The sequence below is a fragment of the Balaenoptera acutorostrata genome, chromosome 19 (assembly GCF_949987535.1).
Source record: "Balaenoptera acutorostrata chromosome 19, mBalAcu1.1, whole genome shotgun sequence".
Taxonomy (NCBI): domain Eukaryota; kingdom Metazoa; phylum Chordata; class Mammalia; order Artiodactyla; family Balaenopteridae; genus Balaenoptera; species Balaenoptera acutorostrata.
Window position 1 is genome coordinate 37579887 of NC_080082.1, and position 144179 is coordinate 37724065.

The 144179-nt window shown below is 42.1% G+C and overlaps 1 protein-coding gene and 1 pseudogene across 1 annotated transcript; both read left to right on the forward strand.

The window, feature by feature from the left end:
- The first annotated feature begins 19892 nt into the window (after positions 1-19892).
- Positions 19893-20055, forward strand: LOC114236015 (40S ribosomal protein S29-like; annotated as a pseudogene).
- Positions 20056-39486: 19431 nt separating this feature from the next.
- On the forward strand, positions 39487-80359 carry SHCBP1 (SHC binding and spindle associated 1). Its single transcript, XM_007167647.2, has 13 exons — positions 39487-39613; positions 43334-43501; positions 43677-43792; positions 45205-45413; positions 50191-50283; positions 53922-54155; positions 54247-54415; positions 54728-54848; positions 59170-59301; positions 59975-60093; positions 75361-75447; positions 75815-75956; positions 77516-80359. The coding sequence occupies exons 1-13, from the start codon at positions 39505-39507 to the stop codon at positions 77839-77841; spliced, it is 2025 nt and encodes a 674-aa protein (XP_007167709.2). The 5' UTR covers positions 39487-39504; the 3' UTR covers positions 77842-80359.
- The last annotated feature ends 63820 nt before the right edge of the window (positions 80360-144179 follow it).

Below are 144179 nucleotides of genomic sequence, written 5' to 3' on the forward strand. Positions count from 1 at the left end.
ACAGACACTTGTATGCCAATGTTCATTACAGCATTATTCACAATAGCTCAAGGGTGGAAACAACCCAAGTATCCATCAACAGATGAAAAGATAAACAAAATGTGGCACATACATACAGTGGAATATTATTCAGTAATAAAAAGGAATAATGTTCTGATACATGTTGCAACATAGATGAGCCTCAAAAACATTATGTTATGTGAAATAAGGCAGACACAAAAGGGCAAATATTGTATAATCCTACTTATCCAAGGAACCTAGACTAGGCAATTTCATAGAGATGGAAAGGACAACAGAGGTACCAGAGGCTGGAGGGAGGGGAAAATGGGAAGTTATTGTTAAATGGTTACAGAGTTTCTGTTTGGAGTGATGAAACGGTTTTGGATTAGAGGGTGGTGATGGCTATGCAACAATGTGAATGTAATTGGTGCTGCTGAATCATATACTAAAAAATGGTTAAAATGTAAAATTTTGTTATATATATTTTACCACAATTTAAAAAGTTAAATATACCAAAAACCATTGAATTGTACACTTTAAATGGGTGAATTGTATGATATGTGAATTATATCCAAATAAATCTGTTTTTCAAAAAAGATTTTAGGACTGAGTCTTGAGGAATTTCATCATTTAAGGTCCAGTAGAGGAGAGTGGGTCTGCCAGCTGGCTGAGCATGAGAGGCCAAACTGATAGGAGCAAAATCTGGAGAGCAATGTGTCACAGAAGTCTGTGAAGAGACTGTTTTAAGCATGCAAGAATGGCCAAGAGGGCAAATGCTACTGCAAGGAAAGGCAATATGAAAAACCACAGACTAAGTTAGATTCAGCAAGATGGAGGTGAACTTGGTGAGACTTTCTTGGTGTAGTGCCAGGTCAGGATGTCATATTTTAGTGGATTGAGTAAGTGGGAGGTGAAAAGTGGTAACACTGAGTGTAGTGACACTTTCTCTCTTCTCTCTCCTATATTGGGGCTAAAGGTGGGGGCCTTGGCTGATTTTCCTCCTGATGGAAGTGAATGTCCAACCTCCATACTCGCCCTGAGCTTCTGATTGGGATCTCTCTAGGCGGGGGCCCAGATTTCTCTCAGACTTCATGACCACTGCCAACAGCAGATTCCAGTATACTTTGCCTAAAAACTGAAAGTGTGCCTCCCTAATGCTTTATTTTTGAAAATCAATAGGGGACACTCACTTTATAACAGGGAATAGCAAAGGGTAGTGGAAAGAGGTCCAGAATGGGATTTAGCTTTGACTTGGCCACTAGCTCTATGTGGCCCAGGACTGCAAAGATAAAGTAGGAGAGTCTGCTCTCCATAGTGCTGATCCACATTGCTCACTGGAGGCTGAAAAACGCTTGCCTTTTGAATTTGGGGAAGCACGTGATCCCCACACTCCTCTGTGCTTCCCTGCTGCCTTAGGCAAGCCTCCAACTTTCTATTGGCCTCAGGGTGTAACTAGATGTTTTCTATATTGAACATCTCTTGTTTTTGCCTGCCAAGCATCCAATCCTCTTCTGATGATTATATTTTTTCCTCCTCTCAATCCATGTATGTGGGGCAAACATGTGTACCAGACTGCCAATTGAATCAGGGATAAAAATGTGTTTTGTTGGGTTAGTGAGAGTCAACCTGGGATATTTGTGGAAACTATTGGAGAAAAGGAGCTCTTTTCTTTGGGATTGCTGCATTGGGAGAACTTTCTGGGGCCATCTCATGGATACAAGAACTGACATAGGAGGAAATCTGAACTGAGAGAAAGAGAGAAGGAGATGGAGAAAGTACTGGTGACACCGTTTGAGCCCCTGGATGCAGTTGTGTCTGAAACCAACATGCCCCTGAAATTTTCAGTTATGTGAGATAATTGATACTGCTATTTTGACTAAACCATTCTGAGTTGGATTTTTGTCACTTTAAACAAAGAGAATTCAACTAACACTGCCATAAGACCACTTCTAGTTCTGTTGTTTCAGGAATTTACATGTTCTTCACATCAGAGACATAACATTTAATGTCAGATACAGTGGGTAGAAAGCAGCTACTTCTCTATGACTTCTTCCCAGAAATGAGAAATGGGATTTTTAAAAAGAGCCCTTGATATATAATTTATATACCATTAAGCAACTCATTTTAAGTGTAAAATTCAATGATTTTTAGTAACTTTGCAGTTATAAAATCCTCTTATTTTATTTTTTTTTTTTTTTTTTTTTTTTTTTTTTTTTTTTTTTTTTAAAGGATTTTCTTTTATTTATTTATTTATTTGTTTATTATTTTTGTCTGTATTGGGTCTTCGGTTCGTGCGAGGGCTTTCTCCAGTTGCGGCAAGCGGGGGCCACTCTTCATCGCGGTGCGGGGACCGCTCTTCATCGCGGTGCGCGGGCCTTTCTCTATCGCGGCCCCTCCCGTTGCGGGGCACAGGCTCCAGACGCGCAGGCTCAGCAATTGTGGCTCACGGGCCCAGTTGCTCCATGGCATGTGGGATCTTCCCAGACCAGGGCTCGAACCCGTGTCCCCTGCATTAGCAGGCAGATTCTCAACCACTGCGCCACCAGGGAAGCCCCTCTTATTTTATTTTTATTTTTAGTTTTTAACATCTTTATCGGAGTATAATTGCTTTACAATGGTGTGTTAGTTTCTGCTTTATAACAAAGTGAATCAGCTATACATATACATATATCCCCATATCTCCTCCCTCTTGCATCTCCCTCGCACCGTCCCTAACCCACCCCTCCAGGTGGTCACAAAGCACAGAGCTGATCTCCCTGTGCTATGCAGCTGCTTCCCACTAGCTATCTATTTTACATTTGGTAATATATATAAGTCCATGCCACTCTCTCACTTCGTCTCAGCTTACCCTTCTCCCTTTCCATGTCCTCAAGTCCATTCTCTACATCTGCGTCTTTATTCCTGTCCTGCCCCTAGGTTCTTTATAACAATTTTAAATAATTTTTTAAAATTAAATTTTATTTTTTTATACAGCAGGTTCTTATTACTCATCAATTTTATACACATCAGTGTATACATGTCAATCCCAATCACCCAATGCATCACACCACCACCCCACCACCCCGCTGCTTTCCCCGCTTGGCATCCATACGTTTGTTCTCTACATCTGTGTCTCTATTTCTGCCCTGAAAACTGGTTCATCTGTACCAATTTTCTAGGTTCCATATATAAGCGTTAATATACGATATTTGTTTTTCTCTTTCTGACTTACTTCACTCCGTATGACAGTCTCTAGATCCATCCATGTCTCAAAAAATGACCCAATTTCGTTCCTTTTTATAGCTGAGTAATATTCCATTGTATATCTGTACCACAACTTCTTTATCCATTCGTCTGTTGATGGACATTTAGGTTGCTTCCATGACGTGGCTATTGTAAATAGCTCTGCAATGAATATTGGGGTGCATGTGTCTTTTTGAATTATGGTTTTCTCTGGGTATATGCCCAGTAGTGGGATTGCTGGATCATAAGGTAATTCTATTTTTAGTTTTTTAAGGAACCTCCATACTGTTCTCCATAGTGGCTGTATCAATTTATATTCCCACCAACAGTGCAAGAGTGTTCCCTTTTCTCCACACCCTCTCCAGCATTTGTTGTTTGTAGATTTTCTGATGATGCCCATTCTAACTGATGTGAGGTGATACCTCATTGTAGTTTTGATTTGCATTTCTCTAATAATTAGTGATGTTGAGCAGCTTTTCATGTGCTTCTTGGCCATCTGTATGTCTTCTTTAGAGACATGTCTATTTAGGTCTTCTGCCCATTTTTGGATTGGGTTTTTTGTTTTTTTAATATTGAGCTGCATGAGCTGTTTATATATTTTGGAGATTAATCCTTTGTCCGTTGATCTGTTTGCAAATATTTTCTCCTGTTCTGAGGGTTATCTTTTCGTCTTGTTTATGGTATTCTTTGCTGTGCAAAAGCTTTTAAGTTTCATTAGGTTCCATTTGTTTACTTTTGGTTTTATTTCCATTACTCTATGAGGTGGATCAAAAAAGATCTGCTGTGATTTATGTCAAAGAGTGTTCTTCCAATGTTTTCCTCTAAGAGTTTTATAGTGTCCGGTCTTACATTTAGGTCTCTAATCCATTTTGAGTTTATTTTTGTGTATGGTGTTAAGGAGTGTTCTAATTTCATTCTTTTACATTTAGCTGTCCAGTTTTCCCAGCACCACTTATTGAAGAGACTGTCTTTTCTCCATTGTAAATCCTTGCCTCCTTTGTCATAGATTAGTTGACCACAGGTGTGTGGGTTTATCTCTGGGCTTTCTATCTTGTTCCATTGATCTATGTTTCTGTTTTTGTGCCAGTACCATATTGTCTTGATTACTGTAGCTTTAGAGTATAGTCTGAAGTCAGGGAGTCTGATTCCTCCAGCTCTGTTTCTTTCCCTCAAGACTGCTTTGCCTATTCGGGGTCTTTTGTGTCTCCATATAAATTTAAAAATTTTTTGTTCTAGTTCTGTAAAAAATGCCTTTGGAATTTGATAGGGATTGCATTGAATCTGTAGATTGCTTTGGGTAGTATAGTCATTTTCACAATATTGATTCTTCCAATCCAGGAACATGGTATATCTCTCCACCTGTTGGTATCATCTTTAATTTCTTTCATCAGTGTCTTATAGTTTTCTGCATACAGGTCTTTTGTCTCCCTAGGTAGGTTTATTCCTAGGTATTTTATTCTTTTGGTTGCAATGGTAAATGGGAGTGTTTCCATAATTTCTCTTTCAGAGTTTTCATCATTAGTGTATAGGAATGCAAGAGATTTCTGTGCATTAATTTTGTATCCTGCAACTTTACCAAATTCATTGATTAGCTCTAGTAGTTTTCTGGTGGCGTCTTTAGGATTCTCTATGTATAGTATCATGTCATCTGCAAACAGTGACAGTTTTACTTCTTCTTTTCCAATTTGTATTCCTTTTATTTCTTTTTCTTCTCTGATTGCTGTGGCTAGGACTTCCAAAACTATGTTGAATAATAGTGTCGAGAATGGACATCCTTGTCTTGTTCCTGATCTTAGAGGAAGTGCTTTCAGTTTTTCACCATTGAAAATGATGTTTGCTGTGGGTTTGTCATATATGGCCTTTATTATGTTGAGGTATGTTCCCTCTGTGCCCACTTTCTGGAGAGTTTTTATCATAAATGGGTGTTCAATTTTGTCAAAAGCTATTTCTACATCTATTGAGATGATCATATGGTTTTTATTCTTCACTTTGTTAATATGGTGTATCACATTGATTGATTTGCATATATTGAAGAATCCTTGCATCCCTGGGATAAATCCCAGTTGATCATGGTGTATGATCCTTTTAATGTGTTTTTGGATTCTGTTTGCTAGTATTTTGTTGAGGATTTTTGCATCTATATTCATCACTGATGTTGGTCTGTAATTTTCTTTTTTTGTAGTATCTTTGTGTGGTTTTGGTATCAGGGTGATGGTGGCCTCATAGAATGAGTTTGGGAGTGTTCCTTCCTCTGCAATTTTTGGGAAGACTTTGAGAAGGTTGGGTGTTAGCTCTTCTGTAAATGTTTGATAGAATTCACCTGTGAAGCCATCTGGTCCTGGACTTTTGTTTGTTGGAAGATTTTTAATCACAGTTTCATTACTTGTGATTGGTCTGTTCATATTTTCTATTTCTTCCTGGTTCAGTCTTGGAAGGTTATACCTCCCTAAGAATTTGTCCATTTCTTCCAGGTTGTCCATTTTATTGGCATAGAGTTGCTTGTAGTAGTCTCTTAGGATGCTTTGTATTTCTGCGGTGTCTGTTATAACTTCTCCTTTTTCATTTGTAATTTTATTCATTTGAGTCCTCTCCCTCTTTTTCTTGATGAATCTGGCTAATGGTTTAACCATTTTGTGTATCTTCTCAAAGAACCAGCTTTTAGTTTTATTGATCTTTGTTATTGTTTTCTTTGTTTCTATTTCATTTGTTTCTGCTCTGATCCTTATGATTTCTTTCCTTCTGCTAACTTTGAGTTTTGTTTGTTCTTCTTTCTCTAGTTCCTTTAGGTGTAAGGTTCAATTGTTTATTTGAGATTTTTCTTGTTTCTTGAGGTAGGCTTGTATAGCTATAAACTTCCATCTCAGAAATGCTTTTGCTGAATCTCAATCTTCTCAATCTTTGCCTCCATTCTTTTTCCGAGGTCCTGGATCATCTTCAGTATCATTATTCTGAATTCTTTTTCTGAAAGGTTGCCTATCTCCACTTCATTTAGTTGTTTTTCTGGGGTTTTATCTTGTTCGTTCATCTGGTATATACCCCTCTGCCTTTGATCTTGTCACTCTTTCTGTGAATGGGGTTTTTGTTCCAGCGGCTGCAGGATTGTAGTTCTTCTTGCTTCTGCTGTCTGCCCTCTGGTAGATGAGGCTACCATTTTTTAAAAAATTCCATATATATGTGTTAGCATGCAGTATTTGTCTTTCTCTCTCTAACTTACTTCACTCTGTATGACAGACTCTATGTCCATCCACCTCATTACAAGTAACTCAATTTCATTCCTTTGTATGGCTGAGTAATATTCCATTGTGTGTATTTTCCACATCTTCTTTATCTATTCATCTGTCAATGGACACTTAGGTTGCTTCCATGTCCTGGCTATTGTAAATAGAGCTGCAATGAACACTGTGGTACATGACTCTTTTTGAATTATTGTTATCTCAGGATATATGCCCAGTAGTGGGATTGCTGGTTCGTATGGTAGGTCTATTTTTAGTTTTTAAAGGAACGTCTATAGTGTTCTCCATAGTGGCTGTATCAATTTACATTCCCACCAACAGTGCAAGAGGGTTCCCTTTTCTCCACACCCTCTCCAGCATTTAATGTTTGTAGATATTTTGATAATGGCCAGTCTGACTGGTGTGAGATGATACCTCATTGTAGTTTTGATTTGCATTTCTCTAATGATTAGTGATGTTGAGCATTCTTTCATGTGTTTGCTGGCAATCTGTATATCTTCTTTGGAGTAATGTCTGTTTAGGTCTTCTACCAAGTTTTGGGTTGGGTTGTTTGTCTTTTGATATTGAGATGCATGAGCTGCTTGTAAGTATTGGAGATTAATCCTTTGTCAGTTGCTTCATTTGCAAATATTTCCTCCCATTCTGAGGGTTGTCTTTTCGTCTTGTTTATGGTTTCCTTTGCTGTGCAAAAGATTTTAAGTTTCATTAGGTCCCATTTGTTTATTTTTGTTTTTATTTCCATTTCTCTAAGAGGTGGGTCAAAAAGGATCTTGCTGTGATTTATCTCATAGAGTGTTCTGCCTATGTTTTCCTCTTAGAATTTTATGGTGTCTGGCCTTACATTTAGGCCTTTAATCTATTTTGAGTTTATTTTTGTGTGTGGTGTTCAGAAGTGTTCTAATTTCATTCTTTTACATGTAGTTGTCCAGTTTTCCCAGCACCACTTATTGAAGAGGCTATCTCTTCTCCATTGTATATTCTTGTCCCTTTATTAAAGATAAGGTGACCATATGTGCGTGGGTTTATCTCTGGGCTTTCTATCCTGTTCCATTGATCTATATTTCTGTTTCTGTGCCAGTACTATACTGTCTTAATGTAGCTTTGTAGTATAGTCTGAAATCTGGGAGTCTGATTCCTCCAGCTCCGTTTTTCTTTCTCAAGATTGCTTTGGCTATTTGGGGTCTTTTTTTTTCCACACAAATTGTGAAAGTTTTTGTTCTTGTTCTGTGAAAAATGCCACTGGTGGTTTGACAGAGATTGCATTGAATCTGTAGATTGCTTTGGGTAGTAGAGTCATTTCCACCATGTTGATTCTTCCAATCCAAGAACATGGTATATCTCTCCATCTGTTTGTATCATCTTTAATCTTTCATCAGTGCCTTATAGTTTTCTGCATACAGGTCTTTTGTTTCCTTAGGTAGGTTTATTCCTAGGTATTTTATTCTTTTGGTTGCAATGGTAAATGGGAGTGTTTCCTTAATTTCTCTTTCAGATTTTTCATCAGTAGTGTATAGGAATGCAAGAGATTTCTGTGCATTAATTTTGTATCCTGCTACCTTACCGAATTCATTGATTAGCTCTAGTAGTTTTCTGGTAGAGTCTTTAGGATTCTCTATGTATAGTATCATGTCATCTGCAAACAGTGACAGCTTTACTTCTTTTCTGATTTGGATTCCTTTTTCTTCTCTGACTGCTGTGGCTAAACCTTCTAAAACTATGTTGAATAATAGTGGTGAGAGTGGGCAACCTTTTCTTTTTCCTGGTTTTAGTGGAAATGGTTTCATTTTTTCATCATTGAGAACAATGTTGGCTGTGGGTTTCTCATATGTGGCCTTTATTACGTTGAGGAAAGTTCCCTCAGTGCCTACTTTCTGGAGGGTTTTTATCATAAATGAGTGTTGAATTTTGTTGAAAGCTTTTTCTGCATCTATTGAGATGATCATATGGTTTTTATCCTTCAGTTTGTCAATATGGTGTATCACGTTGACTGATTTGCGTATATTGAAGAATCCTTGCATTCCTGGGGTAAACCCCACTTGATCATGGTGTATGATCCTTTTAAGGTGCTGTTGGATTCTCTTTGCTAGTATTTTGTTGAGGGTATTTACATCTATGTTCATCAGTGATATTGGCTTGTTGTTTTCTTTCTTTGTGACATCTTTGTCTGGTTTTGGTATCAGGGTGATGGTGGCTTCGTAGAATGAGTTTATGAGTGTTCTTGCCTCTGCTATATTTTGGAAGAATTTGAGATGGATAGGTGTTAGCTCTTCTGTAAATGTTTGATAGAATTTGCCTGTGTAGCCATCTGGTCTTGGGCTTTTGTTTGTTGGAAGGTTTTTAATCACATTTTCAATTTCAGTGCTTGTGATTGGTTTGTTTATATTTTCTAATTCTTCCTGGTTCAGTCTTGGAAGGTTGTGCTTTTCTAAGAATATGTCCATTTCTTCCAGGTTGTCCATTTTATTGGCATATAGTTGCTTGTCGTAATTGCTCGTGACCCTTTGTATTTCTGCAGTGTCAGTTGTTACTTCTCCTTTTTCATTTCTAATGCTATTGATTTGAGTCTTCTCCCTTTTTTTCTTGATGAGTCTGCCTAATGGTTTATCAATTTTTTTAATCTTCTCAAAGAACCAGCTTTTAGTTTTATTGAACTTTGTTATTGTTTCCCTCATTTATTTTTCATTTATTTCTGATCTGATCTTTATGATTTCTTTCCTTCTGCTAACTTTGGGGTTTTATTGTTCTTCTTTCTCTAATTGCTTTAGGTGTAAGGTTAGGTTGTTTATTCGAGATGTTTCTTGTTTCTTAAGGTAGGATTGTATAGCTATAAATGTCCCTCTTAGAACTGCTTTTGCTGCATCCCATAGGTTTTGGGTCATCGTGTTTTCATTGTCATTTGTTTCTAGGTATTTTTTGATTTCCTCTTTGATTTCTTCAGTGATCTCTTGGTTATTAAGTAGTGTGCTGTTTAGCCTCCATGTGTTTGTATTTTTTACAGATTTTTTCCTGTAATTGATATCTAGTCTCATAGCTTTGTGGTCGGAAAAGATACTTGATACAACTTCAATTTTCTTAAATTTACCAAGGTTTGATTTGTGACCCAAGATATGATCTATCCTGGAGAATGTTCCATGAGCACTTGAGAAGAAAATGTATTCTGTTGTTTTTGAATGGAATGTCCTATAATATCAATTAAGTCCATCTAGCTTAATGTATCATTTAAAGCTTGTGTTTCCTTATTTATTTTCATTTTGGATGATCTCTGCCTTGGTGTAAGTGGGGTGTTAAAATCTACTATTATTGTGTTACTGTTGATTTCCGCTTTTATGGCTGTTAGCATTTTCCTTATGTATTGAGGTGCTCCTATGTTGGGTGCATAAATATTTACAATTGTTATATCTTCTTCTTGGATTGATCCCTTGATCATTATGTAGTGTCCTTCTTTGTCTCTTGTAATAGTCTTTATTTTAAAGTCTATTTTACCTGATATGAGAATTGCTACTCCAGCTTTCTTTTGATTTCCATTTGCATGGAATATCTTTTTCTATCCCCTCACTTTCAGTTTGTATGTGTCCCTAGGTCTGAAGTGGGTCTCTTGTAGACAGCATATATATGGGTCTTGTTTTTGTATCCATTTAGCCAGTGTATGTCTTTTGGTTGAAGCATTTAATTCATTTATATTTAAGGTAATTATCAATATGTATGTTTCTATTACCAGTTTTGTAATTGTTTTGTGTTTGTTATTGTAGGTCTTTTCCTTCATTTGTGTTTCTTGCCTAGAGAAGTTCCTTTAGCATTTGTTGTAAAACTGGTTTGGTGGTGCTGAATTCTCTTAGCTTTTGCTTGTCTGTAAAGTTTTGAATTTCTCCGTTGAAGCTGAATGAGATCTTTGCTGGGTAGAGTAATCTTGGTTGTAGGTTTTTCCCTTTCATCACTTTAAATATGCCCTGCCAGTCCCTTCTGGCTTGCAGAGTTTCTGCTGAAAGGTCAGCTCTTAACCTTATGGGGATTCCCTTTTTGTTATTTGTTGTTTTTCCCTTGCTACTTTTAATATTTTTTCTTTGTATTTAATTTTTAATAGTTTGATTAATAGGTGTCTTGGCATGTTTCTCCTAGGGTTTATCCTGTATGGAACTCTCTGCACTTCCTGGACTTGATTAACTATCTCCTTTCCCATATTAGGGAAGTTTTGAACTATAAATTCTTCAAATATTTTCTCAGTCCCCTTCTTTTTCTCTTCTTCTTCTGGGAACCCTATAATTTGAATGTTGGTGCGTTTAATGTTGTCCCAGAGGTCTCTGAGACCGTCCTCAATTCTTTTCATTCTTTTTTCTTTATTCTGCTCTGCAGTAGTTATTTCCACTATTTTATCTTCCAGGTCACTTATCCATTCTTCTGCCTCAGTTATTCTGCTATTGATTCCTTCCGGAGAATTTTTACTTCATTTATTGTGTTGTTCATCATTGTTTGTTTGCTATTTACTTCTTCTAGGTCCTTGTTAAATGTTTCTTATATTTTCTCCCTTCTATTTCCAAGATTTTGGATCATCTTTACTATCATTACTCTGAAATCTTTTTCAGGTAGACTGCCTATTTCCTCTTCATTTGTTTGGTCTGGTGGGTTTTTATCTTGCTCCTTCATCTGCTGTGTGTTTCTCTGTCTTCTCATTTTGCCTAACTTACTGTGTTTGAGGTCTTCTTTTTGCAGGCCGCAGGTTCGTAGATCCCGTTGGTGTCTGCCCTCAGTGGGTAAGGTTGGTTCAGTGGGTTGTGTAGGCTTCCTGGTGGAGGGGACTAGTGCCTGTGTTCTGGTTGATGAAGCTGGATCTTGTCTTTCTGGTGGGCAGGACCACGTCCTGTGGTGCGTTTTGTGGTGTCTGTGACCTTATTATGATTTTAGGCAGCCTCTGTGCTAATGGGTGGGGTTGTGTTCCTGTCTTGTTAGTTGTTTGGCATAGGGTGTCCAACACTGTAGCTTGCTGGTCATTGAGTGGAGCTGGGTCTTAGCATTGAGATGGAGGTCTCTGGGAGAGATTTTGCCATTTGATATTATGTGGAGCCGGGATGTCTCTGGTAGACCAATGTCCTGAACACGGCTCTCCCACCTCAGAGGCACAGGCCTGACACCCGGCCAGAGCACCAAGACCCTGTCAGCCACACGGTTTCGAAGAAAAGGGAGAAAACAGGAAACAAAGAAAGAAAGAAAAGAAAAGAAAAAATAATTATTGAAAAAAAAAAAGGACAGGCAGAACCCTAGGACAAATGGTAAAAGCAAAGCTATAGAGAAAGAATCACACAAAGAAACATACACATATACACTCACAAAAAGAGAAAAAGGGGGCTTCCCTGGTGGCGCAGTGGTTGAGAATCTGTCTGCCAGTGCAGGGGACGCGGGTTCGAGCCCTGGTCTGGGAAGATCCACGTGCCGTGGAGCAACTAGGCCCGTGAGCCACAACTGCTGAGCCTGCACGTCTGGAGCCTGTGCTCCGCAACAAGAGAGGCCGCGATAGTGAGAGGCCCGTGCACCACGATGAAGAGTGGCTCCCACTTGCCACAACTAGAGAAAGTCCTTGCACAGAAACTAAGACCCAACACAGCCAAAAATAAAAAATAAATAAATAATTCCCATTTAAAAAAAAAAAAAAGAGAAAAAGGAAAAATATATATATATCATTGCTCCCAAAGTCCACTGCCTCAATTTTGGGATAATTTGTTGTCTATTCAGGTATTCCACAGATGCAGGTAAATCAAGTTAATTGTGGAGGTTTAATCCGCTGCTCCTGAGGCTGCTGGAGAGATTTTCCTTTCTCTTCTTTGTTTGCTCAGCTCCTGGGCTTCAGCTTTGGATTTGACCCCACCTCTGCGTGTAGGTCGCCTGAGGGCATCTGTTCTTCGCTCAGACAGGACGGGGTTAAAGTAGCAGCTGATTAGGGGGCTCTGGCTCACTCAGGCCAGTGGGAGGGAGGGGTACGGAATGCGGGGCGAGCCTGCGGCGGCAGAGGCCACTGTGACGTTGCACCAGCCTGAGGTGCGCCATGTGTTCTCCAGGGGAAGTTGTCCCTGGATCCCAGGACCCTGTCAGTGGCGGGTTGCACAGGCTCCCGGGAGGGGAGGTGTGGAGAGTGATCTGTGCTCGCACACAGGCTTCTTGGTAGCTCCAGCAGCATCCTTATCATTTTATGCCCGTCTCTGGGGTCCGCGTTGATAGCCGCAGCTCGTGCCCGTCTCTGGAGCTCGTTAGGTGGTGCTCTGAATCCCCTCTCCTCGAGCACCCCAAAACAATGGTCTCTTGCCTCCTAGGCAGGTCCAGATTTTTTCCCGGACTCCCTCCCCGCTAGCTGTGGCCCACTAGCCCCATTCAGGCTGTGTTCACGCAGCCAACCCCAGTCCTCTCCCTGGGATCTGACCTCCGAAGCCCGAGCCTCGGCTCCCAGCCCCGCCCGTCCCAGCGGGTGAGCAGACAAGCCTCTCGGGCTGGTGAGTGCTGGTCGGCAGCGATCCTCTGTGTGGGAACCTCTCCGCTTTGCCCTCCGCACCCCTGTTGCTGCGCTCTCCTCCGTGGCTCTGAAGCTTCCCCCCTCCGCCACCCTCAGTCTCTGCCCATGAAGGGGTTTCCTAGTGTGTGGAAACCTTTCCTCCTTCACAGCTCCCTCCCACTGGTGCAGGTCCCATCCCTATTCTTTTGTCTCTGTTTTTTCTTTTTTCTTTTGCCCTACCCAGGTACATGGGGAGTTTCTTGCCTTTTGGGAGGTCTGAGGTCTTCTGCCAGTGTTCAGTAGGTGTTCTGTAGATGTTGTTCCGCATGTAGATGTATTTCTGATGCATTTGTGGGGAGGAAGGTGATCTCCACGTCTTACTCTTCCACCATCTTGAAGGTCTCCCTAAAATCCACTTTTAGAACATATTTCCATCACCCCAAAAAGATTTTTCATGTTCATTTGCAATCAATCCCTGTTCCTATCCTCAGCCAGAAGTGGTCATTAATCTTCTACTTGTCTATAGATTTGTTTTTTCTGAGTATTTCATGTAAATGGAATCATACAACATGTGGCCTTTTGTGTCTGTCTTCTTTTTAATGTAATGTTTTTGAGGTTCATTGATTTGTAGTATGTATCATAACTTCCTTCCTTTTTATCACTGAGCATTCCGTTGCACGGGTATACCACATTTTATTTATCCACTCACCAGAATGGACGTGTGGATTGTTTTCATTTTTTTTGGCTATTACGAATAAAGTTTCTATGACCATTTGTATACAGATCTTTGTGTGATCTTATGTTTTCATTTCTCTTGGGTAGATACCTAGAAGTAGAATTGCTGGGTTGTATGGAAGTTTTAGGTTTAGCTTTTTAAGAAAAGGTCAAACTATTTTCCAAAGTGACTGCACCAGAAGTACTTGAGTATTCTGTTTTCTCCATATCCTCACCAACATTTACTATCTCTGTCTTTTTTATTGTAGACATCCTAGTGAGTATGAATTAGTATATCATTGTGGTTTTTATTTGCATGTCTCTAAGGACTAATGATATTGAGCATTTTGTCATGTGCTTAATAGCCATCATATAGTTTCTTTTGTGAAATATATATTCAAATCTTTTGCCCATTTAAAAAATTGGATTGTTTGTATCTTTTTATTGAGTTGCCCATGTTCTTTGTATATTCCAGATTTAAGTCTTTTGTCAGAGGTATGATTTATAAATATTTGGGAGATGGAAGTTTAAATCGAGAAGCTAATGGTTCCTACCTATTTCTTCATGCCCAGTGTGGGCCTTGGCATAACCTGGAAATGGTTAAAATCTGCTTTTGAACCCTCTTACCTCCTGGGCTTATATCCTAGCAAGTTGTGTTTCCCTCTTCCCCAGAACCAGGTCCTTGCCTTAGTTTCCCTGGCTGCAAACAACAAAAACCAACTCTGTCTAAATTAAGCAAAAGGACATTTGTTGGAGGGACTTCTGGGGCTGTTGACCAAGCCACACTTAGGCCACATGCCTTCTCCTGGCTGTGCCAGGTGGTAAGGGGAAAGGCTTGGTCGCTTTGCCTTCTTCAGTGGGTGGTAGGATCCTTGATTTACGCTCCTACCAAGACTCCACACAGTGGAGGAGAGCTCATTCCCCAAAAGGAAATCAGGACATTGTTAAAATGGGGCAAGTAGATGCTGGGCAGCAAAAATGTAAGTAAGTGTCTACTTTACAGGATCCTCATCAGGGAATGGCTGAGATTTCCTAGCAATAACTGGGCCACGTCTTGTAAAGAGGCTGGCTCTCTGCAGAGTTAAGAGGAGGCACCATTCTCTGGAACCTATTTCTCTGGCACTGGAGATTCTGAAAATAGTAAATATTTGTGGAACTTGAAGAAAATTCAATAAACAGAACCAATGAGCAGAGATCAGGGGGAGAAAATTTCCACTCAATGTAAGGATGGGATTTCTGATAGAGTTTTCCAATGATGGAATGAGCTTCCCTGGAGGCAGTGAACTTCCCAACACTGGAGGTGTGTGTAAGCCAAGTCTGGATGGGGTATTGCAGTGAGGAGAGGAATATGTCTTCTTTTTTTTTTTTTTTTTTTTTTTTTAAAGACTTTTATTTATTTATTTATTTATGGCTGTGTTGGGTCTTAGTTTCTGTTTGAGGGCTTTCTCTGGTTGCGGCAAGTGGGGGCCACTCCTCATCGCGGTGCGCGGGCCTCTCACTATCGTGGCCTCTCCCGTTGCGGAGCACAGGCTCCAGATGCGCAGGCTCAGCAATTGTGGCTCACGGGCCTAGCCGCTCTGCGGCATGTGGGATCTTCCCAGGCCAGGGCTCGAACCCGTGTCCCCTGCATTGGCAGGCAGATTCTCAACCACTGCGCCACCAGGGAAGCCCAGGAATATGTCTTCTTATGGTTAATTTTATCTTTCAACTTGACTGGTCCAGATATTTGATTAAATTATTATCCTGGGTATATCTGTGAGGGTGTTTCTGGATGAGATTAACATTGGGTTTAGTAGACTGAGTAAAGTAGATTACTCTCCCCAATATGCGTAGGCCTCACCCAATCCATTGGAGGCCTGAATAGAAGAAAAGGAAGAGGAAGGGAGAATTCACTCTCTGCCTGACTGTCTTTGAGCTGGGACATTGGTCTTCTCCTTACTTTGGGCTTGAACTCAGACTGGATCTTATACCTCCTGCCCTTCTGGTTTTCAGATATTCTTGCTTGCTGACTGCAGATTTGGGGACTTCTCAGCCTCCATAATTCCACAATTGCACGAGCCAATTCCTTCTTTTATAATAGGAGATATATAGATATATCTGGTTCTGTCTTTCTGGAGAATTCTAATATAATGTCACAGGCAAAATGGCAAGATGATCTCAGAGGTCTCCTGTGTCCCAAGAATCTCTGATTCTACAGTTTAGCTTCTGGAGCTGATTTGGCTTTGACAAGTGTGTTGCTTCTGACGTGTTCTCTCAGTCCTAGAGCATAATCAGAGATCTGTTTCTGTTTTCCTTCCTTTGTTATGTATTTCTGAGTGTATTATTTCAAGATCTGTGCTTGAAATCACAGGGAAGCCTGTTTAGGAATACGGAGAGAAGCTGCTTGGCTCTGAGTCAGGCAAACAGGTGGAGACAAAAGCCTTTTGTATTCTGTTATTTAGGGGGCATGAAAATGAACTTGGGTGAAGAAGCAGCTGTGGGATCCGCTGGGGCTGGAGCACAGGCTCAGTCCTCCCACATGTCCCTGGCTCTGTTAGCTTTTCTTCAGTCTTCTCTTTCTTCTCCGACCCATTTCAGCCTTAAGTGACCACCTCCCCTTCCCCCAACACACACACACTGGTTGCCTTGTCCCCAACTTGAGAGGACAGAGGTGAGGTAGGAGGCATATACCATTTCTATTAGAGGAGGAAGGAGGGGGGATGTGAGTGGTTTGGGTTTGGACTGCATTCATCCGTGGGCCCTGTCCCTCTCATGATACCAGTTGATGCCACTTTAGCCTATTGGTGACCTTCTCACTGGGCTCCAGTCCCAGCTCTGCCGCCAGTGAGCAATGTAGCCTCAGACAAGTCCCTTCCATTCTTTGAATGCTGATGTCTGATATGTACCTGGAGAGTTTTGAGTGGCTTTGAGGCAGTTCCACCTGGTGGCTAATTATGTGGGTTTTGAAGTCCTCCAGAAGAGGATTTCAGTCTTAGCTCTGAGATTCCCACCAGCTGTGGAACCTTAGTCACACTGAGTCTTAGTTTTTTCATCTGTAAAGGGGATGATAATAGAGGAATGGTTCCCAAACGTGGCTGCTCACTTGGGGTTCTTAAAAAATACTGAGGCCTGATTCTCATCCCCAGAGTTTAATTGGTTTAATTGGTATGAGGTGTGGCTGGACATTGGGAGTTTTTAAAGCTCCCCAGGTGATTCTAGCATGCTGCAAAATTTGGGAACCACTGTAATAGTGGTTGGTTACGGGGATCGTATGTGAGAACCCGTGCAAAGCAGTGAGCATGGCACAGCAGCTCCAGCAAAGGCAGCTGTAGGAGCAAAGAGATGACATCGTGTTCCACACAAAGCCTCCCCAAAGAAGTGGCCAACAGTGAGGTAATATAACATATGTATTGGTCTCTGCCCCTGGTTCCTGGCACAGAGCTCCTGAAACTCTTGTGACTTCCCAAGTGATAAGAGAACCAGGAGCATCTTTTGTTCTAATATTCGGTCTTTAACCCTGGTTCCTGATACAGAGCTCCTGAAACCCTTGTAATTTCCTGGGTGATAGGAATGTCTTTTGTTGCAATGAGGTGACTCTGGGTGGGTTCCTGGATGGCTCCTGAATGAGGGCTGGTCACCAGAAAAAACAAGCCACGATTAGAAGCTTGGAACTTTCAGCTCCACCCCCGACTCTCTTGAGAAGGAAGAAGGGCTGCAAATGGAGTTAATGATCAATCATGCCTCCCTGACAAATCCTCCATAAAAATCTCAAGAGTAGGGGTTTGGAGATGATCCAGGTGGTGCGCATGTAGAGGTACTGGGATGATGGCACGTCTAGATGGGGCACGGAAGCCTCATATCCTTTCCCCATATCTTGTCCTACACATCTCTTCCATCTGATGTTCATCTATATCTTTTATCATACCCTTTTAATAATAAAACTATAAACATAAGTAAACTATTTTCCTGAGTTCTGTGAGTGGCTCTAGCAAATTAATTGAGCCTGAGGAGGGAGTCATGGGAACCTCTGGTTTATAGTGGGTTAGTCAAAAGCACAGGTGGCAACCTGGACTTGAGATCGGTGTCTGAAGTTGGGATGGGGCAAGTCCTGTGAGACTGAGCCCTAAACATGTGGGATCTGATGCTATCTCTGGGTATACAGTGTCGGAATTTAATTAAATTGTAGGACACCCAACTGGTGTCACAGAGGAGTGCCAGTTGTGGGGAAGACTCCCTACACATTTGTTGAACAGCAGTGTCAGAAGTGAAGTATTTTGTGTGAATAGTAAAGGAGACACACAGAAGGGAAGACTAGGTGGCTTTATTCTTTTTCATTTCTTGTTTTCAAAAAAATATTTCAACTAAAATGTTTTTATTACACAAAATTTTATAAAAATTGAAAAAATACAGAAGTTATATAAAGTAAAAAGGGAAAGCTCCCTCTACCACCACCCTGCCTCCGTACTCTTTCTATTCCATAGTACAGAGTTTGGAAGGTTTATTTTTTTGTGTTAAGTAGGTCATTTGTGTTTCCCGTTCTTGGAAAAGTGGCCTTCTGTAGGAGACATTCTATGGGGCCCAGCAGCGTGCTCCACTCTGGTCACCAGAGCTATATGCTCTAGAATTGACCCTATGTGGGCTGCATGGACCCTTCTGTTGTGGTGGGGCTGAGTACTGTGGCTGTGCTGGTGAGTGGGGCTGGACCCCGGCCTGGTTGGCTGCCAGGCAGGCCTCATGCAGTGGCTACTGGCTCACTGGTGGGTGGGCCAGATTCCCATGTGGCTGGCTGTGTAGCATGGGGGTCCCAGAACTGGTCCCATCCCACTGGTGAGCGGGTAAGCCCCTGGTGCTAATAATCTAGAGGAAAGACTCCAAAATGGCACTTTCCAGCACCAGTGTCCTCATGGTAGAACGAGCTCCCCAAAATGGTTGCCAGCAGCATTTATGTCCCCAGGGGAAGTCTCAGTTGTCTCCTGCCTCTCCTGGAGGCCCTTGAAGATCAACAAGTGGGTCTGACCCAGGCTTCTTTCAAATTACTACCTCTGTGCTGGAACTCAGAGCCTGTGAGATTTTTTAGGTGACCTTTAAGAGTGGAGTCTCTGTTTCCTACAACCCTCTGGCTCTCATGTACTCAAGCCCTGCTGGCCTTCAAAGCCATCCATTCTAGGGGTTTGTCTTCCTGGTGCAAGATCCCTGGACTAGGGGGTCCAATGTGGGGCTCAGACCCTTTGTTCCTTGGGGGCAACCTCTGCAATTATGATATGCTCCAGTTGTGGGTTGCCAACTTTGAGGTGTGGGTCTTGATTGTACTGCATCTCCACCCCTCCTACACATCTTGTTGTGGTTTCTTCTTTATATTTTTAGTTGTGGAAAAATCTTTTTTGCTCGTCTTCAGGTCATTCTCATCAATTGTTGTCATTTAGGTGTGTCCATGGGAGGAGATGAGCTTGGGGTCATCCTACTCTGTCATTTTGGTCTCACCTCTGACTGGGTGTTTTTCTCCAATTCATCAACTGTTTTTCTTGCTCTGACTTTTTCACTGTATTATGCTGCTTTTCTTCTGCATTCTTTCTTTCTTTCTTTCTTTTTGGCTGTGTTGGGTCTTCGTTTCTGTGCAAGGACCTTCTCTAGTTGCGGCAAGCGGGGGCCACTCTTCATCGCGGTGCGCGGGCCTCTCACTATCGCGACCTCTCTTGTTGCGGAGCACAGGCTCCAGACGCTCAGGCTCAGTAGTTGTGGCTCATGGGCCCAGTTGCTCCACAGCATGTGGGACCTTCCCAGACCAGGGCTCAAACCCGTGTCCCCTGCATTAGCAGGCAGATTCTCAACCACTGTGCCACCAGGGAAGCCCCCTTCTTCTGCATTCTTAATCAGGCAGTCAGAACTCATTTCCAAGGAAGAAGGTGGGGCTATCTTTTAGAGAGGATATTGAGCAGGTGAGTGGAAAGGAACAGACTTCTCTCTGTCTCTTCACTCTTAGAATATGTTTTCGAAGGAGCCCCAGCTCTATCTTAAATAAACTACCAGCTCTGTGTGTGTGTGTTAGCATCTGCCCCTGGAGAACAGCCTGTAACCAACAGCCCATGGAAGCCCAAAACCCTCTATACAGTTTCTATATGGGACCTCATGTCCTTTCTGCTTCCATGCCTGAAAATGTGCCACACTTTTAAAATTTGAAAGCTTGTAATTTATTATTTATTCAAATGCTAAATAACAGCTAATAATAAAAAAATCTTAGCACTTTTCCTCGTTGCAGCTGAGAGAGCAACATGGGTCACCAGCAGCTCTACTGGAGCCATCCGAGAAAATTTGGCCAGGGTTCTTGCTTTTGCCATGTCTGCTCAAACTCTGCTCCGGAAATATGGCCTCAATATGTGCTGCCAGTTTTTCCACCGGTACGCAAAAGACACTGGCTTCATTAAGTCGGACTAAGTGAACTTCCTTGAATGGGTCATCCGGGACATCTACCTTACGCAGAAACAATACTAGCTCTTTGTATATAAAATAAAAGTTTAAAAACTTCAAAAAAAAAAAAAAAAAAGACTTAGCATAGTGCCTGGCACATAATATGTATTCAATATATGATAGCTTATTAGTATTATCATTATTATGAGATGAGAAAGCCTAGTCCAATTTGGAGTCATATATGTAAATCAAAGGCAATTATGACCTGAGAATGTTGCTGAGGGAAATATTTCTTTGAGGTTTTTGTTCTTTTAAAAGAGCAATTGCACATATACATTTTGACTTTGGCGTTTGAGGTGGACATAATTTTTTTAATGCCTGTTCTAGACATCTAGAGTGGCATTTTGAGTGGCCTCTGCCCATCACAGCAGAATGAATGGCAACTGCCTGATTGAGGCTGCAGAAGAAAAGCGGTATAATACAGCATAAAAGTCAGAGCAAACTGTAGTGGGGCTGAGAAGATTGCAATTTAATGGGGCTCAATTATTTGATTACAATAGATCTTTCAGTTGCCATAGAAACAAAACACTGAAAAATGACACTGATGGGGCCAGGCAGGCACACATCTTTCCAAAAAAAAAAAAAAAAAGACTATATTAAATGATGCACAAAATGGCAATGAATGCTCCTGAAATTATTCTATCTGGGTGGATAAATGAGAAAAGTATGTAGATAACAGGTAGGGTGAAAGGCAGACACTTAATGCAGGCTGATCAAAGCAACCTCTAAACTGCAAAACAAAATTGATATTTGAATCTTGGGCTCTTTCTCTGTGACAAGATCCCAGGTGCTGGTTTCCTCTAGGATTGTGGATGAGTGAGCCGTCGTGGGGGCTGGGGACAGAGTATCATCAAAACAGGAGTCTGGATGACATTGTGGGAGAGAGAGTGAAAGAGGGAGAGACAGGGACAGAGACAAATTGAGAACTTGCTGTCAATACAGTTGACCAACAACATGGATTTAAACTGTCCAGGTCCACATATAGGCAGATTTTTTTCTATAGTAAATAATACTACAGAATTGGCAAACTGTACTGAGAAACTTGAAGAAGTGCATAGCAGGAATTCTAATTTCAGGGATCTCTGTGCTGGGATTTTCATTACAGAGCCATTTACATTTGCAAAAATTTGAAGGGAAAAACCCTCTAATGATACCAGTGAAAATTTATAGGTGCTTACTCTGGGTGTAAGCAGCTTTTGGCAGGAAAGAGCTCTCTGCGGGAGGTCCCTTTCTGTCTTATCCCTTTAGCAAAGCTATATTGTACCTAACCTTAAGCCAGGGGCCCTCATCCTCTACTCATCTCCAGCCAAAGCACACCTTTCAAGTCTTCTGATCACACAATATTTTGCCTAACCTGTTGGGTCTTTCCATAGACCAAAGAAGTAAAAATGAAGAATAAGTAATTAACAGATGACCAGATAGATCTCTTCCTTAGCTTCCCCTTCAGTAATCTTGTGAACAAACTGTGTGAACAAGATAGCTTCTAAAGAAAGATCACAAGGAGTCAACAAGCCTGAACACAGTGGGAGATGGTGATGAATCTGATCTCCTATCTCAATGATTAACTGAGATTACTTCCCTATTCCCTTTAAAAACTACCACGGCCAAGCAGAATCTTCAGAGTTGGTTTTGGGGACATGAGTCAACCTTCTCCCCAGATTGCTGGCTTTTCTGATTAAATCAACTTTTCTTTCTACCAACATTTGCCTCTGAAGTATTGATTTTCAAGCGGCAAGCAGCCAGACCTGAGTTCAGTAACATGGGTATTCCTGTGCCACGAGCTTCGCATGTGTCCTCTTATTTAATCATCCCGACAACCTAGGAGGGAGGTATTATTATGATCTCCATGTTACAGATGGGGAAACAGACCAGTGGAGGATAAGCAATATGCCTGAGGTCAGTAAGTAAATGGTAGGATGTGAACCCAGTTCCTTCTGAGTAGAGACTCTAAGCCTTTAACCATTGGTATTAAATGAATTATACTGTAATTATAAGGTAGAATATTCTACAGACATTGAAATTATGTTTTTGAAGAATTTTAGTGACATAGGAAAATGTTTACTGTGAGAAAAGCAGATCATAAACCTTGTATATTGCATAATTTCAACCATGTTATGTTATTTTTATAAATTTGCAAACAAAAAAGGCAGGAAGAAAATTATGACTTTTAAAATGTTCTACAGTCTGCTTTTCTATACTGTCAAGTTTTTTTTTTTTTTAAGTTTGTCAACTCTTTGCAGATCTGAGGCTGTGGGTATGGGTAATATCACGATATTTTACTGCAGTTAATTTCTTAAGACCAAACATGTAAAGCCAGAGAAATGTTCAGAAACAAAAAGATCTTCCAAAGGTGATGGCTCAGAGGCTGGGTGACTACCAGGATTATTTCCAGATGGAATGATGGGTACTAGCCAGGGGGACAGAAAGGGAGGGCTCTACAGCCTAGGGTGGACCCTTCTACTCAGGTCCCCAGGGCCCTCACAGCACCTTTCCTGATTCCCCCTCCTCCTCCTCTTTTCTCTCCTCCTCTTCTCTTCTTTGTCTTCTTCTTCCTCCACTCACTTCTTCCTCCTCCTCTACCTAAACTCTATCAGGCACTGAAGTCAGTCAATAGTTGTGAAATGGTCATCTAACTGAGTGGACATCGAGTTTTTCCCTCCTCAGTATATATCTTTCCTCTTTCTGGTAACAGTGGGACCCTGAGTTCACTTTGCAAACTACCTCTACCCACAGGGGCTGATGGGGTTGTCAATCAAGGTGCCTGCCCTCCCCTAGCCAGAGGATCGGCATGTGACTGAGCTTGGCTAGTTGAATCTGAATCTTGAGCAGATGACATAAGGATAGAAAATTGAGAAAGCAGATCATCCTGGAGAAGGCACCTCAAAGAGACTGCTCCCTTGAAACCCAGATCTTACTTGGGACCTATCCTTCCTAAAGCCTTGTCCTTGTCCTTGCTTTTATTCCATACCATAAGCTACCCCAGATGTTTCCAAGTTTTATTTCTGTTGTTGCTGAGTTTTGCTTCTGTTTGCCAGTCTGTTTCTGCTGCTCGCCACCACATAGCAACAGACATTGACTCAGTGGCTTTTTATATAGAGTCTCAGTAACTTGCTTCAGACACAAAGGAGAATCGGTTGTCATCTCCTCCTTTCTTCATTCTAGGTCCTGTAGCCTGGACTTAATGGGCCCTGTTTCCAAATTGAGGAAAAGGTTGCAGTTTTGGCCACATATTGTCTATTCACTGAGTGACCTTGTTCTGTGATCTCTCCTCTTGACTTTTTATCTGAAAAATTGGAACCAAGGCCAGATTAAGTGGTAGGCTGGCAAGGCAGCTGCCAATCTGGAAGGAAGTTACATCATTACCTGGAAATGCGGAATCAATGAGCTCAGGTCCTCCTGGGAGCAACCTTACAGAACTGGTGAGAAGCTAGTGAGTCTGCTCCACTGAGGGCAACATTGCCCTCTGAGTATGATTAAAACACTCTACCTTTTCTTTTTGGTGTTTTTGAGACACTCACATTAAAAAAAAAAGTCAGATGAAGTTTTTATTTCAAATAATGCATGTCATAATGCCATTTACCTTTCACAAATGATTCCTTTTATTATCTGTTAAACGCTTTAATGTGATTCTATGTGGTTTTCTGGTTTGGAAAATCAGGAAAGAAAAAAGAACACTACAGGAAAGTGGGAAATGTTTTATTATTTCAGAGCCTTGACAATGAAGTGACTTGGTAGCAGTTAAAAAGAATGAGGTAGAATTCTAGGTACTAAGATGGGTTATCTCCAAGACATACTGCCCCAATACCAAGTTAAAGAGTAAGTTGTCAAAGTTATTTTCTTTTAAAAAAATATTAAAAGAACTCACACATGCAAACAAATACTGTCCATTTTCTAAGGGTTTATATATATATAAATAAGTATTAAAGGCTTGGAAAGGTAAAACTCTTCCAAAATAATATGTTACCTCTAAGGGTGAAAAGAGGGGAATCAGAATTAGGAGAGGTGGTCAAGGGAACTTAACCTTGTTGGTTGGATATTTACAATGGGAATGTATTTATATGTTTCTGATGAAATTAAATACAAAACTTAAAAAACAGTTAAAAACATAGCAGCTCTGGTTGAGGAGGACAAAGTGCTGTACCCACTCCTGGAACTTTCTTGGATGCCTTTGGGTTGAGTTTAGTTCAAACTCTTTGTTTTTCATTTGGGGAAACTGAGGCCAAGGAATTGTCTGAGGCTTGTGGTGTTATTTTCTTGAGATCAGACAAAATTCAGTGAAGGTCAGAGAAATGTCCAGAAACTCCCTCCCTTTCCCTGCACCACTTCCACCATCGACCCTTCCCAGAATGGGACAGAGATTCTGATTGCAACGTTAGCAGACCTGCTTAAATTAAACAGGAGAATATTATCAGAGTGAAGGTTAGTGACCTAAAGATTAACAGCAGAGATTGAATTACCAGGAGAGGGATTGTGCTAGTTGTATCTGTTAATTTAGTGTCTCTGCATTGGAGAGATTAATGGGAGGAAGCTGTGCCCATCCTGTTTCCAGCTTGGAAGAGAGTGTGGTTCCTGCCTGCCCTCATCAACCCACAACCACAAGGCTCTCAGCAGAGTGACGAAGTGATGGGGAGTATAAATAGGGACCCAAGGCACTGTGGTTGGGCTGACGTCTGCCCTGGCAATGACGCTAACTGTTGTAGTGTTGGGACAAATTGCTTCCTCTCTCTGAACCTTAGTTTCCTTTTGGTAAAACATGTGGAGGAATATGTGTTTCATTCACTCTATGGTGATGGTGTGAGGACCACATGGGCTGCAAAGAAGCTTTGAAGAAGGAGTACGGTATGAGTCAGGACAGATGTCTTTGTTTGGAGGTGGCAGAAAACTGATTCAAAATTTGAAAAACAATATTTAAAAATGGAACTTATTGGCTCATGATATTAGAAAGATCATGTGTGTATGTTTGTGTGTGTTCATGCACAAGCATGCATTTGTGTGTGTGTGTATGTGTGTGTGTGAATCTGGCCTAGGCACAGATGGACCCGGGGAATGAATTATTGTCCCTAGGAATCTTCTCTTTTTCTCTAGTTCTTGACTTTGTTTTCTTCTGTGTCAGTTTCTCATTCAGCAGATTCTCCCATGGGCTGGCAAAGATGACTGGCACTGCTAAGCTTATATCATCCTCACAGCTGGTCCTAGTAAAAGGAGAAACTCCTCTTTCTGGATAGTTCTGGCAAAAGTCCTGGGGAGAATTCTGACTGGCCAGATTTGATGATATCCCCATCCTTGAGCCAATCACTATGGCCAGGGAAACGGGGTTTCCCAAGTGGCTTGATCTGGTTCGTGTGTCTATCCCCAAAGTGGATGGACTGAGCGAGGGTGAGGGGTGGTTCCCCAAAGAGGTGCTGAGCAGAGAGAAAACATAGAGCTACCATATGTCTGATGTCATGTCCAGCAAGAACTCATGGACTCTCCCCTTCCCCAATCTGTCCTGAGCCTGAGAAACGCCCCTCTCCCAGAGACCCAAGGCAACATTATAGTCTCCAATGATGAAGCAGCTGTTTAGCCTGCACAGTTTGGTCAGAGAGCTCTACTTGTTACTGTGGTTAGCTGGTCTGCCTGTTGCAGTGGACTGGGAATACTCTTGGCCCCAAATGAACATAGAGCCCCCATGCTGAGCAAGAGTGTGGACAAGGGTTGTGGTCTTTACCCCGTGACACAGTTACCTGGCTGCCCATCAAAGAAAGAACATGTTGAAGATATGAGAGGATATAACCATATTGTTTTGTAATTTTTAAAAATTATAACATTAAATATGATCCATCCTACTTTTTAAAGTAGATCGTTTTATATATAAAGCTGAAGTCCAACTACCACTCCTAATCTCATGACTCATTCCTATGACCAGTTTTATAAGTTTGACCTACTAAAAAAAAATATATATATATATATATATATTTATAAATTTATTTATTTTTGGCTGCATTGGGTCTTTGTTGCTGAGTGTGGGCTTTCTCTAGTTGCGGTGAGTGGGGGCTACTTTTCGTTGCAGTGTGCAGGCTTCTCATTGTGGTGGCTTGTTTTTCTTGCGGAACATGGGCTCTAGGCACGCAGGCTTCAGTAGTTGTGGCACATGGGCTCAGTAGTTGTGGCTCGCAAGCTCTAGAGTGCAGGCTCAGTAATTGTGTCACAGGGCTTAGTTGCTCCACGGCATGTGGGATCTTCCCAGACCAGGGCTCAAACCCGTGTCCCCTGCATTGGCAGGCAGATTCTTAACCACTGCGCCACCAGGGAAGCACCTAGATATATTTTTTAAATAAACATTTAAATATTTTAAACATAAAATAAACTAAAGAATATATCTATTGGTATGTGTGTGTGTGTGTGTGTGTTTATCAGTGAGGACTGGCTAGGCTCTGCTGTGATAACAAATAATTCCAAAATTTCAGTGGCTTAACACATTTATTTGTCACTCTAACATATATTTGACAAGTGTCTACAATGGGGTTCTGTTTATTGGAGTCACTGAGGGACCCAGGCTGACAGAGGCCAAGAGAGGAAGGAAAAAATGATGACTTGTGCTCTGTTTCATAGCTTCCACCCAGAAGTGAGTCATGTCACTTCTCACATTTCACTGGCCAGAGCAAATCACATGGCCTCACCTAGCTCCCAGGAGTGGGAATCTTGTGCTTGGAAGAGCTGGAAATAATTGGTAGATAGCACTAATGACTACTCTAGTAGGTTTAGCAATTGATGTGCTTGGAAGAGCTTGGAAATAATTGGTAGATAGCACTAATGACTACTCTAGTAGGTCCAGCAATTGATGAACTAATCAATTCATCCTGAGTGATGGCTTTAATCCTGTGCCAGAAGGTGTCAATGAGCCAAGGGGACAGAGGAGCCGTTGTTTTGCCCTTGAAGTGCTTGGGGACTAATTCAGGGAGCAGCAGGAGGCATAGTGCTGAGGGGTGCACTGCCAGGGCTGAGAACTTCATGGCAGGGAGGGATCCCGGAGGCTGCAGTAGCTAGAGTGGGCTTCTTGGAGGGGGTGGTGCTGGGCCTGGAAGGATGGGTGAGGCAGGGATAGTCAGGAAATGTAGAGTGGTCAGCAGATCAGTCTGGTCAGACTCATCTCCATCTTTCTCCAGCTTGGTTTTGTCACAAGTCCAACCATGTTCCCTGAACCCAGAGTCATCATTTTTGGCAATGGCTACTCCAGGATACCTGCACTAGGGAGTTGAGCCAAAGGCCCTGTGACTGGAATCTTCTTTCAAATTAGGGCTTGACTAATTCTTCTAAAATCAGTCCTGTGCCTAGAGCTGAAAAGCATGGTCAAAATGACAACAGCGGGCCATTATTGAATGCTCACTCTGTGTCAGGCCCCCATGAGGTAGGTGCAATGTCCTTCATGTCACTCAGTGAGTGGGGGGTTAAGTGAGGAGGAGAAACAACAAAATTGGCACGTACACACTGCTTACTACATGCCAGGCTCTTTTCTAAAGGACCTGGTATGTTAATTCACTTCTCCCTCCTGACCGTCCCATGATGCAGGTACTCTTGTTATCCCTACAGGTGATAATACAGGTGAGGAAACAGGGCACAGACTGGTTAACACCTGCCCAAGGCCACATGACTAGGAAGTGGCAGACATGGGATTTGAATCCAGGTATGTTTTGAATGCAGTGGAGGATTGAAGAATGCTCTGCCTCTGTCTTAGACTGTTTGGGCTGATATCCCAGAATGCCACAGACTGGGAGGCTTATAGACAACAGAAATGTGTCACTCACAGTCTGCAGGCTGGAAGTCCAAGATCAAGGCACTGGCAGATTCAGTGTCTGGTGAGGACCCACCTCCCGGTTCATGGATGGCTGTCTTCTGGCTGTGGCCCCACCTGGCAGGAGGAGTGAGGATGCTCTCTGGTGTCTTTTTAAAAAGGGCACTAATCCTAGAACATGAGGTTTCTATTCTCATGACCTAATCACCTCTCAAAGGCCCCACGTCCTAACATCATCACATTGGTTGTAAAGTTTCAGCATGTGAATTTTGGGGGAACATTCAGATTCAGTCTATAGCAGCCTCTCTCAGTCCACCTTGCAGTCCAACATACAGCAGCAATGGTGCTGGTGGCCCTAGTATCATTGCTTTGGGCCTGGCTGGGGGCCCAAGCTGGCTGGGCCCCAAGCTTTCTTTTCATCTGACAACTTCGACTCCCAGTAATGCTGTCTGGTGAGTAGCTGGAGTCTCCCATCCACTATAAAGAGGGCTCTTTGCTGGTCTGATTAACCACAGGCCCTACTTGTAAATGCTTTCCAGTGGGTAGGCAGAAGGGTGCGGCAATCACCTGATGACCGCTCCTCCAGCCACTCCAGGTCCCCCCAGTTCAGCTGACAGGAGAGTCAAAAGTAGGAGAGTGTAAGCAGAGATTCTTAACCTCTTCTGTGCCATGGTCCCACTGGGTGGAGCTTCCAGACTCTTTTACAGAATAATATTTTTATGAGCACAGGTAAAATATATAGGATTACAAATGAAGCCAATTATAATGAAATGCAGTTATCAAATTGTTTAAAGATTGTGATACAGTAATATATGTGCTATTTTCTTAACTCATCAAATAAGATCTAGAGGTAGTTTTAATGACTACAAAAAGTTCAGAGGAGAGCAGGCAAGGGAGGATCCCTGGAGGATATGGGCTTGCCCTGTACCTTAAAGGATGGGTAAGATTTGCAAAGACAAGGAGAATGGCTCATAAATACTGAGTGGAAGAGATGGGGTCAGTGTCAGAGAGGAGGTGACTCTGAGCTCAGGAGGACAGGACAGGACACAAAAACCTGGGGTATGTGAGTCACTTCAATTGGGGCCATTAAATTAATATTTTAACTGCTTTATTTTACTATCAATGCCCCTCAGTTACAAGTACTTGAAATAATGAAAAGGCATTCAATTAAAAATACTTCTGTCTCCAAATCAGATGCTTCATGAGAGTCTGCCCTGCTTTGGGATCATCAGATTGCATATGACACATGGTGCTGCTCTGTATATGTTAGGCTTGGGCCAGTGCAGTGGGATTTCTTGGGGCTGAGCTAAAGGAAGGTGAAATAATGCCATATATCTGAGAACCAGAGAGCTGATAGTATAGATTCTGAGAATCAGGAGTGCCGAGGGCGGGAGAAGATCAGTATTCCAGCCCAGCACTCAGACAGAGGGTACTGCCACATTCTCTTCCCTTCCTCCACCTTCCTTCCTCCAAATCCTCCTTTCCTACTCCTTTTTGTTCTATTCAGGCCCTCAGTGGGTTGGATGATGGTACCCACTTTGGGGAAGGCAATCCTCTTTACTCTTGTGATTCAAATGTTAATTCTGGAAACATCCTCACAGACACATCCTGAAATAATGTTTAACCAGATATCTGAGCATATAAAACTGACACATAAAATTAACCATATCACAACTCCACCATTTTTCAATTAGGCACCCATATACAACTTCTGAAACCATACTTAATCTCCAAATAAAGGTAATAACAAGTTCATAATTTCATCTAACATGATACAACTATCTTGTGTACAACTGATAACACACTAATCCCTTCCCCAGAAGAGGAGGTAAAGTCATTGAGTGATGTTTACTCTTCTTGCTATCCCATAACTTAAATACTATGATGTGAAAATAACAATATTTAAATACTATGATGTAAAGTCAATATATCTTATGTTACATGCTAGGGAATAGAAGAGGAAAGAAAACCATTTCTATATCTATATATCTATCTCTATATATGCACACACACGTGTATTTATAACAAAATAAGGAGGAAGTACTCATGATAATTACAGTCCTTGTTTCTGTAACTGGTCGCATGGTCATTGCTGTTATTTATAATTACCTTCTTTCACTCTTCATGCCATATTCCTTTTGCCCTAAACAAACACTTCAGCTGGTTGTACTTCTTTACCTGGTGGGGTGACCCAAACGTTCATTCCTGAAGGATCTGGGTCAGTAGTAGTCCTGCCTAGATTGAGTTGTAGTTTTCCATTGACCCTAATCACAGGGCATGGTAAAAACTAAGAGACACCCAAGGGATCTCCTATATTCCAGACATACTCTTTTTTTTTAAATTGAAATATAGTTGATTTACAATATTAACTTTCGGTGTTCAGGAAAGTGATTCAGATAAATAGATAGATAGATAGATAGATAGATAGATAGATAGATAGGGATAGAGATATACTCTTTCTTACTTCCATGGAGCAATAATGGAAGTAATCTCCATGGTGATCAGGATCAATCACCCCAGCCAGCACCGTAACTCCTCTGCCTGTTGATTCAGAAGAATGAGGAGCCAGAAGTGCGTAGGTGGCAGCCTCAACTTCCAGTTCAATGGAATCATTGTTGTGTCTCCTGGTGGAAATATTCCTCCCTTTGGAACTAAGACCTCTAGACCAGCAGAGAATAACATCATGGGAACAGGAAGCAGCAGAAGTTTTGCTAAGGGGTTGCTAGGTGTAATAGTGAGAGGTGCCACTGTCATGTCTACTCTTTCATTCCTGGACCCATGAATGCTGGCTATGGGAGAAACACGACCATATATCAGATGCTGATTCAGAGCATATACAGCCTTCTGGAAACTTTGCCCCAGCCCTGCAATGTATTGTGCTAGCACCTATCTTGTGCTGTAGTTGAGTCTTCATAAGGCCATCTTCTGTCAAACCAGCTGCTTCCAGATCATGGGGAACATGGTAAGAATTCCATGAGCATGGGCCTATTGCTGCATTTCTTTTGATGTGGAGTCAGTTCCTCGATTAGAAGCAATGCCATGTGGACTACCATGATGGTGGATAAGGCATTCTGTAAGTCCATGGATAGTGGTTTTGGCAGAAGCATTGCATGCTGGGAAGGCAAAGCTGTATCCAGGATAAGTATCTATTCCTGTAAGAACGAAATGCTGCCCCTTTCATGACATAAGCGGGCCAGCGTAATCAACCTGCCACTAGGTAGCTGGCTGATCACTGTGGGAAATGGTTGCATACCAGGGGCTCAGTGTCCGTCTCTGCTGCTGACAGATTGGACACCAAGCAGTGTCTGTAGCCAGGTCAGCCTTGGTGAGCAGAAGCCTATGTTGCTGAGCCCACGGGTAACCCCCATCCCTGCCACCACAGCCACTTTGTTCATGAGTGCACTGGGTGTTCACATGAGTGGCTGGAAGAAAAGGCTGACTGGTATATCACAGAATGGGTCACCCTATTCGCTTGATTATAAAAATCCTCCTCTGCTGAGATCACCCTTTGGCGAACATTCACATGAGACACAAATATCTTCACATGTTTTGCCCATTCAGAGTGGTCTCCTCATAGACCTCTTCCCCCAATTTCCTTGTCATCAATTTTCCAATCACATTTCTTCCAAGCCCCTGACGATCCAGCCAAACTGTTGGCCATAGCCCGTGAATCCGTACACAGTCACAAAGTGCACCACAAGGTGCACTGCTTGCAGTCCTGCCTGCTGAGAGGGTTTCCCTTTACCACTGTCCTTCAGGGATGTCTGAGAGAGGGGCTGTTGTGTGGTGTCTGCATATGAGGCAGAGCCATCTGTAAACCAGCCTCATGTCTTCTCTTCCGTTGATAGTAGGGAGCTCCTCATGAAGCCATAGGTACAGGCTGGGAGAGAGAAGGCAGCTTAGCACAAGTGGGGACCATGGGTATTTGGGCCACTTCTTCGTGTAAATTATTTGTGCTTTCAGGGCCTGTGCAGGGCCAGTCTGGTATATCCTGTTTCCTCTTGATGATGTAGTGCTGCTGTGCACACCCAACTTTGTAGCTTGGTAGGTCAGATAAAAGTCAGTTCATGATGGGCAGCTCAGGTTGCATAGTAACTTGGGGGCCCATGGATAAGCATTCAGTCGCTACTATGGCCTAGAAGTAGGCCAAGAGTTGTTTCTCAATAGGAGAGCAGTTATCTGCAGAGAATGGCAGGGCTCTGCTCAAACATCCTGAGGGCCTGTGCTCCGATTCACTTATAGGGGCTGTGAAAGGCTCCAAACAGCATCTCTATCAGTCGCTGACACTTCAAGCACCATTGGATCTGCTGGATCCTGAGGCCCAAGTGTCACAGCAGCCTGCATAAACAGCCTTACCTATTGCATAGTCATCTCCTGTTCTGGACTCCATATAAAACTAACAGCTTTTCTGGTCACTTGGTAAATGGGCCCAGGTAACACACTCAAATATGTTGCCTCCAAAATCCAAAGAGGTCCACTATGCATTGCGCCTCCTTCTTGGTTGTGCGGAGGAGCCAGATGCAACAACTTATCCTTTACCTTAGACGGAATATCTTGATATGCCCTACACTATTGGACCCCTAGAGATTTCACTAAAGTAGAAGTTCCTTGAATTTTTTCATTGAAATAAAGTTTATGTACAATATTATATAAGCTACAGGTGTACAACATAAGTACTATATAGTGATTCACAATTTTTAAGGGTTACACTCCAATTATAGTTATTATAAAATATTGGCTGTATTCTCTGCTTTGTACAGTATATCCTTGTAGCTTATTTTATATGTAATAGTTTATATCTCTTAATTCCCTATCCCTATATTGCCCCTCCCCCTTCCCTCTCCCCACTGGTAACCACTAGTTTGTCCTCTATATCTGTGAATCTGCTTCTTTTTTGTTATATTCACTAGTTTGTTGTATTTTTTTAGATTGTACATATAAGTGATATACAGTATTTGTCTTTGTCTGACTTATTTCACTTAGTGTAATATCCTCCCAGTCCATCCATGTTGCTGCAAGTGGCAAAATTTCATTCTATTTTTATGGCTGAGTAGTATTCCATTGCATATATATATACATACATATATATATATATACACACACACACACCACATTTTATTTATCCATTCATCTGCTGATGAACACTTAAGTTGCTTTCATATCTTGGCAATTGTAAATAATGCTGCTATGAACATTGTAGTGCATGTATCTTTTTGAATTAGTGTTTTTGGTGGGTTTTTTTTTTTTTTGGCTGCACTGGGTCTTCTTGCTGTGCGCCGGCTTTCTTTAGTTGTGGCGAGCAGGGGCTACACTTTGTTGCGGTGGTTGGGCTTCTCACTGTGGTGGCTTCTTTTGTTGCGGAGCACAGGCTCTAGGTGCACAGGCTTCAGTAGTTGTGGCACGTGGACTCAGTAGTTGTGGCTCACGGTCTTAGTTGCTCCGTGGCATGTGGGATCTTCCCAGACCAGGGATCGAACCCATGTCCCCTGCATTGGCAGGAAGATTCTTAACCACTGTGCCACCAGGCAAGTCCTGGAATGTTATCTTTTAAGGAGTTGTCTTGTTGATTCTAGGAGAATGTTGCTCTTTATGGTTGAGCAGGTATTTCTGCCAAGGGGAGAGGTTTGGTCAATGCATAATGCAGATAACACAATGTGCAGTAGGAGGGAGTGAGGAGGCCAAAGGGCAGGGAAAAATTTTTATGTGTAAATTTTTTCTTGTCTCACTATAAGATATGAATTTTATTTCACAATACTCATGTCCTGATTTACTTATTGATGAATGCTACAAACATTTATTGTGCACTGATTATGTGCCAGATACTGAGCAAGGCACTAGGAGTTAGTGATAAGAAAGCAAACATGTTTCTTGCCCTCATGGAGCTACTGTTTAAAAGGGAGAAAGGAATACAGAGGAGTGTAAATTGTGATAAATCTTATATAGGAAAAATGCAGGAGACTATAAAGTCAGTATTACTTTGATATCAAAACCAGACAAAGGCATCACAAGGAAAGAAAACTACAGAAAATGTCTTATAAATATGGATGCAAAGATCCTCAACAAAATACTAGCAAATTGAATCCAGCAATACATAACATGGATAACACCATGGCCAAGTGAGATTTATCCTAGGGATACAAGATTGGTTTAATATTTAAAAATCATTAACGTAATACACCACTTCAATAGAATAAAGGACAAAGGCCACATGATCATCTCAAGAGACATAGGAAAAGCATTTGATAAAGTTCAACACCCCTTCATGATAAACACTCAGTAAAACAGGAATAGAAGGCAACTTCCTCAGCCTGATAAAGTCAGGAAAAATCCACAGGTAAGATTATACTTAATGGTAGAAGAATGGATGCTTTCTCCCTAAGATCAGGAACAAGACATAGATGTTAGCTCTTGCCATTTCTATTCAACATTGTACTGGAGGTTCTTCTAGCCAGGGCAATTAGGCAAGAAAAAGAAATAAAAGACATTCAGAATGAAAAAGAAGAAGTAAAACAACTTCTATTTGCAGATGACATGATCTTATCAAGGAAATGCAAATTTAAGGCATAATGAGATAGCACTATATACCTACTAAAGTGGCCAATTTAAAAAGCAAAAAACAAAAAACACATGTTGGTGAGGGTGTGAAACAACTGGAACCCTCATTTATTGCTGGTAGTAATGGAAAATGGTATAGCCACTTGTAATAGAGTCCTCTATTAACTGAAATATATATATATATACACACATATATATGTATGTATCTATGTATATATATACATATATATGTATGTGTATATATGTATATATACACATACATATATATATGTATGTATGTATATGTGTGTATATGTATATATATATATATATATATATATATATATATATATATATATATATACACACACACACAGGTCCTAAGATCTGCAGGGTGAGTCAGCAAGCTGGAGACCTAGGAGAGCTCATGGTAGTTCCACAGTCCAATTCCAGAGGCCTGAGAACCAGGAGAGCTGATGGTATAGTTTCGGCCCAAAGGCCAGCAGGCTTGAGATCAAGGAAGAGCCAATGTTTCAGTTCTGTCTTATCCTGAAGGTTTTAACCCAATACCCCTGCAAAGAGGGCCCTGCCTAGGATTCCCTCTAATTGGTGGCGTTTATCCCAAGTCTGACTACACTCACTGGGTATTCTCTTGTTTAATATGCCTCTCCCTTGCTGGACCATGAGCTCCGTGAGGTAAGAGTTAGGTTTATTTGTTCCCTTCTAATCCCTGGAGCCTCGCAACAAGGCCCAGAGGCTCTAGAGGAAACCGGCTGGAAGGACTTCTCAATGCTTTACCAAGTGCTAAAGATTTATTGTGAAAGTTTAAGCTGCCCTCTAGTGGAAAATACAAGCCAAAATTCGGGCCTAGCTTTTATTCTTTGTTTTTGTCAATGGGAGCCCCAGACTCTCAGACCAGAGAAGCAGACACCTAGCATCTCTTCTCTCCCTGCAGTGGAGTAGACATCGTGGGCTACCTGCCCACCCTGGGCCCACGTGGAGCTCCCCACAACTGCAGATGGAGGGACAGGCCTCCCCCAGTGGGACCCCTCCCAGGATCTGGGGGCTCTCCCCACCCTTCTCTGATGTTCAGAATTTGCACTGTCTGTCTTTGTCCTTGTCTGTGCTCAGAAACCAATTCATATGGATGTGGGAACACATTCTAAAGTGGGGCAATGGAGGCCATGCTGGGCTTCTGTTCCCCAGCGGTCAAAGTCCTGAGCTGTACACTTTAGAGAGTGCTTCTGTCCTTGGGGAGCTGGTGGGCTGGTTTGGGGGCAGAGTACCCCCAATACAGGCAGCATTCCCTGACCCTGACTTAGGTAATGGTAGTAATGTTGAATCTGTGGTTCTGGGTAGGGGGTCTCTGGGCAGCAGCAGCAGAAATGGCCCAGATCTGGCCATTTGACTCTGAACCTGAGCCTTTGGCTAATGGCATCATAATATTACACTATAAATAAAAGGAGCAGTATTAATTTAGTTTGTCCCTTTACTAAGTGAAGTTTAGTAGTAGTTACCAGCAGTACAAAGATGAATATGACATGGTACTTGTCTTCAAAGAACCACAGCCTCTGACGCAATGTCACAAGTAGACTAGGCCTCAGAAGTTGCAAACTCGTGGTCTACAGATATGTTTTATTTGGCTGGCACAGTGTTTAAGTTGTTATAAATTGGTTGCCAATCTTTTTTTTTTCTTAATTAACTTTTTAAAAAAATTAATTAATTTATTTTTGGCTGCACTAGGTCTTCGTTGCTGCATGTGGGCTTCTCATTGCCGTGGCTTCTCTTGTTATGGAGCACGAGCTCTAGGCGTGCGGGCTTCAGTAGTTGTGGCACGTGGGCTCAGTAGTTGTGGCTCGGGCTTTAGAGCACAGGCTCATTAGTTGTGGCGCACGGGCTTAGTTGCTCCGTGGCATGTGAGATGCCCCTGGACCAGGGCTCGAACCTGTGTCCCCTACATTGGCAAGTGGATTCTTAACCACTGCGCCACCAGAGAAGACCCGGTTGCCAATCTTTATTTATTTATTTATTTATTTTTGGCTGTGTTGGGTCTTCGTTTCTGTGCGAGGGCTTTCTCTAGTTGCGGCAAGCGGGGGCCGCTCTTCATCGCGATGCGCGGGCCTCTCACTATCGCGGCCTCTCTTGTTGTGGAGCACAGGCTCCAGACGCGCAGGCTCAGTAGTTGTGGCTCACGGGCCCATTTGCTCCGCGGCATGTGGGATCTTCCCAGACCAGGGCTCGAACCCGAGTCCCCTGCATTGGCAGGCAGACTCTCAACCACTGCGCCACCAGGGAAGCCCTCCTTGCCAATCTTTTAATATGGGAAATTTCTTATAAAAATCTAGACTTCTGGCTTCAATTGGAAAACCAACATGGCAACATGGGGTCCATACCCATCACTTCTCACGGGACTGGCACCACTGCCCACTTCTCTCCTTCTGTCACCCGCCTGGCCATTCCGGGCACTGCGTTGAGACCCCTGTGCTAGGAGTAGTGAGAGGGGAGCAATTAATTCTGGAAGCGGGTGAGAGAGTGGGTGAGTCCTTTCAGGTGCGGTGACTTCCCAGTTGCCATCTCGACAGCCTGCATGGGAGATGGTGGTGGACACAGGGGCTGTGGCAGGGAGGGTGGGATGAGATGAGAGCCTTATGAGCTGGAGGATGGGCTGCACTTGGCTTTGCAGCATTAATGAAAGTGAATCATGAATGAGAGTTCCAGGTCAAGTTTCCCAGCAGGAGATGAAACTGAAATAGCTGCAGGAGAGAACTCAGGTCTGAAGACCTTTGTATCAAACATGCATTATGTTACTTGAGGACTGGGGATCTTGTTGAAATGCAGATTCCAGTCCAGCAGATCTGGGGGTAGGGGAGGGACTCTGCATTTCTAACAAGCTCCTGGTCCCTGGACTGTACTTTGAGCAGCTGGGGCTTAGAACAGAGGTTCCAATCTAGTGGGCTGTGGGCCAAATTTGGCCTGGGAAATAAGGTTTTTTCTGGGTTGCATAGTGTTTACATTAAAAAAAAAATAGTTGCTAACAGCTTAAAATCAGGCATTTTCACGTAAAAGTCTGAATCTGTCTTCCCCACTCATCATTCTCTATCACATCACTGTATTTTATTTTATTTTATTATTTTTCATAATTGAATCTTGCTTGCTAATTGATTTTTTACTTGTTCATTGTGCGTCTCCACTGGGCTGTGAGTTCCGTGCGGGCAGGACCTTGTCTGCTTGTTTGTCCCTGCCTCCCTTGAGCCTAGAACAATGTCTGGCACACAGTCTATACTCTCTATATTTATTATTTGTCAAGTGAATTAGCACATCTGCTTTCCTGTGTGCTCACAGTGAGTGCCACTGTCCACACTTGGCCTTCTTCACTCACTTCTGTTACCTCCTGAGGAAGGTGGGCTCAGGATAATGCCCTCAGGAGTCCCCTAGGTTTAGGGGATCTGAGAAGGAGGAAGAGGAATGAAGGCAGGAAGGAGAACCAGAAGAGTGAAGGCCCGGAGGCCAGGGGAGGAAGGACTACGGAAGGGGATGCTGGGCTGTCAGTGCTGCGGCGGGCAGAGGGTGATGGGAGAGAGGGAGGCCAGGCCTCTGGAAGAAGCTACTGGCCGTTGAGAAAGCAGGAGAGGAAAGGCACTACCCCAGAGCAATTTGGTGCTATCCAGAAAGAAAGTGTGGAGGCAGTATCTCAAGATTGCAGTTGGGCTTTGGGAAGTTTTTAGGGGAGGGCAGTAAGTTTCGAGCCCCTGTGTAGACAGAGTATAAGGACCTAGTGGTGAGAAAGAGAGTGAAGATATAAAAAAGACTGGGAATAATGGGTGCCACCCCACCTAAGGCAGGTGGAAGGCTGCGATGGGCTGCAGATGGAGGGATTGGAAAGGAAGAATTAAAAAACCCTTTCCTTAGGATAAGGGGGAGGGGGCAGGAAAAGCAAACTCCCAAGAAATGTGTGCTCCTAAAAGGTCTCCACTTAGGGGAAAACTCTAAAAACTTTCCATATAATCCATGCAAGCATAGGTTTGGAAAGGTATCCAGTTTAATAAGTGATTTGTCCTTAATTTCATTTCAGCTGTGAGGGATCTGAGAGACTTTAGCCCAAGGTTTTCCTTTAAGGCAGTAAGTGGAAATGTCTTCCCTGTGATAACACTGTCATGACCAGGCTCTTGTCCTTCTGTGGGACTCATCTTCCTGGTGTTCTGGTAACCTCTGCTGTTGCCGGCCATCTCAGGTCTGACTAGTCATGGCCTGGCAGAGCCATTAAAGCGTGGATTCAGGAATTTGGCTGGTTTTTAATACTGGCACTGCTGGGTTAAATTGGGCATTTCTTAATTTCTTGGTGACTCCATGTCGTCATCTGTAAAATGGGAATAATAATAATATTTCCTGTCTCATAGGATGGTTTTTGAAGATTGAATAAGATACTGCAGATAAAATATGCAGGGGCGTCTTGCACACAGTACTCGACAAATGTTAGCTATATCACTGGAGGTTATAGTTGTTGACTAATAAATGTGGGTAAAACATACTTTTACATTCTAAATATTATTTGACATTCTTTGAAAATATTCTCTGTGTGTAGGTAGTGAATGAAAGAGGGGGAGAGAGAGAAAAAGCGAGAGAGCAACTGATTTTTGGTGGTGAAAAGTTTGGAGCCATCTAGGCCAATATACTATCAGAACTGAAGATGCTCTTCTGAGAGGTGAAGTGACTTGCCCAAGGTAATACCAGTGGTAATGGAAGAAACAAGTCTAAATACTATGTTTTTTGACTCTCAAGCGAGTGTCTTTTCCGCTCTACCTCACTTCCAGGTATGGCTTGTTAGTTTTTCGGAACTCATCCCAAATTATGTCCTAATTCAACTTTGTCCAAGTTCGTCCCAGTAAACAAAAAGAGCAAGAGCTTGGACGAGAAGAGCAGTCCTTCCGGCCAGTAGATGGCGCCCAGGCACTGCCACCGGGGTGGGTGGAGGCTGAAGGGGCGGGGCTCGTACGGAAACGGGGCCACGCAAACTTTCCTTTAATTGGTCGAAGAGCCTCGGCCCACTATCCAATCAGAAGCGGCTGCTTCATCGCGTTACCAGGCTGGGCGGCCGCCCGCGAAAATTTGAAATGGCTGACGGGTTGCTGGCGGGTGGTGGGTTGGGGTCGGAGGCGATGGCGCGGGACCACGAGCGCACCGGCTGGGCTGTGGAAGAGGAGCTGGCGCCCTTCGGGAAAGGTGAGCACCCGTTGTGACGGGCCGGAGGAGCCGCCGCCTGCGACAGACCGTGTCGGCAGCGCGGGGGGCGTCGGGACTCTCCGAGGCCGCCTCAGGCGCAGGCCTTCCGGACCTTGCTGGCCTGGGTGGCGGCGGTGGCTGGGCGATGCCCCGACGTCGAAGTCGGGAGGTACCCAGGGCAACTCCCCCCGCCCAATCTGGCCTCAGCTTGCTCGAGACTGGAGGGAACTGGGCCGGCCCGGGAATTCCTACTTTTGCTGTCTGGTGGGGCCCCCGGGCTGTGTGCACGCGTTTGTGAGTCCAGAGTGGGCGCATTTTTAAATGTGCATCTCAAAGGAGATCACGTACCACACTTCCCTTTCCCGAAAGAGAAGAAACCTGAACGCTTGGCCTAGTTGGCTGCATCTAGGCCAGCACTGAGCGTTGAGGGCAGGTGACATGCCCGAAGGTAGGGGAGCCAATTTGGGACAGAGTCTAAAAGTAGAACCCAGGTCTAATTCTCAGTCCTTTCTACCTCTTCATGGAGACTCCGTTTTTTCCCCCTGATATTTTAAGGTGGTTTTACTTTAACATTTTCAGTTGTATTGTGTAGTGGAAAGAGTCCTGGAGAAGTGAGAGAACATAGGTGTGACTTAACTCCTCTACCGACCACTCTTGTGAACTGGCAACAGTCGCTTGGCTTCAGTTTGCCCATCTGGAAAACAGGTAGTGGTGTTACGGAGTGGTGAAGATGAAGTGAAATAATGTGTGAAAAGAAATAGTTTCAAATTGGATCTAAAGAATTGTGCTGAAGTAAGGTATTCTTTCTTTTTTTTTTTTTTAGAAATTCACGTTCTTTTATTTATTTATTTATGGCTGTGTTGGGTCCTCGTTTCTGTGCGAGGGCTTTCTCTAGTTGTGGCAAGTGGGGGCCACTCTTCATCGCGGTGCGCGGGCCTCTCACCATCGCGGCCTCTCTCGTTGCGGAGCACAGGCTCCAGACGCGCAGGCTCAGTAGTTGTGGCTCACGGGCCCAGTTGCTCCGTGGCATGTGGGATCCTCCCAGACCAGGGCTCGAACCCGTGTCCCCTGCATTGGCAGGCAGACTCTCAACCACTGCGCCACCAGGGAAGCCCAGGTATTCTTTTTAATTGTAAGACACACATAACAAAATTTACCATCTTAACCATTTTTAAGTGTACAGTTCAGTGGTATTAAACACATTCACATTGTTGTGAGGCCATCACCACCCTCTGTTACCATGATTCTTTTCATCTTGTAAACTGAAACTCTATACCTGTTGAATAATAAACCCCCAGTCACCCCTCCCCCCAGCTCCTGGCAACCACCATTATACTTTGTCTTTATGATATAATTTTGACTCCTCTAAGTACCTCATATCAGTGGAATTGCACAGTGTTTGTCTTTCTGTGACTGGCTTATTTCACTCAGCATAATGTTCATCCAGCACTTGTCGTAATTTCCTTCCTTTTTAAAGCTAAATAATTTTAGCTATTGTGAATAATGCTGCTATGAACATGAGTGTACAAATATCTCTTGGAGACCCTGCTTTCAATTCTTTTGGAAATTGCTGGGTCATATGGTAATTCTATGTAAAAATCTTTGAGGAATCACCATCCTGTTTTCCGCAGTGGCTGTACTGTTTTACATGCCTACCAGCGGTGCACAAGGGTTCCTGTTTCCCCATATCCTCGCCAACACTTGTTTTCTTGATAGTTTTTCTTGTTGTTTTTTGGATAATAGTCACCTAATATGTGTGAGATGATGGTATTATTTCTTTAACAAACATTTATATCTATGTTATGTGGTGGGTACTGTTGTTAAGTGATTAACATATAGTTTATTCTCTTAATTTAATTGAAGTTGGCATACTGTTTTCATCTTCCTTTAGGTACAGAGAGATTGTTACACAGCAGGTGAGGTATTGTGTTCTCTGAGGCTCAGGTGCATTGATAATCTGTAAGCAGGAAGCCCTTCAGTACACCTTGGTCATCTTGTTGCCATGTCCAAACTTGTACTGCTCGCTGCACGACAGGCCAGTAAATTGAGAGACGAGTTGTTGGGGCAAGGAATAGAGACTTTATTTGGAAAGCCAGCTGACTGAGAAGATGGTGGAATAGAGTCCCAAAGAACCATCTTGCCAAAGTTAGAATTCAGGCTTCCTTTATACTAAAAGGGGAGAGGTTGTGGCTGGTTGTTGCAAACTTCTTGGTGTCAGAATCCTTTGTTCTTGCATCTATCCAGGTAGGTCAGGTCAGGATGTTCCTGTAAACCTCCAGCAAGACAAATGTTATTCTCTGTTGAGCAACTTTTTATCTCTATATGAGTGGAAAAGTGTTATACCTTTAAAGGTCAGAGCTTTGAGAAGGGGCTATCCTGTGTATTTCAGGCTATAGGCAACATTCTTGTATCAAAAGCAATAGGATACAAAGGGTAAAGTACAAGAAACAGATCCAATATGGAGTCAGATTTGTTCTTCCCTATTACAGTCTGTGGGGTCACATAATTCTGGTGGCCTGAACAGGGGCAGAGAAGTGGAAGGAGGGAGAAAAGGAAGGAGAAATATAAGAGGTGAGGGAAGAGAAAGACTGCTGCTAGTAATTGTCTCAGATACCCTTCCTGAAACCACAGGAAAGAACTTTGCCAGTCTAAATGCTACCCTCAGCATTTATTTAGTAGTCGTTTTGTCTATTAAAAACATCGTATTGCACAGAATTAGATATGTCACTGGCCCAATCACGCCTTGTGAAACATAATTACATACAGCCCAAACCTAATGCGATTAGCATTTTCTAATCCTTTCCTTAGACACAGGCATTGAAATTAGTCAGGAGGAACCTAGAAGCTTTGGTGAAGTAAACCTTATGCATTATTAAGAATCTCTCATCCCTGTTTATTGAGGGGCATTGACAAGCGATATTGTAGAAATTAGAGGGAGGTTTCAATTTGTTTGAGATGGAGTATAGGAAATCAGCTCTGTATTTAATGCAGCTTTATGGAATTGTTTTGGAAAAAAATGACTGTAAGCTATGTGACCATTATAACTTGCTAGCTCTAGTAATAATCATAGCTGTGTCCTCTGAAGGAGAACTTGGGTGATTCCCACTTAATTAAAAACAACCCTCTTCCTCACAGAAGAGCAACAAAAACCTAACCCATGGGCTTCCCTGGTGGCGCAGTGGTTGAGAGTCAGCCTGCCAATGCAGGGGACACGGGTTCCCGCCCTGGTCTGGGAAGATCCCACATGCCGCGGAGCAACTGGGCCCGTGAGCCACAACTACTGAGCCTGCGCGTCTGGAGCCTGTGCTCCGCAACAAGAGAGGCCGCGATAGTGAGAGGCCCGTGCACCGCGATGAAGAGTGGCCCCCGCTCGCCGCAACTAGAGAAAGCCCTCGCACAGAAACGAAGACCCAACACAGCTAAAAAAAATATAAATAAATAAATAAATAAATAAGTCAGGAGCGCTTTAAAAAAAAAAAAAAACCTAACCCATGAAGGATTTTAAGTCCTTATTGTTTTGAAGTAGAACTTGGATTTTGAGATATTTTTAAATTTAGAAAACTGTTTTTTTCTGACAATGATAGAGGTAAGTAAAGCATTACAGCCAAATCCTTGTTTTTATTTGTTTGGAATTTCTAAGCAAGTATACGATAATAGAAGCAGTTTATAAGCACTGGAAGTGTCTGGGATAGTTGAGCCTGCCTATTTTTGTTCTCTTAGGTTTGTTTGAAGATGAAGATTCATACAGTGATTGTAGCAATTATGATAAACCAGGTACTAGTTTACAAAGTTTTGTGCCAGAAGGAAAAACTAATTTCCCAGAAATGTTCCAGACAAGTCACCTTTTGTTCTATGAGCGATTCAGAGCGTATCAAGATTACATTTTAGGTGAGTAGGTCCTTTTTTTTGCTTCTTTTGTCTTTTAATTTATATGTATTCAATAGATGGTCTCAGTTCCTCAGACTGCCGTTTGTTGGTTCTGAGAAAGTAGATTTAAGTGGATTTATTAACTTCTCTCTCCTTTATGCAGCCCCAATTCTTATTGCCTTTGATTTGTTTGTAGCTGACTGTAAGGCCTCTGAGGTAAAAGAATTCACAGCTGAGTTCTTAGAGAAGGTCCTGGAACCATCTGGATGGCGGGCGGTCTGGCGCACTAATGTGTTCAAGGTGCTGGTTGAGGTAAATTTAATTCTGTTGTTAAGACATTTATCTCTAGCTAAAAACACTTTCCCTCAGACTGTTGTAGCCACAGTGCTTATTTTTAATTAAGGTTTATGAGCTGATTGAAAATAGCGTGTTTTTCACATCTAACTGCCACGGTGTATGAAGTGTTCCACAAATTTTAAAGGCAACTGAGGAGGAGCTACCAGGGAATTGAGGTGGTTTAAGTTTCAGTGTCCTTTAAAAAGGGGAAATGGATTAGAAACCTATGAAGTGAGGGAGGTATTTGAGACCGTTTAAAAAACAAAGAGGCCTAATTATAAAGTCAGTGGGGTTTGAATAGATTTTTTACCTTCTTAGTTGTAGCCCATTAAAGTAGCTCAAACCAAGCAGGCATTTTAAAACTAGCCTAGTTTTTGCCTAACAAATTTGTAGGTATGTGGTTAACCTCTTGATGTTCCATTGCAGAAAGTAAAAACAATCTTATTTTTCAACGGACTGGGCCTTTTACATTAAATTTGCACTCTAATTACAGCTGTGAATTTTTCTCAGTGTTTGTTAACCGGACCACAAAACCCCCGTTAAACTAAAATGGTAAACCAGGGAGTGTGAATGAATACAAGTTGTGGCTTCAGGCCCTTCAGAAAATGACATCACCTGCTGCAGTGACTGTATATGAGGCAATGGTGTGCAAGCAGCTGTTCCTCGTGGATTTTTAAATTTGGGGTTATGCTAATGTCTTTGGTTGCAGTTCAGGCCTATTAATTTGATTATGATAGTAGCTCCCTTCCCCCAACACACCTCAATTCTCTAAAAGCAGTCAAAGTCATTGTTTTAAAAGAGAAATGTGCCGTTCCTCTGCTTAGAAACCTCTAATGCATTGCATTTACCAAAGGCCTGTGTTGGCTTTATGGCTTCTCATTGTGCTAGATAACATGTAAGAGCCAAGCTCCTTCCAACGCCCTTCCTGTCCTGATCTTCTTGCCCCTCTCTCACCTCACCTCCTGCTGCCCGTACCTCATTTCCTTCCTGTGGTTCCAGCAAGAAACACTGCATCTCTGCTTTTCCAGCTGCCAAGCTTGTCTCTGCCCCAGGGCCTTTTGCATCTTTCCTGCTCTTCACACGGCTGCTTCCTTTTCATCGCAGTTCAGAAGTGACTTCCCCTACCCTCCCAGTAAAACCAGACCACCACCCCTGCTACTTATTCTCTGTCACATACTTGTTGCCATCTTGTTTGTTTATTTGTCCTCTCAATTACAATGTCAGCTCCATGTGGGTACAAGCCAGGCCCATCTCGTTTATCCTTTATGTTATGGAAGAAGGCTCCCCATGCCCATTCCATGCTTGAAAAAAATCAGGCTGTAAGTAGTGTTTTAGATGTATCTTAATTTTGATTTGCATATGTTAAGTCACGTTATTTTAAATTTCAGGTCACAGATGTGGACTTTGCAGCCTTGAAGGCAGTGGTGAGGCTTGCTGACCCATACCTCTGTGAATCTCAAGTCAGCACTTTTACTTTGGAGTGTATGAAAGAGCTCCTTGATCTGAAGGAACACCAGTTGTCCCTGCAGGAGCTGTGGGTGGTATTTGATGATTCTGGAGTGTTTGACCAGACAGCACTTGCAATTGAGCATATCAGGTAGGAAAAGAGGTTGATAAAAGTAATCTTGTGGCCAAAAACTTTGGATGAAATGCAGTAATTCTGGTCTGTATTATACCTAGATTTAAAACTCAAACTGTAAACTTGGTCACTGCAATATTTTAAAATATTCAAAGACAGGGGAAACTTTTTAAAATTAAAAAAATGTTTTCAATGTTTAAAATTTTCATTTTGAGGTAATTTCAGACTTACAGAAAAGTTGAGAAAAATAGTACTAGGGATTCCTGTATAGCCTTCTCTCAGTGTCCCCAAATGTTAACAAAAGATAGGGGATTTTTAAATTTTGTTTGTATATATTTAGAAACTGTCTTAAAAGTTCTGGATGCTAAGGCTATAGTTGATGTACTTGAGTATAAGAGGAAAGGAAAGAAGGTAAATAAGGTGGTATACCATCACTTGTGCACTGATAAGACTGACGTACAGTGTTTTCAAGGAAATGTCTGGCCAAAGAAGGTGTTTTGTCAGGCCACTTCCAGGATCCTTAGCGGGTATGTGCATGCCTTTCAACCTTTTTTGGCTTAGTCGGTTTCCACTTGCACAGGTGCATGCCTTGTCCCTTAAGTGAGAAGGAAAGCCCATACCTGCATTAATAGCTATGCATTTTAAAATTTTTCAGATAACTTTTTTGTCGGATAGTTCCTGATACAGATAGTTCTTTTGAATGTTGTTTTTATAAGTATATTTACTAAGGAAGGCTTATTTTTGGCTATTTAAAAATGGACTTATATTCCTCCATGAACTGGAAGACTGGATAGTATAAAGGTCATGTTAATAACGTTGCTTGGTGTTTTGTAGTTCAAAAAGTACTTTCCAGTTTCTATACCGTTAGTGAGTTAGCCTGGTTTTGCTGAGCTTAATTTGATACTCTACAAAAAAGTAGAGCGTCTTGGGCCCTGCTTCTGACATTTCATAGAAAATTTCTAATTGTATGCAAGGACATTGGACTTGCATACTGTGCAAGGACTGTAGGTATTCAATATTAGGCCAAACAATATAAATCTAAAGAACTGGCTTATGTCTAGAACCAAAATAACTCTCATGTTTCTCTCACTTAAAAAATCTGTCAGTTGAGGCATATGAAGGTAAAGGGATAATTGACGAGTTTAGGAAATTAGGAATCAGGGAGCTAATCTCTTATGGGTATAGAAGTTGATAGAAAGACAAGTATCTGGAATTAGCAATAGTATTATTTGAAGGCGAGCCTGGCTAAATTATTCTTTATTTTGAGGTGAGGGCTCAGATTCTGGTCAGTATCCAGAAAAGGTCAAATTATGAGGGTTTTCATTTGTTCATTTTATTCAGTAAGTATTTCAGTGCCAGGTCCTGAGTTGAGGGTGAGATTTGACTGGTGCACAAAACAGACACAATCACCATCACCAGGGAGACGTCAGTCTAAAGGTGGGAGATGAACCTTGATGAAGTAATCACATAAAGATATGTGTACGATTGGAAACTGCAGTGAGTGCTGTGAGGGATTACAGGGTGTTCTAAGACTAGGTCAGGTTGCTGTAATACTGTTATTTCCTGAGGAAATGGTATTTGAACTTGGGTCTGAAGGGTTGGCTAGGTGAAAGTGGTTGTGGCAGTTTAGGGGAGGGAACAGGTTCAGGAACTCAGTGAGTTTAAGGAGCCGGAGGGCCAACGTGGTTAGAACGTAGACAGTAATGGAAGAGACTTAGGAAACCAGCTTAGAGGTTGTCAGGGGTCAGAAGGTGCAGGGATTTGTCAGCCAACGAATCATTTTTGTCTGTAAGAGCAGTGGGAAACCGCTGAAGGGTTTTCAATCAAGGATGAATATGATCAGCTTTGTGTTTTAAAAGGTTCGTTCTGGCTGCTGTGTAGAAAGTAAATGGAGGGGGAAGGGGTAGAGAGATCAGTTAAGAGACAGAGTGGACTAGGGTGGAGATATGGAGAGTACAGATTAGGCTTATTGAGAAAGTAGGATGGCTAAGACTTGGTGGTAGAATGGATATGGGAGAAGTCAAGGCTGGCTCCCAAGTTTCTGTCTTGAGACAATAAACACTGGAGGAGGTGCAGATGTGAATGAAATGTGAATGCCCAGTACTGAACTGGTGAGGATATTTGAGCTGGGTCATGAAGTGTAAATCTAAGCTTACCAGGTGGAAAAGGTGGAAGGCAGCCTGACCAGCATGTCGCAGCAGGTTTGAAAGAGCTTGTGAAGTTGGTAGTTTGCACACAAGGTCTCTGAGGCAAGAGAGGTGCTCTAGAGGTGGGCTGTGAGTCTGCGTAATATCACCAGGCTCAGGAATTTGGACTTTGTTCTGAGGACAGCAAGGAGCCAGCAGAGTTCTTTGGTTGAGTAAAGGCATGCTCAGGTTTGTTTTATTTTGTTGTTTTTTGTTTTTAAGAGATAGACTCTAGAGGGTGAAGAGAATGACAGTCTAATCTATAAGAATTAAGAGATGGCTTCATTTTCACTGCTCCTTCCTTTTCAACTTTTTGACAAGTTATATCGTCTGTACTTCCTGGCATTCCACTAATGCTTCTACTCCTACAGTACCATTGAAATTGTGCTTAAGGTCACCCATATTCTCGTATCCAGTCGTCACTCCTCTGATCTCATCTTACCTTGACCTCTTGGTCACATTCTAATTATTTGATCATTCCCATCTTCTTAACATACTCTACTGTCTTCCCAGTTTCTGGGATACCGCTTTATGATAGTGTGTCACGGGCTTGCTTTCTTAGTAATCTTGGCCAGCTCTTCCTCTCATGCTCAAACTTTAGAATGTTGAAGTTACCCAGGGCTCAGGCCTAGGCTATCTACACTTCTCTCTCTCTAATCAGCTTTGAAAGCACATTAGAATCTCCTGGAAATTTTCTTTATAGGAATATTCCAACTACTACATGAAGAAAGAATGATAAGATGAGAATATCGGTATTTTGCAACCCATAATAAAATAGAGGTTTCAGGCAATGATCTTCAATGGCTGCTACAGCCATTGGTGAAAAACTGATGGGGAACTTTGTGGCAGATAAATCAGGCTGACGATATCTGAATCCATTGATCATTCGTAAGCTCATCATCAAAAGAGATGACCAGGTATCATGTGCTTCATGATGAAGCTACCTTATACCTCCCTTGAAGTATTCTTTTTTTTTTTTTTAAAGAGATTGGAGTTTTTTTATTTATTTATTTATTTTGGCTGTGTTGGGTCTTCGTTTCTGTGCGAGGGCTTTCTCTAGTTGTGGCAAGCGGGGGCCATTCGTCATCGCGGTGCGCGGGCCTCTCACTGTCGCGGCCTCTCTTGTTGCGGAGCACAGGCTCCAGACGCGCAGGCTCAGTAGCCGTGGCTCGCGGGCCTAGTTGCTCCGCGGCATGTGGGATCTTCCCAGACCAGGGCTCAGTAGCCGTGGCTCGCGGGCCTAGTTGCTCCGCGGCATGTGGGATCTTCCCAGACCAGGGCTCGAACCCGTGTCCCCTGCATTGGCAGGCAGATTCTCAACCCCTGCGCCACCAGGGAAGCCCCCTTGAAGTATTCTTGCCAAAAAGTCTTTCCTAAAGACGATCAAGTCTCTCGTCCTTACTATCAGTTTACTAGAAATAAAGGAAACAGAAGGACATGTTAAATGACCCCATGGGGATGCAATCAGTAAAATTCAGAGTGTGGGAAACTATTAAATAAATCGCAAGGTGAAAAAGAGGGATGGGTAATCTATAGAGTAAAAGCGATTTAATTAAATTCAATGGCTGACCCTTGTTTGGACCCTGATGAGCAAGCCAATTGTAAAACAACAACAGCAACAACAAAAGAGATAATTAGGGAAAACTGAACACTGACTGGATACTTGGTTATTAAGGAATTAAAATTTTTTTGTATAAAGATTTATTTTAGAGGCACATACTCAAAATTTATGAGTGATATGATATGTCAGAAATTTGCTTTAAAATGATCCAGTGTCAGGATGGTGGGGGTAGGAGAGCAGAGAAGTAAGAAGGTGGAGTAGAGGTGAAATAAGATTACCTGTGAGTTGATAATTGTTGAAGCTGGTGATGGATACATGGTATTCATGTTTTCATGTTTGCTCTTGTATATGTTTGAAATTTTCCATGATGAAAAATTTGTCAAATCACTTTGGGGAGCTTTAAAAAAATATGGATCCTGCACCCTCCCTCCCCCATCCCCCACCCAAGAGATTCTGGTTTATTGGTCTGGAATAGGATTGAAAATCAATTTTTAAAAGCTTCCCAGGGGACTCTAATGGGCAGCCAGGGTTGAGAACTACTGCTTTATTTTATGTCCCTGGATGATCTCATCTATTGCTCTAATGCCATCAATATGCTGACAACTTCCAGATTTATGTCTCTAGCCCTGACCTTTTCCTTGAGCTCTGGTCTCGTATATTTATCTGCACTCTTGACATCATCCATTTGGAGTTCAAATAGGCATCTCAACCTGAACATGGTGAAAACAGAACTCTTTATTTTCAACCCTAAACTTGTTTCTCTCCCAGTCTTTTCTATCTTAACAAATGGCACTAATTTCCACCAAGTTACAGATGGTCAATAAATAGTTCTCCTGATAAAAAGAAGGTCCTAATAGAATCAATGTTGTAGAAAACTTCTTTAGCCAATCCAAAGAAGTTCATGTGTGACTCAAGACTATCAAATCTAGCAAATATTCAGTCTTCTCTACCATACTTGATAGACTTGTTTTGATTTACTTTTATTCCTCCAAAACCCTAACATTTTAAGCCAGTGATTGAATTTGAGTGATACTAATTTCCTTTTCAGGTTTTTCTATCAGAATATTTGGAGGAGTTGGGATGAAGAAGAAGAGGATGAGTATGATTATTTTGTTAGATGTGTTGAACCTCGATTGAGATTGTAAGTATTTATTAGTGGCCTCGTACATGTTGGAAAAAATAGCTATTTGTGATTAAATTTCACCTGTGTTTTGTGTATACTGTATATATACTCCAGGGGCCTACAGATAGAAACAGACTGATATACAAATAGTATAACCCACTGACAAGTTATTAAATAAAAATTGTACAGGTGCAGAGAAACGTACTTTTAGTGTTTATAAACCTACTTGTAGTGTTTTTAGAATCTAAAAGCAGAGAATTCAAGAACATGCAAGTTAACAGCTCACTCTTGTAAATTTGAATAAAACTTAATTGAGCTAATATGTTAAAAAGAAACAACCCGTTACTAAACTCAATAAAAACAATTGAAGAACAGTGAAATTAATTGAATTACGGAAGACTTTTTTTTTTTTAGAGTACTTTTAAAGACATGGCTTCACTCTTAAGTTCTTACAGTAAAACATAGTAGGCTAAACAGACTTACCTCAGGATGTTTTGTCAAGTTCTTTTCCTTAAATCTTATTTGATAAATAGATGAAAATACTAAATAGTTAATATTGATGGTGAATAAAAATTTCCAAAATACCTAAATACATTCTACTGATTTATCACATTTTGGTAGGGAAAAACCCTTCCATTATAAAAATACCCCAAATTAACCATGCAACCCAAATAGTTGTCCTGCACTGACTTTGTTAAATGTGGCTTCCACTAGATGGTGCTGTAAGACCAGGTAACTTTTTGGTACTTGGGCATGGTAATTTAATACACAGTGCTGCAATAAGAATAAAATTAAACCTTGCAGGCCAAAACAAAGAAAAAAAAAAATTGTAGAAGGTAATTTTGTCCCTGTGTGAAAGATGATTTGGTTACATAAGATAAGGCAGTAACTCTTTACATTTCTGTATAACCAATTTGATTTAGTAAGTTTCTCTTCATTTAAACAGTAAATCATAAGTAAAAAATACGTGAGAAGTCTGGTTAAGGTTGGTTCTACCTGGTTTAGAATTATGTATGTCTGATTTCAGCTTTTCATAAATTGGCTGTGATTTCTATTTAGCCTTTCCAATTTTTCCATTATGCATTTCCTGTTTTCTCATAGTGTATTCAACAAAATGCCAGAATTTCAATAAGCTTGCATATTTTCTAGTTTTGATATACTTGCTTTTAAAGAGCAATGGTTGGTTTTGATTGAAGGGAAATGTAATGGTGGATGAATATCATGTATCTGGCAAATTTGATCTTTACTTGGAAAATAACTGTATTCCGATTTGACAGTCTTACATGTTCGAACAACAAGAAATGATTTACATACATGTCTTATACATCACTGGCAGATGGGAAAGCATAAGGGAGGAATTGTTTTCAGTTATGGAGAAGAAACTATGGTACTTGATTGGGAAACTGGAATGTTATCAAATATAGGCAGACTCTTTAAAAGGTCCCTAGGCTAAGACAGGAGTAGAGCTATTCACAGGCAAGAGTTAAAGGGAATCAAACCATATTGTCTTGATTTTGTACTGTGAAGTAAATATTTTTCCTTTCTAATTCAAAACACTCTGCTTCAGAGCTTATGGGTCTGAGACACAGATGTTGGTTCATTACTTTCAGACTATGAAGTATCACTATAATGAGAAGAAATAAGCTGATTGGCATGGATATTGGAAATGCTAAGAAACTAATTTTAAAATTTGAGTCTTAATCTTTGTAACTTAATAGATCTGATCAAGCAGTCAGTGCTTGGGTCCCCAATTTCTTGTTTGCAAAGTGGATTTCTAGAATATCTTTAAATGAGTATGGATTAACCAAAGCAGACAAAATCCTTGCTTTTCAAGCTTCACCTAATTCATTTACTTGAAAAGTGGAAAAAATATTTTCTATTCATCTTAAATACTATTTAAATGTTCACTGTAACTTGATGTAAATTTGTTTAGGATATGGCTCTGTTTTTTTGTCCCTGTACCTTACTTAGAGCGTGAGGAAGTTAAGAAGACATTATCTAAGGCAATCGTACTCAACCTTGGCTGCACATTAGAATCCCCAGGGAACTTTAAAAAATACCCCTCTACTTTTAGAGACTAATTTAATTGGTCTGGATGGGGACCTGATCATCTGTATTTTTAAACGTTCCCCAGTGATTCTAATAAGCAGCCAAGGTTAAGAAGCTCTGGCCTAAGTCAGTGTGCTTTTAACTGAGAAATAAAGCAATTATTTTAAAACGACAGGTAATGACAATAATATTGCAGTTTACTTTCAAATCCATTAATTTCATATCCATTAACTTGATTGTACATTCATAAATTATTGTATCTAGAAGTACTTTTTGTTCTGTCTATATATTTGAGAAGGTTTATAAATTAATAATAAACTTTAAGTGCCAACAAAGTTGTCCAATACAAGGTTATTTGGTTTTAATCACTCTCTAGTTTAGTAATAACACCTTTATTTTTTTCTCAGAATCGCAAAGGCTTATGTTTTTGAAATACTCTATAATAATCTTCCTGAGGGAATATTCAGCAAATTCTGCTCCATAGTGCTTTATTTATTTATTTAATATTTTATTTATTTATTTGGCTGCGCTGGGTCTTAGTCGCGGCATGTGGGATCTTTAGTTGCAGCATACGAACTCTTAGTTGCAGCATGTGGGGTCTAGTTCCCTGACCAGGGATCAAACCCGGGCCCCCTGCATTGGGAGTGTGGAGTCTTAACCATTGGACCACCAGGGAAGTCCCCTCCATAGTGCTTTAAATGCAAGGAAGGGGGACTTCCCTGGTAGTCCAGTGGCTAAGAATCTGCCTTTCAATGCAGGGGACGTGGGTTCAATCCCTGGTCGGGGAACTAAGATCCCACATGCCGTGGGGCAACTAGGCCAGTGCCGCAACTACCACGCCCATGTGCCACAGCTAGAGAGCCCGCGTGCCACAACTACTGAGCCCGTGTGCTCTGGAGCCCATGCTCCACAACTAGAGAGCCCATGTGCTGCAACTACTGAGCCCGTGCACTCTAGAGCCCCTGCACCACAACTAGAGAGAAGCCTGCGCACCACAAAGAAGGGCCCATGCACCGCAATGAAAGGTCCCACATACCGCAACGAAGATCCCATGTGCCTCAACTAAGACCTGATGCAGCCAAATAAATTAAAAAAAAAAAACTAAACTAAATTAAAAATAAATAAATAAGTATAGGGAAGGACTAGATGATTTGAATCATTTAAAATTTTTGTTCCTATAAATGTGGTAATCTTAAACATTGTTATGAAACTACTTGGGATACTATCCTCACCACCCCTACCTCCAGGTTGCCCTCTGCCACCCACTTATTAAGATTTTGAATCTAATATATGAGAAAATAATTTCTTGTTAAGTAATGATTACAAATTGTACAACATGAACTCTCAGTGTTTCAAAAACACAAATGTTTGGATCTAAGGGAAAAAAAAAAATAGCAACTCCTCAAAAGAGAAAAGTTAGTGACCTTAATGAAGTGGTCCTTAAAGCTTTCAATAGCTTTCACCTACTCAATAAGACTTAACATGTTCCTGAGTTACATACTATGAAACACTTTTCTTATGGGGTCTTTGAGGACTAAATGGGTGTCTTGATGATGGGAAAATGTGTCTGAAAGGCAGTGGGTTTCAATTTGCTTTTAAACTTTCAGGCATTATGACATTCTTGAAGACCGAGTTCCTTCAGGACTTATTGTTGACTATCAAAATCTGCTGACGCAATGTGAGGAGAGTTACAGGAAATTTTTAAATCTGAGAAGCAGTTTGTCAAATTGTAACTCTGATTCTGAGCAGGAAAACATCTCCATGGTGGAAGGGTTAAAATTGTATTCAGAGATTGAACAGTTGAAACAAAAGCTAAAACTCATTGAGAATCCTTTGTTGAGGTATGTGTATCTTTGTTCTTCTCAACTAGTTGGCATCTTTTCTAACCAGCTGTCTTACTGAGAACTGACAGGTCTGTTTGGTTTCTTTAAGATATGTGTTTGGTTATCAGAAGAATTCTAATATACAAGCAAAAGGCATCCGTCCAAATGGCCAGAAGGTCACCCATGTGGTCTCCTCCACCATGACGACTGGTCTGCTGCAGTCCCTGCTCAGGGATAAGCTTTGTCCAGAGCCTTGTAAGGAAGAAATAGAAATTCAGGTAAAAGGAGAGTTTCTTGCTCCAGGTGGCTTTTTTTTCTTCAGATTCACCCCAGGCTTTCCTGAATTCTACAAAAAGTTTTTAGGAGTTTCCCAGAGCTGCTTTTCTGTGAAATGGAAAGCAGTGAGAGCACTGCCTTTCTGCAGTATTAGTCACTTATCAACCATGCACTGAGCTCAGTGCAGTAGCAAAGGAGATACCTACATACGCAGTTTTGGCTCCCTTTTCAAAATGAAACATGAAGGCACCTGGAGTAATACTCAGGTTGCATTTGAGGGGTATATATTTGCAATACGTTGTTTTGTTTTCTAGTTCCATAGCGATCCGTTGTCTGCTATAAATACCTGCTATGAGGGCGACACTGTTGTTGTTTGTCCTGGCCATTACGTGGTACATGGTACATTCTCCATTGCTGACTCCATTGAGTTAGAAGGTGAGTATGGAAGATCATACAACCAAACTCTCGTGCATGATACGCTTAAGATAACAGTAAATCACTGATCTTGTTGAAGCTCCGAGAATTTGATTTAAACCCATTTGATTTCAAATGAGTTTCCTTGAAACATTAAGGATTTTTGGAGTGTACAGGTTATTGACTCAGTGTTTGAGCAACGTGAGGTGTGATTCTTTGTGGCATTATAAATGTTGGGAAGACAAAAACATAGAGAAAAAAGACCATTAGGAAGAAGTATAATTCCAGATTATAGGTGGTTGGTGAAAAGGAAATTCATTATTAGAATTAAAAAAAATTCCAAGCAATATTTTTTAATTTGTTGCTTCCTCTTATTTCATATATGTTGTGGACATATTGGTGCTTTTTTTTTTTTTTTTTTTAAAGTTAGCTTACTTTTATGAAAGGTATAGGTCCAACTTGAAATTAGATGCAAAATCTCCATCTTAATTCTTTAAAAGCTTGTTGAATCTCGCAAATTCTAAAGTGTACTTTTGAGAACATTAATGTTGAAAGAGTCTTTTAAAAATAACTTTATTTATTTATTTAATTTTTGCTTGCGTTGGGTCTTCGTTGCTCTGCGTGGGCTTTCTCTAGTTGCGGTGAGCGGGGGCTACTCTTCGTTGCCATGCGAGGGCTTCTCATTGCAGTGGCTTCTCTTGTTGTGCAGCACGGACTCTAGGCGCATGGGCTTCAACAGTTGTGGTAGGTGGGCTCAGTAGTTGTGGCCGCGAGCTCCAGAGCGCAGCCTCAGTAGTTGTGGTGCCCGGGCTTAATTGCTCCGTGGCACGTGGGATCTTCCCGGACCAGGGATCAAACCCATGTCCCCTGCATTGGCAGGCGGATTCTTAACCACTGCACCACCAGGGAAGTCCTAAAAATAACTTTTTAGGAGTTAAAATCTTATTGTACATTTAGAATGATTCCTAAATTTAGGTTACTTTACAGTAGTTCACCTTGGTCCTTTGTATTTCCATAGCATGTCAAATTTAGATGCACCTGTTCAACTATTTACCAAAAGAGCTTCAAGTTAGCAATAAAGCTTGTCATGCAAAAAATCATATATCATTTTGGGACTGGTGCAGCTGTTCACAAACTGCTTAAGCTATGTTCTTTAATTTTATCTTGTCAAGAGTTCTTAATGGAAGCAAGGCTGGGAATTTAATTTCCTGCTGTTCACTAGTATACCACCTCATCCCCTTTTTTGTTTTATGTGTGTAATTTTTGTTCTTTTTCCTCTCCAAAATTTGATATATAATAGATGTGTGTTTATAAATAACACGTCTGCAGGGTAAAGCACTGCAATAAAAACACTATTTTTTTGGCATAGTGCAAACAGCATTGCTATTACAGATTGTATGGTGGATAAGCATTCTTCCTAGATTGGTGAGGAAATTATAATGTAATTGCCAACATGTCATAAATAACCATATAGAATTCTGATAGTTAAGTGTAAGAATGACTGTAAATTTATGAACAGAGGGCATTTCTGAGAATTTGGGGAATCAGGTGATATCTCTAGTGTGAATATATGGAGTACTTGTTCACGAGTAAGATTAAAGCTTATCTGATAGCTTATCTGATCTATAGCTGACACTTACAACAAGAGATACATATTGAGTACCTGCTATTTGCAGGGTATTAACAGTACTTATAATAGGATTTTTCTTTCTTTCTTTTTTTAATATTTATTTATTTTTGGCTGTGTTGGGTCTTCGTTTCTGTGAGGGCTTTCTCTAGTTGCGGCAAGCGGGGGCCGCTCTTCATCGCGGTGCGCGGGCCTCTCACTATCGTGGCCTCCCTTGTTGCGGAGCACAGGCTGCAGATGCGCAGGCTCAGTAGTTGTGGCTCACGGACCTAGTTGCTCCGTGGCATGTGGGATCTTCCCAGACCAGGGCTTGAACCCGTGTCCCCTGCATTAGCAGGCAGATTCTCAACCACTGCACCACCAGGGAAGCCCTGATATTTCTTTCTTGTTTAGAAAATCCATTCAGTTAGGCGAGGGCTTTGTGTTTTAAACTGCTAAGATTACGTAACTTGTTTATGTAATAACTTGTTTATATAATGTAATACGGCCATTCTTTTTATATTTTTAATTTTTCACATGATAGAAAGCCATAGCTATTATAAAAATGTGCAAAGTACAGGTAGACACATAAAAAGAATCAGGGAAGGACTTCCCTGGTGGTGCAGTGGTTAAGAATCCACTTGCCAATGCAGGGGACATGGGTTCGATCCCTGGTCCGGGAAGATCCCACATGTCATGGAGCAACTAAACCCATGCACCACAACTACTGAACCTGCGCTCTAGGGCCTGCGAGCCACAACTACTGAGCCTGTGTGCCGCAACTACTGAAGCCCACGCACCTAGAGCCCGTGCTCTGCAACAAGAGAGGCCACTGCAGTGAGAAGCCCGTACACCACAATGAAGAGTAGACCCCTCTCGCCGCAACTAGAGAAAGCCCATGCGCAGCAACGAAGACCCAATGCAGCCAAAAATAAATATATAAATAAAAAAAATAAAAAAAAAAAGAATCGGGAAAGAAATTTACTCACAATCTAATCATCCAGAATCCACCACTGGTAGCATTCCCGTGTGTGGAGTTCTCTTGCATTCTCTAGAGTCCCCAAAGGCTTGTCTGTGCTCTTCAAGTGTAGAAAACTTTAGTGACTTTGCCTGTTTAATGTTGTCACTGCTTTCATTTACTCAAGAAAAGACTCAACTTTAGACAGTGAGAGTTATTTCTTAAAGCTTTGTCTATGTGATTCTGTTTTATAAAAGTCAGGCAAAGTTTTCTAGTTTTCTGATACTGCAGTTTTTCATAAGCCCATTCAGAGGTCAGGCCTGTATTATTAGTTTGATTAAGATTTGTAGAGAACAATGTTTTTTATTGGTTAACAAGGTAGACCTATTTTTCCAATAGCTAAAATTGTTGTAAGTCAGTTTGTCAGATTTTAAGTCAATCTGTTTAAGAGAATATAAAATTTAGAAAATCTTGAGAAATGCCTAGGCTTTTTCAAACCTAATTACAATAGAATAATAGAATCTTAGAGTTGGGAAATAAAAAACTTGTAGGGCTAAACGCTTTAAAGCCCTCTGACCCAACTGTGAGTACTTAAGATGATTACTATTTTTTTTAACTTATTTATTTATTATTTTTTTTAACATCTTTATTGGAGTATAATTGCTCTACAATGGTGTGTTAGTTTCTGCTTTATAACAAACTGAATCAGCTATATGTATACATATATCCCCATATCTCCTCCCTCTTGCATCTCCCTCCCACCATCCCTAACCCACCCCTCTAGGTGGTCACAAAGCACAGAGCTGATCTCCCTGTGCTATGCAGCTGCTTCCCACTAGCTATCTATTTTACATTTGGTAGTGTATATATGTCCATGACACTCTCTCACTTGGTCCCAGCTTAGCCTTCCCCCTCCCCATGTCCTCAAGTCCATTCTCTATGTCTGCGTCTTTATTCCTGTCCTGCCCCTGGGTTCTTCAGAAGCTTTTTTTTTTTTTTTTTAGATTCCATATATATGTGTTAGCATACGGTATTTGTTTTTCTTTTTCTGACTTACTTCACTCTGTATGACAGACTCTAGGTTCATCCACCTCACTACAAATAACTCAATTTCGTTTCTTTTTATGGCTGCATAATATTCCACTGTATATATGTGCCACATCTTCTATATCCATTCATCTGTCGATGGACACTTAGGTTGCTTCCATGTCCTGGCTATTGTAAATAGTGCTGCAATGAATATTGTGGTACATGACTCTTTTTGAACTATGGTTTTCTCAGGGTATATGCCCAGTAGTGGGATTGCTGGGTCTTATGGTAGTTCTATTTTTAGTTTTTTAAGGAACTTCCATACTGTTCTCCATAGTGGCTGTATCAATTTACATTCCCACCGGCAGTGCAAGAGGGTTCTCTTTTCTCCACACCCTCTCCAGCATTCATTGTTTGTAGATTTTTTGATGATGGCCATTCTGTTACTATTTTTTTTAATAGCAGTTTTGTAAGTGACTTTAGTGCTGAAACTGTTATGAGATGGTTGATAGGGGGTAGTCTTCCTGATATGCAGGCAAATTGAGGAGTTGTTATTATTAAAAATTGTATACCTTGGTAAAAATTAAGCAAGATATGTGGAGAGATAATTAGATTTTATTTAAATGTAACTGGGTTAACTGGTCTCAGATATCATTTGGAGTCATTTGAAATAGAGGAATCTATCATATAAATTTTGTGTTTAGACATTTCCCCTCACCTATCTTAAATGTTCTTGCTCTCTTCCTTAGGATATGGTCTAACAGATGATATTGTGATAGAAAAGAGAGGCAAAGGAGACACTTTTGTGGATTGTACGGGTGCGGATATTAAAATCTCAAGCATAAAATTTGTTCAGCATGGTGCCGTGGAAGGAATCTTAAGTAAATATCTGAATATTTCATTTATTATTTGTTCCAGACTTTGTAGGAAAACGGTACTTTCCCTGGAAGATAGAATTTAATAAAATACCACTCTTGAGTAATATGCAAGACTGATTAATTATTTGTGTACATAGCTTGACAACTGAGGAAGCTTACTCTAAAGTGAAAAGTAGTTCAATGTATTCTTGAAAATTTGTTAGTTTAATATTTGTTTCTGTGTGATCATTTTTTTTCTTTTAAAACATTCCAGTATTGTGGTCTGTGTTCTTTGTATTTGATTTAGCCCTGGACTCAAACCAACTATCTTCACATTGTGATAGTATTTATTTCCTGGGATTTGTATCCCTTATTTTGAATTGGGCCTCCTTTTCTTGTCTCTTCTAAGATAGTCATGAAAGTTACTTTCTGATATTTTTTTTGTAATGAGAAGTGCTTTTTAACTTGATTTTGCATTTCTGAGGGCAAGTCATTCTTTTTTAAGAATGCTGCTTTTAGATTTTATCAATAGAAAATAACTCAAAATAGTCGTTTTTATAAATTATGAATTCATAATTCCAGTAACAGAGTTTAAATGAGAAATATTTAGACTATCTAATATCAGCTCTAGGCCATTTCTAATATTGGAAAAGACACATTACTTCTTAAAGTATTTGATTGCATGTTTTCATCATAGTTATTCACCGTGGCAAGACTACATTGGAAAACTGTGTATTGCAGTGTGAAACTACAGGAGTCACAGTACGAACATCAGCAGAATTTTTAATGAAGAACTCAGATTTATATGGTGCCAAGGTATGATAATCTCTTATGGGAAGTAGTTTAGGTTTAAGTTCTAAATAAGTAAATAAAATGTCCTGGGACAAGATGTAAATGCATACTCCTGTTCTCTTTCTTCAAAGAAGTTCAGATACTTACATGTACTAAGTCAACCAGACTCAGTTGTATAAGGTTCTTCTTATTTAGCATTTTCAAAACAGAGATTAGGAAGGAAATAATAAATCTCACAGTTTCTCTGTCATACCTTTAAAAGAGGTTAGACCCTTTAAGTTGTAACTTTGTAAATGATGTAGCAACTGCGGCTGGGTTGATTTTTTTAAATTAAATTTTAATTTTGAGATTGTAGATTCACATTCTGTTGTAAGAAGTAATACAGAGGTAGTCTGTATGTGTATCCTTTACCAGTTTCCTCTAATTGTAACAGCTTCCAAAACTATAGTACAGTATCACAACCAGGATAAGATTGATTCAGTCAAGTTGAATATTTCTATCACTACAAGGATCCTCCATGTTGCCCTTTAAAGCCATATCTAGGTGCCTCTCCTTTTGACCTTCTCATTAATCACAGGCAAATGCTAATCTGTTCTCCATTTCTGTTATTTCATCATTTCAAGAATGTTATATGAATAGAATCATACAACATACAACCTTTTGGAATTGGCTTTTTTTCACTCAGCACAGTTCTCTGGAGCTTCACCCAGGTTGTTGCATGTACCAATAGGTTGTTCTTTTTTATTGCTAAGTAGTATTCCGTGTATGATTGTTCCACAGTTTAACTGTTCACTTGTTGAAGGACATCTGGGTTGTTTCCAGTTTTTGGCTTTTGTAAATAAAGCTGCTATAAACATTGGTGTACAGGTTTTTGTGCAAACATCGTTTTCATTTCTCTGGGGTAAATGCCTAGGAGTGCAGTTGCAGAGCATGTGGTTAGTTGCATACTTACTTTCTTTAAGAAACTGCCAAACTTTTCCAGAGTAGTTGCACCAGTTTACATTCCCACTAGCAATGTTTGAGTGATCCAGTTTCTCCATATCCTAAGCAGCACTTGGTATTTTCACTACTTTTTAATTTTAGCCATTCTGATAGGTGTGTGGTTTTAATTTGCATTTCCCTAGTGGTTAATGATGTTGAACATTTTTCATATGTTTATTTGCCATCCTTATCTTCAGTGAAATGTGTATTATGACTTTTGTCCTTTTTTTTCTTTTTTATGGAGATGGACACTCTTTTTTTAAAATTTATTTATTTAATTTATTTATTTATTGGCTGTATTAGGTCTTCGTTCCTGTGCGAGGGCTTTCTCTAGTTGCGGCAAGCGGGGGCCACTCTTCATCGCAGTGCACGGGCCTCTCACTATCGCAGCCTCTCTTGTTGCGGAGCACAGGCTCCAGACGCGCAGGCTCAGTAGTTGTGGCTCACGGGCCTAGTTGCTCCGCGGCATGTGGGATCTTCCCAGACCAGGGCTCGAACCTGTGTCCCCTGCATTAGCAGGCAGATTCTCAACCACTGCGCCACCAGGGAAGCCCTGTCCATTTTCTAATTGGATTGCTTGTTCTTTTTTACTGTAGAGTTTTAAGAGTTCTTTATAAATTCTAGATATGAATCCCCAATTGGGTATGTCATTTACAGATATCTTATGCTAGCTTGTAGCTTGTTTTTTCATCATTTTCACATGGGCTTTTACAGAGCAAAGTTTTAAAATTTGATGAAGCCCAATTTATCAATTTTTACTTTTATGTGTAAGAACTCTTTGTCTAGCCCTAGGGTGCAAAAATTTTCTCCTTTTTTTTTTTTTTCAATTTTACAGTTTTCATTTTACATTTAAGGTCATGAACCATTTCTGAGTTAATTTTGGTATAAGGTGAGTTTTAGGTCAAAGTTCATTTATTTGCTTATGGATGTCCAGTGGTGACTGCACCATTTCTTGAAAAGTCTATCCTTAAATAAATTGGTTTTGTATTTTTATCAAAAATAATTTGAGTATGTTTTTGTGGGCCAATTTCTGGGTTTTCTGGTAGAATAATTCTTCCCACTCTCACTTGTCTTTTTTTTTTTTAATTGTTTCAGCTATTCTAGTTCCTTTGCCTTTCAATATAAATTCTAGAAATATCTTGTTTGTATCTACAAAAAGTCTTGCTAAGATTTTAATAGGACTTTCAATAAACCTATATATCAATTTGGGGAGAATGGACATCTTTTTTTACGTTGAGTCTTCCAATCTGTGAACATGATATGTCTCTCCATTTATTTAGATCTTTGATTTCTTTCATCAGCATTGTGTAGTTACAACACAAGTCTTGTATGTGTTTTTATAGATTTGTACCTAAACATTTCATTGTAAGTGATATTGTATTTTTAATTTATTGTGCTTATTGCTAGTATATTGAGATACAATTGATTTTTGTATGTTTTTTTATATCCTGTGACCTTGCTGAACCTTCTTATTAGTTCTAGGAGTGTTTTCATAGATTTCATGGGATTTTTCTATGTAGACAGTCATGTCATCTACAAATGGAGACAATTTATTTCTTCCTTTCCAGTCTGCCTTTGGTTTCCTTTTCTTGCCTTATGGCACTGACAAGAACTTCCAGCATTACGTTGAATAAGAGTGGTGAGAATAGATATCCTTACCTTGGTCTTGATATTGGGGGACTGTATTCAGTATTGTACTGTTAAGTATAAGGTGTTTTTTGTTTTTTTTGTTTTTTTTAAATTTTTATTTATTTATTTATTTATGGCTGTGTTGGGTCTTCGCCCCTGTGTGAGGGCTCTCTCCAGTTGTGGCGAGCGGGGGCCACTCTTCATCGCGGTGCGCGGGTCTCTCACCGTCACGGCCTCTCCCGTTGCGGAGCACAGGCTCCAGACGCGCAGGCTCAGTAGTTGTGGCTCACGGGCCCAGTTGCTCCGCAGCATGTGGGATCTTCCCAGACCAGGGCCCGAACCCGTGTCCCCTGCATTGGCAGGCAGACTCTCAACCACTGCGCCACCAGGGAAGCCCAGTGCTTTTTTAAGAATTAAAAAAAAATCCTTTTTCAGCTTTATTGAGGTGTAATTGACAGAAATTTTATATATTTAAGGTGTCCAATGTGATGGTTTCATATAAATATACATTATGAAATGATCATCACAGTCAAGCATTCATTACCTCACATCATTACCTTTTTTTTAATTCCCCATCCGCTCTTCCCTTTGGCAACCACCTGTTTGTTCTCTGTATATATGACTTTGTTTCTGTTTTGTTTGTTTGTTTGTTTTGTTTTTTAGATTCCACGTATAAGTGAAATCACACACTATTTGTCTTTCTCTGTGTAACTTATTTCACTTCGCATAATACTGTCTAGGTCCATCTTAGTCATCGCAAATGGCAAGATTTCATTCTTTTTTATGGCTGAGTAATATTCCATTTGTGTGTGTGCATGTGTGTGTGTGTGTGTGTGTGTGTGACACTACATCTTCTTTATCCATTCATCTGTTGTTAGGCACTTAGGTTGCTTCCATATCTTGGCTATTGTAAATAATGCTGCAACGAACTTACATCTTTTTGAGGTATGTATATTTTTTTGAATCAGTGTTTTCGTATTCTCATATAAATACCCAGGTGTGGAATTGCTGGATTGTATGGTAGGTCTGTTTTTAATTTATAGAGGACTCTCCTTACTGCTTTCCATAGAGGCTGCATCAACTTACATTCCTACCGACAGTGTACTACGATTTCCTTTTCTCCACATCCTTGCAACACTTACTGCTTATTGTCTTTTTGATAATAGCCATTCTAACAGGTGTGAGGTGATATCTCATTGTGATTTTGATTTGCATTCCCCTGATGATTAGTTATCAGGGCACCTTTTCATGTGCATGTTGACCATCTCTATGTCTTCTTTGGTAAAATGTCTATTAGGATCCATTTTTAAATCCGGTTGTTTTGTTTTGTTTTTATGTTGAGCTGTATGAGTTCTTTGTATATTTTGGATATTAACCCCTTATCTGATATATTGTTAGCAAATATCTTCTTCCATTCAGTAGGCAGCCTTTTTGTTTTCTTGATAATTTCCTTTGCTATGCAAAAGCTCTTTAGTTTGGTGTAGTCCCATTTCTTTATTTTTGCTTCTGTTTCCCTTGCCTAAGGAGATATATCTAAAAAATATTGCTCAGACCAATGTAAAAGAGGGCACTGGCATTGTTTTCTTCCAGAAGTAGTCTAGTTTGATTCTTTTGTGTGTAGCTGTCCAGTTTTCCCAACACCATCTGTTAAAGAGGCTGTCTTTTCTCCATTGTATATTCTTGCCTCTTTTTATTGTAGATTAATTGTCAAGATGGTGGGGTTCATTTATGGTCTCTCTGTGTGTACCATTGATCTATGTGTCTGTTGTGCCAGTACCATACTGTTTTGATTACTGTAGCTTTGTAGTATAGTTTGAGGTCAGGGAGCATGATACCTCTTGTTTTGTTGTTCTTTCTCAAGATTGTTTTGGCTATTTGGGGTCCTTTGTTTTTCCATACAAATTTTAGAATTATTCTAGTTCTGTGGAAAACGCCATTGGTATTTTGATAGGAATTGCTTTGAATCTGTAGAGTGCCTTGAGTAGTATGATCATTTTAACAGTATTCTTGCAATCCATGAGCACAGTATATCTTTCCATCTGTTTGTGTCATCTTCAATTTCTTTTATCAGTTTTTTAAGTTTTCTAAGCATAGGTCTTTTTTTTTTTTTGGCTGCACCATGCATCATGCAGGATCTTAGTTCCCTGACCAGGGATTGAATCCATGCCCCCTGCAGTGGACGCACGGAGTCTTGACCACTGGACCGCCAGGGAAGTCCCATAAATATAGGTCATTTACCTCCTTAGTTAGATTTATTCCTAGGTATTCTTTTTGATGTGATTGTAAATGGGATAGTTTTCTTAATTTCTCTTTCTGATAGTTATTATTGTATGGAAATGTAACAGATTTCTGTATGTTAATTTTGTATCCTGCAATTTTACCAAATTCATTGATGAGTTCTAGTAGTTTTTTGGTGGCATCTTTAGGATTTTCTATGGATAGTATCATGTCATCTGAAAACAGTGATGGTTTTACTTCTTTTCCAATTTGGATTTCTTTTATTTCTTGTCTGATTGCTGGGGCTAAGACTTTCAATACTACAATGAATAAAAATGGCAAGAGTGGGCATCCTTGTCATGTTTTCCTGATCTTAGAGGAAACGCTTTCAGCTTTTCACCACTGAGTATGGTGTTAGCTGTGGGCTTGCCATTTATGTCATTCATTATATTAAGATATATTCCACCAATGGACACTTTGTTGAGAGTTTTTGTCATAAATGGATATTGAATTTTGTGCAAAGTTTTCTCTACATCAACTGAGATGATCAAATGATTTTTTATTCTTTCATTTGTAAATGTGTTGTATCACGTTGATTAATTTGTGGATATTGAACCATCCTTGTATCCCTGAGATTAATCCCACTTAATCATGGTGTATGATCCTTTTAATGTATCATTGGATTCTGTTTGCTAATATTTTGTTGAGGATTTTTGCATCTATGACTGTCAAGAATATTGGCCTGTAATTTTTTTTTTTGTTTGTTTTTTTGTGGTATCTTTTTCTGATTCTGATGTCAAGGTGATGCTGGTCTCATAGAATGAGTTTCTGAGTGTGCCTCTTCAATTTTTTGGGATAGTTTAGGAAGGATAGGTGTTAACTGTTCTTTAAATGTTTGGTAGAATTCACCTGTGAAGCTGTCTGGTCCTGGACTTTCGTTTGTTGGGAGCTCTTTTATTACTGATTCAATTTCATTACTGGTAATTGATCTATTCATATTTTCTATTTATTCCTGTTTTGGTCTTGGGAGATTGTACATTTCTAGGGATTTATCCATTTCTTCTAGGTTAGAGGATAGGTAGGTCTATAAGATAGGTAGGTCTATCTTATTGCCATATAATTGTTCCTTGTAGTCTTATGTGGTCCTTTGTATTTCTGTGGTGTCCGTTGTAACTTGTCCTCTTTCATTACTGATTTTATTTGGGCTTTCTTTTTTCTTTGTGAGTCTGGCTAAAGGTTCGTCAATTTTGTTTATCTTTTCAACGAACTAGCTCTTAATTTCATTGATCTTTTCTATTGTTTTTTAGTCTCTATTTCATTTATTTGTGCTCTGATCTTTATTATTTATTTCCTTGTCCTAACTTTGAATTTTGTTTGTTCTTTTTCTAGTTCCTTTAGGTTTAACGTTATTGTTTATTTGAGATTTTTTCTTGTTTTCTGAGGTAGGTTTGTATCACTATAAACTTACCTCTTGGAATTGTTTTTGTTGCATCCCATAGATTTTGGATCAATGTGTTTCTATTTTCATCTGTCTCCAGGTATTTTTTTATTTCTTTGATTTCTTCAGTGATTCATTGTTTGTTTAGTAGCATATTGTTTAGCCTCTACATGTTTGTGTTTTTTGCATTTTTTTTCTTGTAGTTGATTTCTAGTCTCATACCATTGTGATCAGAAAAGATGCTTGATAGGATTTCAGTCTTTAAATTTTTGAGATTTGTTTTGTGGCCTGTAGAATTGTCCATGTGCAGTTGAAAAGAATGTGTTTTCTGCTGCTTTTGGATGGAATGTTCTCTATGTATCTATTACGTCCATCTGACCAGTGTTTCCTTATTGATTTTCTGTCTGGATGATGTATCCATTGATGGAGTGTTAAGTACCCTACTATTATTGTGTTACTGTCAATTTCTTACTTTATATTCTCCAAATGTGTCAGTGCATACATATTTTCAATTGAAATATCTCCTTGTTGGATCTATCCCTTTATCTTTATATAATGTCCTTTGTTGTCTCTTGTTACAGTTTTTGTTTTAAAGTCTATTTTGTCTGATATAAGTATTGCTATCCCAGCTTTCTTTTCGTTTACATTTGCATGGAGTACCTTTTTTCATTCCCTCACTTTCAGTCTGTGTGTCTTTAGATCTGAACTGAGTTTCTTATAGGCAGTATATATATGGGTCTTGTTTTTGTATCCATTCAAGCACTCTATGTCTTTTAATTGGAATGTTTAGTCCATTTACATTTAAAGTAGTTATTGATAGATATGTACTTATTGTCATTTTGTTAGTTGTTTGGGGGTTGTTTTTGCAGTTCTTTATTGTTCCTTTCTTTTCTTTTGTTCTCTTCCCTTGTGATTTGATGACTGTCTTTAGCGTTATGTTTGGATTCCTTTCTCTTTTTTGTGTGTGTATCTATTATAGATTTTTGATTTGTGGTTACCATGAGATTTACATATAGCAATCTTTATGTATATGTGATTATTTTAAGTTGCTGATCTCCGAATTTCAAACACATTTTAACAACCTTACAGTTTTACTCCCCTCCCCCTACAGTTACTGTTTTTTTGACATCATATTTTACATTTTTGTTTTGTATATCCCTTAACTACTTATTGCAGATATAGATGATTTTACTACTTTTTTCTTTTAATCTTCCTACTAGCTTTGTACATGGTTGATTTACTACCTTTACTGTATAATTAATTTCCTTTATTGGTGAGGTTTTTCCTTTCATAATTTTCATGTTTCTAGTTGTGACCTTTTCTTTTTTGCTTAGAGAATTCCCTTTGACATTTCTTGCAAAGCTGGCTTGGTGGTGCTGAATGCTTTTTAGCTTTTGCTGTCTATAAAACTTTTGATCTCTCCATCAAATCTGAATGAAAGCCTTGCCGGATAAAGTATTCTTTTTTTTTTTTTTTCAACATATTGTATAAGTCATTTTATGTGAAATGTCCAGGACAGCCACATCTATATGGATAGAAAGTAGAGTAATGATTGCCTAGGCCTGGGAGTAAGGTGGGGAAGAGGGGATTGGGGTAATAACTGAAGGATACAGGGTCTCTTTCTAAGGTGATGAAAATGTTTTAACATTGAGTGTGGTAATGGTTGCACAACTCTGTGAATATACTAAAAACCATTGAATGGTACATTAAACTTAAGTGGGTGAATTGCATGGTATGAGTTGTATCTCAGTAAGAAGGGAATGATGTAGCCAGGATGGTGGGAAGCATCCTTTGGGCTCCAGCTTTCTCCTTGACCCTCTCTAGCCTCACTGTCCCTACAGGGTGTCTTCCTTCCCACCACATTCCAGTCCAGGAGTGTCTTGATCTGTCCCTGGCCATCCCTGTTGGCTTTCTCTTCTTTTGGGTGGACCATGAAGTATGCTGGCCTTTCATTAGCTGGTGTCTGATATCAGGATTTCTTCTTTTTTGATTATTGAAGTATAGTTGATATATATCATCTTTTTAGTTTCAGCTGTACAGCAAAATGATTCAGTTTTATATCTGTATAGTTTTTCAGATTATTTTGCACGGGTGGAGTATTCTTGAGTTTAGGTTTTTCCCTTTTATCCCTTTAGTATACTGTACCCTTTGGCTTTCAGAGTTTCTGCTGAAAAGTCAGCTGATAGCCTTATGGGAGTTCCCTTGTACATAACTTGATGCTTTTCCCTTGCTGTTTTTAATATTCTCTTTATCTTTAATTTTTGCCATTTTAATTATAATGTGTCTTGATATGGTCCCTCTTTGGTTTGATCCTATTTGGGACTCTCTCTGCTTCCTGGACCTGGATTTCTGTTTCCCAGGTTAGGGAAGTTTTCAGCTTTCATGTCTTCAAGTATGTTCTCTACCCCTTTCTCTCTGTGTTCTCCTTCTGGGATTCTTATAATGTGAATGTTGTCCCACAGGCCACTTAAACTGTCCTTATTTCTTTTTATTCTTTTTCTGTGTTCAGCTTCAGTGATTTCTACCTCTCTGTCTTCCATCTAGCTGATTGTTCCTCTGTATCATTTAATCTACTATTGATTTCTTCTAGTGTATTTTTCATTTCAGTTATTGTATTTCGTCTCTGTTTGGTTCTTCTTTATATTTTCTAAGTCTTTGTTACACTTCTCTTTATGTTCATCCAGGTTTCTCCAGAGTTCTTTGATCATCTTTTGAGCATTACCTTGAACTCTTTATCAGGTGGATTGTCTATCTCCACTTCACTTAGTTCTTGTGGGGTTTTTATCTTGTTCCTTCTATTGGATCATGTTCCTCTGTCACCTCATTTTGCCTAATTCCTCTTTTTGGTTGCCTACCCTGGGGGTGTAGGTCTTGACTGTACTGGGTCTCTGCTGCAGTTCCTTCTTTATAACTATAATTGTGGGAAATATTTTCTGCTAGTCATCAGGTTGTTCTCATTGATAGTCACTCTGGTAAATAGTTTAATTTTGGTGTGCCTGTTGGGGGAGGTTCTCAGGGTCTTCCTACTTCACCATATTTGCTACCAGTATAAGGTTAACTGTAGGTTTTTTGTAAATATTCTTTATCAAATTAAGGAAGTTCTCCTTTTTTTCTGTTTTCTGAGAATTTTTATAATAAATTTGTTTTGGCTTTTGTCAAATGCTTTTTTCCTGCATCAATTTTTGGTGGATTACAAGTGATTGATTTTCAAATTTTGAACCATCCTTGCATCCCTGGAATAAGCCTCACTTGGTCATAGTATATAATTCTTTATATATTGCTGAATTGTATTTGCTAATATTTTCTTAAGAATTTATATGTCTATATCCATGAGAGATATTGGTCTGAAGTGTTCCTTATTTGTATTGTCTTTGTCTGGTTTTGTTATCAGAGTAATGCTAGCTTCATGAAATGAATTTGGAAGTATTCCCTCTTCTGTTTTCTGGAAGTGATTGTACAGAATTGGTGTTAATTCTTCTTTAAGCGTTTGGTAGATTTCTCCAGTGAAATCATCTGGGCCTGGAGATTTCTTTTTTGGGAGTTTAAAAATTATGGATTAAATTTCCTTAATAATTATAGGGCTATTCAATGACTTATTTCATGCTGGGTGAATTAATGGATGCACTCATAGGGTATAGAGCCCCTGTGACCAGGACCCAGTCGGTGGTGAAGGGCTTTCCTATTTGACAGCGATGGCAGCAGGCTGCTGGCACACCTGCTACATGCACCATGTTGCATGCAGGGGTGTTGCTTGCACACCCTGCCCCCCATCCTATTAGGCCTCACACCAGCCTGGGGATTCAGGTGGATCATTTCTTCTTCTAAGTTGTCAAATGTATAGAGTTGTTTGTGGTGTTCCCTGATTCTTTAGATGTTTGCAGGGCCTGTGGTAATATCCTCTGTTTCATTCTTGATATTAATAGTTTGTGTAGTCTCTCTCTCTTTTTTTCCTTTTTTCTTTGTGAATCTTGCTGGAGGTTTGTCAATTTCATTGACTTTTTTTCAAAGTGCCAACTCTGTTTCATTGATTTTCACTATTCTGTTTTCAATTTTATTTATTTTTGCTCTTGTCTTTATTATTTCCTTCCTTCTGTTTACACTGGGTTTATTTTGCTCTTTTTCTAGGTTCTTTGGGTGAGAGCTTAGATTGTTGATTTGAGACTTTTCTCTTTTCAGATGTATGCTTTTAATGCTATAAATTTCCCTCTTGGCACTGATTTAGCAAATTCTGATAGGTTGTATTTTCATTTTTGACCCATGCAGTATTTAGAAGTGTGCTATTTTGTTTCCAAGTATTTGGAGTTTTACTGTTATCTTTTGTTGTTGATTTCTAGTTTGATTCCATTGTGGTCAGAAAACACACTGCATGACTTCAATTTTTAAAATTTTGTTGAGGTTTGTTTTGATGGCCCAGAATATGGTCTGTCTTGGTATATGTTCCATAGGCCTTTGAAAGGAAATGTGTATTTTGCTGTTATTGAGTATAAATGTCAACTAGATTGGGTTGGTTGATAATGTTTTTGAGTTCTTCTGTATTGTTTCTGATTTTCTATCTAGTTGTTTCAATTTTTGAGAGATGGATTGTTAAAGTCTCTTACTATAATTGAGGATTTGTCTTTCTCCTTTCAGTCCTATTAGTTTTTGCTACACATATTTTGTAGTTCTGTTATTTGGTGCATACCCATTTAGGATTGCTTTTTTTTTTTTTTTTTTGTGAACCAACCTATTTATCATTATATAATGTTACTGTCTATCTTTGGTAATTTTTTTTTGCTTTGAATTCTACTTTATCTGATATTAATAGAGCCACACCTGCTTTCCTTTGATTAAAATTTGCATGGTATGCTGCAACTAAGAAGCCCGCATACCACAACGAAGATCCCACGTGCCGCAACTAAGACCCAGCACAGCCAAAATAAATTAATTAATTAATTAAAAAAAATTTGCATGGTATATCTTTTTTTTTTCAAGATATTTTTGATGTGGATCGTTTTTTAAGTCTTTATTGAATTTTTTACAATATTGCTTCTATTTTATGTTTTGGTTTTTTGGCCGTGAGGCATGTGGGATCTTAGCTCCCCAACCAGGGATCGAACCCGCACCCCCTGCATTGGAAGGTGAAGTCTTACCCACTGGACCAGCAGGAAAGTCCCTGCATGGTATATCTTTTTCCATACTTTTATTTTCATCCTGTCTTTATTGTTCTGTTTGAAGTGAATTGTAGACAGCATATAGTTGGATCTTATTTTTTAATCCACTTTGCCAGTCTTTGTCATTTAATTGGTGTATTTAGACCACTTACATTTAATGTAATTGTTGATGTTAAGTCTTTATTCTGCCATTTTATTTTTTGTTTTCTTTTTTTTTTTTTTTTTTTTAAAGGATTTTCTTATTTATTTATTTATTTATTTTTATTTTTGGCTGTGTTGGGTCTTCGGTTCGTGCGAGGGCTTTCTCCAGCTGCGGCAAGCGGGGGCCACTCTTCATCGCGGTGTGGGGACCGCTCTTCATCGCGGCGCGCGGGCCTTTCTCTATCGCGGCCCCTCCCGTCGCGGGGCACAGGCTCCAGACGCGCAGGCTCAGCAATTGTGGCTCACGGGCCCAGCTGCTCCGCGGCATGTGGGATCTTCCCAGACCAGGGCTCGAACCCGTGTCCCCTGCATTAGCAGGCAGATTCTCAACCACTGCGCCACCAGGGAAGCCCTATTTTTTGTTTTCTATTCTGTTTTTCATTTTAATATTTTTGCCATCCTGTGGGTTACCTGAACCTTTCTTAGGATTCCATTTGTTTTTGAGTATATCTCTTTGTATAGTTTTTTAAGTGGTTGCTCTAGGTATTGCATTATATGTACATAACTTACCACAGTTTACTGATGTTATTTCACCAGTTTGAGTGACGTTTAGAAACTTTACCTCCCTTAATGTCTCTTTACCATCCCCTGTCTGTAATATAATTATCTTCAATATTTCCTTTTCAAACTTCTAGACACATTAGACCACATTAGACAGTGTTATGTTTAATTATGATGTATCTTGAAATGGATTTCTTTGAGCTTATCCCATTTGGCGTTTTCTCAGCTTCTTGAGTCTGTAGGCTTAATGTCTCTTGCCAAATTTGGGAATTTTTAGCTATTTCTTCTTTGAATTTTTTTTAGCTTCACCCTTCCCCTCTTCTTCTAGGACTCTGATGACACAAATTTTGGATCTTTTGTTATTGTCCCATAGGTCCCTGAGGTTCTGTTCACTTTTCTTTTTCAGACTGTTTTGTCTCTGTTGTTCAGACTAGGTAATTTCTATTGTTCTGTCTTCTGTTTCACTGATTCTTTCCTCTGTTCTGACCTTTCTGCTGTTGTGCCCATCCACTGAGCTTTTTATTTCAGTTACGGTATTTCTCAGTTCTGAAATTTCCATTTGGTTCTTTTATCTTTTATCTCTTTGATGAGACTTTCTATTTTGTTGTTCAGCCTGCTATTGATATTTTTCATTTAAGTATATTCATAATTGCTCATTAAAGCAATTGGCTGCTTTAAAATCCTTGTTAGGGCTTCCCTGGTGGCGCAGTGGTTGAGAGTCTGCCTGCCAATGCAGGAGACACGGGTTCGAGCCCTGGTCTGGGAGGATCCCACATGCCGCGGAGCGACTGAGCCCGTGAGCCACGACTGCTGAGCCTGTGCGTCTGGAGCCTGTGCTCAGCAACAGGAGAGGCTGTGATAGTGAGAGGCCCGCGCACCGCGATGAAGAGTGGCCCCCACTCGTCGCAACTAGAGAAAGCCCTTGCACAGAAACGAAGACCCAACACAGCCAAAAATAAATATAAATAAATAAATAAATTTAAAAAAAAAATTAAAAAAAAAAATCCTTGTTAGCTAATTCCATCATCTCTGACATCTTGGTTTTGGTTTTTACTGATTATCTTATTAAGTTTGACATCTTCTTGGCACTTGGTATGAGAAGTGATTTTCCACTGAAACCTGGACATTTTATATTATACTATGAGAATCTGCATCTTCTGTTTTAGCTGGGTTTCTCTTACCCTTGTTACTGCCAGGTGGAGGTAGAAGTCCAAGTTCCCCATTTGGCTTCCATTGACATCCAAGTTGAGTAGGGAAGCTCCTTCTTACTGCTGGGTGGGGGTGAGAATTCCAGCTTCTTACATGTCTCCACTGATGCTCTGGCACATCTCAGTGGTCTTGTTACCACTGGCAGTGGTGAAAGTCTTAGACCCTCCACTGGGCCTGCTCTGACACCACTCCAGTAGGAAAGGGGTGTGGCACCTTGTTATTATCAGTTGGGGATACAAGTGCAGGTCCCATATGTAGTCTCCGCAAGTGGGAGGGCCTTGTTACTAGCTGGTGGGGATGAAAATCCTTGGCCTTAACTGAAAATCCCAGTGTGGGTGTTGGGGTGCCTAGTCATAGCCTCAAGAGGGTGGAAGTCTAGGCTCCCCTTGGCACTTGCCAGCATGGGTGAGGGTTGGCCAGTTTTTTTCCTATCGTGTTTGGATAGAATAGAGCTGTTATTGTTTCAAAGTTTTCTGTCCTTCTAGGCTTGCCTGGTCCTTTGGCTAAAGAGAGCAGGCTTTTAGGGAGGCATTTCTGGTCTGTTCGACACTTATGGATTGCCAGCTTCTTTAGCTTCATGTCTGGGAATATAAGGCAAAAAGAATACCCAGGAAATGCACCAGTGTGTTGGTGTCATTCCTCAGGTGTTGAGGTGTCTAGCTGGTCTGCCTTTTCAATCATCTTATGTTTGTTTTATATATGATGTCCATGGTTTTTACTTGTACCATCATCTTAGAAGTGGCAGCCTCTTCAGTTTCTTTTTAGTTACTGAATATCTATTCAGCTTCATAGCATATTTTGAACATGATTGTCCCATTTACTAAGTGGCTGTGGCTTAAGTTATTCTTCTCTTTAAGTTTTACATGATTCCTGATAATTTGATATTTAATTTTAACTATTTCATTGTGTATGTATTTTTAACATTATTGCCCCTAAATCTTATTTTGTATATAGCTATAAACTGAAAATCTTAGCTGAAGGCCTATCTCCCAGATCTTTTGACCTCTCTACAGAGAGTTAGGTTTGTGTGTAGTGACCATCCCACTACATATATGTTTTAGTAATCCCTAAAGGGGAAAGTAATAATAAATGTTTTCTCATGGCACACTCCCATTCCTAGGAAAACGACTCAACATACATGCAGTAGATGTGTCATAAATGGTTAATAGCAACTCTTCTTCATCTAGGATATTGTGTATGAAATTATTCCAAAAATGAATTTTTAAATAATCACAGAGGTTTGAGCCGAACCATTTTTACTTACTAAAGTGCCTAGCATAGCATCAGGAAATCATTCCTATTATTGTTACTTTTTTTGTTGGTACCATGTGGTACCAAGGGACAATGTGAGAGCATTGGGCCATGCAAGAATTGTTCTAGTTACTCTGTAGGTATAAACAGGACACTTGAATTGGTTACTAACTTAACATGTGTGTAGTAGTGGGGACCATTAATTATTTTAATTCCTGGAAGTGATTTTCAAGTTAGGTTGGGATATTTTTAAACTGGTCTGCTTTTAAAAATATAGGGCCTTATTTCTATCTACAACTTAACAATATTTTACTAGATTTGAACACTGTTCTCCAACTAACTGAGTATTTCTGAGAGAATGGTCATTTTTAATAAGAGTATCTTTCAACATAATTGTTAACTGTTTTTTGGCAGAATCAGAAAACTGATTTGTCCCAGATGAAAGAGAGTGAAATAGTAATCAAGTGTTGAAACTCTTAGCCATTGTTTTGTGTGTGTGTGTGTGTGTGTGTGTGTGTGGTATTTGAAAGTGATAAATGATAGACAACTTGCTGGAAATGAAGCAAATGGAAATGTTGATTAGAAATACCTAATAAAACTTTCTATAAAATACTTTATATTTGCACTGCATTAAAGTCTAAGAAGTGACAAACCTTCTTTTATAGTCTTGCCTATTTTAAACTGATTGTCATTACCTTAAAATGTAACTTGTAGGGTGCAGGTATAGAAATATATCCTGGGAGTAAGTGCACCCTGAGTGACAATGGGATCCATCACTGCAAGGAAGGGATCCTCATTAAGGTGAGCACCTGCTGAGACACCCTCTTTCCAAAGGTTAGAATGGTTTTACCTAAGAAATAATTATGTTTTATTAAATTCCCATGTTGTTCCTGTTGTTTTCTGGTTTTGAAAAGCATAAACGGTATGTAAATTTTAATAATATCAATAGTTGGTGGTTGGAAGTCTCTTGTGAGAATACTTTGTTATCTATAGATCTGCAGAAATGACAAAGGAATGCTGTGTCACTCAGAGCTCAGATTGTGCTACCACGTACTAATAAGCATAACTTTCTATTTTATTTTTAGAATAGCCTGAAAAAAGTGAGATTTTTAAAGCAGGCAGTGTTGAATGTGACAGTTCCTTAAAATATTTGTTTTCAATGTCACAGGACTTCTTAGATGAACATTATGACATTCCCAAAATATCCATGGTGAGTAATGTCATACATAATAATGAAGGTTATGGTGTTGTCTTGGTGAAACCTACAATTTTCTCTGACCTGCAAGAAAATGCCCAAGATGAAACTGAAGGTATGGTATATTTAGTAATTTTCAAAATAAAAACCAGACCTAATTTATTGTATTTCAGCATTAAACTCTGATTAAAGGTCTTAATCTTCTTCTCCTCTTTAAAAAAGATAACTAGCATATGCTTAGGCATGGAGATAGAGAAGCTTGATAAAGCTATAACATTATGGAATCTTGCAGTGAAAGAAACTTTCAAGGTCAACTAGTCAACTGGTCAAAGCCTTGATGTGTGGTTTCTGTGGTCCTGCAGTAACCTTCTTACCATGCTTGGCTTTCTATAAATTTATAGAATAAGGATGGGCATATGATAGCAATGGTGGCTCCTGCTGGCATTTGTTAAGGATGGAGGCAGAAAAATGAATGTGCCAGGTTGAAGGCTGCATTTGACTGGAGGGGATCATGGAGTTCACCTCTAGTTTTTATTTGTAAAATTAAATACCTCCCTGTCAGCTGTCTTTCTTGTCAGCAAAGCTGATCTAACACAGTGGGAAGTTCATGAGTTTCAAGCCATGACCCAGATTACTATGAAATCTCAGTCATGGAGAAGGACTGTGTATTGGCATAGGTGAGGAAAGTTTAAAGGATGATGAGTAGTCCTTGTCATCCTTCAGGATCCATTCCAGCTATCCGGTAGTTCTTTTTCTCCTCACAGTTCTGTAGGTCAGAAGTTAAGGTGAGCTTGGCTGGGTTATCTGCTTAGGGTCTCACAGGGTGAAAGAGGTATCAGCTGGGTGGGGCCCTTATCTGAAAGCTCTGGGGCGAGAATCTGCTTCCAAGTTCCTTTATGTTGTTGGCAGAATCAGTTTCCTTGAGGTCATAAGACAGAGGTCTCTACTTTTTTTGCTGGCTGTTGGCTGAGGATTGCTCTCAGCTCGTAGGGACCACTCTTGGGTCCTTGCCCCATAACCCCCTCCATTTCAGCAACAGAAGACCTCCCTCAAAGCAAACCTCTCATGCTTCAAATCTTTTTCATGCTTTGAATCTCTTTATGCTTTTCTCTTCTTCATCCAGCCAGGGAAAACATTGCTATTAAAGGGTTCATATGATTAGGTTACGTATACCTGAGTTATCAACTGATTAGTAACCTTAATTACATCTGCAAGGTCCTTTTGCCATTTAACAGTTATGAAAATAACACCAAGTGGCAGATGACCCTGCATCATGGGGCCATCTAGAATTCTGCCATCACAGGCAGTCACTTATAAAGCTGCTAGATTGGGAGTTCCTTTAGGGAAAATAACAGTTTTATTTATCTTTGCATCTAGCTTCTAATAACAGTGCTTAGTAAATATCCAGGAGAGGTCTGTTGAGTAAATGAGATCTAGGATAAAAAGAGAAAATTCAAAATTGGTAATCTTGTATTAGAGTCAGGAGACCTTGAAGACTAAGACACCTGCTTGTTGAGATACTTATGGCAGAGAGTTTGTGAAGTCCAGTCAGATGACAGCTGGAATCCTTAACAGAAAAAACTTGAAAGCTCTGACAGACTGTAGAAATACATGTTTTAGTTGGGTTAGTTTATATATTTAACTCTATTTGTTATAATTTGTTTGTTTCTTCAGAAAATAAAGCACTTAAAGTTCGGACAAGTGGAGAGGCAGATGTAGCTGAAAGAGTGGATCTAGAAGAGCTGATTGAATGTGCAACTGGTAAAATGGAGCTTTATGCGAGAGCTGACCTTTCTGAGCAAGTCGAAGGCAATTGTGAAATTGTAAATGAACTAGTTGCTGCCTCCACACAAAAAGGCCAGTTGAAGAAGAAAAGGTTGAGTGAACTGGGGATCACACTTGCTGATGACAACTTAATGTCACAGGAGATGTTTGTTTCAATTGTGGGGAACCAGTTCAAGTGGAATGGGAAAGGGAGTTTCGGCACATTTCTCTTCTGACCACTGTGATGTAAATAGCAAAATACTGGATTTTGCACATGCTGCCCCCAAGAATCACTGCTGCTATCATTACTTTGCTTCATGTCTATATTTTGTATCTGATATATTCGATTGGGTTTGCGTGAAACGTAGATTTATTTCTGTCTGCAGGTGTTGCACATAAAACACTCTCTTTATAAAGAAGGTCATAAAAACATAAAGTAGAAAATATTTGGAGATTTCTTATCTAGAAAGTCTTGCTTTTTCAAACACATAGTTCTCGTATTAAGTCTATTAATAACTTTCTAGTATAAATACACTTTAGCACTTCAAAGAGGAGGAACGAAGGCAGGGAATGCAAGACGAGCGCACAAAAACGCAATAGGCATCAATGTGCAGTATTCTTATAGTTGTCTTTTTAATCCCAGTTATAGTGAGTCTGATATCCATGCTTTATTTGCATAATACTTGTCTTAAAAGCTTTTATGATTGGGAGGTTATCTCCCTTATCAGGCTTATTATTGAGAATCTTAGTGGGAATGCCTTTTTATGTTGAACTATGTAATCATCAAAACAGTAATAGCATAGCAGGTTTGAAACAGAAATGAAACGTGTTATTCAGAGCCAATGCATATATAGAGCATTTTCACTGTTGCTGAATATGAATGATTAAAAAGAAGGTGCTTTTCTTTCACCAACAGTATTCTGATCATATTTCTTACATAGTCAAAATGATTACCTATACAACCTGTATCAGCTCTGTGTTCTTGATATCATATTGTAAAATACAGCTTTTAAAAGTATTTATATTTTTAAGAAGTATATGTGACATTAAAATTCCTACTGATTAAAATTATAATGATGAAGTAATAAATTGAATCTTGGTATATTTTTCCAATTGCATTAGGGGCCATAATGCCTGTGTAGCATGTGTGATCCTTTAAAATACATACAATATTTTGGTATCTTTTTAGTGTTTCAGAGAGAGTATTAAAATTTTTCCTCAGTGAAGTCGTTCCTTAAATTTGAATAAATTATAATTTTATTTTTCAGATGCTACTAAATGTGGAAGGATTTATGTTAGATTTTTTTGTTTGACCATTGAAAGACATTTTTCTTTTACTCTTGAAATCCTGTTGCAAAAGTAATGCTAATTAATTCTGCATCAACTTGAGCCAAATACTTATTTAAAAACCATTTATTCAACTTAAAAAAATCAAATTGGTTTTCCAATTAAATTTCCTTTCTATCTTAGAGTTTAGACTTTGTATATTTTCTTGTAACTTGCTGGAGTGTCAAGAGGATGACAAGTAACTAGGTAAGTTACTTGTTGTTCCTTATTATAGGATGATGGTTTTTCAGATTTCATTTCTATCTTAGTTTAAATCTAATCTTACATTAATTTTTATTCAAATTATAAACTATTAGTGAATAGGCCTAGTGTATTCTTATTTAAGTCACGTAGAGTACTTTTGCTTATTGGGGAGAGTTGAGCATCTCAGATGACTTAGTCCAGGGAGTATAGAGAGAGCCCTGGAGGGATGTGGATTTGACAGTTGAGGTGAAAACACTGACATGGAAAAAGTATTTACTTGAGTTTTAAGTATTAACGTATAGTCAAATCTGCTCTTCTGGGTCTTGTGACTTGTTTACATAGGGCTTGTCTATTACAAGATTATAAAAATATTTTATATTATCTTCTAGTACAAGTAGGCTTGTTTAAATTCACATTTCTAATCCATCTGTAATTTGGTTTTATGTGTTATATGGTGTAGAACTCTTTTTCTCTAAATGGTTATCAAGTTCTCTTGATATTGTCTATTGATTAGTTCATTTTTTCCCCACTTAATTGGAATCATGCTGAATTCCCGTGTTTGCCTACAGTTGACCCTCTGGCTTAAAAACTCCTGTCTGATAATCTCCAGCTAAATGTATATTCTGTTACTAGGATCCAGCTCACTAGCACTCAATCACATTTGACTAGAAAAAATGTTTTCTAGCCATCCTGCATTGTAGCAAGTTGTTTTTCCTCCTAGTGACTTGAGGAAAATGTAACCTCACTTCCATTCCATTCTTATTTTTCAAAACCTTCTTGGCTATTGAGCTGCTTTTTTTTTTTTTTTGTTAGCATTTATCAGCTTTTTTGATATAATAAAAAATCATCAATTTTAAGTCTACAATTCTGAGTCTTGACAAATATATATAGTTGTGTAACTACTACCATAAACACAATATTGAAAATTTCTGTCATCTTTAAAAGGTCTCATTTTTCTTTGCAGTCAATCCCCCCCTCCCCAACCTTGGACCCTGGCAACCTCTGATCTGCTTTCAGTCACCATAGTTTTGCCTTTTCTAGAATTACATATAAAAAGAATGATGACTCATTATATAGTCTTTTGTGTCCATCTTCTTAAGCTTAGTATAATGCTCTTAAAATACATCTATGTTGTTTCCTGTGTCAGTTTGTTTGTTTTTATTGCTGAGTAGTTTTCCATTGTGTGGATATTGAGTGTTGTGTATTCATTCACCCGTTGATGGGCCACATGGGTTGTTTGTAGTATTTGATTATTGTGAATAAAGTTGCTGAGAATATTTGGGTAAAGGTTTTTGTCTGAACATATTGTTTTTATTTCTCTGGTGGTAAATACCTGTGAGTGGGATTGCTGAGCTGTATAGTAAGTGCACATTTTACTTTATTAGAAAGTTCCAAATTGTTTTCCAAAGTGGCTATCCCATTTTGCTTTCCTACCAGCAGTGTATGAGAATTCTAGTTGCTCTATATCCTTGCTGACACTTGATATTGTCATTCTTTTAAATTTTAAGTATTCTAATGGATGTGCAGTGATAGCTCACTGTGTTTTTAATTTGCATTTCCCATATGATTAATGATGTTTAGCATCTTTTCATGTGCTTATTTGCCATTTCTATATCTTTGGTGAAGTGTCTATTCAAATCTTTAGCCTATTTTAGTCCCCCCAAATCAGGTTGTTGTATTGAGTTGTAAGGTTTGTGTGTATTTTTTTTTAAATTCTGGGTGCGAGTTTTTAATCAAATATATGTTTTGCAAATATTTCCTTTCTTCCTGTGGCTTGGGTTTTAATTTCTTAACAGTATCATTTAAGCAGCAGAAGTTTAAATTTTGATCAAGTCCAATTTATCAATTTTTTTTTTATGGTTTGTGCTTTTTATGTCTTATCTGAAAATCTTGTTTTCTCTTTTCCTACCTTCTTTTGGATTGAGGGTTTTAATTTTTTTTAAATGGATCCATTTTACCTCTACCCTTGGCTTATTATATATACGTATATATATAGAATATATATTATATATATTATATATTTTATAGTTTTGCTTCAGGGCAGTAGTTCTCAACCAGAAGCAAGTTTGGCCCCCTACCCCCATCCCAAAAGGACATTTGCCAATGTCTGGAGACATTTTTGGTTGTCACAACTGTGAGTGAGGTGCTAATGGTATTTATTAGGTAGAGACCAGGGTTGCCACTAAACATCTTACAATGCACAGGACTACCCTCACATCATGGAATGACATTTTGGGCAAAAATGTCAATTGTGCCAAGATTGGCTCCTGCTCCAGGTCAGGGCTTGGCAACTTTTTCTGTAAAGAATCAGAGAGTAAATATTTTATGCTTTCTATGACATACATGGTCTCATATTTCCTTCTACCCACCCTGTTCCAAAATGTAAAAAACATTCCTAGCTTCTGAACTGTACAAAAATAAGTAGCAAGATGGATTTGGCCTATGGCCTGAATTTGCTGACCCCTGCTCTAGAGTTTACAATAGACACAAACTACCTTCAAATATTTTATCACTTTATATGTAAGGTCCATTTTCCCTTCTATCCTTTGTGCTATTGTTGTCAAACATGTTACTCTTACATATGTTATAAGCCCCTCAATATTTTACGTCATTTTTGCCTTAAACTATTAGCCTTCAGAAGGATTTTAAAATGGATCTTTTATATTTATTAACGTATGGACCATTTCTGGTACTCTTCATTCTTCATTGTATAGATCCAAATTTCTATTTGGTATCATATTCCACCTGAATAACTTTCTTTATCATTTCTTTTGGTACAGGTCTGCTGACAATGAATTCTTCTATATTTCGTTAGTCTGAAAATGCCTTTATTTTGTCTTCAATTTTGAAAGATGACTTTTTGCTGCTTAGAGAATTCTAAATTGACGGTGTATCTCAGTATTTAAAGATGTTGTTCCACTGTCATTTTGCTTACATAGTTTCTGGCAAGCAGACTGTTTTTTTTTTTTTTTTTTTAAGCAGACTGTTTTTAAGATTTTATCTCTGGTTATCAGCAATTTCATTATCCTGTATATTTGTGTGGATTTCTTTGTTTATTCTGCATGGAGTTCATTGTACTTCTTCATTGTGTGAGTTTATTTTTTCAGATGATTTTTCTGTTCTACTCTCTCTCATCTCTCTTTCCTTAACTCTAATTACATGCATGTTACTCTGGGTTTTTTTTTTGTCCCTAAGGTCACTGATGCATTATTCATTTTTCAGGTTTTTTTTATGTGTTTCACTTTGGATAGTTTCTATTGCTATGTCTTCAAGTTTACTAAAATTTTCTTCCACACAGTTTAAACTGCTGTTAATCTCACCCAATGAATTGTTCATTTCAGATATTACATTTTTTAAATCCCAATATGGTTTTTTGGGGGGACTCTTTATAACATCTTTCCTTTCTCTCATCAACATGATTGTATGTACTTCTACTTCCTTGATTATATAGGACATATTTATAATACCTATTGTAGTATCCTTATTTGATAGCTTTATCATCTCTGTTGCTTCTGTGTCTGTTTCTATTGATTGATTTTTCTCTTGGTTGTGGGTCATATTTTCCTGTTTCTTTGCTGGCTGCTTATTTCTGATTGGATGCTAGTCATCATGAATTTTATGTTATTGCTGTAATTTGTTTTAGTCCTTTAAAGTGTTGGCTTTTTTTTTTTTTTTTCCTGGAATGCAGTTACTTGGAATCAGTTGAATACACCTCCCTTCCCCTTTCTAGAAATCTATCTGGTGCCCCATGTATTATGAGGTCTTTTCACTCTGGCTGGTAGGAGTGAAGTTTTTCCTGCTCATTCTTTTCTGGTGACCCTTTCCCCAGCCTTGTGTAGTTTCTTCTCACACATATGCAGGTTGGTACTCAACCAGTACTCAAGGAGACCCACTGCAGGTTTCTGAAGCTCTCTTTCTGTGCATCTCCCTTCTCTAGTATTCTGCCTTGCAAATTCTGGGTGCCTTGGCCTCTAAACTCTAATTTCTGTTTCCTTACCTTAGTGAATCAACTGTGCTCTGTTCCCCCTCCCTGTACGGAGGCCTGGAAACTGCCTCCAGGAAGTAAGCTGCTATAATTTTGTTTCCCTTATCAGGTATCACAGTCCTGTGTTATCTGTTATCTGATGTCTGGAAAACCGTTGTCTCATATGTTTTGTCCAGTTTTCTAGTTATTTAAGGCAGGAGGGTAAATCTGAAACTTGTTACTCAATCTTGACTAGAAGTGAAATTCTTCTTGAATCCTCCAGGTTGGAACCATTTCCAAAGGAAATGGGGGACTCTATGTTAGAACCAGTTGGTAACCAGGTCAAATTTCTGAGTTTCTCTAGCTTATTTCTGTTGAAATCTTTACTAGACTGGTTGGTATTTGACCATAAAAACATTTTTGGCACATTTAAATAAAGGAGAGTGTGGGTGGGGTGGTGTCACAGGCCATTAACTTTTTCGGTTGAACACATTCACATTCTAGAATCTTAGCCAACCCTAATTTGGTTTGCTCACATCCAAAATTAGGAGTTTTCTGCATTCAGACTTATTTGTGTGGGTGAGGTCAAGGCTGATTGGTAAATAAAATCCTGTCTTATTAAGAAGCATGTGTGAGCTTACCATGCACGCATGCTTTTGGAGTTCAGCTTTTACTGCCTTCAGGCCAGGTGGGCTGACAACTTTCTCACTGAAATAATCTTGGTGTATAGCTCTTTAAAGGCCATTTTGAATAAAATTGGACCAATTTAGCAAGCAATTAAAAACTAATTAGGATCTTTACATTATTTTCATGTGAAGCACAATGCATTGCAGTTACTTGTGAATGTTCTTGAAAAATCAAGTATCCCTAATTTATAGTTGGTCCTTGAGCTAGAGGCAACTCTCCTAGGTGATAGCTGGTGATACTTTCCATCAAGACTTTTAGGAATTCACATACTGTTTTATTTTAGATTGCTCAAAAACTTTCTAAAGGTGTTAGGCATATTAACATTAATGTGGCTTTTGGTACATTAATAAAATGCTCCTGCACTTAGCTTTTCTTCAGTGCTTACAAGGTACCAAATGAGCTGTAAGGAAGATGAGCAGACATTTTAACACTTTCTAAAGTAATATTAAGCTTTATAGCACTAGAAATCTATTTAATTCCCTTTCATTGCTTCTAAAATGCATTTCAAATCTGTTGTCATTGGTAAAATGCTCAGAGACATTGGAGAATTATTTTTGACTTGATGTTTATATCTAAAATTTGCTAGTGAGACAAATCCTCTCCAGTGCTGGAGGAAATTAACATTTTGGCTTTTCAACATAGTTATCGATTAGGTTAGAGTTTACAGTTCCCTGGAGGCTTTCAATTTTATGGGTTTAGAAAGGCTAACAGATTTCATACTCCTTGGTTTTGGAAAGTCACATTGTCTTGGTCACAGAGTTTTCCTCTAAACCCAATTTTCTGTTCTTTTAAGTAACCATTTTGTTAAGCCAAGTCTCTGTAATTCCGTATTACGTAGATGTTGTCCCTTAATTTGAAAAGCAGAATCAATGGCTATAATTCTCTTTTTAATCAGTGAAAAACGCATTTGTCTAGGCTGTAATTGACTATTCAGCAGTTGTTAAGGGAGGGTTCTGGCTCTGTGGAATGTAATACCTAATTTGCTGATGGCATTATGCTGGGATGAGGGGAGAGAGCAAATGTGCTCTGCAGAACACTATCACCTAAACACTTTTCTGGAGCGGAGGCCGATATGTACTAGTAATGTTAGATAAGTGCTTACACTATGAAATCAACTGCATAATGTCACATGGAAAGATCTGAGAATATTAAAGCAAATATTGACAATAGTAAAGCCAAGTCATTTTTCCCAAGGCAGAAATGTTGGTCTACAGGTATTTTTCTGTAACATGTGTTAGGGCATCTAGGTGCTTGAGGAAAGAGATTGGGTCTTTTCCGCATCCAATTTTTGAAGATGTTAAGGATGTAGAAAATGGCAGGAGTATAGGAGGCTCTCAGAAGATACTATTTTAGAGATCATGGAAATGTATGAATATCTCATGTTTATCCAGCACTTTTGCTTCTAGAGAGTCTAAGGGTAATTTCCACAGGACATGGAGGTGGAATTATTTCAAGTTCAGCACTCATGGTGTTGGTTGCGAATGCATGTGAGTCTGAGTCTTCCGGTATTGCCCAGCCATTTCTAGAGACCAAGCATGTAGGGTCATCATTTCAGCCCCTTTATGTTTTTTTTTCCATGCCGGTTCTGTAAGATAACAAGGCTAGAGTACTAGAGGATGATTCTCAGCACTTAGCTGCACATTAGAGTCACTTGGTGCACTTAAAAAAAAAAAAAACCTTATGGGGGACTTCCCTGGTGGTGCAGTGGTTAAGAACCTGCCTGCCAATGCAGGGGACACGGGTTCGATCCCTGGTCCAGAAAGATCCCACATGCCACAATGCATCTAAGCCCGTGAGCCACAACTACTGAGCCCCCGTGCCACAACCACTGAAGCCCACGCGCCTAGAGCCTATGCTCCACAACAAGAGAAGCCACCGCAATGAGAAGACCTCTCACTGCATTGGAGAGTAGCCCCCACTCGCCGCAACTAGAGAAAGCCCATGTACGGCAATGAAGACCCAACACAGCCAAAAATAATAATAATTAATTAAAAAAAAACCCAAACCCCTTATGCATAGGCACCCCCACCCTCTCAAGATTCTGAAATAACTGGTCTAAATCAGTTCTGGCATAGATAATTTAAAAGAAAACATCTGTTACATTACTGCCTGGTGGTCATGTATGCAAGAAAGCCCAGAACTCTAAATGTCTAGAATCGTGTGAAAATTCCTTTTTCTTGACTTCTGCCACCAACTACCCATACAATTGTGTAGCAAGGCCAGACCAGGGCTCGAACCCATGTCCCCTGCACTGGCAGGCAGACTCTCAACCACTGTGCCACCAGGGAAGCCCCTATTTTTAGTTTTTTAAGGAACCTCCACACTGTTCTCCATAGTGGCTGTATCAATTGACATTCCCACCAACAGTGCAAGAGGGTTCCCTTTTCTCCATACCCTCTCTAGCATTTGTTGTCTGTAGATTTTCTGATGATGCCCATTCTAACTGGTGTGAGGTGATATCTCATTGTAGTTTTGATTTGCATTTCTCTAATAATTATTGATGTTGAGCAGCTTTTCATGTGCCTCTTGGCCATCTGTATGTCTTCTTTGGAGAAATGTCTGTTTAGGTCTCCTGCCCATTTTTTTTTTTTTTAATTATTTATTTATTTATTTATGGCTGTGTTGGTCTTCATTTCTGTGTGAGGGCTTTCTCTAGTTGTGGCAAGTGGGGGCCACTCTTTATCGCGGTGCGCGGGCCTCTCACTATGGCGGCCTCTCTTGTTGCGGAGCACAGGCTCCAGACGCGCAGGCTCAGTAATTGTGGCTCACGGGCCCAGCTGCTCCGTGGCATGTGGGATCTTCCCAGACCAGGGCTCGAACCCGTGTCCCCTGCATTAGCAGGCAGATTCTCAACCACTGCGCCACCAGGGAAGCCCTCCTGCCCATTTTTTAATTGGGTTGTTTGTTTTTTTAATATTGAGCTGCATGAGCTGTTTATATATTTTGGAGATTAATCCTTTGTCCTTTGATTCATTTGCAAATATTTTCTCCCATTCTGAGGGTTGTCTTTTCATCTTGTTTATAGTTTTCTTTGCTGTGTAAAAGCTTTTAAGTTTCATTAGGTCCCATTTGTTTATTTTTGTTTTTATTTCCATTACTCTAGGAGGTGGGTCAAAAAAGATCTTGCTGTGATTTATGTCAAAGAGTGTTCTTCCTAGGGGATTCCCTGGTGGTACAGTGGTTAAGAATCTGCTTGCCAATGCAGGGGACACGGGTTCGGGTCTGGGAAGATCCCACATGCTGCGGAGCAATGAAGCCCGTGCACCACAACTACTGAGCCTGCGCTCTAGAGCCCGCGAGCCACAGCTACTGAACCCACGTGCAACAACTACTGAAGCCTGCACACCTAGTGCCTGTGCTCTGCAACAAGAGAAGCCACCGCAATGAGAAGCCCGCACACCACAATGAAGAGTAGTCCCCGGTCTCCGCAACTAGAGAAAGCCCACACACAGCAACGAAGACTGAACACAACCCAAACTAAAAATAAATAAAATAAATAAATTTATTAAAAAAAAAGAAAAAGAGTGTTCTTCTTATGTTTTCCTCTAAGAGTTTCATAGTGTCCGGTCTTACATTTAGGTCTTTAATCCATTTTGAGTTTATTTTTGTGTAGGGTGTTAGGAAGTGTTCTAATTTCATTCTTTTACATGTAGTTGTCTAGTTTTCCCAGCACCACTTATTGAAGAGACTGTCGTTTCTCCATTGTATATCCTTGCCTCCTTTGTCATAGATTAGTTGACCATAGGTGTGTGGGTTTATCTCTGGGCTTTCTATCCTGTTCCATTGATCTATATTTCTGTTTTTGTACCAGTACCATATTGTCTTGATTACTGTAGCTCTGTAGTATAATCTGAAGTCAGGGAGTCTGATTCCTGCAGCTCCGTTTTTTTCCCTCAAGATTGCTTTGGCTATTCAGGGTCTTTTGTGTCTCCATACAAAATTTTAAGATTTTTTATTCTAGCTCTGTAAAAAATGCCATTGGTAATTTGATAGGGATTGCATTGAATCTGTAGATTGCTTTGGGTAGTATAGTCATTTTCACAATATTGATTCTTCCAATCCAAGAATATGATATATCTCTCCATCTGTTTGTGTCATCTTTGTTTTCTTTCCTCAGTGTCTTATAGTTTTCTGAGTACAGGTCTTTTACCACCTTAGGTACGTTTATTCCTAGGTATTTTATTCTTTTTGTTGCAATGGTGAATGGGATTGTTTCCTTAATTTCTCTTTCTGATCTTTCGTTGTTAGTGTATAGGGATGCAAGTGATTTCTGTGCATTAATTTTGTATCCTGCAACTTTACCACATTCATTGATTAGCATTAGTGCTTTTCTGGTGGCATCTTTAGGATTATCTATGTATAGTATCATGTCATCTGCAAATAGTGACAGTTTTACTTCTTCTTTTCCAATTTCTATTCCTTTTATTTCTTTTTCTTCTCTGATTGCCTTGGCTAGGACTTCCAAAACTATGTTGTATAATAGTGGTGAGAGTGGACATCCTTGATTTTAGACAAAATGCTTTCAGTTTTTCACCATTGAGAATGATGTTTGCTGTGGGTTTGTCATATGTGGCCTCTATTATGTTGAGGTATGTTCCCTCTATGCCCACTTTCTGAGGGGTTTTATCATAAATGTGTGTTGAATTTTGTTGAAAGCTTTTTCTGTATCTATTGAGATGATCGTATGGTTTTCATTCTTCAGTTTGTTAATACGGTGTTTCACATTGATTGATTTACGTATATTGAAGAATCCTTGCATCCCTGGGATAAATCCCACTTGATTGTGGTGTATGATCCTTTTAATGTGTTACTGGATTCTGTTTGCTAGCATTTTGTTGAGTATTTTTGCATCTATATTCATCAGTGATATTGGTCTGTAATTTTCTATTTTTGTAGTATCTTTGTGTGGTTTTGGTATCAGGGTGATGGTGGCCTCGTAGAATGAGTTTGGGAGTGTTCCTTCCTCTGCAATTTTTTGGAAGAGTTTGAGAAGGATAGGTGTTAATTCTTCTCTAAATGTTTGATAGAATTCACCTGTGAAGCCATCTGGTTCTGGACTTTTGTTTGTTGGGAGTTTTTTAACCACAATTTCAATTTCATTACTTGTGATTGGTCTGTTCATATTTTCTATTTCTTCCTGGTTCAGTCTTAGAAGTTTCTAAGAATTTGTCCATTTCTTCCATGTTGTCCATTTTATTGGCATAGAGTTGCTTGTAGTAGTCTCTTATGATGCTTTGTATTTCTGCGGTGTCCGTTGTAACTTCTTTTTCATTTCTAATTTTATTGATTTGAGTCCTCTCCCTCTTTTTCTTGATGAGTCTGGCTAAGATGAGAAGACTCATCTTCTCAAAGAACCAGCTTTTAGTTTTATTGATCTTTGCTATTGTTTTCTTTGTTTCTATTTCATTTATTTCTGCTCTGATCTTTATGATTTCTTTCCTTCTACTAACTTTGGGTTTTGTTTGTTCTTCTTTCTCTAGCTCCTTTAGGTGTAAGGTTAAATTGTTTGTCTGAGATATTTCTTGTTTCTTGAGGTAGGATTGTATAGCTATAAACTTCCGTCTTAGAACTGCTTTTGCTGCATCCCATAGGTTTTGGGTCGTTGTGTTTTCATTGTCATTTGTCTCTAGGTATTTTTTGATTTCCTCTTTGATTTCTTCAGTGATCTCTTGGTTATTTAGTAACGTATTGTTTAGCCTCCATGTGCTTCTGTTTTTTACGGCTTTTTTCCCTGTAATTGATTTCTAATCTCATAGTGTTGTGGTTGGAAAAGATGCCTGATATGATTTCAATTTTCTTAAATTTACTGAGGCTTGATTTATGACCCAAGATGTGATCTTTCCTGGAGAATGTTCCATGTGCACTTGAGAAGAAAGTGTAATCTGCTGTTTTCAGATGCAATGTCCTATATATAGCAATTAAATCTATCTGGTCTATTGTGTCATTTAAAGCTTGTGTTTCCTTATTAATTTTCTGCCTGGTTGATCTGTCCGTTGGTGAAAGTGAGGTGTTAAAGTCCCCCACTGTTATTGTGCTACTGTCAATTTCCTCTTTTATAGCTGTTAGCATTTGCTTTATGTATTGTGGTGCTCCTATGTTGGGTACATATATATTTATAATTGTTATATCTTCTTCTTGGATTGATCCCTTGATCATTATGTAGTGTCCTTCTTTGTCTCTTGTAATAGTCTTTATTTTAAAGTCTATTTTATCTGATATGAGTATTGCTTCTCCAGTTTTCTTTTGATTACCATTTGCGTGGAATATCTTTTTCGATCCCCTCACTTTCAGTCTGTATGTGTCCCTAGGTCTGAAGTGGGTCTCTTGTAGACAGCATATATATGGGCCTTGTTTTTGTATCCATTCAGCAAGCCTGTGTCTTTTTGGTTGCAGCATTTAATCCATTCACATTTAAGGTAATTATCGATATGTATGTTCCTATTACCATTTTCTAAATTGTTTTGGGTTTGTTTTTGTAGATCTTTTTCTTCTCTTGTGTTTCCCACTTAGAGGAGTTCCTTTAGCATTTCTTGTAGAGCTGGTTTGGTGGTGCTGAATTCTGTTAGCTTTTGTTTGTCTTTAAAGCTTTTGATTTCCCCATCAAATGTGAATGAGATCCCTGCTGGGTAGAGTAATCTTGGTTGTAGGTTCTTCCCTTTCATCACTTTAAATATATCGTGCCACTCCCTTCTGGCTTGTAGCGTTTCTGCTGAGAAATCAGCTGTTAACCTTATGGGAGTTCCCTTGTATATTATTTGTCGTTTTTCCCTTGTTGCTTTTAATAATTTTTCTTTGTCTTTACTTTTTGTCAATTTGATTACTATGTGTCTCGGTGTGTTTCTCCTTGGGTTTATCCTGCCTGGGACTCTCTGCGCTTCCTGGACTTGGGTGGCTATTTCCTTTCCCATGTTAGGGAAGTTTTTGACTATAATCTCTTCAAATATTTTCTCGGGTCCTTTCTCTCTCTCTTCTCCTTGTATGACCCCTATAATGCGAATGTTGGTGTGTTTAATGTTGTCCCAGAGGTCTCTTAGGCTGCCTTCATTTCTTTTCATTCTTTTTTCTTTATTCTCTTCTGCAGCATGAATTCTACCATTCTGTCTTCCAGGTCACTTATCCGTTGTTCTGCCTGTTATTCTGCTATTGATTCCTTCTAGTGTATTTTTCATTTGCGTTATTGTATTGTTCATCTCTGTTTGTTTGTTCTTTAATTTTTCTAGGTGTTTTTTCTTTAATTCTTCTAGGTCTTTGTTAAACATTTCTTGCATCTTCTCGATATTTGCCTCCATTCTTTTTCCGAGGTCCTGGGTCATCTTTACTCTCATTATTCTGAATTCTTTCTCTGTAAGGTTGCCTATCTCCACTTCATTTAGTTGTTTTTCTGGGGTTTTATTTTGTTCCTTCATCTGGTACATAGTCCTCTGCCTTTTGATTTTGTCTATCTGTGAATGTGGTTCTTGTTCCCCAGGCTGCAGGACTGTAGTTCTTGCTTCTGCTGTCTGCCCTCTGGTGGATAAGGCTATCTAAGAGGCTTGTGCAAGCTTCCTGATAGGAGGGACTGGTGGTGAGCAGAGCTCAGTAAAACTTTAATCTGCTTGTCTGCTGATGGGTGGGGCTGAGTTCCCTCCCTGTTGGTTATTTATCCTGAGGTGACCCAGCACAGAGCCCACAGTCTCCTTGGTGGGGCTAATGGCAGACTCCAGGAGGGCTCAAGCCAAGGAATACTTCCTAGAACTTCTGCTGCCAGTGTCCTTATCCCCGCAGTGAACCACAGCTGCCCCCCGCCTCTGCAGAAGACCCTCCAACACTAGCAGGTAGGTCTGGTTCAGTCTCCTCTGGGGTCACTGCTCCTTCCCCCTGGGTTCTGATGTGCTTACAACTTTGTGTGTGCCGTCCAAGAGTGGAGTATCTGTTTCTCCCAGTCCTGTTGAAGTCCTGCAATCAAATCCCTTGAGCCTTCAAAATCTGATTCTCTGGGGATTCCTCCTCCCATTGCTGGACCCCCAGGTTGGGAAGCCTGAGGTGGGGCTCAGAACCTTCACTCCAGTGGGTAGACTTCTGTGGTATAATTGTTCTCCAGTTTGTGAGTCACCCACCCAGTGGTTATGGGATTTGATTTTACTGTGATTGTGCCCTTCCTACTGTCTCATTGAGGCTTCTCCTTTGTCTCTGGATGTGGTGTATCTTTTTTGGTGAGTTCCAGTGCCTTCCTGTCGATGATTGTTCAGCAGTTAGTTGTGATTCTGGTGCTCTCGCAAGAGGGAGTGAATGAACGTCCTTCTACTACGCCATCTTGAACCAACTCCGAAAAATAATTTTTTAATAGTACAATTTATTGAGCACTGCCTATGTGCCTGCAGTGTGTTAAGCATTATAATCCTCACAGGAATCCTGCCTGGTGTGAGTATTGGGCACTTTAAGCATTCGACCCAGAAATGGTAAGGGGATTTCTCTTAACCACTAAGAAAATATTTCTCAAAGGGTGTTTCAAGAAATAGCAGTTCTGCAGGTGTTGTCTGCAAAAAGAGCTTGTGGTGAAATAAGTTTGGAGGGTGTTTAAACGGGTTCTGTGTAACCCTTTACTGCAGGATTAGTATGCCAGTGTGCACTGTGAATTCCCAAACGGTGGAAGTAAGGGAAGGGGATAGAGTAGGCAAAATTTCCCAAACTTACTTGATCACAGATATTTTGGGGGGAGGAGAAGAATGTTACAGGAGCTTTGGAAACCCTTCCTTCTGCCATTTAAGCAAGGGCCCTTCCTGGGAGAGTTTCTGGCTGCAGTGCTAGGCTGTGCAGGGAAGCAGTAAGACAGAAAACCAACAGTTAATTTGGGGTGGGCTATTGAGGGCTTTGAACACCAGGCAAAAGATGATGAACACAGGACACTGACGTTGAAAGTACTCTGAGACTTATCATGGACACAATGACTTGGAGGGGAGAGGTAGGGCTTTAATTAGGAAGCTTCACTGTGGTCTCGGGGTGAGTCAAAAAGGCCCCAAGCTGGAGACTATATCATAGTGAGGGCATAATCTATAGCATTTGAGCTGGAGAGTCTAAGATATCAAGTCAATAATCACTTTCTAAGAAATGTTTCACTTTTAATTTCAAAAGTCACGCAGGTCCTGTTATATCTTAAGTTACTACGTTGGTGATTTTTTATTTTGAAGCTTGACTGTTTTCATTACCATTTAACCTATTCTCAAAGTCACCAGTTTTCTTACAAAATGGGCCCATGAGCTTGCTGCAGAGCTCTCATCCCCTGGGCAGGGATGGTGGTTTTAAATGTAGTAGGGCAGATAGAAAAGGTGTCAGGAGGATTTGGGGCAAATCTTGCCTCACTGCCCACACTGAAGAACAAGGGCGTTTGGGGGCCAGGATGAGGGGCACCTGTGCAGGGTTCCTTTGGCTTTTCCCGAGGTGACTCTTAATTAGCAAACTCACCTTCCGAGCTGCTGAGTTACAAAGTTGGCCCTCTGGGAAGGTTATGAAGAATAGAACTCATGGTTTGTAGTGGGAAACAATTTAGCCTGGTGGGAGGAATGGAGGATTTGGGAGCAGAAGATCTGGACCTCAGACCTGGATTTTCTGCTTCCTGGCCATGTGACCTTGGGCAAATCTTTTCACATTTCCCAGTTTCTCCCACCTGTGAAATGGGAATAATGGTTCCTGTCCTGCTTCTTTTACACATTCACTAGAATAAGATGAGGCAACATCTGTGCCAGGGCTCTCTCCTTTTCTATGTTACAGTTAACCTCTTGATTGATTCTAAACCTTTTCTTTCTCCCTCTTTTCTTTTGGGCAGTTAAGTGCCCGTAAGTTAGTTACTAATGATGATGGTATTCAGTCCTCAATAAATGTTGGCTGGCATTAATTATGTTCTAGGAGCTGAGGGAAGAACTACCATGTTGGCTAGTGGGACAATTGTTAGTTTCTTCATCTGTGAGTCTGGGCCAGTGAATCTCGGGGATGTTAGGCTGCCTGCCATGGGTCACACAAGTGAAAGTCAAGCCCAGAGCGAGCTGACTCCAGAGACTGAACTTTTAACCCTTTTATTGGCTTTATTGTGCCAGACCTGACTGTATGAAGGCAACTTGGGGTATGAGAAGGAGCTAGAGCAATGACCCCATACCCCACCTAGGGGCCAAGTGGACAAGCCAATTGGGACTCCTCTTTTTTTTTTTTTTTTCTATTTTTTTCCTTTTTTAAAAAATTATGGTATAGTTGATTTACAACATTATATAAGTTTCAGGTGTACAACATAGTGATTCACAATTCTTAAAGGTTATGCTCCATTTATAATTATTATAAAGTATTGGCTATATTCTCTGTGTTGTACAATATATTCTTATAGCTTTATTTAAACATAATAGTTTGAACCTCCTGATTACTTACCCCTAAATTGCCCCTCCCTCTTCCCTCTCCCCAGTGGTAACCACTAATTTGTTCTCCATATCTGTGAGTCTGTTTCTTTTTGTTATATTCACTAATTTGTTTTCTTTTTTAGATTCCACATATAAGTGATATCATACAGTATTTGTCTTTCTCTGTCTGACTTATTTCACTTAGCATAATATCCTCCAAGTCCATCCATGTTGTTGCAAATGGCAAGGTTTCATTCTTTTTTATGGCTGAGTAGTATTCCATTGCATATATATATACCACATCTTCTTTATCCATTCATTTGTTGATGGACACTTACATTGTCCCAATACCTTGGGTATTGTAAATAGTGCTGCTATGGACATTGGGGTACATATATCTTTTTGAATTAATGTTTTCGTTTTCCTCAGATATATACCCTGGAGTGAGATTGCTGGATCATATGGTAGTTCTATTTTTAGTTTTTTGAGGAAGCTCCATACTATTTTCCACAGTGGCTGCACCAACTTACATTTCCATCAACAGTGTAAGAGGGTTCCCTTTTCTCCACATACTCGTCAACATTTGTTATTTGTGGTCTTTTTGATGATGGCCAGTCTGATAGGTGTGAGGTGACATCTCATTATGATTTTGATTTGCATTTCTCTGATGATTAGTGATGTTGAGCATCTTTTCATGTGCCCATTGGCCATCTGTATGTCTTCTTTGGTAAAATGTCTATTCAGGTCTTCTGCCTGTTTTTTAATTGGGTTGTTTGTTTTTGAGCTGTTTATATATTTTAGATATTAATCCCTTATCAGTCACATCATTTGCAAATATTTTCTACCACTCCGTAGGTTGTCTTTTTGTCTTGTTAATGGTTCCCTTTGCTGTGCAAAAGCTTTTAAGTTTAATTAGGTCCCATTTGTTCATTTTTGCTTTTGTTTCCTTTGCCTTAGGAGACAGATCCCCCCAAAATATTGCTACAATTTATGCAATTGGGACTCCTCTTTACCACACCATTCTCTGTTCCAAGTCCTGTCGCCAGCTTATTCTTAGGAAAGTCACATGTGGGCGGGCCTAAGTCTGAGTTTTCTGCTAAGGGTGAAAGGTCAGAAGACCAAGGCATAGGGGACTGAAAATGCTGCTTTGCTGCTTTTCACCTTTAGGAAAAGTTTCTAGGGGTCTGTTTTTGAAACCATTGGAAAACCCTGCAATCCCTGGTGAGGTGGAGCAGGGCTCTACACCTAGCATGGAGGTTTAGAAGGACAGAAATGGGACAATGAACTGGAAGTTGCTGAGTCCGGCTGGCAGCTCTAAGGCTTCTTTTTTGCCCAAGAAACAGTACAAGAGATAGTCCAGAGGGGGCCTGGAGCTTGCCTCTGCCAGTTAGGGCCTTGTATTGGGGTGACTCTGTCTTGCTCCCATATATTAAAAAATTCCTTCTTGGGGAGAAGCACTTTCCTAATTTAGATTTTTTTTTAACATCTTTATTGGAGTATAATTGCTTTACATTGTTTTGTTAGTCTCTGCTGTATAACAACGTGAATCATCTATATGTGTGTGTGTGTATATATATATATATATATATATATATATATATATATATATATATATATGTATATACCCCCATATCCCCTCCCTCTTGCGTCCTAATTTAGATTTTGTAATAATAAGGAAAGCTCTCAATTGGGGCTGCAGATATTAGGAAAGTGAACAGACTGACCCAATTTATTTCTTAAAAAGGTTGCAAAGATGAAATTGATGGAATGAACAGCCCAATTGTCTCAGTCCAATTTCCAAGTTTTTGTTTTTTATTAAAAAACGAGAGAGGTGGGCTTCCCTGGTGGCGCAGTGGTTGAGACTCTGCCTGCCAATGCAGGGGACTACGGGTTCGAGCCCCGGTCTGGGAAGATCCCACATGCCGCGGAGCAACTAGGCCCGTGAGCCACAATTACTGAGCCTGCGCGTCTGGAGCCTGTGCTCCGCAACAAGAGAGGCCGCGATAATGAGAGGCCCGCGCACCGCGATGAAGAGTGGCCCCCGCTTGCCGCAACTAGAGAAAGCCCTCGCACAGAAACGAAGACCCAACACATCCATAAATAATAAATAAATAAATTAAAAAAAAAAAAACGAGAGGGGAGAAATGTGGTTAGATATTAAAACACAAAAACAAAAACAAAACTGAAGCCCTAAATTGACTAAGTCCAAAATCAAAATAGAAGATAAATGAACAATGGCCTCCAGCCTGGAATGATCCCACCTAGATGGAGGGAGAAGTGAGCCACAGAGGAGGTCAGTGTCCAAATTGTGAGCTGGGCTCACCCCTCCTGCCATCTGCTGTGTGAGGTCCCTTGTGCCTGGGGGAATGTGGGAGGTAGTATTTTATACGGGGGGAGAGGAGGAGGAACTGAGAATGTGCTAGTTCAGCATTTCTCAGTTTGATCTTCATAATATTCCGCTATCTTGCTGTTTACAGGTATTCTTTGTAGCAAAAAATAGGTAAGTAAATTTAAACATGCCTTTCAGATGTTAATGACTCTGAGAGGTCCCACAGAAAAGTGCTTGTAAAACTCCCAGAGAAGGATGTATGCAGCGTTTCCACTAGCTCTTTTTCCGAATTCCTGTCAACACGTTCCAACACATCAGTGTCACTAACAGCAGCAGAAAGCATGAAATCACTGGCCAGCATTTACTGAACACTTACTATGTGCCTGGTACTGTGCTAAGCATTTTCCTCTCTTTTCTCACTAAGCCTTTGAGATAATGTGAGGATTGTTTCCTTACAAACCAGAGGTAACAATGGTACCTACCTGCAGGATTGTTAAGAAATTTCCCCAAGATTACACAGCTGATGAGGTCCCAAGATCTGAGCTCAGAAAATAGTGCCTGGCATTTGGCCGTGCCTCACGTCCCCAGCTATCAGACTCTAAACCCTCATTTCCTGAGGTCACTTGGGCAAGAGTCCCTTCCTTAGAGCCTGACAGAGCAGCTAACTTTCTGCATGTGGTCATTATTCCCTAGGGGGATGTTATGGCCGAGGGCCCTTGGGACCAGTAGCCACACACAGGTCTTCACTGAGCCCAAGCCCTGTTCTACTCTAGCCCTGATGGTGTTGCTGTGGGTTGGCAAGAGAGGAAATGTTGAGAGAGGCTGGGATCTGGGACCCTTTGCTGCAGTGCTGCAGTGCTTGCACCTGGAAAAATGTCTCCTCGAGCAAAAAAATACAAAGAAAGTATAAAGGAATAAACGTAACTGCATGCATTCACAGTTGGAGCAAATTTTGGACAAGATACAAAAATACCAAAATAAAACCCCCCAAAAACAAAAAAATCCAATCCAACTGCCACTTCTGAAGAGCCGGGAGCAAAAACTGGGTGTCAGGAGCAAAAGCAGGGTACTGCGCATGCCCCCTGCACACAGCACCAGCAAAGGGGTGGGCAAAACACCTAAGCCACCCCTTGGGCCTGACCCCTGGACACGCTCCTACCCTCACCCCATATAAGAAACCAGCTCGCATCCCGTCGAGGAGCAAGCAAAGAAACCTGTTATTTGTTTTGGCTCCCCGCTGCTGCAGCAGGGGCCTCAATAAAGCCTCGCCTGAATTTCTTATCTGACCTCTAATCAATTTCTATTGATTGGAAAGGCCAAGAACCCTGGTTGGTATCAATGTGGCTCTAAATTCAACCATCTTTAGTAACAAGGAGCCCTTTTCTGGCTTGCAGAAGACATCCAAGATGGGTGGGAAGTTTGCTGGTCTAGCTACGGAGTTCCCTAGAAGAGTTCTTGTTGCCAAGCCCCTCCCAAGGTCAGAGACCCACTTCACAAGGGCTGTTTGGGGTAAGCCAGGGGGAAAATAACAACACCTTTGAAGAGTGCTGAACTTGGCTCTAATTGAGCTCTTCCTGTTGATTAGAATCTATTTGCATTCATTTTCCAGCAGAAGGAAAATGCTTCTCTGCTTCCTCAGATGGCACAGAGCGTGAGAGGAGGGCGGCATGTGCTGCCGAGGATGCCGTTTGGGCAAAATTAGCCAAGGTACATTAGGCAAAGGAAGAAAGGACCCGAGACCTTGGGAGGCTCATAGGTCGTCCCTTCTTGGAGGCAGTGGTCTTGGTGGGGTTGGTTAGGACTAGCAGGGTGGAGTGGGTAGGAAGACAGAGACTATTTGGGAAGATGAAAGGCTGCTTTGTAGTGGTACATCTGCTCCCATCAAAGTGCTCAGAAAGCTTTTGAAAACATTAACTCACTAAGTCTCCCTGTCTTGGTCTCCTTGACTGGAAAGCCACTCTCCCGGACCCCATTAGGCAGCCCATCTCGAGGTGGTGGTCATTCTTTGTTACTGTGGGCCGTGGCTATGTTGCCATGGGTCTGGCAGGGTTCTGACTCCAGAGAGTTTTTGAAATCCCTCATTCCCAAGGGATGTATTTTTAAATTCTCCAAGAGTGTTTTTGAGTTCAAGGTTGGTTGTTTGCTTGTTTACTTGGCCATCACTAATGAGTTGCTTGAACATTGCACTGAACCTTGAGCATGGCTCCAAACCCATCCTCTAAGTGCTTTCTCTACATTTGATCTCCCCATTGTCTCTGCGTGGATTTGAGAAGGAGATGGGAAGGAGAAGACAGTCTGTGCTCTGTGTCATCACCTGCTGAGACTGCTTTCTTGAATGAGTGGTCACGCGTGAGCTCCTGGGCGGTACCCTTCCCCAGAATCAGCATGGTTGTCTCCATGTGTGTGTTAAGATCACATGGTAAAATGCCCTGATTTTGCTAAGGGGAAGTATCCCTCCCTCTCACATTGGATGCTGCATTGGATGGCCATTGTTGGCTTCCTGTTCTTTTCTGGCCAAGAGGTAGACTGGTGATGCAAGCTCAGGTAATAAAACACAACCTGGACTTTTTTTCTGACAGTTTTTCAAACATTGTTATTATCATGTTAAAGATAAGCTATATTCCAAAATGTGTAGCTACATTCCAAATCATGTCAAGGATTTTACTTTGTTAATTTGGATGAGATCATGGGTTGTGGGCATAATTCAAAGTGTCTGGACTTCTAGGACCAAATGTGATATAAGATTGACGTATACAAGGACATCGGAAACAAAAAATTAAATTGCAACAAAAGAAATGAAGATGCAAAGTAATGAGTGTTTTACTGTGTGAAAAGGCATATATGCATAAAACAGTCATAGTGCTTCCTCTGTGGAGGGCTCAGCCCTATTAAACAGAGTCCATTGTTGGCCTGTGGAAACGTCCCCAGAGTCAGGCCAGGAAGGCGGCATTGCTTCTCGACCTGCTTCTGAGGTAGGGGACCTTGAGTTATTCCTGGTCCTGCCAAGTTGTCTGGGCCCAACCACTTAACTTTTTTTCTATAAAATGGGAATATCATTGGCCTCTTTCCTGTGAGTTCGGGAAGCCCTTCCTAGAGATTGCTACACACACCCAGCCTAACTCCCAAGAACTTGGTTCCTGAGCAGAGTGGCTGAAGAATGAAAATGGTGGGAATTTGCTCATTCCCAGGGTGGTGCTTAATCCAGGTCCCTGCTCCTGGATCTCTGGGGCTGCTCTGGTTCTGTCCCTCAGACAGCTCTGCCTTAGCCAGCAAACAGAGAGGAGTTTCCTGGAAGGATATGTGGTAGGAGGTCCAAAGACTCGGAACCTGTTTCTGCTGCATGTAGTCAGTGGCGCACTTTCTCTTGATACCCTCTTTCTTGCTGGTTACATCTATGCACACAACTTCAAATATAATCTTTATGCAGAAAGCTTGGAGCCGTGTCTCCAGCTCTGACCTTTCTCCTAGCACAGCAGGAAGAATAGCTCTGCAGGGATGTGACGTTATTAGCAAGAGAACCAAATTCCCGCTGCCCTGAGAGCCTACCTTCCTGTCCTAGCCTCCCATCTCCTGGCTCCCTCTGTCCTAATCCCATCCATTCTGTCCTGAACTGTCTCGTGCAGGCCTCCCATCCAGGCCCACTGCTGTTGCCTTGGTTCAGGCTTCGTTTATCTCTTGCCTGTTGCATCCCTCTGCTAACTGGTCCCTGCACTGCTAGACAAAGTCATACAAGCTCAAAAGCCTTCAGGGGCCAGGCAGGTCATGCATGTGTGTGAAGTAAAAGGGCTTGGTGGGAACGGGGGTGCTGACTGGCTATCTTTAGACAGGGTTTTGTGGGCTGTTTCCAGTTTTCAGGCTGCTGTCTCCAGTCTTTAGCCATAGGGCTGTCCCAGGTCCGCTCATCATGCCTTGTGTCCCGCTCTAGTCTTGAGGTACCATATAAGGAATGTATTCTCTGGGATGAAGCTTCCCAAAGCCTCTTACAGTACACCCGTGCAGCTGGAGTGCTGGGGACCTGGTGGGATCAAATAATGGGAGTGCTTTGGAAAATGTAGGTTTGGGTCAGTTTACTGTTCTCCCAAAGTGCCCCTCACATTCCTGCCCTGATGCCGGACTTTGGATTCGGCAGGAACTTGACCTTCTCTAAGAAGGCTTCTCTCTTTCCTATTAAATTAACCTCTCTAAGCCTCCATTTCCTCCTCTGTAAAAAGGGCGTAAATCTTCTCTCTCAGAGTTTTTGTGAGCATTACAAGAAGGGTGGCATGTGCACAAGGACTTTATTCCCATCAAACACTGTACAGGGGTAAGGCTTTGTTGTTGAAAGTAATGGTTGGGTGGCCATGAGGTCCAACCTCCCACCCAGGCATTCAGTCAGGACTTCTGACAGTTAACGCTTGAATACTTTATATGGTGGGGAGCTCACCAGCTCACAAAGCATTCAGCTTCATCGTTGGATGTCTCAGGTTAGAAAGTAGAAACAGTCTCTTTGTGACAGATGTTGAGGGTCTTTTTTTCACCTTGCTCCACTGTCTTCTGTGCTTTGTGTATCCATCATATTAGATCCATTCTGCTTAAAGGGAGGTTTGTGTTTGCTCCTTAGTGCCCTGTAACCTCTCCTGGATGGAGAAGGAGTCTGGAGATGTTCTCTGTGTGTTTTCCACAGGAAGCTTGGGGGTAGAGAGGAATGCAGGGGAAGGAAGGGGCCGCAGGTTGAGGGGTGGGTGGGCGTTTAGGGTAGGGATGCTAGAGTTTCTGTGGGGTAACAGCCAGCATCTACCAGCTGGCTGGTAGGTGTTAGACCAGCACATCATTCCTCTTTGCTAGGGTCTTGGGCTGCTGAGGGGAAGCCATTCATTTCCCGATCTGGCCAGCCTGGTTTCAAATCTCCACTGGCTGCCCTGCCTCTGTTGGAATCTAGGGTAACGTGGGGCAAGGGAATCCAGATCATAATAATCTACTAATATTTTTCTTAGCGCCCTTTCTAGGAATAGGGCCTGTAATTCTATTATCCAGTTGACTAGAGGGGAAAATTGATTTCAGGGATTTAATTAATGTGACTTCCAAAAACAAGTGATCTGGAGAGAAGACAACTATTTAGTCTTAAGAGGGGCCTCTCCCCCAGAATTGTATTAAGAAACTCATGAGATAAAGATAAAAACAAATTCTAGCCCAGAGGGTCCTAGGAGAGCAATTTGTTCTTCTGTTCAGGTGACTTCCCAGGAGTGCAAAGAATTGAAGTCAGCATCAAACTCAAGGTAAGACGCTCAGAGACTGCAAACTGGTAGCCCACAGATGTGCTTCGTTTGATCTGCAGTGTTTTTAAAAAAATCTAATTGAGGACCAAGAGAAAAAAGGTCATAGGAGTTTACATACAAATCAGAATTTCCATTTTCTTCTAAAAACCTGGAGGACATGGCATCTGGGCCCCAGTCTGGCACGTTGGGAGCTGAGAGGCAGGGGTCCCTCGGTCTGGTGCGGGTTCCTCTCACCCCGCCGTCTCCAGGCTGAGGAGGTGGTCAGGTGTGAGACGTGCTGCCTGTAGGAACTGGAGCTGAGACTGCACTTCACAGCCTCCCTGCTCATCTGAGTCCTGCTGGGTAGATTTTAAGTGTGGCCCATCAGGACTAAACTCTGGTGGAAATTCCTCGTTTAATTATTCCCAAGGTAGGAGACATGGAGAACACAAGTGCCACAGAGAAACTAAAACAACATACAAGATATTCTTTTCGTGCCAAATGGAAAATTGTTCTTGGGTTTACTCTTTTGTTCCCAAGGCGAGACTCAAAGAAAAGGATTTTTGTTGTTGTTATTGTTTTTAAGAGCCCTTTAAGAGAATAGCAGCTTAGCAGCAGTTTGGGAATAGCAAGCTAGCGGATTGTTCTTCCATTAACCGTGTCATCAGTGACAGACTGGGTTGTTTCTTCCCCTAATGACACACACTCGGGGCCTTTAGCCAGTTAATGTCAGTAGCAGGAGAATTACTGGTTAGATACTGGAAAGCCTTGTTTATTGTGCCCAGATGCAGACAGACCCTCGATCACTGGGTCAGTGGTGGCTCACTGATACTGCGGTTGTGGTTGAACATCCCTAACGTTTGAGTTTCCTAACTAGGTTTGGATATCTTTGACTAAGTCCTCTATGTCAAAGAGCTAAGTGAATTGAGACCTTTAGAACAACTAAAGTGGTTCAGTGAAAGCATCTAACATGTCCAATTAGCCTTCTTCAGAACTGAATTATAAGGAACATAATGAAAAAAATTTCAAAATGGAAGTAGTCTCATTGTACAGAACTTTCTCTTAAAAACTTGAAATTTGGGACCTCCCTGGTGGTCCAGTGGGTAAGACTCCATGCTCCCAATGCAGCGGGCCCAGGTTCGATCCCTGGTCAGGGAACTAGATCCCACAAGCCGCAACTAAGAGTTCGCATGCTGCAACAAAAAGTCCGCATGCCACAACTAAGAAGTGCACATGCTGCAACTGAGAAGTCCGCATGCTGCAACTATGAGGTCGCATGCTGCAACTAAAAAAAAAGATCCTACATGCCACAGCGAATCTCCCGTGTGCCACAACAAAGACCTGGTGCAGCCAAAATAAATAAATTTTAAAAAATTTGAAATTTAATGGATGTTCATAGATATGCATCCATCCAAGACTTATTGAGCACCTACTGTGTGCCAAGCATGACTCTGGGAACTCAGATGTGTGGACAAAGCTGGGACAGAAAGCAGGTCAACTTTGCCCCTACTGACAGGTGAGTACTGTCATTTTGACTGGTCACCAATTATATTTATTAACAACAGGTAGGAGCCTGATGTGTTAAAGGACTTACTGCATAGATCTACATCATTGTTTTTATGGTTGCTTAGTATTCCAATAGACGGATGAATCCTAGTTTATTTAGCTGCTTTATGATGGACATTTTGGGCTGTTTACAAATTTTCACTATCACTGTGTACTTGCCTGATTATTTCCTTAAGACAGGGTTTCTCGACATTGGTACTACTGACGCTCTGGCCTGGACAGTTCCTTCTTGGGGGGGCTGTCCTGTGCATGGCAGAATGCTAAGCAGCATACCTGACCTCTTCCCACTGGAGGCCGGCAGCATGTCCCCAGAGTGACAACCCAAAGTATCTCCAGACGTTGCCAAATGTTCCTGGGGAAAACTGCCTTTGGTTGAGAACCAACCACTGCCTTAGAATAAATTCCAATAACTAGAAATTCTGGATCAAAGGGGATGAACAGCTCTAAGGTTTTGCTTATGCGTCCCAAATTAAGGGCTGTGGGAAATTATACCTCTTAGTGTAGGTATCCTCTTTTACTGGTGGAAGTATAATTTTTTTTAAGTTGAGGTGAAATCCACACAACATACAATTACCATTTTAAATTCAGTGACATTTAGTGTATTCACAACAGCGTGCAAACCCCCGTTTTCTCTAGTTTCAAACTTTTTCATTAGCTCCAGAAAAACACTCTATACCCGTTAAGTAATCACTCCCTATTTCCCGCCCCCCCCCCCAATCCCCATCTGCTTTCTGTCTCTGGACTTGCCTATTCTGCATAAAGTATATCAATGAAATCATGTAATATGTGACCTTTTGTGTCCAAGTTTTTTCATTTAGCATAATGTTTTTGAGGTTCTTCCAAGTTGTAGGGTGTTTCAGTACTTTATTTCTTTTTATGGCTGAATAGTATTACATTGTGTTTATATATCACAATTTGTTTATCCATTTATCTGTTGATGAATATTTGGTTTGCTTTCATCTTTTGGCTGTTATGAATCATGCTCCTATAAGGAGTATAAATTTTTAAAATTTCCACCTATCAGATTGACGAAGATTAAAAACAACATTGAGACATTTTAAATTTCTTTGATGTTTTAATGTTATTTGTACCAGTGACCAACGAATATGTTCAAGGAGAATCAGATTCCTTGATGTGGACAACAGCAGCCATCTCGATGTTTGTCATCAATCAGTGAACCTGGAAATATGTGCTGGGTACTTTCTGTTTGGTCCTGTGCTAAGTGCGGTGGCTGGTGGGATTTTCAAAAGAAGCATAGAATTGTTTACTAATTTACACCCCCCTGCCCCCCGCAGCCCCTGCCCCCAAGGGGTTTATTCTCCAGGATTGCATGGGGGCAAGTATTCTGAGTTTGATTGGTTATTAGTTATTGATTATGTACCTCTTGGCTTTTAAACATCTCTCATGAGGCAGATGATCCTCCCATGAATTATCACAGTGTTTGAAGTTACACAAAGTTCATTTCCTCAAAGTCGCCACACAGAATAGCCTGTAGCCATCACATTTGCAGAATTCTGGGCAGCTATTTTTCCAATATTTACCTTTTATGCATCCGTGGAATTTGCAAGACGTTTTTAAAAAAATATTTTATTTTTAAAAAAAAGAATTTCAGTTTTACCTCTGCAGAGGAAAAATCCCTATTAGAGTTAAATGCTGTGTTAAGGATTTAGGAAAATAGGATAAAGACCTTGTAGTGGTGAGTTCACTCTTTCTTTGCTAGTTCACTGTCCTATGCTTCAGCATGTGATAATTACAATTTTTTAAATTGAAATATAGTTGATGTACAATATTATGTTAGTTTCAGGTATACTATATAGTGATTTGACATTTACACACATTATGAAATGATAAGCATGATAAATCTAGTAACCATATATCCCCATACAAAGTTATTAAAATATGATTGACCATATGCCATATGCTGTATATTATATCCCCATGGCTTATTTATTTTATAACTGGAAGTTTGTTCCTCTTAATCCCCTTCATTTTGCCCAACCCCCCACACTCCTCTCCTCTGGCAACCACCAGTTTGTTCTCTGTATCTATAAGCCTGGTTTTGTTTTGTTTTGTTTGTTTTGTTTTTTAGATCCCACATATCAGTGAGATCATACAGATTTTTCTTTCTCTGTTTGACTTATTTTACTTAGCATAATACCCTCTAGATCCATCCATGTTGTTGCAGATGGCAAGGCTTGATTTTATTTTTTATGGCTGAGTAATATTCCATTGTGTGTGTGTGTGTGTGTGTGTGTGTGTGTGTGTGTATATGTATGTCTATGTATATATATCTCACATCTTCTCTATCCATTCATCTATTGATGGACATTTAGGTAGAGTCCATATCTTGGTTATTGTCAATAATGCTGCAATAAATATAAGGGTGCATACATCTTTTCTGATTAGTGTTTTTATTTTCTTCAGAAAAACATCCAGAAGTGAAATTGCTGGATCATATGGTGGTTCTATTTTCAATTTTTTGAGGAATTGCCATACTGTTCTCCATAAAGGCTGTACCAATTTACATTCCCACTAACAGTACACAAGGGCTCCCTTTTCTCTGCATTCTCACCAACACTTGGTATTTGTTGTCTTTTTGATGATAGCCATTCTGACAGGTGTGAGGTGATATGTCATTGTGGGTTCCATTTGCATTTCCCTGATTAGTGATGTTGAACGTATTTTCATGTGTCTTTTGGCCATCTGTATGTCTTCTTTGGGGAGACGTCTATTCAGATTTTCTGCTAACTTTTTAATCAGGTTGTTGATAATTATAATTTAGAGTCAGATACTGAATTTAATACGTTAACAACTTCTGTATTAGTTTGCTAGGGCTGCCATAGTAAAGTACCACAGAATGGGTGGCTTAGACAATTTAGTTTCTCACATTTCTGCAGGCTAGAAGTCCAAGATCAAAGTGTTGGCAGGCTTAATTTCTTCTGAGGCCTCTATCTTTGGCTTGCAGATGGCCGTCTTCTCTCTGTGTTTTCACATGATCTTTCCTCTGCCTATCTGTGTCCTAATCTCCTCTTCTTGCAAGGATACCAGTTGCATTGGATTAGGGCCCACACATATGACCTCATTTTATCTTAATTACCTCTTTATTAAAGACCCTGTCTCCCAATACAGTCACATTCCGAGGTACTGGGGGTTAAGACTTCAATATAAGAAATTCGGGGGAAGACAATTCATCCCACAGCCTTCCTAATGTGGACAGTTATTGGAAGCCAGATAGAATTTATAAAAGGTTGGTACTACGAAATGTTCCAAAAGTAATACATCTTTATCACTTGCAAGTCCATTTTGTTAACTTTAACCTATCTACTTCAAAGTGCTGCTAAATTGGGCTTGCTTTGTTAAATAGATATCTTATTTGCGATTAGTACATTGTTTATATTTGAGATGATGAGAAAATAAATCCGAGGGGTAGGTTAACCCCCCCTACCATATATATTCTGCCTTTTTTTCTCTTTATTGAGATACAATTCACATATTATAAAATTCACTCTTTTAAAGTGTATAGTTCAGTGATCTTTATTATTCTCTCAGAGTTGTGCAATCATCAGCACTATTTAATTGCAGACCATGTTCATCATCCCCAAAAGAAACCTGTACTCCTTAGCAGTCACTCTCCATAACCCCTCCCCAAGCCCTGGCAATGACTGATCTACTTTCTGTGTCTATGGATTTGCCTGTTCTGGACTTTTCATATAAATGGAATCATACAACATGTGGTCTTTTGCATCTGCTTTCTTTCATTTATGTTTTCAAGGGTCACCCATGTTGCAGCATGTGTCAGTACTTCAGTGATTTTTATGGCTGAATAATATTTCATTATATGGATATACTACATTTTATTTATTCATCAGTTGATGGATATTTAAGTTGTTTTCACTTTAAGGCTTTTATGAATAATGTTCCTGTGAACATTCATGTACAAGTTTTTAAATAAACATTTATTTTCAATCCCTTGGCTATATACCTAGGAGTGGATATACTGGGTTATAACCTTTCTTTAGCTTTTTGAGGAAATGTCAAACTGTTTTCCAAAGCGGTTGCAGCATTTTACATTCCCGTCAGTAATGTGTGAGGGTTCCAATTTCTCCACATCTTTGCCAACACCTGTTATTGTCTGTCTTTATTATTATACCAATCTAGGAAGCCCACTTTTACTTTTAATTTGCTCTTAATAGTAAAACTTTATTCACAGATAATGTGGAGGCAAGCACTTGACTCCGAATTTGGAAAGTTCTGGCTGCTTTGCCTTATTTGTTTCCCTGAGAACCTTCACTTGCTATTGTCTATTTCCTCCATTTTCCTTTTTCTCTTTGTGAGTTTTGGGTTTGCAGCAAACAATTCAGCTCCTGCCTTAGAGGCTGGTGAGAAGTCACTTGCAGGCCCCTGCCCACACTTACCCAGGATCTGATGAATTAATACTCCCACCATGTACACCTTTCCTGTGTCGTCACCCTGCCCTACTGCATTGAGTGAGGCATTAAATAAAGGTTTGACTCTTTTACTACATTTTTTTTTTCTGAATCAGTAAGGAATTTATCCCCTTCTACTGTCTCACCTCTCTCCCAACTATGTAGTTTAACATTGATTCTTTTTCCCTCCTTCTAGGCATATAAAGTACTTGTAGCTCCCTTTTTAATGACAAATCAATTCCAACACCTTAATGTTACAGACTTGGGAGAGCAGTTAAGTTTAAAGCTTTTTGCTCTGTTCCCGAATCTTTCTGTTTAAAAGCTCGAGTCATCCGTGATTGATGGAGGACATTAGTGAGAGAAGTTAGGCCCATTTTGATTGATTTTGTTTACTTTGAAAATAGTTTTCTCACTTGTCAAATGGATTAATTATGAGAAACGAATTGTGGGACCAGGTTGGGGGAAGGGAAGAGAAAGGCAGGGTTCAGAGTCCCCTTCTCGGTTAAGGATGGTGGGTAGCTGCAGAGCCCCCTCCACTTGCTGGTCCACCGCCATGGCCTTGTGCCCCGCACTGTGGGGTGTGTGCAGGGTCCCTGACTCATGAGCGTGTCTACTGTCAGGAGGAGGTGGGGCTGGGGAAACAAGCATTTGTGTAATTATTTGTAGTGCTGTAATTCCAGCCGCTTCACCTCAGGTTCTTTGCACGTTGTTTCCTCATAGCTCAACGTACTTGTCCTTCATAGCATTTAAATATCAAATACTGTAAGAAAATATTTGTTATATATAATTAATGCTATCTCCCCCTCTAGATGACAAACTCCAGTGGGGCATGGACTCTTTTTTTCTTGATCCTGGCTGAAACCTCAGTGCCTAGCTTTGTGCCTGTTCCTAGTAGATGCTCAATAAATATTCGTTGAAAGAAGGAATAAATGTCATGAAGGTAAAATAGAGTGCACAGTGGGGCAGCGGCTGTATTGGGGGAGGAGGGCGGTGTGCAGGGTGGTCTCTGAAGAAATGGAGGATGAGCAGGGGTTATGTGGGTGAAGAGCTGTAGGGAGGGGAATTCTAGTAACACTGGAATTAGTTGGAAACTCAGAGAATAAAGAATAAAATCACAAAAGCATGTATGAAATATTCAGGACCTGAGAAGCTGGAGCTCCAGGGAGTTCCAGGTGCTTGGTATGCCTGTCTTCTTTACTTTGGGGGATAATTTTGTGCAGGATTATAAACCAGACTCTGCCTTAACCTATGAACTCATTAGATGAAAGAGGATTCTGGAATTTGGGTGCCAGAAAGAATCTGGAGCCCAATGTCAGGGGGCTGGTGGCCAGCTTTGGAAGGCTGGGCTGTGGGTGCTTATGCTAGAGGCACCTCCACCAGTGAACATGCTCTGCCGGCCGTGGAGGGTGCCTCTCCTTGACTGTCCCCGTGAAGCCCCTGCCACAGTCTAACCTGAAATCCTTTCACTGTGATCCCAGGCTTTTGCCTTTGTTCTTCCTCAAGCAGAAATGAGGCGAGGCTGATCTGTCCAGCTGATTCAGCTTGGGTTGGCTCCTGCAGCCCTCCTTGGCTCACCCCCTTCCTGGTAGGGATGAATGCAGGTGGCTGGCTTCGCCTCCTGGGGGAGGAGGACCCCAAGGACACCCCGGCTCCTCTTGGTGCCTGAGGGCTGCTGGCTGCCACCTCCTGTTGCCATCTTCAGCACTTGACTTCACATTTGCCTGTCCTCTGTGCCTTTCCCAACTTGTCACGATTATTTTAGGGATAATAGGGAGACCACTGGGAGTGGAGGCAACCAGCAGCAGCTTTTGCAGGTGATAAACACCTAAAGAACTAAGAGAGATGGGATTGGCTTGGCCTCTGCTCACCTGTAACCTGTCACACGTCACCTGGCCTTTGGTTTCCTCTCTGCTCTGTGGCTCTTGGTAGCCACAATCCATCCTACTTGCACCACAGAGACACTTATTCTAATTAGAGGACCTGGCTTGTAAACATTCTGAAAACAGACATTGGAAAGGATATAATTTCTTTCTATAAAAACAGTTTTAGGAGGAAAGATGAGGAGAGAATTACCAGAAGGAAGAAGTGGAACCACGCCAAAGTCAAAGAAGTGAGAGGAGAGTCAGATGGGAACTCGGTGTGTCGAAAATAAGTGTTCTGAGTGGAAACTCCCCAAGGGCACAGGGACATATGCACACTCGGGCACTCTGCTTTTCTGAGGATGCCAGTATCCCCCTCTCTTCTACCTTCTACAGTGAAGAGAAATCAGGACTTGACCACAGTGTTGCCAGTACTGAAAGCGCACCCCAGCTCCTGTACTTCAGTGGACATCCCAGGAGCCCATTATGGCCACATAATGGCCATGGTGCATGTTAACATGCACCGTGTTGGCTCGTGGTGCATGTTAACACTTCTTGTCTCTAGCTGAGCTTTAAAAATCACCCTTGACTAGAATGTAGGTGAGATTTGAGCAAGAAAGAGGGTGGATTCTCTGGTCAAGATATGGCAAGTTTTTGGTAAATGAAAGTTAACTTTTAGTTTGGTTTTTTTCACATGAGAGATGATAGCATGAATTTAAATTTGCTTACTGGACAATCATTGCTCTGACAGATGGGATTTCCACTCAGTAGATCACATGGGCAATAACTGTGAGAGACAGAGACAGAGAGGCCATCACCCTGCAGAGTGTTTCCACCTTGCTCCACAAACGTGCTTCTGATTTTCTACAAGGTGGGCTACTTGTTGTCTGCTGCAGTGTAAGGTTGATTGTCCTGTGACAGAAATGGGATGCTCTGAAATTTAGCCACCTTGTACACAGGCTGCCTTTTTGTAAAATCTTTTCTCTCATTCAAAGTTGTCATGTTCCCCTAGTGCATCAGAATAATTGAAGTTTGACCGTAATTGCCATAATTCACAACTTCACAGCAATTTAGAAGGAAAACAATTCTGAGTTGTGTGCTCCTTATCATACGGAATGGTCCAGATGACAAAGCTCAGAATGCAGTACATTTTAATTATTGTGTAGGACAGGCGCTTGGCGTCTGGGGAGGTGGAGGCACGGCCAGGCAGATTACAGCGGTTAATGTGGGCAGGGGACAGCCGGCATTTGTCTCACGACAACAGGAATGAGGATGACATACTGTTTAGAAACATTAACATGCAGGCAGCACTGAGTGGAACTTTCTAACCAGCTTTTGATGTCCACGGATGAGAAGAAAGTTCTCATGGGCAAGAATGAAACTTCTGAAAGAATTAGAGATGAAAGAGAATTACAGAGAGGGGCCCTCCCACATACTTCCGGCAGGGGATGTGGCTGTGTACAGCGGCACCATTTGCGGATGGAATGCTGAAAGCCACGGGGCTCTGTGGTTCTGATGCCCACATTGGCATAGTGAGAAGATTACGGCCTGAGTCACAGGGTTGGCCTGTGAGGTGCAAAGGCAGCAGGAAAAAATGATCAAATGTCTACAGGGAAGGATGGAGGGCATCTGGATACCAGGAAAGATATGGCAACCTGGATCCCCAAAATCTGCACTGGGAAGAAGGGCTGGGGTGGCTTCAGAGCCATATCATGGTGGGAGATGGGTGGGGATGGGGCCACACAAGCTGGCTTGCTAGGTGCAGGGCCCCAGGGCCACAGGATGCCATGGCAGATGCAAGTGTTGAGGGGTGAGCTGGGCTGCTGATGCTGGTGCAAGGTGGCGTGCCAGGGATGCTGAAGGCCAAGACACCCAGTACAGACGGTACTTCCACCTTTTGGAAGCACGCCCTGGGGATAGAGATAAAGAAACATAGGCCTTGCTCTCAAGGAGTCCAGAGCCAGGGGAAGGGACACACACTAAAGAAGATCAGAGCTTAAATACAGATACGTTTGCCAATGATGAAAAGCTCCATAGAAATTTGATTAAGCCACTGGGACAGAGCCCAGCCCCTGTCGGTGTGTTCAGGGACAGTATGGTGTCTGTCCTGATGCCAAGCTCACAAAACTCAGGAACACCCTTCCTGGACCCCACAACACGTCCATTTGGGCGACCTCATCATTGGGAACTGAATCATGGTTGCACTTGATTCCAAAAATGGGGACAGAAGTTGAACTTAGTGAAAGTATTATTTCTTTCAGTTTTTTTTTTTTTCTCTAAGTCAGAAGAGTTCAGTTCCTTTTGTCCATCCTTACAGGCATGCCCTAAGCTAGTGATTCCAAACCTTTATGTGTTATGGACCCCTTTAAGATATTACCTGACCCATAAAACTGTGTGCATTTGTGCATTTTTGAGGGAGAAATAAGGATTCTGATGAAAGCTATGGCATGAATGTAGTTGACCCAAGGGACCACTGACATGAGGCAGGGGGAGAGGGAAGCACACAGGAAATATGTAGGTAAATCCTGAATTTTGTAAAGCTTGTTTTTCTGTTCAGAAGTACACTACTGGCAGAAGTGGGAAAGGCTAGTCTTTTTTTTTTTTTGAGACTAAATTCTTTTTGTTTTATTTTAGTCTATGTTTTTTTAATATAGCAGGTTCTTATTAGTTATCTGTTTTATACATATTCATGTATATATGTCAATACCAATCTCCCAATTCATCCCACCACCACCCCCGCCCCCCACTTTCCCCTCTTGGTGTCCATACCTTGTTCTCTACATCTGTGTCTCTATTTCTGCCTGGTAGAACAGAATGGTTCATCTGTACCATTTTTCTAGATTCCACATATATGCGTTAATATACGATATTTGTTTTTCTCTTTCTGACTTACTTCACTCTGTATGACAGACTCTAGGTCCATCCACATCTCTACGAATGACCCAATTTCATTCCTTTTTATGGCTGAGTAATATTCCATTGTATATATGAACCACATCTTCTTTATCTATTTGTCTGTTGATGGGCATTTAGGTTGCTTTCATGATCTGGCTATCGTAAATAGTGCTGCAATGAACATTGTGGTGAATGTGTCTTTTTGAATTATGGTTTTCTCAGGTTATATGCCCAGTAGTGGGATTGCTGGGTCATATGGTAATTCTATCTTTAGTTTTTTAAGGAACCTCCATACTGTTCTCCATAGTGGCTGTATCAATTTACATTCCCACCAACAGTGCAGGAGGGTTCCCTTTTCTCCATACCCTCTCCAGCATTTGTTGTTTGTAGATTTTCTGATGATGCCCATTCTAACCGGTGTAAGGTGATACCTCATTGTAGTTTTGACTTGCATTTCTCTAATAATTAGTGATGTTGAGCAGCTTTTCATGTGCCTATTGGCCATCTAGGCTAGTCTTGAACAAAAACAATTTTCCTTCCCCTTCCCTAGGCCAAGTCTTAGGAAGACATGAAGGGGTGATTCACCAACAGAGGAAGGATGGAGGGACCAGGATCCTTCCTATGTGGAGTGGAGGATGGTGGAGTGGGATGGGGGGAGAAGCCCCCACACCAAGGATGGGGTGTGGATGGGAGCAGGCCCAGCAGACCTCGAGAGCACCCCTCCCCCACTCATAGGCTATGGACAGTCTGCTGTCTGGGTGGTCAGGGTGCTCCTGATGAATGGACGGAGGGTGAGGTCTCAAACACTTTGGGTGTGGATGGGCCCTAACTAAGGGGGAGCAGAATGGAACGACCAGTTTTCCCATGAGTCCAGCAATGGTGACCGTATGGTCATGCGTACCTGCACCCAGAAATGGCTCCTCCTCCTTCCAAGGACCTTAGTGCGATATGAGGACTCAAGTTAACCCCCAGGTGATCTCTGACCCTCGAATAAAGCACAACAAGCAGGACAAGACATGGTGTGGATAACCTACTGGGTGCCAGGTGAGCCAGTCACCATCCACCCACCTACCACTTTGGAGTGGGAGGTGCACGCACAAGAGGTTATTTTGGGCAACTATTTTGTCTTATTTCTAAAAATATGTGTTGTTTAAAAATTAAGAATACACTACTGAGAAAATAAAAATTACCCACACTCTCAATCCTCCAAAGATAATCACCCTGAACATTTTTGGGTCTATCTGTCTGGACTTCTTTGTGCTTATAGGAACAGTTAGAAATCAGTAACAGTGGTACAGACTGGTCCATGTTGTTTTGCCTGGATTTCTTTTTTTTTTTTTTTTTTATTTAACTAATTAATTAATTTTTGGCTGTGTCGGGTCTTCGTTGCTGTGTGTGGGCTTTCTCTAGTTGCAGTGAGCGGGGGCCACTCTTGTTGTGGTGCACGGGCTTCTTGTTGTGGTGGCTTCTCTTGTTGCAGAGCATGGGCTCTAGGCGCAACTTCAGTAGTTGTGGCATGTGGGCTCAGTAGTTGTGGCTCATGGGCTCTAGAGCACAGGCTCAGAAGTTGTGGCGCGGCATGTGGGATCTTCCTGGACCAGTGCTCGAACCCGTGTCTCCTGCACTGGCAGGGGGATTCTTAACCACAGTGCCACCATGGAAGCCCCTGCCCGGATTTCTTGTAAGTCATGCCGCCCCTCGTGGGACGGTGCTCAGCCCCTAGTGTGGGTGTGTCCTGGTTCCCATCACTGGGCAGTTGGGTTGTTGCCAGCCTCTCACTTTTGCAAACTGGGCCATGATGAACCTCACTGAGCTTAAATTCCATTTTTAGGAATTTATTTTAAGGAAACAATTAAGGACATATGCAAAGTAAAGGTATGTTTTGAAGCCTTTGGATACATATCACATTACCTGGACAACTATTTGACAACCCCCCACCCCACCCCCCAGCAGCTGTATGTGACTCAGTGTGGCTGGTGACCTCAGAGGAAGATGCCAGGAGCTTGTCGTCCAGGAAACTCCTGCTCATATGTCCTTCAAGAGACTGCAGCCTTCCTCTCCTTTATCTGGCACAACAGAAACCAACAAAACACAACCATAGCAATAAAAACAACTTAAAGTTGGATATTTAACCAAAACAAGTTTTCCTTTTGCTTGCTAGCAGTGAGGATCTGCTTTATTGTGTGTTAAACTCTTTACTAGAGGTTTTAGTTAGATTTTGGCAGTGGCGTCAAGGTTCACAACCAGCCTTTCTGATCTTGGAAGTGTTATTCAAGGGGAGATGGGGTGGAGGCGGCAAGACCCGGCAGGTGAGGGGAGCCTCCTGGAGAGCCTCGCCTGTACCCAAACTGGACGAGCCTCCATCGCCTCTTCTGCCCAGTCACTCTGGGCCACACTTCTCCTGACTTGTCTTCTCAGAGCTTCCCGGTCAGCAGAAGTTCTGCTCTTGTCCATTGAAAACATAAATTCAGGTTAGATAGAGGCTGTAGTCCCAGCACCTAGAACCTTGCCTGATACAGAGTAATCAACCAATAAATTGTTGAAAGAGTGAATAAAACCCCAGCCCTTCAAATGTAACTTTGGCCTTTGTTGACTTTCTTTCTATGTCCTAGGCTGAAGCAGGGCAGAGTGTATATTGGGGAAAGCTAACATGGATGAGTGGACTTGTCCTTTTCCAACATAGGAGTGGGAAGGAATGTCCAAGATCATGGATATTTTCCTCTCCTTCTAAATATTTTATGTCTGGGCTCTGCCCTCTGGGTGTGACTTTCTGAGGCCTTCTTGCTCCATCTTCCCTCAAGCCCAGCATCTCAGAAAACCTGTGTAGGCCAGGCAGAGGGTGGGGAGGGGAGGTCAGGGAAGCTGCAAGCCGGGCTTTGGATGGACCTGGGCAGCAGCGCCCGGGAGACACCTGAGGGCGCAGCAGCGAAGGGGAGCACGGCGTTGTCATGGCAAGATCTTCATCTCTGAAGAGGAGACTCTCCAAGAGCGGACTGTTGGCTGCGAGGATGCCCTTCAAGCGTCGAGACCTAGGGTTTTGTACTGAGAGTGCTGTCACAGCCCGCTGTCATGGACAGGGACCTTCACAAGGGGTGGGGGAGGGCCTGAGACGGGCCCGCCTTGCCTTCCGCAGAGCACGCAGCCACGGGGGAACCCTGCAGGGCAGGCCCGTCGGGCGCAAGCTCCAAAGGCTGAGGGCTAGTTGCTCCATCTCAGCTTGGGGGGATCAGATCCTAAAACCAAAATGGAAGTGGAGATGGACGGAAGAGGTGGGGTTGGCTCCACGCCACGATGGAGAACTGCATATTGATCACATGGGAAAAAAGATTTTTAATAAGGAGAAATAATTACCCAGTGAGTCAAGTGTCTGACTTTGCTAAAGATTCAAGCCAGCTTGAGACCAGAATGGGAAACAGCTGGCAAACATTTGAATCAAGGGAAGGCAGCAGCTCTGCCCCCTTTTAAATCATGCCCTGTGGCCTTGCTTATCAGCGGAAGTAAGAAATGATTTAGTCACCAGGATGCAGAGCGGCTTCAGAGAAACCCAGCCGAGCGTGAAGACACTGGTGCGGGAGAAGGGAGACGGCCTGGGAGCGTCTGAGGACCAGATGCCACGCAAACCGCAGGATGCGGTTACAGCAAGGACGGCTGGGGTCTGGGCTGGAAGGGGTGGGGTCTGAGCCGGGAGAGGCAGGGCGGCTCCACGTGGAGGCCACGCCCCGTAGTGGGCGCGGCCTGGCAGGTGGGCCCCACAGGTGCACAGGGAAGGGCCTTGTCACCGAGCTGTAACTTCCTTGCTCAGGCTCACAGACTGAAAGGCAGCGGAAGTAACGTGACGTTATTTCCCATTTGTCTTCTCTTCGTCCTTTCTGGCATTCTAACAGGGGACACGGCTGAATCAAGGCCCCTCAGCGGAGGGAGGAAGAGACGGTGCGGGGCGGGGCGGCCCAGGAGGGATTTCCCGCAGGGCGTGCTGAGGCGGGGCGGGGGCGCAGAGGTCAGGCCGGCTCTATCTGGGTTTTTCCCTGCACCCTGAGACCTCTCTACCAAAGCCTGCCTGTTTCCTTCAGGATCTTCCCAGCTCTGATTATCCCTCAGTCCTTTCCTTTCTAAAACCATTATTTCGTTCATTCATTCATTCACTGTAGTTTTTACTGGTGGAAGATTTCATCCATCCACTGCCAATTTTCCCCACATCCCACAGGCACTGGAGGAGGGCTGCTTCCAAGGGGCCTCTGTGCCCAGCATGGGGACCACCTCTTAAATAAAACATTACCCCACACTCTGAATTCATTTCTTCCCTCAAGGAGCTCAGAATTATTTACATGAGTACACTCTCTTTTAAAACCTCTACCTTCCGCAGAAAGCTTGTTAAAGATGTGATTAGAGAAATAATCATGAAACTTTTCTTATTTGTGGAATAAGGTTCTTTCTCCTGGTCCTGAATGTGAGATTTGAATGCCAAATAACTGAAGGTTTTTTTTTTAAGAGTTCACTAAGCTCTTTGAACACTCTTGGTGCCCTGTGCTATAGTGGTCAGAAGCAATTGGTGTTTGAAGGCTGGGGTCACTGTCAGGTATGGAACTGCACAGCCTTGGCTCTGGAAGGATGATGGTCTGTGAGAATGACGTTAGACTCTCTGCAGAAAGCCCCCCACCCCCCACCCCCGGGGAAGGAAAAATCAGTGTGGCCCAATCCTGACCTAGCTCAGGCCCTTTGAGGGGAAAGAAGGGTGGCTTAGCCTCCACTGACCACACCCCTTCTCCTCCTGAAACATCCATTTATGACCCTTCTCAGTCTCTACCTGTGAAGTGAAGATTTCTGACCCCATCTGTGGTCCCCTCCATGCTGACACACTATGATGACTAATGTGCATGAGCCTGAAAGAGTAGAAATAAAAAGTAACACCCCCTGCTGCTCAATTTGGGAAGTAAAGAGAGTTGAGCCCCTGAAGGTCTTTGGAATGACCCCAGCCCCCGTTTGCCACCTTGCTTTCCAGTTTCTTCTGGAAGTAACATGCACTGGTCTGGAGAATGAGTGGGACAGAGAGACTTGCTACATTCACCTGATAGAAACACCCATCTCATCTGAGACACACTTACGTTTTGTATGAAAGAAAAGCTCTTTCTCCTTATACAGTGCAATTACACATGTCATCTGCTCTTGAAATTTTAGCAGCAGGACTTAATGCTGCTGGTTACCATGGAAACAGGCAAAGCTGGCAATTTTGAATATTAGTGTATTATTCCATGGTGGGAAATTTCATTTCTGTGTATGCGTGTGCATGCACATGTATGCGTGTGTGTTGTGTGTGTGTGAAGGGTGGTGCTGCATGGAGGGGATAGTTTATAGACCACACAATGTCAGAAAAGTCAAGAGGTGAGACTGTCACCATTATTCGGGGGAACACATGAGAAAAGTCGAGCCCAGTACAGGTATTTGCCATTCCTTGATCATATCTTTTTTTGAGAAAGATTGAATTAATCTCAAAATGGACACATGACAGTTTTGTTGTTGTTGTTTGGTAATGGAGACAAAGATGCTGGGATAAAACACACCTACTGTGGGGTTCAGATTTTTCTTTTCATTTTTCTTCTTTGGTTCTGTGGCTCCTCTGAAAACTCCACCCCTTCTTGGACCTCCTGTTTCTCCTTCCCTTGTGGCTGCTAGCACCCTGGTGAGCCAAGTATTTGGAGCTCTGGGGCTCTACTGTCTTCAGGTCACTTGGCATGTCTCTGCTTCCCACCTATGAACATTGGTTACTAGTCTGCATGTCTATGTTGCACAATTCTTTCCATCTTATTCCAGAAATCCCCTTCTCTTTCTCCTTCTGCTCTCTTTGCATGCTATCAGCATTTTCAGTACCTCTCTCTTGTGTTCATTCTTCCTCTCTCCCAAACATCTCTGCTTGGCTTTATTTTATTATTATTATTATTACAGACAGGTGTTTTCGATGTGGTAGAAAAGATAGCCCCTGGCAGCTCCAAGTTAACATCCTTCCATCTTAGAAGTTCTCTTTCTACTGCAGTTTCTCTTCCTAGCACTTTGTATTAACCCCAGGGAAGGACTCCGATTGGTCCTGGTTGAATTACATGTCCACTCCTGGGCCAATCACTGCCCTGGGTGATACTGTGACGGGTTAGGCCTGGGTGGTATGTCCACCCACAAAAGAGGATGGGGCTGTGCAGCCCCAAACGATGGCTAACATGACCCACTGCAGCAGGGATTGGGAGGCTGGGAACTTTCCTCTCTTTCATAGTCCCATAGGGAGGACATTAGGTCAGTGTCAGGAGACTAAAAGGGTAGTAGGGTATTCTGTGCTTCTTGTTAACTTAGGGCTGAGATTTCTTCCGTGGTTGAAAGTCAGCTGAGGTTCTCAGTAGAGATGGCTGAACATGTACACTAACTGGCATGTTAGTGGAATTTTGAGAGTAAACAAAAAGTAACAAGTTTTTTTGAACCATTCTTTTAAATGAATTATAGTTAATTAATTAATTAATTAATTAATTTTTGGCTGTGTCGGGTCTTCGTTGCTGCGTGTGGGCTTTCTCTAGTTGTGGTGAGCAGGGGCTACTCTTCATTGCGGTGCTCGGGCTTCTCACTGCGGTGGCTTTTCTTGTTGCGGAGTATGGGCTCTAGGCACGCAGGCTTCAGTAGTTGTTGTGGCACGCAGGCTCAGTAGTTGTGGCTTGCGGGCTCTAGAGCTCAGGCTGAATAGTTGTGGTGCACGGGCTTAGTTGCTCTGAGGCATGTGGAATCTTCCCGGACTAGGGTTCAAACCCATGTCCCCTGTATTGGCAGGCGGATTCTTAACCACTGAGCCACCAGGGAAGTCCCTATAGTTAATTTACAATGTTGTGTTAGTTTCAGGTGTCCAGCAAAGTGATTCAGTTATTATAGGTGATTACAACATATTGAATATAGTTCCCTGTGGTATATAGTAGGTCCTTGTTGTTTATCTACTTTATATACAGTAGTGTGTATAAGTTAATCCCAAACTCTTAGTTTATCTTCCCCCCTCCCAAAGAAAAGTAACAAGATTTTAAAAAGATATAAATTCAGGAAAACAAAGAGAAAGGGAAATAAAACAAAAACACACAAAATTTGGAAGTTGAAAACCTCATGGACAAGTGATAACTGATTTGGTTTTCCTCACTGCTGGCTTAGGAGTCACATCTCTCTGCTCTGCTGAGAAGCAGATTGATTTACACTGAAGAGCCACTAAAAGGCTCAGGAATTGCCACTTTCAGGTACCTCTGGAGGTAGAGGTAAAGGCAAGGCTTGAGAAAGCAGAAAATCTTTTTTAGAAGCAGCTAGAACCCCCAGTTCTCTTCTACTCCATGCTGGTGGTCATTGACTTTCCTACCCAGGGCAGGAGGGAGAAGGTCTCTTCTCAGAGAAGATACAACAGGATCTCTGACCTGGGGGATAATAGGCACAGCAGCCAGCAGCGGTGATGCACTGAAAATGTGTTGTTTTGACTGTTTCTGTACTAGCTTTCTTCTGGCAGTCAGCCTGTCCAGTTTTCCAGAGATAGTGACATTGGCGATTCTTTAATGGAATGGCTCCATGAGTGTCTTCCAGTAAAGCTCATGGTTAAGTCCCTCCATGTGATTAAGCTGCCAATCAGCGTGTGAGTGTCCTGAACTTAAATAGAGCTGACAGCTTGGGGACCAACAGACATGTGAGGAGTGCCTCTAGTATGAAAGAGGTAAATAATACCAGAAATATCCTCTCATTGTTCTATTTTATAGCAGATTTCTTTCATGTTTGTCTTCTAACATTTCTGTAGGAATGTTTGTTCATGTTCTCCAACTTTTAATTTTCAAGAACACTTTCTTGTTCTCTGAATATTCTTTTTTGCAGCTTTCTTTTTTTAAAAACAAAATTTTATTACACTGGGGACAAAAAGAAGATTCTAGAAGCTTCCAGAAAGAAAAAGAAAAAGTATCATATCAGGAAGCAGAGTGGCTTTGAACTTTTCAATACTGGAATACTTCAATACTTTTCAAAACTTAGCAATACTGGAAGATAGAAGCCAATGATGGATCAGTGTCTTTCAAGATTAGGAGGAACATGATTCCCAGTTTAGAATTCTATATCCAGCCAAACTATCAGGTAAGTGTAAGGGCTGAATAATAACATTTTGACACATTTAAGTCCCATGGGCTCCTTGTCACAATTTGGACAATGTGCTCCACCAAAGCTAGGTTTTAAATAGAGAGAGAGAGAGAGAGAGAGAGAGAGAGAGAGGGAGAGAGAGGAAATCGTAGGGTATAAGAAACAAGGGTTCTGACTCAAGAGACCTATGAAGGGAGATCTCAGGTTGAGGGTGAAAGGAAATCTTGGCGGTGACAACTGTGTACTGGATATGAGGGCTCCAGCCTGGAGTAAGTCAGAAGGCCGTGGGAGAGATTTCTTCAAGAAGGGCTACTTGGAAAATGGCAGGCAGGGAAGTGTGGTAGGGTGGTGGTAGGGATGCTCTGAAAGAGGATTGTTCTGACTATGGAAGAAAATAGATAATGCCTAAAAGTACACTTATAACTCCCCTTTCTTGATATTTCAGAGATATCAAAGTATTGACAAACAAGTCATCAAAATGAGTTGAAAGTGGTTGCCTCTGGGATTTGGGGATGGGTGGGGCAGAGGGCTGCTGTTTTTGCATCAAGCCTTGTAAAATCACTTGATTCCTAAACTGTGAGCATGCGTACTTCTTTGATCCAAGCCAGCTTGGAGATCATGCCTGGCCCCTCTGCAGTTGCCTGTCTGATGTTGGGTTGTTGCCTCCTCCCCCCACCCTGAGTGGGCAGCCCCCTGTGCTCAGAGCTGCTCGTCGCAGTCACTGCTGGGGACAGGCAGCCCTGTCTTCTTGCCTACTGCACCACATCTCCAAAGCCAGTTGCTTCCTTGTTGAATTAAACATGGTTTCTCCTGTCTCATTTTGATATTGAACATGGCTTTGAACATTTCTCCAAGTTTGGAGCTGAATGGCTCTAAGGAGCTGCAAGGAATGCTGATGGAGTATGGGGGGAGGAGGGGCATGTAGGGCATGCAGGGGGGCAGGGAGGTGGAGGGAGCTGGCCCCTGGCTGGGCACTTTGGGTTGTGGCTTGGTATCCAGCAATCTGTACCCAAGGCCACGCATGTGGAGGTGTGGCGCTGCTTGTCCTGACCAGCTTGATGCCTTCCTGAGTCTTCTTGGTACAGGTGGCTGGGAGGCAGCCTGACTCGTCCCTGTGTCTGAGGCTCTTGGGTGACTTTTGGGGCTTAGGCTTCAGCTGCTGTGCCCCTGGGGGTGGGATGCCCTTTAGACACCACCCTCCCTGGCAGGAACTTGACTCTACTATTCTCAAGGCCTGACCCCAATACCACCCATTCCAAGGATCCTGCTGGTCCCCCTTTTGAGGAGAAATCCTTTCTTCTTTGTACTGCCACATCTTCACATTTTGGCCTCTTTGAGTATGTGTGTCTTTCAAACATCTATGGTCTTTTTGAGTCCCTGCTATACCCCCAAACCACCCCAAACTCAGTGGCTTAAAACAGAACCACAAGCCTTGCTTATGAGTCTAGGGGTCAACTGGGCAGCTCTGATGTTCAGGGCTGGGCAAAACTGATCTCTACTGGGCTCGCTCAAGTGTCTGTGGTCAATCGGGGTTCATTCAGGGACTGAGTGGTCTAGAATGGCTTCACTCCCACGTCTGGAAGTTGGCTGTGCCCCCCTCATTCTCTAGCAGGCTAGCTCAGGCTTGTTGACATGGGAGCCAAGACAGGAAACCAGCAATGTCCTCTGAGGCCTAGGCTTAGGCTCGGAACTGGCACAGCACCATGTCTGCCCCATTCTGCTGACCGAAGTCAGTCCCAAGCCAGCGCAGCTTCAAGAACTGAGGAATAGACTCCAACTTTTTTTTTTTAAATAAAATTATTATTACAAATTTATTTTATGTATTTATTTTTGGCTGCGTTGGGTCTTCATTGCTGTGCACGGGCTTTCTCTAGTTGCATCGAGCTGGGCTACTCTTAATTGCGGCGTGCAGGCTTCTTATTGCGGTGGCTTCTCTTGTTGTGGAGCACGGGCTCTAGGCACGCGGGCTTCAGTAGTTGCAGCATGTGGGCTCAGTAGTTGTGGCACACGGGCTTAGGTGCTCCGCGGCATGTGGGATCTTCCCAGACCAGGGCTCGAACCTGTGTCCCCTGCATTGGCAGGCGGATTCTTAAACACTGTGCCACCAGGGAAGCCCCTAGACTCCAACTTTTGATGGGTATTGCTGCAAAGGGACGTTGCAAAGGCATGGGGGCAGGGAGGGGTAAAGGACCGTGGCCATTTTTGCAATTTACCGCAGCAGGGTAATTGTAAACGGGTGATGTTTTTGAACAGTTAACACAGTGCCTGACATATGTATTAACTTCAGCGTGCCTCAGTTTCCTCATCTTTATTTATTTATTTTTAAATAAATAAATTTATTTATTTATTTAATTTTGGCTGTGTTGGGTCTTTGTTGCTGCGCGTGGGCTTTCTCCAGTTGTGGCGAGCGGGGCTACTCTTCACTGCGGTGTGCGGGCTTCTCATTGCTTGTCTTTGTTGCGGAGCATGGGCTCTAGGCGTTTGGGCTTCAGTAGTTGTGGCGCACGGGCTTAGTTGCTCTGCAGCATGTGGGATCTTCCTGGACCAGGGATCGAACCTGTGTCCCCTGCGTCGGCAGGCGGATTCTTAACCACTGTGCCACCAGGGAAATCCCTTCCTCATCTTTAAAATGGGGGTAGTAATAGTACTTCATAGTATTGCTGTGGGGATTAAAGGAGCTAAGGAACATGCCCAGGCTCATGCAGCTGGTGAGTGGCAGAGGCTCTGAGACTCAATACAGCACAATGACTGTCTAATTCTTTTCTGTCTTCCATGTGGGGCTTTCCCGGGGCCTGGCACAAAGCAGGCCCGTCTAAGCACATATCTAATTGAATGAATATTTGCAGATGTTGCCACAGCTGAAAGGAGTATCTGAGAACTTGCAGAATGTCTTCCCACCCCACATTTTGTTATTTAATTAACAACAGCAATGAACAATTTATCATGGATAGTTTCTGACAGAGACAAGTTGTCTCAGAGAAGCAGAGAGGAAGGGGGACTTCCTTACACTGAGGAGGAAGAGAGGGGACCCCCACCTTAGCACAATGTTTCGGTCACTCCAGTTAATGTGCCAACCTCCCCATAAAGCCTTCGTGTGTGACTGCAGTCCAAACTGGTATCTCCTTTCAAGGTGTCACACAGCATTATCTCAGATGCCTTCCGAGACTAACATCCCAAAACAGTAGGAGGCAGTATCAGGCCAGGCTGTAACATGACACTTTGTATGCCACACTCGAGCATATTAAGTTACATGCAGTGTCTTCTCATATAGGCTTGCACTCACCCATATATTAGTTGAATTTTAATTCATCAATTCATTACCCATTGATCTATCCATACATCCAGATATTCCTGCAATTCACTCATAAGTTCATGTGCTCACAAATCTAACATTCCCTCTCACCAAGTGAACCTTCACCCATCCCTACCTCCATTACTTTAGCCATGACTTGATTTGGCTGCTCATCTACCCTCCAAGTCATCAATTTATCCATCTTGCATTCCCCCATCTATTCATTTATCTATCTTCCCTTACAAATGTCTATCAACCTTCCCTACCTCCATCTTTTTCTCAATTATTCTATTCCTTCATCCAACTATCCATTTATTTATTAGCATGTCACTAATCACAATATCCATCTACCCATCCATCTATCCTTACACCATCCACCTTGTCAACCCTCTGCATCCATTCTTTCCTACATTTCTGTATAATTTTTTAGTAATATATCTGTCCACACATCCTCTTTCCTTTGGTCCAATCTTTCCTCCCTCTCTCCATCCATTTATTCATCCCTGCAGGCAAACTTCCATACATTTATCTATTCAGCTATCCATCCATTATTTTCCCCTTTCATTTTCTAGCCTTCCTTCTTTCTTTCACCCATTTATTTATCCAGACATTCATCCATCCGTCCATCTCTCTATCCATATCTCCTCTCATCCCTATGTTATCCCTTCTCTCTATTGATCTATCCATTATTCATCCATTGGACCATCCATCCATCCACCCATCCGTCCATCTTTTCTTGAATACTTATGGAGTTCCATTGAGAAAGGCTGTATTCTAGGGATACAGAGATAATGTATTTCTCTGTTTGAATGAGGATTCTTATAAAAGGGTTTAATGGGACATTAGGATGGGCATTTGGGAAAAGGATACAGAAGAGAAGACAACATATTTGGCTGAACTGTGTGTGTGTGTGTGTGTGTGTGCATGTGAAGTTCAGGGGACAGGTTACATGTGCCGTCACCAACATCACAGAAAAATCTTAGGTATGGAAATATGTTCCCTTATTAACTAGGTAATTATAGCCTCCTAAGAGAAGCACATTGACTACAAGTTTCTCCAATTAGACCTTAATCCCCATAAGCACAGAGACTATGTCTGTCTTGCCACGGCTGTGTCCCAAGCAGTTTGCAGAGTGTCTGGCATGCTCAAAGTACTTGGTGAATGCTTTTTTAAAATAAACATTTCATGTTCAGATGTGCGATTTGTGAATATTTTCAGCCCCCATCCTGGTTGAAGTATTAGGAATGATTTAGCAAGGTCTAGTGTGGGATGGAGGAAGATCCTTGGTCAGGAATGGAAAGAAAGTGGTTCCTGCTCTCCTCCACAGAGCGTATACAAATTTCCTTGCTTGGGGGGAGTGCCTCAGGGCTGCACTATGACTTTCATGGTTTTATTGAACAACTGCGTTGATATAAGGACAAATACTTAATACTGTACATTTTCTTAAACTTAAAAGTTTATTTTTTTCTTCTGATTTTAAAACCGTTTTTGTGTGCCTCAAACAGTATCGTGGGCCTTGTGCACTGCGCTCGCTGTGCCCAATGGCTACATGGTCTCTGGGGTGGCCGAGACCATGGCACTTGGGGCTGTGGCAGGAGGCCAGGGCTCTTCAGAAGCAGGTGCCAATAATAACCCAGTTAATCCACCTCTTTATTTCTTCTACTAGGAAAAAACCAAGTCATTTCAAGGTGCCCTCCATGTTCCACAGTAAACATCCCACTTTTACGAAGGCTTGGCCAGATATTCCAAATAATCAACATTAGTTGATGATAACGATGATAATGTAGGCAATGATAATGATTTGCCTATTATGTATCAGACACTGTGTGAAGTACATTTTCCAAACCTTTCGTATTTGTTGGAATGTGCTAGGGAAAACGGAACTTCAATGTGATTAAAAGTGTGGCCTTGGCTTCTGAGAAGTCTTGGCTCCTCTGATTGCCCACCCCGCACCCACTCCCCCTTCTCTTGGTCACAGCACCTTCATATCTCTGTGGGGAGCCTTTCCTGGCTCATTGAAGCCATTCTTGGGCTTGTCAAACTAGTGTGGGCACATGACCCAAACATGGGCAATTGGACTTGTTTTCTTGGGACTGTGAATCTTCAGGAAAATAATGCTAGAGTGCAAAACATCAGTTAAAGGCCTGCTGTTGGAATGAATGAGTTCTGACAAAGTTGTCAGCTATTGCCTGCCACCTATACCAGCCCTTCCCTGTCCATCCAATGCACTGCGTGCTCCCCATTCTAATTAAACCTGGTTCTCCTGCTCAGTTGACTCTTCTGTTAATTTAAATAGAAAAAGAACGTATTGGAAGGATATTGAGTTGCTCAGAGTCAGTTTTCTTTGTTTGCCATCCAAGAACCTTAATGGATGCAGCCCCTAAAAAGCAACCACGTTGTGGTGGTTGGAATAATAGTGTGTTTTATTCTTTAACAACGAAAGCTGCAACTCTGCAGAGCCTGAGCCTAAGATCCCATTTAGCTGGAGAGGAGTTTCTGCAGACCTCCTGAGGTAACGCCCCAGAACAGAAGATAACTTCGGAGCTTGGTTTATTTCCATACAAATGGGATTTTAAGTCCTTATCAGGGCAACAGAAACAAAAAAGAATGTCATAAAGACAGATTTACGGTAGCCCAGTTAATTCCTTCTTCTATGGGAACAACTACATTATCAAGATTATGCTTCACTGCCTGTTAGACTCACTTCTGCTGGGAAGCAGACGAATTGATTTTGAACTTCTGTGATACGCTTAGTGCTTTGTCAGTAAAATTACTGTAATATCTTATGCCATCTGTCATATTCCCTTCTCACAGCAGGAGCCATCTCCAACCACAAAGTTTTCAAGTTGAATTTCAATCTTCAGAGTGGTTAGTACGTGAGCCCACATTCTGGTGCTCTGCTGGCCGGCTGGGGATGGGCTGCAGAGTGCTTGGTGGCCTGGTTTTTTATTTTTACACAGAGAAGCACCACGACCCTGGATTGTCTCTGGGCTGGAAGCATGGATGAGCAGTTTTGCAAATACCCCATCTCTAGAGGCCTAGAGTTTGGGGCAGCTGGGCTGGCAGTAGGGTGGGGCGGGTGAGGTGAGATGAGGGAGGCATCTGCCTAGGGTGAAATTTAGAGAGGTGTCAAAAAACTCAGCAAAGACAAATAATATTTTAATGTGCTATTAAAAACATCAAAATTAATGGAAAAAAATCCATGATGAACAAAATATAAAACAATCCCATACAGTCAGTATCAGTGGCAGCAGTGGGCTGTTCCTCCAGCCCCTCCCACCTCTCCCAGGCATTCCCTGCAGGCGGTGCTTCCAACCACCAGGGACTGACACAGAGTGTTTCAAAGATGGTCTTTGCGTGGTAAACCCTCTCGAGGCCTGAGTTCAAAATGTTGTCCTTCACTACTTGGGATGCATGAAAACACTGGAGTTGCATTTGCGTGTTGCTGTTGAGATGTCTGTCCTCTAGTTCTTGTTTCCATTATTATGATTTTCACTCTCAGTATTTTTAATTATGTTGCAGGAGAAGGGGGAAGTGAGAGAATGGTCACAGCCCAGGTCTCAGGCGAGTCCCTGGGCCGGGCTGCCAAGGGAGGGTCCTTGGCTTCTCACAAGAAAGAATTCAAGAGCAAGCCATAGTGACGGGAAAGTGAGTTTATTTATACACACTCCCTAGGCAGAATGCGGTCCATCTCAGAAAGTGAGAGCGGCCCTGGCGTGTGGGGGTGGTTGGTTTTTATGGACTGGACAATACCATATGCTAATTAGTGGGAGGAATGTTCTAATTATTTTGTGGACGGGGCGGGGATTTCCAGAAATTGGGCCATCACCCACTTTTGGCTTTTTATGGTCTGCCTTGGAACTGTCGTGGAGCCTGTGGGTGTGTGTTTAGCATGTGCTGACGTGTTACAGTGAGGTTCAAGGTCCACTGGAAGTCGAATCTCCCACAGTCTTGGGCCTAGTTGGTTCTAACCAGTTTTTGTCGATTCCTGTTTTTCTCAACAACTGTGTCATTCTTGTAACGGTTGTGCCCTGCCCCCTTCCTTCCTGTCTCAATTAGATTTTTATAATTGCCTAGTCAATACCCTTTCACATATCTTTGAGTTTAGTTATTATGCTTGTTATTAATTCTCGTTCTGTAGAGTATAGGTTGTTGGGTGCGACGTTCTTTCACAGAGCGGCACCTCCTCGAATGTCTCATCACTTTTCCACTCAGAGCTCATCTTCTCTCGGGGTGAGCAGCTACTTTGGCTGCTAAATGTATACCATGGAGTATACACCAGGCTAAAGCCCAAGCCCTAGCTCATGCCCCTTCTGGTAAATTTAGGAAAGGGGGTGGTGATGGAAGGAAGGGACCAGGAGAAGGGGATTTGTGGGGGGAAGGGGCAGAGCTGTGGGGATCAGGCTCTGGTGTAACAGACCAAGCTCGTCAACCCCTTTCTCTCTCTGACCCCAACCTCACCCCATTTCCAGAGAAAAGTCCCCGTACTTTTCCCCTGAGCCCTGCTCTCTTCCTAGAAGTGTCTTCCTTGGTTGCAATCACTGAAACCCGAGGAGTGGGAGGAGTTGGGGCTGGGGAAGTGGGGAATGCGCAGGCCTGGGGGTCTACCTGCATCTGGTTTTATCTCCAGCTACCCAGCCAGGATCCAGTGATGTCACTGCCTTGTCAGTACTACTGCAAGACAAACATCCCCGCAAGATCAAAGGGGCAGGAACTGACTGTCCAGGGAACTGCTGGGGAGGAAATAGAGGTTTCTTCAAACTGTCCCCTGAAGATAATGCCTGCCCCTTTGGGCTGCTGTTTCCTCTCAAATCGGGACCCAAATTCCTCCTGCTTTTCCTGGGTGTTTCTCACAGTGTCTCCTTCAGTGTTTCTGATCCCTGACCTCCACCTCACAGCATCTGCAGAGGGGGTTTCAAGGGAGGGAACCAGCAGCCTGGGTGAGTTCCTGCCTCATCAGGATTTCCTAGCACGTGTCTTCACATGGACTCAGCTTGACGTGGTACACAGCTCCAGGCAGCCTAAACGGGAGCAATAACCACAGCCACAGTCCCAACCACAGCCACCAGCCAAGGGGACAGTGGTGAGCCTGCCTCTACCGTCATGGAGCTTATGAACTGCTCAGGGGACAGACGGGCAATTACGGTAGCGTATGCTACATACCACGGGAGGTATGCCTGGGGCGCAGAGCAAGGGCATCAGTCCCAGGCTGTGTGCGTGAGTGGGTAGTGCAGTCCTTGCAAAGGTCGCACAAGACTTGCCTGGAAAAGGTGACATCCAAGCTGATACCTGAAGGATGATTTACAGAGAAGAGTCTCCTAGGTAGAGAAAATAACACAGGCAAAGGCCGGGAAGCCAGAAAGAGCCCAGTGTGTTTGGAAAACTAGAAGAAGAAGGTGAGTCTGGGATTAGGGGGAGGTGAGTAGGGCAGGGTAATGCAAGTATAGGGCAGATCCTGTCTTTATTTAAACTTTTGATACTTTGTTTATCATGGATTTTTTTGCATTAATTTTTATTTTTAAATGTGCTGCATTAGAATATTATTTGTATTATTTACCGAGATTTTTGCTGCCCCTTTCAATTTTTCCCCTGAGGCGAGTGCCTCATTTGACTTACCCTAGTCCTGGTAGTTGGGCAAGGCTAGAGCACTGATTTTTGAGAGGAGCAGGTAGTGAGGGATAAGCCTGGCATGCAGAAGAGAGACCAGACCAGGAAGGCCCCCATGCCTCATTCAAGAATTGGACTGTATGTCTCAATTCTGCTTGAAGCTGTCAGTGGTGCACTGTTGCCCTTAAGAGTCCAATTTGGCTTGACAAGGATCATGCTGGCCTCAAGGGGTTGGAGGAAGCAGCCTGGAGAAAAATCTTTCCTTCTTCTACTGACATTCTCCTTGCTCCACACCCTGCAGCCCAGCTGTCTGGGCTTGGATGTCCCTGCCCCCAGTGGGTCCTGCCTGTGGACCTTGTTTCTCATTACCCGTCTTCCTGCAACGTGCACAAGGTGGACGAAAGATTAGCTCATTGATTAATGGACTCTTGGGAGCCCCATCTTTCCCACACTGAACTTCACATTGCAGAGGGTCTGTTAAAAGAGTATCAGTGAGGTTGTTAATGTAGCAATCAAGATCTTCTGGTGGAACCAAAGCTTTGAGAATCAATAAAACATTAAAAAGGTTAAACACTTTATTGGATAAGTCAGAACATATTCTTTAGTTAAGGATACAGCTTTGGGGGAAAATGGAATATGAAAAGGCAAGGTAATATCACTCCGTAATGGGAAAACACTACATAAGAGGATTATTTTATCAGTCTGATACTTGAATTCAGTGTGTACACTCATTATGACTAAAGTCGGAATGATGGAATGAGGCCTCCACAGGGAAAGTAGCAAGATGGGTGGGAGATAAGAATGCCAGTGGAGTCTGCTTCTTTCACTGGCTGTGTGATCTCAGGCAAAGCATCTGATTTAATTTCTCTAAGCCTCAGTTTCTTCAGCTTAGAGTGGGGCTGTTATGAAGATCTGGTGAAAAAAAGGGTATCAAGTATCATATGCATATTAGAGTTTTTGTCTATAATCACACTAGCTGAGTAATAGTCTTAGGGAGGAATTTCTGAGCGTGCAGAAGAAGCGGGAAAGAAGCTGTACAATGATACAGCTGTACTGGTGGGGGTCCATTGTCTGACACCTCTGACCAGTTTCTTAATGGATATGAATTGCTGCTTCCACGCATTTTCTCTAGAATTCTTGTGAATTCCTAATGCATTTCCATCTATGGGATCTTACTTCCTTCTCCTGGAAAGGACTGCTTTCTTCTCCTTACTCCAGAGTGTTGGTTTACAAACCCTTCCATCTTTAGGGGCCGGTGAGGCATGGAAGTGGGGTATGTTCCTGCCAATCTCTCCCAACCCTCTAAAGCTGGGACGTGTTTCTAGAAGCATGATAGCACTGTCAAAGGTACATATTTTTAGCGGCATTATTTGGGAAATGTAAGTTCTTATCGTTATACTGTCCATGTGTAAAAGTTGCAAAAAAAAAAAAAATCCTTGGGCAGGCTGGAAAAACTCAACATCAGTAAGATTGCAGCTATGCTCTGTGAAGAGCCTGCCCTCCTACATTTTCATCCCACTGTGCCTGTGAGGGCTGAGGCTCAGTGCTCTCCCAGGAAGCCCTCCTTGACATTCCAGCCCACAGTGACCTCTGCACTCTTTAGCAACGTGCTGTTTAAATTTCACAGTTTAGCCCTGAAGGTGACATGATCCTGAATGAATCCCTGGTGGTTCCACAAGCATGAGTCTTGGTTTTCTTAAGGAGACTGTGTGTTCTCTGAGGGCAGGACCACATCTTCTCTTGTATCCCCTACCGTGAGCCAGGGCCAGGCCTCTCCAAGTGCATGTTAATTGATGACTTGAAAGGCGTCTAGTCCTTTCGATGAATTTCCACTGAAAAATAGCTTCTGGAAGTATTGCTGTTAGAAATAGTGCCTGGAAGCCTGAGCACGTTCAGAAGCTGCCTTCAGAGGTGAGACAAACAGGGACGTGGAGACACACCTGAACTTCACCCTTAACAAGACAAGAATGAGAAAAGCATTAGCTATGACAAGGTCTGAAGTTGAAAAACAGAGAGGACCAGAGCAGAGAAGCCCAGGATCACAGGAGAAAGCCCAGGATAGCGCAGCTAAGGATGGGAGGGAGCACTTAGAAGCAGCGTCTCATTTCTGGATGGAAGAGGGGCTTAGAGGTGGGCAGCCCGCCCAGGCTGGGAAGAGCCCCGAGACACTGCTCAGCCCTGTGTTTGCCTCCCATTTAGGGCCCACTGGGACCCCTGCTTTGGTCAACTTTCTCAGAGGCAGGGCATGCCTCTGAATTCATTCATTTACCCAAAAAAACACAAATGATGCAACAGCAAGCAAAACAGGCTAATGTCCTGCTATTGAGGAGCTCACTTTCTAATAGGGAGACGACAGGCAGACAAAAATGAAATGAGACAATCTCAGAGTCCATGAAGGAAATAGACCAGATTGGTGTTACCATGACTGCCAGGTGAGAGGCCTTCCGGAATGGCTGAGTCATGTGGCTACCTGGGGAGGAAGAGCCTTTTCAGGTAGAAAGAGCAGGGGATGAGGCCCCAGGCAAGGATGAGCTAGATGTTTCAGTGTTCTGAGGAACAAGGAGTGTTCCAAGGCTAGTGTGGCTGGGGGAGAGGGAGTGGGGAGAGGGGAGCGGAGGCAGGAGGGGGGGCCCAGATCACACGGGGTAAGGCCTTGTTGGTCATGCAAGGAGTTTAGATTTCATTCCAGGGCAAAGGGAAGGCAGACTACTCTGGTTGCTGAGCAGAGGATGGAGAGACAGGTGGGCGATGATGGGAGCCTGGGCCAGGTGACTCCCCTCCTTCTTTACCCACCTGGACCCCCCAGGAACCCCAGCCAGCCTCTGATCTCCAGCCTCCTCATCTGTAAAACAGGACTGGCAATGGTGTCCTCTTCATAGGGTGGCTGTGAAGACAGAATGAGGGCACAACCACACAGTGATGGGGACAAGAGGCACCTGAAGCAAGGTGGCAGCTCATGATTCTATGCCCCACATTCCCCCGCATCATGGCATTTCTGAGATTAGGATGTGCTTTACAGCTGTGTACACTTAATGTACATATGGATGAGTTTAGAAAGCTCATCCAAAAATTAATGTTGTCTTAGAATTGAGGAATTAGAGTGTGATGAACCCTCCCCTTTGCCGTTTGGAATCTTGCTGTCCCTTCAAGGCCCTCCTGTTCCCAACAGCCCTCCCTGGCTTCCCCAGCCCTCAGAGCTCTTCTTTGTCCCTTACCAACCCTGAGCACCTAGTAGGTGACCAAGAAGCCCTTGACCAAGAATCCTTACCTCGATATGTACCCTGGGAGCTGTTCCCGTCAGAAGCTGTGCTCTAGTCTAGAGCCTTCCTGATGGTTGGCCAAGCTCTCCAGCCCCCCAGTTTCCAGCCCCACATGCAGAGGAGAACAGGCTGGCTGCAACCCCAGGGAGGAATAGGGCCTCCTCCTTCCCTGATGGAGAGCAGCCCCCTTGATGACCTTCTCCACCTGGTTCATACGCTTGCTTTCACACTGTTCCTCTAGCGTCTTTTCAAGTCTAAAAGGCGTCATCTCAACAAGTTTCCTTTTAAAAATGTAAGGAAGAGGCCACATGGGGATAACGTGCTGCTCACCATTTCTAGCTACTCTCTGTCCACAGAGGTGGCAACGTGAAGAGGCTCTCTACTGGCTCCCGTTGAAGTTGATGCGGTACTGAGCTCTCATTGGTCGGGAAAGGTTTCCTGCAAAAGCGGCAGGCTGAGGAACAGAATCCTCAAAGTGGAGGGTACAGAAGAAACTATGCAGAAGAAACCACCTGAGTGTCAGGGCATATAGAAAAGCTAATCGTAGTTTCCATTGCTGTTGGGGAAAGGTTTCAATAGGACAGACGTGGTTGGCATCACCTCTTCCTGCCCTTTCTGCCATGAATGTGGATGTGATGTTTGAGTTGTGGCAGCTATCCTGTGACCATGAGCAATTACTGTGTGCTGGAAACTGTGCCCAGGGTTATACCTAATCCTCACTGAAACCACCATTTTATAGGTGAGGAAACTGAGGCTCAGAGAGTAGAAGAGCACACAGCTACTAGACACTAGAGATGGCATTTGAATCCAGGTCTGGCCAACCACAGGGCAGAGCTATTAACCATGAGCTTTTCACTCATAAAAGCAGGCACAATGGAAGGCTGAAAAGGCTCCCAGCCTCAGGGCAGCCACTCCCTGTCTGCACTGGTGAGCTGCTCAATTTCTTCTTTTTTTCTCTGAGAACAGGTGGGCTGAATGTGGAAAGCTGGGGAGAGCGTGTTGGGAAACTCCCTGCAAAGCTGGTATTAAATCACTTGTCTGTTTCACTCTAGTGAGTGAGGGTGCAAATGAGGCCCGAGGTGTGTTGTTTTAAGAATAAATCAGAGGTGAGTGCTCACAATGCCTTAATTATGTTTATTTTTATCAGGAAAAGTTTAAGGACCCCAGCAGGTGCTTGTTCTCTGGGTCTCATTACTGCTGAAAAAGGGGGGATTTATGCATTTAGCGCAGCATGTGGCAAAACACGTGCGAGGGCTGGGAGGCTGTTCACGTTTCCCCTGCTATTAAAATGTCACCTTGGGGTAAATAATACATGTTAACACACCAGACAAATCTCCCAGGCTTGTTTCCTTTACCGAGTCTGAAAATAATTTAACAGCTTGTAACAACTTCATGACTAAATGTACTGAGTTAACCTTTTTTTTTTAAAGTGACATTTTCACACCATTCTCATTCCATCTCATTTAATTCAAGTGTAAAGCCCACAAATTATTAAAATAAGAATAGCTTGCTTTCAGTACTCCTGGGATGTGTTTTCCCAAATTACTGTTATTAAGCAAACTCTCATTGCATTGGGAATTGTTGATTTGGCTGGAACAGGTGAAGGAAACTTTTCTCTCTGGCGGCCTTGTTAACAGCTCTTGGTCTACTGGATGCATCCTGCCCTCCTCCTTTGGTTGTTATGGCTACTAGGGATATGCTCAGTGACCAAACTAGAATTTGGTTCAACAGAACACCTGTTCCCATCTCTTCTCATCTGCTTCTCTGCTATAGAGGCTGCAGGGATATATAGTCATTTCCCCAGACTCCCTAGCAGCTAGGTCATGTGATCTGGTTCTGTCTAATGAGATATAATTGAAAATCCTTGGGGTGGTTGGGGGCAGGTTTCATCAAAAGCTTTAGCTTTACCTGAAAGGAATAAGACAGTAAGGTGGCATCACTCCTTCTCTCCCTTTCTGCCTTGATGTGAATGTGATGTTTGTGCTACAGCAGCCATCCTGTGACCATGAGGCAAGACACACATAAGAAAGAGCCACCATTCTTTCATGTGTCTGTTGGCAATCTGTATATCTTCTTTGGAGAAATGTCTATTTAGGTCTTCTGCCCATTTTTGGATAACACAGGGAGATCAGCTCGGTGCTTTGTGACCACCTAGAGAGGTGGGGTAGGGAGGGTGGGAGGGAGGGAGATGCAAGAGGGAAGAGATATGGGAACATATGTATAGGTATAACTGATTCACTTTGTTATAAAGCAGAAACTAACACACCATTGTAAAGCAATTATACTCCAATAAAGATGTTTAAAAAAAAAAGAAAGAAAGAGCCACCATGCTAAAAATGATGAAGTGGAAAGGAGCTGGGATCTCTGATGCCGTCGCTAGTGCTAGCAACTTCTTATCTTTAGATTTCTCATTATTAAGAAAAATAATCCTATCTTTTAGCTATTATAGTGGGCTTTGTAGCCTAACATATTTCTAACAGATACCTATTCTATGGGAAAACATATCTGGCTCAAGTGGTGACCCAGCCTCAAGCTGTAAGAACTTGGCAATTCTAGAGAGGAATTAAACCCCCCATTTCCTTCCTTCCTTCATTTCCTTCCTCCTTCCTTCCCTTTCTTCCTTCCATCCTTTTATCCATTCATTCATCTATCCAACAAATATTTATTTAGCAACTACAATGTGCTTTCTTGATGTTGGGGAAACAATAGTAAATAATAGATAAGTTCCTTCTCTTCTGGAGCATAAGCTCCGTTAGAGAGAGAGACTGATAATATAAATAAATATACAAGCAGATAATTGCATAGTAGCAAGTAAAGTGAGAAATAAAACAGGGTGATGTGATCAAATGTGAAGGGATGGCAGTGAGAGACCCATTTTAGATGGAGTAGTCAGAGAAGAACTTCCTGGGGAAGGAACATTTTTGCTAAGCGCTGAAAAACCAGAAGCTGCCACTCATGCAAAACTCTCAGGGAAACATTGCAGGAGGAGGGAAGAGCAACTGCAGAGGTCCCTAGGAGAGAAAGCTTGGCTGGTCAAGGAGATGAACAAAGGACAGTGTGGCCGGACAGTTATAAGGTGGGAGGATGGGGAAGAGACGAGCTTGAAGAGAGGCTGAGGCCTCGTGTGGGGCCCTGAGGGACATGAGAAGTCATTTATGAGGTGGCTCCCAGAGGGCATGGAGACATGTGGTCAGGTGTGAGTCTTCCGGTTGAGTGGTGGAAGTGGGGAAGCCAGTGTTGCTTTCTCTTGAGCCACGGCATATTGACTGCCGAGTGCTCAAAGGGCCTTCCAGGGGTCTCTGTCCCAGCAGAGCCCTTGAGCCCTCCATGAGTGTCTGTTGGGCACCTGCCCATCGTGGTCCCCATGTCCCTACCTGGAGAGGATGTCTTGGAGCAGCTCACTGGGATTAGTTGGGATTCTTTTTTTTTTAAGATACTTTTTAAAATTTATTTTTTATTTTATTTTATTTTTAATTAATTAATTTATTTTTGGCTGCGTTGGGTCTTTGTTGCTGCGCGTGGGCTTTCTCTGGTTGCGGTGAGTGGGTGCTGCTCTTCATTGCGGTGCGCGGGCTTCTCATTGCTGTGACTTCTCTTGTTGCAGAGCACGGGATCTAGGAGAGTGGGCTTCAGTAGTTGGGGCCTCTGGGCTCCAGAGTGCAGGCTCAGTAGTTGCGGCGCATGGGTTTAGTTGCTCCACGGCATGTGGGATCTTCCCAGACCAGGGCTCGAACCTGTGTCCCTTGCATTGGCAGACGGATTCTTAACCACTGCACCATCAGGGAAGTCCCAGTTGGGATTCTTAATTGCAAGAAATAGAACCCAACTTGAGTTAGTTTAAACAAAAAGGGAGGATTTGAAGTACCTACAAGTTAGCCCAACTGAGAGTTCAAGGAACTGGAGTGCTTATCCATCAACTCCCCATCTATCTAAGATTGAGATCTGTCTTAGAAGGCAGTGCTCAGCTTGCCTTATTTGGCCTGAAAAATCCCTCAGGTAGAGAGTTCATGGTATTTGCAAGAAGCAGCTCTAGAATCTAGAGGTGGTGCCCAGGGGATGCCTTAAGGTGTCATCAACATCTGCGACAACACCCATGGGGGACTCCTTTGTTCTCCCTCTTCTCAATATGCCAACTATGGAGGCCCTGACAGGATGAGGACCCTGCTTGGCCCTGTGTGTTTTTACAGTGGTATTCTGGATCCCTCTGCTGACTCAGCTAATTGCTTTAGAATAGGAGTTGGCACATTTTTTCTATAAAGGGCCATATAGTAAATATTTTAGGCTTTGTGCAGCATATGGTCTCTGTTGCAGCTACTCAACTCTGCTGTTGTAGTGTGAAAGCAGCCATGGACAGTACCTAAAGGAGTGTGTATGGCTGTGTCCAGTACAACTGTATTTATGAAACTGATAGAGGGTTGGATTTGGTGGATCTGCAAGCTGGGATGTGAGGGGAGTCCCCGTTAGTGGTGGTGACAGTGATAGAGATGGTGAGGGATTCACTGAAAGGTGACCTCTAAAGAATCAACCACTACAAGGGTCATTGTAGTTCAGTCCCTCAAGAGATGAGCTTTGCTCATGCCCTGTTCCCTTTTTAAATTCCTTTCCAAATTCCCTGAAGGGTAGACATGATCTGGCCATGGTCTCTGCCCTGACCTTCCTATCATGCTGTGCAGTGTCATTTTGAGACCTTCCATGAAATGAAAGGAATGGCAGGTCCCTAGTCCTTGCTGATTGTTATCCTGTTAAACTGGTCATTTCCTGAAAGCCCCCAAAGGCCTATAAGACTTGTATTTGACAACTTTTGCAACCATGAGCTGCTTGCCTTTTGATAACCCTTATGGGTCAAATCTGTTCATCAGATCATGAAATAATGGCAGAACAAGAGACCGTGGCCTAATAGGAGGGCACGTTAACACCATTCCCACCGCGCTGTCACCTGCCCATGAGAGACACTGATGTGAGATGAACACATGTTGGGTGGGTTTCTGGTATGCATGTCCTGTACCAGAGCACTCCTGTGTTAGGGCCGTCTGCCTGTTGTATCAGCCCTCCCCAGTCTTTCCTGACCATGGAACTCTATCACAGAGCAGAGCGCAGCTTGAAAATCCTTGCTCTACTCATCTTGCATTTCCTTATTGATAGCAGCTTATGGCCGGTTTATGTCTCTGCCTCAAAGCTCTGTCTTTCCTACCTGATATGTCAAATTGGAGAACTTTGAGATCTTTAAGGCACAGTGTTGGGCATAAATTATGGTGAGTGCTGGGAAGCCTGGAGTAATTGATCATGTCCAGAATTAATGACAGTGTTATAAATTGGGGGTGGGGGGAACAGAAAGATAGATCAGACTCCAGAAAGACTACCCCAGAAGTCTTCCCTCCTGCTGACCCCTATGGGGATAGGTGGGGACAGAATTGCTATGGTACTGGAGAGGATGGTGCACCTCTGGGTGGGGTCTTCCCTGAGGCAGCCTGGAGGTGTGCTGTGATGGTGTTGGCTGATGGCCTTGTGGAGGTTGTAGTCGATCAAGGTATGCAAAGCAAATAGGCCTTGTCATCAACATATGTTTATCGAGTGCCTACTGTGTACTGGTCTAGGCACTGGGGATTCAGCAGTGACCAAGACAGAGTCTCTGCTCTCACAGAGCTCACATTCTATCGGGGGTGGTGCTACAAATAAACGAGGAAGTGCAGAATATGTCAGATGGTGTAAGATGAGGCAGAATGAGTTGACTGAGGATGGGCGCTTGGGAGGTTGCTTTTTACATAAGGCAGCAGACGCTGGAAGGAAGGAAGCGAGGTGTGTGGCTGTCTTGGAAAAGGCTGTGAGGGGCAGAAGGAAGGGCAGGTGCTGCACACGAGGGAGCAGGGGCCCCTAGCGTGGCTGGAGCAGAGCCAGGGAGCCAAGGAGGAAGTGAGTCCCAGCAGCAGGCAGGGGACAGCTCACAAAGGGCCTTCGGGCCTTGCTAAGGAGATTGGATTTCCTTGTAAGTGAGAAAGGAAGCCTGTGGTTGAGAGCAGGGAGTGACCTGACCTCCTCTGTGTGCCAGAAGCTGCCCTGTAATTGCTGCACGAGACAAGTTGGGCGCTGTTGAAATTACGTCGATGAGAGACGTAATTTCATATGGGGGCCTGGCCCAGGGTGGCAGCTCTGGAAGGACAAATGTAGTCACACCGCATGACTTTTAAAGCTAGAGCTGGAGGGGTTGCTGATACAACGAAAGGGACAGTGTATTGAGAGAAACAAGAGGAATCGGGGCGCCTGGGAGGTGCTGGCCATAACAGCGGGCAGGACGTGGTTGCCTGTTAGTCCTTCTCGTTCCCTCAGTCAGTCAACACACGTTCATCGAGTGCCTTCTCTGGACAGGCACCCGGTTAGGTGCTGGGGCTCAGACCCTGAGAGTGGCAGGGTCCCTTCTCTCACGGAGCTTCCATTTCTAGCAGAGGAGACACACAGAACAGGTGTGAACAGACAGGTGAAACAGAGATGGGGGTGGGTGCTGTGAAGAGAACATGGGGGAGACAGGACGGAAGAGGGAGGTGATCTGGGTTATGTGGCAGGCGGCCTACTCGAGGGGCTGTATGTCCTGGACCCAATTCCGACATGTGTGTGTGTGTGTGTGTGTGTGTGTGTGTGTGTGTGTGTTGGGAGGGTCCTCACATCCAAGCAATTCTCTGATACCAGCTGGATGTCCTTCACTCTAACTCAGTTCTGACACTACCTGCCTGGGGACAGCATCAGATCCCACATGTTAAGGGCTCAGTCCCACAAGACTGCCCCCTCCCCTCATTTCAGATGCCAGTCACAAGTCCAGGATGTCACCTGTGCTTCTGACTGACTGGCTACAGTTCGGAGGTGCCCAGGACCCCTCTTTGGATTTGATTAATTTGCTAGAATGGCTCACAGAACTCAGAGAAACATTTTACTTATTAGATTACCAGTTTATTATAGGAGGATATAACCCAGGAACAGCCAGATAGAAGAGATGCACAGGGCAAGGTGTGGGAAAAGAGTGTGGGGCTTCCAGACTCTCTCTGAGCAGGTCACTCTCCCCAAGTCTCTATGTGTTCACCAGCCCAGAAGCTCTCAGAACCCATCCTTTTGGGTTTTTATGGAGGCTTTGTCACGTAGGCACGAGTGATTACATCATTGGCCATTGGCAATGATTCAACCTCCAGCCCCTCTCCCCTCCCCAGAGGTCAGGGGGTGGGAGTGAAAGTTCCAATCCTCTAATCTCATCTTGTGTCCCCTGGCAACCTGCCCCCATCCTTAGGCACTTTCCAAAAGTCACCTCATACAAAAAGTAACATACAAAAGATCTTTGTGGCTTTCATCACAGGAAATTCCAAAGGTTTTAGGAACTCTGTGCCAGAAACAGGGACAAAGACCAGATATATATTTCTTATTATAAATCACAGTATCACAGGGTGACAGCCAAGACTTAAAAGGTAAGAAACCAGCCAGCCAAAGACAGAGAATGTTGAAAATACCCACCGGCAGGAGCTTTTCAGATCTTACGATTAAAGACGCTATTTCACTAAGGTGGTAATAAACAGTGCTAGAAAAAAGTTCCCTTCAAAACAGAAGGAAGACAAATCTACTGAGGTTGTTACGGTCCTTCCTTTTGTTGCCACACCAGTGTCCACAGGCCTAGGATGAAAGGACTCCACTGATATACTGCAAAAGTCACTCTCATAGCCAAGCTGTACCTTCTAAGGGACGCGGTGAGATGGGGAGGGTGGGCACCGGGGAGAGGCTCTGCAGTGCAAGCGCAGGAGGCGCTGCCCTGTTGTGACAAGCGCTGCTCCTTCTCCAGCCCCTGCTGCTGCCATGGCCATCGGGGCACATTACTGTCCTTCCTGCCCCGCGTTGTCCTGGCTGTGCTTGGGGCCCTGGCCCAGCGCTGGCTGCCCTTCCCAGGCCTGGTGGGCTGCCCTAGATGCTGTCCCGAGCCCCAGGAGGGCCACAACCCTGAAGCGTTTCCCGTGCAGACTGTGGACGTCCCTCCAGCTGTGGCTTCACACACTCCGGTGTGTGTGTGATGTTTATCCAGCAATTCAAATGTGTGTCCCGTTCTCAGGTTGTACCGCCTCTGGCGGACCGTGAATTAGTACACATTTTAACACGTTTTGTAATTAGCTTGTGAGCAGCAGCCATATTACCTTTTTTGGTCTTAAAAAAAATCTCTTTGTTGGCTGTAAGTATTTGAAATATACCTCAAGGTGGTGCAGTGGGAAGACCGAGTGAAATGAGGTTGGCAGAATGTTGATAATTCTTGAAGCCAAGTCACAGGTACACGGGGGTTCATTTTACCCTTTGATATTTACGTGTCTTTGAAAACACTTCATATAAAGGATTAAAATAAAATAAACAAATATACCACTATGTTTTGTATCTATTCAATTGTTATTACAGGAAGTTGGCTGCACGTCCCTGACAAGCTCTGAGGGCAAAGCTTAATACTTTTGCTGACGGACGTGAGGGAGAACTTCCTGGCAGGCTGATGAGTGTCATGGGAAGTGTCCCAGCAGAGGCTTTGGGATGGGCTTTAGCTGCCCGACAAGTGGTCTCCATTTGGTCACCCATCTTGCCATTTCCCCAAAGACCTAGTTCACCTGTAGACATCCCCCAGACGGCACAGGGGTGGTGGGAACTGCTGGGAACAAGTCTACTGGGGGGCCTTGGCTGTGCCCAGTGCTTCACGGGGAAGACCCTCTCTCTTCATCCTGTTCTCTGCATGTTGAAATTCCTCCTTGAAGCCTTCCCTGACTACCCCAAGTGAAAGTGGGTGTTTCGTCCCCCTTGTACCTCCCCAAGGACACTGGTTTCTGTTTATCTGGCACTGGAGTTAACTGTGTTCCCTGGGGGTGGGGGGGGTACAGTTACGTGAGGTGCGCCTGTGGTCTCCCATGAACGTGGGGCTCCAGCTCCAGGATGTTGTCTCCTCTGGGCCCCCTTTTCCAACACTGGGCTTTTCTAACACTGTGGGGTGAAGGCCTGGGGTGAAGTGCTATTTAAAGAGCAGGGGAGACTTGAGTACTAATCTTGGCCCCGCCCCTGCAGGACCCTCGGCAAGCCTCCCCCGGAACCTTACTTGTCTGAAGTTAGGGTACAGAATCGGTGAACATTCTCCAGCTGGAAGAGCCCCGAGTCTAATTGGCCCGTGGCGCCTCCCACACGCGACCACTGGGCTCATTTCTCTGGAGTTGGAGTCCAGCTGCTTCTCCATGTGGCACGAAAGTGTGATCACGCCGGAGTCTCCCCTTCTCAGAGGCGCTCACATCCCTGCCTGCTTGTGACACTAATTACCAGAGACACATCTGAACACGTCTGCGGCGCGGGGCGCTCCATGGCAGGCCGAGTCCAGCTCGTCCCCAGCAATGGGCTGTCAGAATCGGGGCAGACGGGTCCTCCTCCACCAGTGATCTCTCGGTAGCAGAGGGTCAGATGCATTTTCTACTTTTTTCTTCTCTGAGACGGTCTCAGCCTGTCCCTGGAGGAAGGCCCAAGGAAAAACTCTGGCAAAGGTATCACTTCCAAACTCCCCACTTCCTCTCCCCGGAGGAATTAAATGACATTGCTTTATTCCAGGAAATACTTCAGGGGCTTCCTTTGTCTCCAGAAGCAGTGGGGGATGGGAAGAAAAGGACCGGCAGCGGTCACTGCGGTTCCCCTCAGAGCAGCTTAGGAGTGTTGGAATCTAAAGCTCTCTTCAAATGGCCCCAGAGATTGTAGGACACCATTATTTTGTGTAAGAAAGAAGACATTTAAGCTGTGACACGTGCTTTGTTATCACTTGGAAGTTTTCTTGTGCATGTATTTGGAAGAGTTCTTATATTATTGAAAAGAGACTTATTTAGACATAGTTATTTGTCATCCTGTCTTATTTTTCACGCACATAAATAGAAAAATACAAGCAAAATAAGTTGATTAAAATACTTCTCAAAATTCTTCACATTCAGAATCTGAAATTTTTGAGTTTCATTTTGACTGAGTCTTTGATTTCTGTGCTTTTCTGCACATTCTCGTCCTGGGTGCCGGGAAGAGTGGCTGTCCCCTCCAGATCAAAGCTACCTGAGGGCTCGGGGCCAGCCCCAGAGGTCCCTCCCTGCAACGACTTGATCGAAGCCATTAAGCTTAGGTTTGTTATGACTGATGCAGCATTTCTGGCCCCAAAACCCTTTCGGCAAGTTTTGGCGTCTATACACAGGTGGCCACAACTGTGTCACAACTCTGCCTGGTCTGAGGTTGGTCGTTAAGCCACATTCCCACTTCAGAGAAATGTAAATGTAAATTAAAATGTAAAAAGAAATGCGTTTTAGAGTTGAAGGAACATGGTAAGAGAACATGCCGCCGGCAGAAGCGTTATCAGAAGGCAGGAGCCAGGGAAGGGTGCAGATGACTGTTGCTGTGAACGCCAAGGAGGGACATGAGGCACAGGCCAGGAAGGCTTCATGGAGGAGGTGGGCCTGGAGCTGGTAGAGAAGAAGGGGCAGGGCATTTTAGGTGGGAGCTCTGGCAAGGTCATGGGGCTGGATGCCCAGAGGAGCATGAGAGGAGTGGCAGCCGAGGGGACTGGAGTTATTTCGGGCGGCAGGTGAGAGCCATTAAGTCTCTAGTCAGGCAGTGTTAAGTGGAAACGTGTTTTAAGGAGAATGCTCTGGGGTGTGGAGACAGACTGCAGCCATGGCAACGGTCAGGAGACCAGGAGGGCACTGCGGGTTGAAGAGCCAGAATCCAGAGCAGGAGGCCGGAGGCAGCAGTGGGTGGAAGGCCGGGGGCACAAGGCTGTACAGGTCGGAGTCACGCTCACGGCCGTTGATTCGCTGTGAGACCTCCTCTGCCCAGAGGTTCTGGGCTTCAGCGGCTCGGAACCGTGTCCTTTGCTCACTCTCCAGTGCCAGGGTGCACCCTGGGACCACTGTCCCTTCCAGCGCTCAAAGCCCTTGAGCTGGTTTCATGTCCGGCATGCACAGGGCAGCATGTTGTCCAGATAAGTCCAGGCTTTCCTGACACGAGAGGACTGAGGCGGGTTAAACGGAGCATCTTTTCTTCATCCTGTGAGACCAGGATACTGCCTTCTTCCTCTAGAGCAGCACTTGACGGAATCGGTGACGGCCAGCAACAAAGCAGGGAGGCCTCCCCACACCGTGCCCTGCCCGCCCCCAGGGAGAGGGTCTGCATCGCCCAGTGACTCCTTCTCCTCAGGGTGACAGGATAGCTTCCCGGCTCAGGCCGCATCTCCGGTGGGCTACCCGGCTAGAAGGCGGGGACGGAGGAAATCAAGGAGGCTACAGGAGTGCTGGGTGTCCAGAGAGGCTCTAGCTCAACGGGGTGGAGGTAACTTGGAGGATGATATGGCAATGAGCCCACTCAGCACCCCTACGGGCCATGACAGCGGCTGTCCCCTCCAGGTCAAGGCCGCCTGAGGGCTCGGGGCCAGCC

Bases quoted from the DNA above. Each gene is read 5' to 3' on its own strand.
- SHCBP1 (XM_007167647.2), top strand. From the start codon at position 39,505: ATGGCTGACGGGTTGCTGGCGGGTGGTGGGTTGGGGTCGGAGGCGATG. The intron at 59,302-59,974 runs GTAAATATCTGA...TTTTCATCATAG, and splicing joins TGCCGTGGAAGGAATCTTAA to TTATTCACCGTGGCAAGACT. The intron at 75,448-75,814 runs GTGAGCACCTGC...TCAATGTCACAG, and splicing joins AGGAAGGGATCCTCATTAAG to GACTTCTTAGATGAACATTA.